Below are 136,112 nucleotides of genomic sequence, written 5' to 3'. Positions count from 1 at the left end.
ATGTATACTTAGAAACAGATTTTCTTCCATTTTTGAATGGTTTAATTCTAAGTGAAATTTGTTCTGCCTATGGCTCATCCCTTTGTGTTAGAATTCTGCCTTAGTAAGGAATACTTTCTCAGTTATGTATTCAACTGATGCCTCCTTTCCTACTAACTTCACATTATGCAAATTAAAATGGTTCTCAAAATTCTTGAACCAATCTTTGCTCATAAATTTGGTTTCTTCAGATGCTGTGCTGGTACCTTCAGCACCTGTGGTTACATGGAAACTTTTTTTTTTTTTTTTACAGGCTTCTGGCTTCTTCCTAAATTATATTTCCATCCAGAATCACATGTTTCCTGTGCACATCTTCATACCACACAATAATTATCTTTTTAACTCTCATAAAGTATTCTCTTTTAAGCTATGAACAACCATGCACAGGCTAGAACATTTATGAAAGATTTTCTCTGTATTTCTGTATAGAGCATGTAGAGCTTTCCGAGTCACAAACCAGATTTATAGAAACCATCTATGTTCTAGTTAAGAAGTTTTGCTTTCAGTTCCATTTTCGTATCTTGCAAGGAGAACTATCTTGCTTTTCTAGGTAATTCTCAGAAATACGTATTATTATTTATTAGTTTTTACTTTTATCTATCCAGGGTACTAGATATGGAATGAATAACTGAATGAGCAACACTGTGATGAAACACAGACGTGTGCAGATTTACTCATTAGTTAAGTGAAACAAGCCTGTAATAGAGTCTCAGGTGTTCTACCAAAATTTACAAATATATAAATATCACATTACAAATATACAAGGGAACTTAAACACACATACATCCTAGAATTCCTTAGTCTCTGCTCAATACTAAAACAGTTGTTTATAATGTCCTTGAATACCAAGAATGTAGTGTATTTGGATTTAACATATTCTTTTAATACAGGTTGGGTAGATTTCAAACTGTTCTCATCCCTCTAGCAGAGAGGGATAAGCAAGTAGGCACTTGTTTCTGTTCCCTAACTCTGAGTTACACCAACAAAAGCTGGACTCTTTTACCTATTTTACATATTTGTTTTACATAAAGAAGTAGATATACAATAATTACTTAAATATGGAACCCATTTGATTGAAACAGCAAAGGTACTATTAGTTTTTAATTCATTTTGGTTCTATATTATTAAATATTGATTTAAAAAGTAGACCTTCCTACCCCAAAATTTGATCACCAATGAGACAGTCATAGAACTCACAATTAGTTGAAGAAGAGCCTTTTCGAATATTTTTCAAGATTGTTTTATGTCCCAAATCAGGACTAGCAATATCTTTGTTTCTTAAAATGGAAATTAAATATGTCAAAGTTTCTAACCATATATTTTATTCTAAGCTCTCTTTACTTTGAAGACTAATATAGAGTAGGTTTGAAACTGTTCTTTCGCAGTCAAATGTTTTCAGATTTAATTAGGCTATTTTTTTGTCCAGTATCAGCAAATACGCTCCAAGGAATCAACTCAAACCTTCCTGGTGAGGCTTCTAAATTTTTCCTCACGTGCAGGGTAGTCAATGAGCTGAGCAACCAAGCATCTATGGTACCATATCTCTTCAAAATTTAATATGCTAACAATCCCATTACCCATGTACTATAATAAGACCATCTGTCAAAGTGCATGAGTATATGAACTAATGGATTCCTGAGTATTTTTGTCATTCAGTTGAAGACCTGTCCTGAGATTTGGGGGTCAATTATTGGCAATATATTATTCAGTCAGATATAGGTTACAAATTTGTTTCTTGGCAAAGTCATTCTCTAGTCTAGACAATGGGCCTCAAATATAAACTTGTATTAGAATTATGTCAGAATCTTTATAAATATTTAGATGTTTCCCTGATTTACTGTGGTTTTTATTCAGCAGTTTGGGAGCTGTTTCACAATATATGACAAGTTCTCTCAAATGATTAGTTTGAATATAAACATTTGAGAACCTTTGCTCCGAACAAAATGTTAACTATATGAGCTCCATATCAGGAGTCAGAAGAAACAGAATCAGCATAACTAGTCACTTTAAGTTTTGTTACCATGCGTGTATCTTAGAGCCTCTTTTATCTTTTTGTCCCCAATGGGTCAGAGTCTGGCAGTTTGATCAATAAGCAGTTTCTGGTCACTTGCTTCCTCCCACCCTCAGTTAAGAAGCTTGAATGGGGTCCAAAATATTCATATATTACAAATTCCCCAGGTGAATCCTTATGATTCAAGTCCTCCAATGTTGAGGACAGGGTAATTTTTATTCATTCATTAAGTGAGTATTTCGACTTATCATTCTTAATATTTCCCTTGATTTCTCAAGGCATATAATTTTGTTTGTTTTTGTTTTTGTTTTGCGGTACGTGGGCCTCTCACTGTTGTGGCCTCTCCCGTTGCGGAGCACAGGCTCCGGACACGCAGGCTCTGCGGCCATGGCTCACGGGCCCAGCCGCTCCACGGCATGTGGGATCTTCCCCCACCGGGGCACAAACCCATGTCCCCTGCATCGGCAGGCGGACTCTCAACCACTGCGCCACCAGGGAAGCCCTCAAGGCATATAATTTTAAAAATCGTGTTAAGGGTCACATAAATTAAAAGGGTACATTCTTTCTCAGATTTACAGGGGCTCCTTATCCCAGTGAAGAAAGTAAAAGGGAAGGGAAATAGACACACTTTCATGCACCATCTGCTTCACATATTTAATCCTCCACATAATCTAGTCTTTATTAACCATGGTTTGCATTTGAGGAGACAGATCTCCCAAGAGTATGAGTAACTTGATCACGTTCATAAAGTCAATAAATGGCAGAAGTGGGATACTAATTGAGATCTTACTGATGCCAAGTCCCAAGAACTATTTATTACACTATGCTGCCCTCCCAAAATATGGTGATAATAGTGAAAAAATGAAAACTTCTTATGTAATGCTAGACTGGGTTCATCATTTGACTATTCTCTCGGCAAAACTCATGCTGTAAATACCTGGAACTTTTAAAAATACCAACATTAAAATCTGCAGCTATTTTATTTTTAAACTATATCCTCACTTTTGGATTCCATGTCCTAAAAAATTTATTATTTTATTATTATGTTCCCAATTTATTAGTATATTGAAATAAGAATTTTAATATTTTAGCAAAATGCAGGGTTAGCAGTAATTCAGGAAATTCTTGAGAGATGAATTTCAAGGGAAAGAATGAAATAAATCTGTAAAGGATTTTTCTAGAACATTTAGAAGAAAACCTACTAGCTTTTATCATATATAAGATCACTCTCATGCTCATCCTTCCTCTATCAGATAGGCATATTCAATGTAACATAATACAAATGTATCAAACTATAAAATACTTATGCTATAGTTTGATATAAAACTTGGATTGCCTTGATAAAGCACATCTTGACATTGTGTTTAATACTAAAGTTCATCTAGAACCTAGTGCTACGCTTGAGTACATCATTTAAGATATCTCTAAAGGCACATTTTAGAGGGTTCTTCTTTAAGGAAATGTTTCTGTATCAGAAATGTTCACACTGTGTGTAAGTCTGCTCAAACCAATACTTTCCATTTGCTTGCAATCCACATTAGACTAACGTAACCTATGCAGTCTTAAGGCAGCAATTAGACCTTGAAGTCCATAAATCATTTGCTTCATTTTTCCTAAGAGGAAGAGCTTTCATTCTCATTTCTTTTCCTTTCTCACTTTCTATTCTATTCTCCTTATCTCATTTGCTTTTCATATTTCTGTCCTTTTTCCCAAAGAACTATGCTTAAGCAGAACATTATGCTACATTGGCAACATACAGGAATCTCTATCAGCAGACACAAAATGTACACTAGCTCTTGTCAGCTCTAATCACAATGACACTGTCAAGTGCAGTGAAGTTACAATAATTTAGTTTAGAGCACTTCAATTATAAATCCTGACAGTGGTATGAATATTGGTTTACAGAAGAAGTCTCTAAGTAGATACTCTGTCACATAAGGGAGAAACCTTTAAAAATTAAAGCTAATGATAACTTTAATGAAAGAAACTCCCTGGATACACTCTTTAACCATATAAATTCAATTTAGATTAAATGTGAAAGTTTAGAATTTTTTTATTTTAGGTTAAAGTACTCTAGACTCTTTGTGATTATTGCTACATTTATGCCTGGTTTGGTTTCCAAACTAACTGCATCATGACTAATTATTGTAATAATTTTTATAATGCATTTTATTACTATAATCAAATACTAGCCTCAATAAACAGGCAAAAAAGAGAATCACATAGTATGTTGAAAAATTAATGTAATGTTGAAAAAAAATTCCCACAACAACTATAAATTCGACATGCTCTGCTGTTTTAAGCCACCACGTTTGTGGTGATTTTTTACAGAAGCCTCAGGAGATTAGTACATCATACATATAAAATTCTAGAGGAAGCAAAACTAATCTATCGTCACAGCAGATACCATCTGAATCAGGGATAAGGGAAGGGTTGCCTGCAAAGTGACATACAGGGACTTTTTGGGGAGATGGAAAATGTTATGTATCTTGACTGTGGTTATGGTTACATCAGTATGTATATTTGTCATAACTCATGGAACTACACAATTAAAATACTGTTAATTATACTTTAATAAATTAGAAATATGATTCATCAATTCATTGATCATTTAATCTTATAGGCAAATCATCACACTGCCTCTAGGCAACGTGGGTAGGACAAAATGCACAGAGGTGAAAATAAGGTTTATCCTTTCACTATGGTCAAGTCCTATAAAGATATCATGGTCTCACTATATTTATGCCTGAATGTACGATACATCTCAAAGAGGTACATAATCTGGGAAGCAGTGAGATAGCAACCCTTGGTCTCAGAGGTGTTCTTTGTTGGCTCCATAGTGGTTTGCTACCTTTATTTTGCCTTACCATTGCTGAAATTTGATTATAAATCACCCCAGCTTCTGAACAAATGAAAAGTCACAAACAATAATGAAACAATTTTCTTTGTTTTGGGTAACAGAAGGTGGTCAGTCAGAGCAAGTCAGTGGAGCAATAATCACTGCCAACCTGTATTATTTTGTTTTAATAATGTTTCTGAGCATAGCTGAGGAATCAATTTACTACTCTAAAAATTTTGCAAGGGAGAGTGAACAACTGATTCTATCAATAATCTGAGGAACATTTATTAACTCCTGAGTGGGTGAAACGTCAAGATATTTGCTTATCTCTAAATCAGGAGGACACTGAGTTACTGTGATTAACTTTAACATGTGGGAGGGAACTCTTACACTGGATTGTGGAGGATATAAAAATAGCACAAAGACATAGATAAAATTGTTCATGAAGCACTGTCAGAATGAAGAGGAGATCAGAGCAGGCAACGAGGAAATACTAATTAGCAAACAAGCCTCTTGCTTTACTTTAAGCATCTCTCCCCACTACCTCTCCCTTCACCTATCTTGATTCTGTTACTTTTGTGACTCTAAACATTACATTTTGGCATAACTGAAAAAATATCCACCCATTTATATAATTTTATAAGTTAAAGCAACTACGTCATTGACCAGAATTATGAGAGATAGGGAAGTCCCACAGTTTACCTTACAGAATTTGAAAACTGCTTCGTGGTGTAACTTCTGCTAATGATAACATGAAGACCTTTGTCCTAAACTTTTAGTATCTAGAGTTCAGACTTGAGCATGTGGTCATATTCATAGGCATTTTAACCTCTTGGCCCTAATATGTGTTTTTGTTTTATTTTATAACGTTCATATGCAATGTTGGGAGAAAAAAGACAAAGGATCAGATTTAGAGTGTAACCGGAAAATCTGACCTATTGGCTGCCAGCTTTATTTTGGAGGAATGCACTTTCCAGAGTAAATGATATATAATAAAAGAATACAAATGACTATACGTTAGCTTAGTGAAGGCACTGAGGCAGGTGGATTCCAGCAGAGGGAAGAGCATATTCAGATGTCATGTGAAATAACATAGAATAAAGATGCAGACCTACTAGAGAATGGACTTGAGGATACGGGGAGGGGGAAGGGTAAGCTGGGACAAAGTGAGAAAGTGGCATGGACATATATACACTACCAAATGTAAAATAGATAACTAGTGGGAAGCAGCCACATAGCACAGGGAGATCAGCTCTGTGCTTTGTGACCACCTAGAGGGGTGGGATAGGGAGGGTGGGAGGGAGGGAGACGCAAGAGGGAAGAGATATGGAGACATATGTATATGTATAACTGATTCACTTTGTTATAAAGCAGAAACTAACACACTATTGTAAAGCAATTATATTCCAATAAAGATGTTAAAAATAAATAAATAAATAATGAATAAGTTAAAAAAATAGTACTTTTAAAGAACAAAAAAACATTCAATATTACTGAAGAATAGAGCTTTGGATGAAGAGTTTTTGAAAGATGTAGCTGGAGAGATATAAGAACAAGAAAATAAACCAGAGAAAAGGATTGTGATTTGACTTATACTAAGAGCAATGAAGGACTCATGGGTTTTCATCAAGGCAATGGAATGTTCAGATCTTCCTGTACTGGAGAAACTGAGAAACTTTCAATCTTGGGACCTAGGGTAGACATCTTCACATCTACTATTACTAAGTACAGGAAGTAGCAGAAGTAGATTGAGAGAGATCAAAGCTCCCATGACTGTCAGAGGTTATATGTGAAGTTTGAGGCCAAATCCCTGAAGGGGTAGGCTGAAGTCTGTAAGGCTAGAGAGTTAGACTGTGGAAACTTAATATTATGAACTCTGAAAATTCAATATCCTTTTTCCTTATAATGAAAGCTTCTTTTTTTTTCTTTCAAAAAAACTTACCTCTCATGCCTACAGAGATGAACCTAAAACCCAGACTGGCCAATCAGAATATTCATAATGATTAGCTCAGAGGTAGACATATAAATTAAGCAAAAGCAGTTATTTGGGGCAATTAAGATGCATACTGAGGGAGGAGATTAGCTCTCATTATTTTTTAATTGTCAGCTAAAAGAGCATTATAAGTCTAAAAGCTTTATTAGCAATTTCTGCCATAATATGGACAGGAATTAATTGATTTTGTTTAAGTTACTTTGAGATTTAGTGCTGTCACCACTGCAAATATCCTAACTGATATGTGTATTAATATATCCTAGCTGATATGTGTATTAATAGAAAAACAAATTTACTTGGCATCAGAATGTAATAACATTCTGATATAAAACTATCTATAATTTCATTAAATATACGTATATATGGTATAACTCAGGACAACTTATAATTTACAATAGAAAAAATAATAATCAGAGGATATTAACTATAAGCAAAGTAATTAAAATCATATACTGAGTATACATTATATGCTGAAATGTAGAAATGAGATGAACTAATACATTTTAACAATTTAAGGTCACACCCTAATGGTATATATAAATATTTAAAACACAAGCAAAATCCATGAAATTTATTGCTGTGTGTTTATTTAAGAACCTTCACTTGCATCTTTGTATTGAAGTCCTGTTTTAGCATTAGGTCAAAAATATTTTGTCCTGAAGCAGAACAATCTTTAAAAAGTATTATTTGCATTCCATACAAGATTACTGCAGGGGCCTTAGGATTTTTTTGGGTCTTCTGTGAAGACTGCTTTGAAGGCCAAAGTGCATATCACTGTATTCCAGGCGACATATCTTGCTCTCACTCACAAATTAAACATTATATGCCAACTCTGTAATGATGCATGCAGTGACTACACCTGAATAGTTCACTAATTGTTTGGTTAGAAGAAGCACTTTGGGAAATGTATGTTAATGGTATCAACATTACCTATTTTTTCTATTTCCCAAGAGAGTAAAATAAGAATATTATCTTCAGAGTCGCCACCGCTGCCATCATGGGCTCCAGAGGTGGACATGGGCCGCCGCTACAAGACCGGTGAGCAGGCGCCAAGTGCTGCCCCTGCTGTCCCAGAGTGTGCAGACAGCAAGCAGCTGCCCATATGAGACCAGTGAGCAGGATCCAAGCCCTGTCCCCACCATACTGGAAGCACACAAGGGCCACTGCACCTGCACACCCCCATATCAAGGGAATAACAGCACACGCTGAGGAGTCAGCAAGCATCCAAACTAAAAGCAGCCCCTCAATTCCAGAAAAGATGGTGAAGTATAAGGATTTCACCAAAGTTCACCTTCCCTCACAAAAACACCAAAATCACAACTAACTGCTGAACAACCATCAACAAAAAAAGACCGGAACCTACCAGAAAAGATATTTTACATTTAAAAGACAAAGAAGAAGCCACAAGACTGTAGGAGGGGCACTTTCACGACATAATCAAATTCCATCCCCACCATGTGGGCAACCCACAAACTGGAATATAGTTATATCACAGAGGTTCTCCCACAAGAGTGAGAGTCCTGAGCCCCATGTCAGGTTCCCCAGCCTGAGGTTCTGGCATCAGGAGGAGGAACCACCAGAGCATTTGGCTTTGAAGGCCAGCGGGGCTTGAGTGCAGGAGCTCCACAGGACTAGGGGAAACAGAAACTCCACTCTTGAAGGGCACACACAAGGTTACACATACAGTGGGACCTAGCACACTAACTCTATATTGTGACAATGACTATACTACCCAAGGCAATCTACAGATTCAATGCAATCCCAATCAAATTGCCAATGGCATTTTTCACAGAAATAGAACAAAAAAATTTTAAATTTGTATGGAAACACAAATAGCCAAAGCAAACCTCAGAAAGAAAAACGGAGCTGCAGGTATCAGGCTCCCTGATTTCAGACTATACTACAAAGCTACAGTAATAAAAACAGTATGGTACTGGCACAAAAACAGAAATATCGATCAGTGGAACAGGATAGAAAGCCCAGAAATAAACACATGTACCTATGTTCAATTGATCTATGATAAAGGAAGCAAGAATATACAATGGAGAAGACAAATTCTTCAATAAGTGGTGTTGGGAAAACTGGACAGCTACATGTAAAAGAATGAAATTAGAACATTCTCTAACACCATACACAAAAATAAACTCAAAATGGATTAAAGACCTAAATGTAAGGCTGGACACTATAAAACTCTTTGAGGAAAACATAGGCAGAACACCCTTTGACATAAATCACAGCAAGATCTTTTTTGATCCACCTCCTCAAGTAATGAAAATAAAAACAAAAATGAACAAATGGGACCTAACTAAACTTAAAAGCTTTTGCACAGCAAAGGGAACCATAAATAAAACAAAAAGACAACCCACAGAATGGGAGAAAATATTTGCAAATGAAGTGACTCACAAGGGGTTAATCTCCAAAATATACAAACAGCTCATGCAGCTCAATATCAAAAAACAAATAACCCAATCAAAAACTGGGCAGAAGATCTAAATAGACATTTCTCCAAAGAAGGTATACAGATGGCCAAAAAGCACATGAAAAGATGCTCAATATCATTAATTATCAGAGAAATACAAATTAAAGCTACAATGAGGTATCATCTCACACAGGTCAGAATGGCCATCATCAAAAAGTCTACAAACAATACATGCTGGAGATGGTGTGGAGAAAAGGGAACCCTCCTACACTGTTGGTAGGAATGTAAATTGGTACAACCACTATGGAGAACGGTATGGAGGTTCCTTAAAAAACTAAAAATAGACCTACCATATGATTCAGCAATCCCACTCCTGGGCATATATCCAGAGAAAACCATAATTTGAAAAGATACATGCACCCCAATGTTCATTGCAGCACTATTTACAATAACCATGAAAAGGAAGCAACCTAAATGCCCATCGACAGAGGAATGGATAAAAGAAGATGTGGTACATATATACAATGGAGTATTCCTCAGCCATAAAAAAGAACTAATGCCGTTTCCAGCTACATGACTGTACCTAGAGATTATCATACTAAGTGAAGTGAGTCAGACAGAGAAAGACAAATATCATATGATATCACTTATATGTGAAATCTAATTTTTAAAAATGATACAAATGAACTTATTTACAAAACAGAAACAGATATTGAAAACAAACTTATGGTTACCAAAGGGGAAATGTTGGCGGGGGGGAGAATAAATCAGGAGCTTGGGATTAACATACACACACTACTATATATAGATAGCCAACAAGGACCTACTGTATAGCACAGGGACCTCTACTCAATATTCTGTGATAACCTATATGAGAAAAGAATCTGAAAAAGAATGAATATATGTATATGTATAACTGAATCACTTTGATGTACACCTGAAACTAACAGAACACTGTAAATCAACTATAATCCAATATAATTTTTAAAAATAATAAAAAACAAAATCTATTTCTTTTTGAAAGTCAAAGAAAGAGTATCATCTTCAGTTCAATGAATTACACCTAACATGATATTCTAACAGCAAAATTCATTAAAAGTAATAAACACTGTCTGAATGTTCATGGCTCTATTGAATCAATGACAGTGGGAGTCTATAAAAATATTTACTAATTTTACTCAAGTCTATATGGCACCAATGATGGTTATACACGTAGAAAACACAAAAGCAATATTAAGTATACTTTTTAATTTTAATAATCTAGTTATATTTTTAAGAAATTACTAATAGAACTATTGCAAAAAAATAACATTGTTTGAACTTCATTTGTTTTGTTTTGATTTTAATGATCCATGAAATATTAATTTCAGTGGTTATGAGTGTTATCACACTTCTATGATTCAAAGTTCAATCAATCACAAAACAAATCAGGACATCCAGAATGTGCTCGTTTTTTTGTTTGTTTAGAACTTCGGTGTCGTTGGGACCCAGACCACATCAACCATCATAAATTGCTGACCACCATGCTTCAGGTCATATTCATACATACCTTGGTCCTGGCTGTGGACCCTGCAGTGCCCTGTAAACTGGCTCTCATCCTTCAGCGTGGTCTGGGAGCCCCTGGAGAACACAGAGTTAGACCCAAGGATGAGAGTGCCTTTGTAGAAGTCCAGGAACCCTGTAGCGTACTTCCAGCATACTGTTGGAGGAAAAAAAAAAAAATGAGTTTGGATGCACTAGAGAGGGTAAAAGGGACAGTCTGACTTTACCTACATAACCCCTCCCTCAAGGCAGCACAGATTAGTGCCAAAAGAGACCATCTTGGCCCATGATTTCTCACATGGAGAAAGTGAAAGCATATGAATGAGTACTCAGATTCCCCAGCCAAGTGAGATGCTGCCCAAGAGGCCCATTTCTTCTTCACCCCAGATTCCCCAGCCAAGTGAGATGCTGCCCAAGAGGCCCATTTCTTCTTCACCCCATCCAGAGAACTGAGTCACGAGCAGCACTATTTGGGGTGGGGAAGATGCTGTGAGACTGGCAGAGAGGAGTCTCAGAGGGCCTTAGAGGGACGTGGATCCGGATCCTGTTTACTGCATCTTGGACTCCATCAAGAAGCCTGCCCAATAGCCACTGGGGAAGTCTCACCGTGGATCTTCCCAACTGGTCCATGGGCACCCCTAGTGCTCTGTGCAACTCACCACACACACCCCCAAACTGTGTGGCGAGCTCCTTGTGCACACTCCTGATGGAGGCAAACAAGCTTTGGCAGATGGCTAGTGAGCACTGCAGAAAATCAGTCTCAATCTGCAGGCCAGGAAGCAACCACTAATTTGAGCTCTAGCGTCACCACTGGGAAAACAAAAGGGAGACTAGCAACCTGCCTAGTGTGTTGCAGGATGGAGAGAAGGCACATAAGCTTAAGAATTCTGCCACAAGGGGAAGCAAGAAGTGTGAGGCAGGTGTATCCACAGAAGGACTGAGAAAGCCTAAGAATTCCTAGCAGGCAGTGGGAAGGTATTTCTTTCCTAAAATCGGTCAGTAAAGACTAGAAGTGACTGTTACTTCTAATGGAAGGACAGCAACCGCAAGAAGTACAAGAAACATAAAAAAATCATGGAAACATGACACCAACAGGGGATCGCAATAACCTGCTAGTAACCGATCCCAAAAGCATCGCTGATAAAGAATTCAAAACAGCTGGGGTTTTCCCTTGTAACGAGAACTTCTAAGATCCACTCTCTTAGCAACTTTAAATATACAATACAATATTAACTGAAGTCACCATGCTGTACTGTTACATTCCCCATTAGTTATTTATTTTATAACTATAAGTTTGTTCTGGTTCTTTCCTGTCCTTGCCCAGCCACTCGGCTGCACAAGGTCAGAAGGGCCCAGTCAGCTGCTGACCCGCCATGCTGTCCCGCTTCCAGGGAGGCCAGGAAGGCAAGGACAGGGCTTTCCACTTCCCAGTTGCAGGGGTCCCGGCGTAATTCAACCGGCGAGCGCAAGTACGCGCCCCGGCAGAGCGTCCCAGTAGTGGGACCCCTGCCCTCCTTCCACGCCCCCCCCAACACCCCGCAACCCGCCTCAAGGCGGCGGCGCAGGCGCAGAGGCGCCACCCCTCCCCCGCCCCTCGAGCAACAAGCCCGAACGCCAGCCCAGCTGAAGCCGAAGCCTGAGCAAGACGCCAGGCAGCAGCGACCCCAGCTTCCTACAAGGGGACGGAAGGGGCCTGAGCCCGAAGAGGAAGCACAAGTGCCACTACGCAGGCTGCGAGAAAGTTTTGGGGCTGGGAACTTACACAGGCACACGACCCTTCGCTGGCGGCTGGCAGCACGGCTTGCTGAAGTTCGAATTCCGCGCCTCCGGCGAGCTGGCGCAGCACCGCCTCACTGCGCACGCGCGAGAAGTTATGAGCCCCACCTGTGGGAAGCTCGTCGGGCGCTAGCCGAGGACCTCCAGAGGAAGCTCGCGCGCAGCCGCACGGCTTTCAGCCCCGGCGGGACCCGCACCCTCTCTCTCCCTTTTCGACTACAGCCGGTCCGACCTCAGCAGCACCACCGTCAGCGCCCCCAGCTCGCCCAGAGCGCCGCCCGCTTGGGCTGCCAGGCCGCTGGGGCCGATTTTCTGTGGCAGCGCAACCTCCGTCAGCCTCTTCTGCGAGCTCCGCGCTCCCCGCCCCTCATCCCGTGGGCCCGAGGCCTGAGGACCCTCCCCGCCTTGTTACCGCCGTGGGGAGGGGCTCTCCCTTCCTCTCGGGATTCCGTGTCTTTTCCTTCTGTAATGAGAAAGAAGAAGGAGAACTTCATGAAGTCAACAACAATGAAAACAAGTTTCTTCACTTCAGGGGTCAAAGTAAACTTGTAAAACAACAGCGACAGTCGCAAAAAACACCATGCGCAAAAAGCACAGTACACATACCCACGAAGGTGAGAGTCAGCGGTGTTGAACCCCACTTTCTCAGGGATGGACGTGTTCCAGGGGTCGGTAAGGAGGCTTCCCCCCCGCCCCCCACTCCTGCTGCCTTACTAGGAACATAGAATGGCACTCCCGGAGTTTCCGAGAACACACTGGGGACACGGCCCCAGGCCACTGCAGGTGGAGTTGAATGTCTGCCCCAAGGGTCAATGGATGGTCAGTTCGAAGCAGATATTTGTGCTCTCAGGGCAGATCCCTAAGCTGGGGGACCCTGCGTCTCCCTCTTCTTGCCCACCTGCCCAGCCTCTAGCCACCACTCTAGTGCCAGTCCTGGCACAGAATGCAGACTGTTCTGAAGGACAGGCCGCCTCAGAGGAATGCCTTAAACCATGGTGGGCAAAAGGAACACTCCCTCTGCCCTCCATGGCACCCTGCCTGTCTTCCTTTCCTGGACCGTCTCTCTGGGACCCCTCGGAGCACTGGAAACAGAGATGCAAACTCGGGTTGGGTAGACAATTATAGGAGCCCATGTCCAATGTGTTAAGTCCAGGCCACCCACCTGACCCTCAGCCTACTTGAGGTTCAGTGTCAGCACAGGGACACCTGCTACTCTGAGTCCCTGTAGAAGGCAGATAGGGACCTTACACTATTGTTCCACATGGATGTTGCCCTCATGGTCACCACCCACCCCTACATCAACATCAAGTTGGAACTTGTGTCCCTAAGCCATGAGCACAGCCGTGCTTGTGCCCCTCCAGCTGTGTTCTGGGTTACCCTCCCCCCCTCCCTTTTTGGTAGAAATTTGCTTATCACCTGAGATACGTGGAGACATCTTGGGATGTCACAAAAGAAGGTGAGGAGTACTTACCTAGGGATCAGTTTGCACAATGCTGAAGAAAGGGTCAGTTTTCAACAAAATGATGCCCATCAAATGTGATTCAGAAACGGGTGATAAGCAAAGTTGTAAATTGTGCCTGGGTCTCAGTCTCCTGTACTAAATGAGGGGGGGAAGCAACAGGTTTCAATACCTATGTTTAGCCAGGGGGAAAATGATTTTGATCCATCCCACTGTGAAGTGGGATCCAGGAAGCTGCAGGGAAAATGATCAAAGCAGAAAGGAGCAACATCTCAAACATGGGGAGTTGGCTTGATCATTTGTTGACCAAAGTTACTTCCTGGAGAGGATAGAAACAAAGGGACCTGGAGGAGGGACTTCCCTTTATGATTGTCCACATTGTCTCCATTGCTATTCCATTTCCAGGTCCCAAGGAGGCAGCAACTGGATGGTGCACAATTTCCACCCATGGGTTGGAAAGGTGAGCAGAGAGCAGAATTTGGGAAGCTATGAGTTCTTGCCAAGCATGGGCTGTGTGGTAAGGTCATTTAAATCCTTGAAAAGGTGCCTAAGAAGCTGAAAGATGTTGTCTGATGCCAGGAAAGTTGAGAGTGAAGTTCTTTCTGTTGGGAGCACAGGCCCAACCCTGTCAAGATGTCTCTTGTCCTCAGTAGACACCTAGATTTTTCTCTAGTCCCAGAAAGTGATTAGGAGATGCTCACTGTCAATCTGAAGGTCCCAGAAAGTGCTTAGGAGATGCTCACTGTCAATCTGAAGGATATGGAGATTATGGAGTAAACCAGTTTGAAAAAATACTTTCTTCCTAGGCACTAGCCACCTTCCCTTCTGGGGGCAGATGGTGGGGAGAAGCTTAAGGTATCACTGGGGGTGTCTAATGTCAGAAGAAAAGGAGGCTATGCAGTGACCATGGAAGGCCCAGAAAGCTCAGGCAAGGACATCTCTTCCCACACTGAGCTCCACAAATAAAACATTAATGAAATAAAGGGGGCTAAGAAGAACAGATGGAGTCATGGTCTGCCAGATTTTCACCCTCTCACCCATATGCACACATACATGCACATATACACCAAGCAGGTGATGAGATGATCTAGGGTTGGCTGCCCCACCCCAGGAGTCTGTCGGATGGGCAGCCTGACTGCAGATTGTCATTTTGGTCTAGCACTGTCGCAGGGTGCAGAATAGCAGAGGCCAGTGAGGTATGTGTGGTGGAGGATGGAGGCCACTGAGGACTCTGGCACCAGGACCTGGACTTTCAGACTTTAGACCTAGATGTTATTTCCAGAAAGCTCTTTTAGCTGCATGAGCCTATCCATATATAGTGCATGGGTTCTTGTTCTTAGTCATGAGAGGATTCCATCACAAACGCATCTGAAGGGGATATATCCAACTCCAAAACGTTATACTTTCAGCCCTGTGGCTGGGGTGGGACCCCATTGCCATGGTAACTGAGTGTGCCAGCTGATAGGCCTCTTGTAGTCCACTGAAGACATGGGCTGCTGCTTCTTTTGGCTGTTATTAAACCCAGCTGGCACAAGTGGCTGGACCTTCTACTGCTCCTCCTCACAGTCCAGAAAAACCTGGTTTATGATCTTGTCCTTCTCCTCAGGGGAGATGAAGTTCTTGATGATTAGGTACTTGAACTTGAGTTCTCAGGTCTCCTCATTCTGTGCCTTCTGCAGGTCCTGCTACATGCAGATGTACTCATCATACTGGTCCTGGATCTCCGCCTTCACTGCCTGCTGCTTGGCATGGAGCTTCTCGAGTTTCTTGGGTTTGACTTCTGCCCCAGAACTACATGATCTCTTCATCTCAGATCATCACCTCCTGCTGTATTTCCTGCTCCTGGCATTTCTGCTTGGCAGTCTCCTCAGTCTTCAGTTTCAGTATCTTCTGCTGCTGTTTGGTGTGATCCATGACGTTCTTGCCCCAATGGAGAAGCTTGCTCTCCATGGCCTTGTACTTGGCTGCAAGCAGCTCTGTGGCCTGCTGTTCCTGCCGTAGGTCTTCCAGCATCTTCTCCTTCATCTCCAGCAGCTTCTGCTTCTCCTCACTCACCAGGCTGCAGTCATCCTCTACTACTTCTGCACCTGCAGGTAATTATCCATGTTTTTATCCAAGGCTAGTTCCAGGAGGCTGGGTAGGTGGTAGTTGTTGTTATTGTTATCCTGCTCTTTGGCCTCCCAGACCTTGATTACTGGTCCTTCATGGTATCCCACCAGGGCTGACATGCCGCTTTTTATGCTGCTGCTTTTTATGGTATAGCTCTTTATGCTGCTGCTCTTCCTCCAGAGCCACTTTTCCAGAATCTTTTCCAGATGAGATTTCAGGTGAGTGATTTCCTGGAATTCTTACAGCAATGTGTCCTTGGGGTCCTCGTGCACTCAGAGCTTGTTCTTGATCTTCTTGGCTCGGTGGGCAAAGCTTGGTTTTGGAAAGGCTCTCGTTGTAGCCAGCAAGAAACTGGCCCCAGTGTGGCTGCCATGACCATCTGGTCATTGACCCGTAGCTTAACTTAGATTGCCTAGAAAATAGAACCTGAGGCAAAAATATAATGTGCTAATACTTTATTAAGGGAAAGCTTATAGCTCCAGGGAAGTATCAATAGAAGTGAAGGACAAAAGGGACTGAGGAAAGAAAGAAGGGAGAACAAAGAGAAGTACAATGCTAAACAGACTGCAGTTTATGGGTTGCATGTGGTATGTTCAGAGAGGTCATATGAACTACTGTTTCAGATGATTTCTTACTTTAAAAAAAAAACTGTTTTAATGATTTGAGATATTTCCTTAATTATATCCTTAATTTTTATGTATATTTTCATTAGCCTCTTTTTTATTGTGTTCTATGGATCTGTCTGCCTATTTGTGTGGTACCTTGCACACTTTTAATTACTAGTTTAATTGGATATATTTGGGCTAGTCCATCTAAATATTTCGCTCTTCTTTTGAAGAACTCCCTAAGGTAGTTGTTTGCTCATTTTTTCCTAGATGAATATTAGCATGGATTGTCTAATTCCATTTTCTTAAAGTTTGTATTATTTTAGGATCACGTTCATTTTGGAAAGTAAATAAGAAGGACCTGAATCTTTATGACATTCTCTTTGAAAGACTGTCATGAAAGTGCTATATGACAATTCTCCTCTATTCTCGTTTGTTTAAAATGAAAATCATGTAGTCTCAGGATTCTTGTTTAATGATTTCAGACTGGGCTTGCCTTGTGTGGCACTACACTTCTCATGGAAATCAACTATGGGTTGTTTGGGGCAACTCTCCTCATTCTCCTTAGATAACAGTATTACCAGGTGCTATGGTCTAAATGTTTCTGCCCCTCCGAAATTCAGATGTTGTAATCCTAACCCCCAGGTGATGGTATTAGGAGGTAATTAGGCCATGAGTGTGGATCCCTCATGATTGAGATTAGTGCCCTTACAAAAGAGGCCCAGAAAGCCCCCTCACCCCTTCCACCATGTGAGGGTGTAGCAAGTAGATGGCTATCTAAGAATTAGGATGGGAACTTTCACCAGACATTCAATCTGCTAGTGGCTTGATCTTGAATTTCCCACCCTGCAGAACAGTGAGATACAAGTTTCTGTTATTTATAAGCCACCTAGCCTATGGTATTCTGTTATAGAAGCCCAAACAGACCAATACACCATGATATTCTATTCATGGGCAGTGGCATGAAGTAAAGCAAGTGGAAACATGTAAGATCACTTAATTTCTAGCATTGGAACTAGCATACTGTCACTTCCAGATGTATGACATTAGCCAAAGCAAGTTATAGTCAAGCTAGAAGTCAGATAGGGAAGTACACTATGACCACTTTGAGGCCATTGTGTGAATGCAGGAATAATTGAATATTGGATCAAAACATTCAATACACCACAGTCTGCCTCCTTGGTTTCAATTATTCATGTCATTCCTGCATGTAAAACACACTCATCTCCATTCCATAATTACCATATGTCTCATCTAATCATGGCATCAAGTTAGAAATCTAAGATATTGTGAGTCTCATTGGGTAGAATGCAATTTCTCTTGGTCCATAGACCTATGAACTAAAAAAAATTATCTGTATTACACATACCCTATATAAAATGGTGTACAGGGAAAGAATACACACACAATACACACTCTCATTTTACAAAGGAACAGTTAGAGACTCATAACAGTCATTACTCTATATTAATTTTGAAACACTAGGCAAGTGTTACCAGGTACCCAGACTCTTGGGTAGTGGATATTATTTGCTTAGGCATTCAATTCTAAATCCTGGGATGATTTCCCAGATCCATATTTTTAAGGCTCTTGGCTTGACATCATGGAAAATTTCCTTTTCTATCATCTTACACGGCCACTTATAAAGAATGCATCAGGGTGTGTGTGTGTGTGTGTGTGTGTGTGTGTGTGTGTGTGTGTGTGTGTGTCTGGTGGCTCCCATCATCCCCTAATTCCTGACAGTTGAAATTTTGGGGTCCAGGCCAAGCATTTGTTGTTTTGGGGTCTAGATTGAAAGTGCTTTGCTTATAAAATTCTCTCTGAAACTTTGCAGGGTTTTATGTGTCTGAGCATACCCAGTTCTGTGCCAAAGGCCACATACACAATTTTTTTAAATGAGTCTTTTTGTTGGACTTAGTTATTAGTACTCTGATATTATTATTCTTATTTGGTACTTAATGTTTTTTAGGAGGCATTTTGTCCCTCTAAAAGAAGAGAAAGCTCATTCTTCTTAAACTGGTGTCTAACCAGAATATGTTCCTATCATAGTGTTCCTAGAGGGGAAGAGAAAGATGTGGTCCAAGTAAGTCACTAGGCCAATCACGATGTGGAATGGAACCATACATTCATGATGAGGCCATGGCATGGATAGGAATTCAATGAAGGCTGAAGAATTGGTGCCAGTAATTGCATAAATCATAAAATCCCCCCCTAGAGGCAGTAACTTTCCCATTTGTTCAATTATTCAGAGTCCTTTTTGAGTTCATTAAAATTTTACTTTTAAAAACATTACACATTTCATTTTGGTTTTATCCCTAGACATTCTAACTTCTCGTTGCTATTTTAACTGGAGTTTCCTTTTGCTCTCTTCTACCCATTGTTTGTATAAATAAAAGTTGTTGGGTTTTAATATTAAAATAACTTATCCTGCATTTTATACTAGCTTAAGGAGTTTCTCCTAGTAATTTTCAGTTTGTTGTCTTAGGGTTTCCAATCACATCTTTTCTACAGCGGATGTTCTCTGGCAGTCATTAATACATGAGACAAAGATCCTAACCTTTATGTCAACTCCTATTGGTTCAATTACATGTTTCTTCCCCAGATGTCCTTGAACTCAATATTCCAACGTTACCTCTTCCATGCTCTTGGCCACATAGTCAAATAATTTTCCAATATTTATGAATCCAAGTGTGATGGTTAATTTTATGTGTCAACCTGACTGGGCCATGGCATGCCCAGATATTTAGTTAAACATTATTTTTGGTGTGTCTGGATGAAATTAACATTTACATCATTTGACCGAGTAAAGCAAATAGCCATCCTCAGTGTGGGTAGGCCTCATGCAATCCACTGAAGGCCTGACTAGAACCAAAAGTGGAGTAAAGAATAATTCACTCTTTCTGCCTGTCTTTGAGCTGGGACATTGGTCTTTGAACTCAGATGAGAATGTACAGCTTTGGTTCTCATGGTACTCAGGCCTTTGAACTCTAACTGGAATTATACTGTGGTCTCTCCTGGATCTTCAGCTTGCATCTGCAGATCTTTAGACTTTTCAGTCTCTATAACCATGTGAGTTAAATCCTTATAACAAATACCTTTATATGTATGTATATATCACTAATATATATGTATATGTCATCTATATATGTATATATAATATATATAATATTATACAATGATAGGTTAATTGTGCAATTAGAAAAAGATAGGGGAGAAAAGTTATAAGTTATGCACTAAACTTAAAACCAAATCTTCTCTAACATTAGTGCAGGTCCAATTTTGTAATTGTCCAACAATGGAAAGATACAGTAATATATAAAAGTTATAATTTAAAATTAGAAAATCCTGTGAAACACTTCAAATTATATAAATATTCTGAAAAAGTAATCATAGATTAACACCCATAAACACTTCGAGTATAACTTTTAAGGAAATAAAAGGTATCGGAAAGATAATATCCTTCATTATGTATCCTAAGATAATGTTTAAAGATAAGAATCACACTTGTATAAAGCATAAAAAGGAGGTTATTAAAAGCTACCATTCTGATGTGTACTCAGTGTTTGCTGGTCATTGGTGTTTCTGGTGCAACAATATCAGGCACTGTGTCCTAGATAATTATGCATTAAAATCTTTCATAGATGCCAAATATTAATAAGTATTCAAAATGTATTTTTGTCTCAACTAACTATATGTAATGCTATGGATATGTCTGCCAAGAATTTGTCTAGATTTTATGTTCCTTACTAATATTAAGAGGCAAGAGTTTAAAAAACAAATTTAAAAACTTCCTCCCTGGAATCCAGTAGAAAAGGATCGGAGCTCAAACCTTAAACTTTAGTGACAGGGTTGAAGGATGGTCAAATGAACAAAGAAAGCATTGTCACTGTTTATAGAAACCATGAAACATACCAGAAAATAATGATTTCAACACAGTTATTACTGATTGTTTAGTGTTTTTGAGATTGAAGCCCTTCCATTGTGTTCACAAAAATTCTAGTTTTTGGAATTTTGTCCTGAACAAAATCCATTGAGAATGCCTGTTCTAGAAATTTGAGCCAGTTAAGTTTTTTTTTTTTTTTTTTTTTTTTTGCGGTACGCGGGCCTCTCACTGTTGTGGCCTCTCCCGTTGCGCAGCACAGACTCTGGACGCGCAGGCTCAGCGGCATGGCTCAAGGGCCCAGCTGCACCGCGGCATGTGGGATCTTCCCGGACCGGGGCACAAACCCGTGTCCCCTGCATCGGCAGGCGGACTCTCAACCACTGCGCCACCAGGGAAGCCCAAGCCAGTTAAGTTTTAAATGGTGAACATTTAATGATTAGGGGTAATAACATTTAATTTTCAATTAGAATGTTACCTTTTAGATGGAGATATAGCAGGCCCATTCACTGTCACTCAAACATCTGGCAAACCCTCAAATTATGCAGCAAAGATGCCAGCTGTAAAAATTCTCACTGACTACTTTGGAGAGATTTCCTTCACATTATTTAAGAAGTATGAAAGTAAAAATTGTGCATCAGGGCAGATGCTTAGTTAGTTCATATGTAACATTGTTTTCCTGGGATTATTCATAAAACTAAGTTTTGTTTCAGTTTTCAAATTAAATCAGAACAAAAATAAGAATTAAGTTAAAAAATTTAAAAATCTGTGTATTATAGAATATATTTAAATTATTTATAGAAATTAAATCCTTTTAAAATTTATTAAAGTAAGACCACTGTAGATTATTTTTTTAATTTAAGAGAGAAAAAAATAGCTTAGATAAAGCTTTTTGTGTTTCATTAATTTTCTGTGTAAAGATTTATACCAGTCAAGAATATAAGCCTGTAAGTACAGGAATAAAAGTAATAAGATGAGTTTAATAAGAGTGTCGTCTCAAGTCAAATTAAAAAAGCAATAATTTTTCTTAATTTCCTTTTAACATTTACCTATTTGAAATTTTGCATTCATTTATTAATGGCATATATTTATTAAAAACTTTAATTAGGGCTTCCCTGGCGGCGCAGTGGTTGAGAGTCTGCCTGCCGATGCAGGGGACACGGGTTCATGCCCCGGTCCGGGAAGATCCTACATGCCATGAGCGGCTGGGCCCGTGAGCCATGGCCACTGAGCCTGTGCGTCCAGAGTCTGTGCTCCGCAAAGGGAGAGGCCACAACAGTGAGAGGCCCGCGTACCGAAAAAAAAAAAAACTTTAATTAATGTAATGTTTCCCTCCTAATACAAGATCCTTGAGTAGGAAATGGGAATGGCTAATATTAGCCAAAAGTACCCTTTGTGTATATTGGTGGCATCCATTGATACTTTTTGAATTATATAAAAACTTTATGTTTTTTAATATAATTTTCAAGGCTGATGTAAAAAAATAATTTTTCCCATAACTAACTCAAATCATTTGGTCTTTTTGACTATATATCATAAAATAGTATGTGAGACTTACAGAGAAGTCTGTTGTAAGTTATTTTTATTTAGAATTCTCTTCCACATAACATATATTTAATTTGATGCTGACTTTATTTTATTTTGCTATATAGCTTAATTCAAGAAATGTTAACTTTAAATATTAAAAATAACATTGGGAATTATGGAACTTTTGTAGATATTTTACCTTAAATACATAGGCGTAATCAGAAGTCTGAAGAAGATTTTGCCAATCTGTAAATATCAATGAATTAGAGCTAGCATTGATTTATAAATGATAGTTGGCATTATATTTGCTTGTTGTTAGATTTTATTTGTGTTCCAAGCCACAAGCTACTTGTCAACCCATTATATAAGGCGTGTAATAAACGGAGCAAATGAACAAGCCCATCTGGCATAATGTCATAGAATCTTAAAATATATGTGAAAGTTTGGTATGTAGACCATAAATATTATTGTAGGAATGGTCAAGCTATACTTCTTTTTTTTTGACACCATGTTTTTTTAAAGAAAGATATAGTATCTCATACTGTGGGAATTTTCTACTTAACTTGAGCTATCTACCTGATATAATTATGCTGACTGGGAATTTACATATTTTTAGCTATGATGTGATACTTTGAACATCTGACATGGCACACACGCAGGACATCATTACTCCCTTTATTGTAGGGTGATCTCAGAATGGTGAAAATTCTGGATAAGTATTTTAGAGTAACCATGTGGGCTTCCAGGTAGGTTTAAAAGTACCCAGTGCTAATGATTAGAACCAGGAAAAAATTGTATTACAAAACCTATTCTTAAAGGAAGATTGTGTGCTTTCTCCAAATGGCTGGAGTTCAGGGCCATTTGGATTAATATGCATTATACATACTCTGTAGATTAAGCTAAACCCCCTGGGAAATGGATGGCCAATGAACCACTTTATCTGTATGCTGCAGATACCTTGAGCAGTTTGCTACCTGCAGCATAATTATAATTCTATTTTGATGTAGGCAGTGGTCGAGTAGTTAAAATCATTTTTTTTCTTCCCAGAATTTCCCGCAGAGAAATGCAAGGTAATGCAGTCTATTTTAAAACAGTATTGTTTCCCTGGATTTAAGCCATAAGATGTAACCATAATTCAGAGCCAGCAAATATATCCTTCAATAGAAAAGGGAAGAATTATTGTCTTTGTTGAGGAACAGGTACAGAATTAAATGTAGATATTGTAATTTTGTTAATGAGATTGCTTTGGTGACTTTTTTTTTTCCTAAAGTAGAGGGAAGGATTATTTATTTATTTATTTATTTATTTATTTTTGGCTGTGTTGGGCCTTTGTTTCATGTGAGGGCTTTCTCTAGTTGCGGCAAGCGGGGGCCACTCTTCATCGTGGTGCGCGGGCCTTCCACTGTTGTGGCCTCTCTTGTTGCGGGGCACAGGCCTCAGACGCCCAGGCTCAGTAGTTGTGGCTCACGGGCCTAGTTGCTCTGCGGCATGTGAGATCTTCCCAGACCAGGGCTTGAACCCATGTCCGCTGCATTGGCAGGCAGATTCTCAACCACTGCGCCACCAGGGAAGCCTGCTTTGGTGACTTTTTAAATCAAAATCATTCATTCAAAGATGTTTGAATTCTTAAAATATGTTTTGAGTTTTTCCACACACTTAAATGAAATGTAGGGTTGAAGCAATTAGGAAGTAGATGGAAAAATGTGTCTTGGCATCAATGATTTAGACATTTGGGGGAATACATGTGCATATGAATTTATATGAATATATGTATATATACATATGTAAATATTTTACATGCACTCAAATTTGATTTGAGTAATTTGGGTAATTTCATTTTGTTTTTAAAAGTATACTTAGGAAATTTGCTGTATGTGTATATCAGAATAGACTTACAAAGGTGTCTATACCAAAATCCCTAGAATTTATGGGTATCTTACATTTATATGGCAGAAGGAATTTTGCAATTGTCATTAAGGTTATGGACCTTAATATAGGGAGATTATTTTGGATTATCTCACTGAGTCCAGTCTAATCACGTGAGTCCCTAAAGGCAGATAACTTTCTAAACTGGAGTCAGATGTAGCAAGATGAATATCAGAGATATTGAAAGCATAAGAGCAGCTTGATCCAGTCTTATTGGAGGCCACATGGAAAGCGTGAGAAAGACCACAGATAGCATTTAGGAGCAATGACAAATCTCTGACTGACAACCAGGGAGGAAACGGGGACCTCAGTCCTACAATCACAGGGAAATGGAATCTGTCAACAACTTGAATGACTTTGGAAGCAGACTATTCTCCAGAGCCTCCATTAAGGAAGGCAGCCCTGTCAACACCTTGATTCAGCCTTATGAAACCCCACCCCACCCTAACTTCTGACCTACAAAATCTGTGAGATAATAAATTTGTGTTGTTTTAGTCCACTAAATTTGTGGTAATTTGTTACTGCAACAATAGTACACTAATACACATGTTTTAACCTGACAGACAGAGATGTAATTTAGTCTGTTTTATTTAGCTAATTTTCATGTTAGTTCCTCAGCACTGTGGAAGTATAGTTCATGTGATAATTACCTGTAGGAGCATGGCCCAAATGGAAGACCATCCATAGTCATTACTGTTTCTACCCCTCTGTTAGTTCCCCCATCACAACTCCTATACTGGACCAATATAGGTGGCTGCATCTCTATACCTCTTTGCCTAATCATTTTGATCTCATTCTGGAAAATCTGAGTTGGAGACTAACCCTCCCACCCTCTCCCCCCCCCCAAACAACAACAACAATGACAACAACAACAAAGAAACAAAAATAAAGAAATGAATGCATTATTGGGGGAAAAAAGTCTTTTTAAAATTTTACCTCAAGGAGAGTCCAATTACATACTGTTTGGATAACCCCGTGAATAGTTTCCAGGCTTAGTTCTTTTAATCTTTTTAACTTTGAGAGTGTGTGTGTGTTAGCTAAAGCCCAACCTGGGTTTGGGACATATGATTTCCACATATGATAGGCTTTCTAGGCCTCAGAATTTGTTTCTCATTGCTCTCTTCAAATACAGTCATTTGACATACATCTGTTAGGATGGTACTGTTGCCATGCAAGGCTTATTGTGTCATCTTGCCCTAGAAGAAAATTATTCCCCATATTCCACCCAAAGATGTAGCCCCTCAACTAAAATTTGTAATATATGACAGCCATAGAGGTGTGCCTTGCGATGATGGTAAAGAGAAAACCAACGGGGATTGAAACCACGATCTCCAGCTGTGATTGCCTTAAGGGTCTACCTCAGCTTGCCGGCTTAGGTCTTGTGCATCCCAGAAAGTCCTCGTCAATGAGTGAGTACTACAGTAGTACAAGGACTCACCATTTCTCGTCAGTTAAGAAATCCACTGTGGAGTTGCAAGGTGTTTTGAGGCTCTTGTACTCAATTCTCCTTTCCTCCCCCTCTCCTTTCAGAGATATTGGAAATTACTTGCTTTCCTTGTAATCGTTTTTCTCTTTAATTTGGCTTAATCTATATGATACTACTGATCATTTGTAAGATGCTATAGTCTGAATGTTTCTGTACCCCCAAAATTCATATACTGAAATTTAATCCTTAAATTGATGGCATGAGGAGGTGGGAGATGATTAGGGCGTGAGGGTAGAGCCCTCAGGAATGTGATTAGTGCCCTTATAAAAGAGGCTCAGGAGCTCCCTGGCCCCTTCCACCCTGTGAGGACATAGCGAGAAGGCTTTGTCTGTGAACCAGGAAGTGAGCTCTCACCATACACAGAATGGACTGATGCTTTGATCTTGGACTTCCTAGCTTCCAGAACTATGAGAAATAAATTTGTTGTTTATAAGCCACCCAGTCTGTGATATAAACTGACTATGACAGAGGCATATTTCAGGTTTTCTTTCTGGGGGGAAAAACACTAAGTTGAAAATATATGTTTAATGATTAGGATTAATCTGTGCAAATATATTTTTTCTTCAGGATTCATATATTCATTTAACCCATGTTTATTGAGCACCTGTTATAGGTTATATACTATTCTAGGTGGTGGTATATAGCAGTGGACAATACAGATAGAAACTGCCTTCACTGAGTTTGTATTCTACTGAGTGAAAACAGAAAATAAATTTTCAAAAAAGTAAAATATATTCTATTTTAGATGCTTTTAGGTAATACGGAGAAAAATAAAGATAGAGATTTGGTACACAGAGTTTCCTTATTCTCCATAGAATTATAGGGAGTTAGAATTCAGAGGCTTAGGAATGCCTTGGGAGCCACGCAGTTATATTTTGGGATGGATATAAACAGAGATAAAAGGCATACTGAGATTAATAATGATGATTACAAATTAAATGGTGACCATGATATTACTAGTGTTATGAGGGGGAAAGGAGTGAAAGTCTAGACAGGAGCACACAGATTTAGTAATGCAGTACGAGTCTAAGCTTTCTGTGTATTCTAACCTGAAAGACTCTGAAAATCACTTTTGTTTGTGCATGATATTACAATGATGCAAAACTTTTTAAAACCAATATTTAAATTTGATGTATACTGAAAAACATGAGTTTTCTTGTATTTCTTATTTAGCTATTATCCCTAGGTCTCTTCAATTGAATTACTTTGTTCCAAACTCCCACATTCAGAAAGCTCTAATTCTGAGATATTTTGGCAATATCAAAAAAACAAACAACCCAATCAAAAAATGGGTGGAAGACTTAAATAGACATTTCTCCAAAGAAGACATACAGATGGCCAAGAGGCACATGAAAAGATGCTCAACATCACTAATTATTAGAGAAATGCAAGTCAAAATTACAGTGAGGTATCACCTCACACAGGTCAGAATGCCCATCATCAAAAAAATCTACAAACAGTAAATGCTGGAGAGGGTGTGGAGAAAAGGGAACCCTCTTACACTGTTGGTGGGAATGTAAATTGATACAGCCATTATGGAGAACAGTGTGGAGGTTCCTTAAAAAACTAAAAATAGAACTACCATATGACCCAGCAATCCCACTCCTGGGCATATACCCAGAGAAAATCATAATTCCAAAAAATACATGCACCCCAGTGTTCATTGCAACACTAATTTTTGCTGTTTTTGATTGTATTACCATGTGCTCAACTGGTAACATCCAAAGGCTTGGCAGTTTTATTTCAAAGGTGCTTCAGAGTTTAAAATTTTTGAAGATATTATAAGTCTCATTAAACTTTCATATTTAATTAAAAGGAAAATATCCTGTGGTACTATCAATACAAATAAATGAATTCAGATGACAGATTAGCATATAAATCCTATGAATTAATAAGTTAGCAAACACATAGGAAATTCACATCTTACACCTCTGTCTGGAACATTTATTTTGGCACCAAATGTAAGATATGTTTGGCTTTCATCAATATTAAAATATTAAAAACTACATCTTTATATTGCCTCTATATAAAATTATTGCTTCAATTTGCATTTGCACCTAATCATGCTAATAGCTCACGTGACCTAAAAAAATGCCATTTTCCCTTTTAAGGCATAACTTTTTCACTTTCCAGTGATTAATTACAGAGTCCATGTGCATGTATTTGCAATGGGTTTGATTCATCTTAGACTGCATTCCTCTTTGTGTCTAAGAAATACCCCAATTCTCATTTCATTTCTAAAGAGAGATAGACTGATGAGTCCTAGTCTAATTAACAGTCAAGGTAATCACTTATTGGCTACTCAGTCTGTTTTTATGTCATATGATTCATCTGTTGGATGGAGCCTCTTACCTAAAGGAAGCAAACTTCTGTCATTAAATTATTATTTATTTTAAAAGTTAATACTGCTATATATTCAATATCAGCAACAGACTGAATTTCTAATAAAAGTAATGAGAGTCATTTTCCCCCAGCACCAAATATAATGTATAGATTGTTTATAAATATTCTATTAGTTTACTACAAAACGATATAGTTGTGTCAGCTCAAGTAGTATGCATTAAAATCTGAATATTTGAAAAATGTGGCTTAATGGGTATCTAAACAGTATAATTCTTATATCCAAAATGATTGTGAATATTACTAGTAATTTCCTCAATACAGAGTGATCTTTAGTTTTACTTTACCTGTAACTAGATCTAATATTTAGAATTTGAAATAATTAAATCATACAAGTAAAAACTAATGGGAAGTTGCATGTTGAAATTACAGATACTTAAATTATGAGATATTATTTGAGCATCACAAGTACTCTTACATATTTTTGATGAGCATACCTATGTACTGTGAAGAGAAAACAAATACAGGAAAAAGGAAATCTCTCAAGCTAGCATAATTAAAAATACATTGGGAATGTTATAATTAATAAAATTAGAAATTAGTTATTGTTTAAATGCTACTTAAAATAGAAATTCGATAGAAAACTTAGGACTATAAAAAAGAACCTTTGGGGCTTCCCTGGTGGTGCAGTGGTTGGAGGTCCGCCTGCCGGTGCAGGAGACACGGGTTCGTGCCCTGGTCCGGGAGGATCCCACATGCCGTGGAGCGGCTGGGCCCGTGAGCCGTGGCTGCTGAGCCTGCATGTCTGGAGCCTGTGCTCCACAATGGGAGAGGCCACAGCAGTGAGATGCCCATGTACCGCAAAAAAAAAAAAAAAAAAAAAAGAAACTTTACAAATTATTATTTTTTGATTATTGAAATATATCTGACATATAACGTTATGCAAATTTAAGGTGTACAACATGTTGATTTGATATATTTATATGTTGCAGTATGATTTCTATTGTAGTGTTAGCTAGCATCTCTGTCACATTATGTAACTATCATTTCATTTTTTGTTGTGGGAATAATTAAGATCTAGTTTCTTAGTAAGTTTGAAGTTTATAATACAGTACAGTTGACCCTTGAACAACACAGGTTTAAATTGCAGGAGTCCACTTATATGTGAATATTTTTCAATAGTAAATGCTGCAGTACTGCTTGGTAGTGATTGGTTGAATCTGAGGATGTGGAGGAACCGTGGATAAAGAGGACTAACTATAATTTATATGCAGATTAAACCCCACATTGTTCAAGGGTCAACTATATTTTTACCTATAGTTGCTGTACTGTGCATTAGATCTCAAGGACTATTTATCTACTAATTGCAAGTTTTTCCCCTAAACACCATTTCTTCTATTCTCCAACTCTTCATCACCTGGCAACTACAATTTTACTGTTTTTAGGAGTTTTTTTTTTAGATTACACATGCCAGTAATACCATATAGTATTTGTCTTTCTCTGTCTGACTTCTCTCACTTAGCGTAATGTCCTCAAGGTCCATCACTATTGTGGCAAATGGCAGGATTTCTTTCTTTCTCTTGGCTGAATAATATTCCATTGTATGTAAATGCCATATTTTCTTCCTCTACTTCTTTTTTTTTTTTTTTGCTGTGCTGTGCAGCTTGTGGGATCTTAGTTCCCCAACCAGGGATTGAACCAGGGCCCACAACAGTGAAAGCACCGAGTCCTAACCACTAGACCACCAGTGAATTCCCAATGCCATGTCTTGTTTATCCATCCATTCATTAATGGGTACTTAGGTTGTTTCTATAGCTTTGTTATTGTGAATAATTCTGCAATAAATATGGAAATGCATATATCTCTTCAATAACCTGTTTTTATTTCCTTTGAATATATATCCAGAAGTGGTGTTGCTGGATTGTTTGGTAGTTCTATTTTAAATTTTTTTGAGGAAACTCCATATTGTTTTCCATAGTGGCTGAACCAATTTACATTTCCACCAATAGTGCACAAGGGTTTTCTTTTCTCTACATGCTCACCAACACTTGTTGTTTTGTGTCATTTTTTAATACCCATTCTAACATTCCTTTGCTTTTCTTTTTTTTTGTAAAGCTTTGGGTCATGTTTCACCTGATTGAAATGAGACAATGTAATGTCCTTTAGTTCGTATAAGAACACGCTTAACATTCATTAAGAAAAAGAAAAAAGGTAATTCATTCTCTCCAATGCTGATAATTAGAAACAAATGTTTCAGAGGCAAATTCGCCCTTTATATCTAGCAATCAGGCCAACAATATTATAATAATTATTACAACAAAATTGAAAACTTTATTATGTAGGGTTTAAGACACATACTATCTTTGAAATGGAAAATACCTTTCGTATATCTCCAAATCACTCTCTATGATTACTGAATCTCTTGAGATTTTTCTTATATTTGATTTCAGCAGATCACGAAGGACTTTCTGTTTATATCTTTCATTTAATGAATTCTAATTTCACTGTGTCTTCCTATATTAAAATGAATCATCCAATTAACATATACGCAATGCCAGTTAGAATTAAATAGTACGTAAAATCATCCTTGCATATATCAGGCAAGTTTGACACAGTTTGTGTCTTTTGTGATTATGCTTATATACCTGCATTAACATAGTGTATGTGTAGCCCACTAGAGAATGTTTTAATTTATTGAACCATGTTACCATTAACAGAAAGTGTCAGGATAATAAAGTAGCTGCTTCTACATTTTTGCAGGGACCTTAAAAACAAGGTCCTTCATCTCACAATATAATTCATCTTACTCATCTCTTCGATAACATACACATTACAATAAAGTTGATTTCTCTGAATATAGTATTACAGTATCAGTGTTCTTGCTTGTTATGCTCAAGACACATATTAGTGGTTGGATCAGAGACACAAGACACATGAAATAGTTCAGAAACTACACTGCTACACATAACTGTCTTTAAATTTGATGTGTTGGCCTATAGAGGTATTAATAACAAAAAAAGTAATATATTTAAAGTCCCTGATTATTGTGGTATCTACACAATACCAAAAATTCAATTTAAAAATTCATTTTGTAGGGACAAAGAAAAGGTTTGTTCTCTTCCTTTGTATTTAGAAATCAGGTAACATAGCTTTCAGGAAACTTGCAATAAAAATAGAAATAACAGTAAAAAGAAATAATGGTGTTATCATAATATTGACTGTTTATGAAGTACATACTTTATTTCTTTTAATCCCATTAAGTGAAGGATTACTAATTCCATTTTAGAGAGGAGAACATTGTGGTTCATAAAGGACTAAAACTTGGAAAGGGACACAAAGCTAATAACAGCTGAGATTCAAGCCTTGGTTTGTGTGTATTAAATTATGCCATGCTACTTTGAAAATATTATTTACCTTTGTCTTTAAGTAAATTTTATATAAGTTATTTTATTATTTATCACTTTATAGTTAGAACAGTTTTAAATCTTTAACAAATTGAGTTTGGACTCTCTCTTCCATGAGGAGTGTATAAGAGGATTAATGAATAAAGAACCTACCAGCCTTGTAAGGAATGATATGAAGCAAAGGGCAGATAGTCACAAATTTTGAGTATCTAAGTACTTTAAAGCCAGTTATTTGAGCTATATTAAATAGGAGTCAACTAGATATCTGATTTTCACAAATAAAACAAATCAAAAAACAAATACATAAAAACAATTTTAAACAATTTTTAAAATCTATTAATAAATGTGAGGCCTTCTGCTAGTGAACATGATGGCTTAACTACGACCAGATTTGACGTCCTGCAATACAACTGGCAAACAAACAAACAAAATGTGTAATATAACTCTTTTCAGACATTGGACAACAGGCAATACAGGGCTGTGATCCCTGAGAGAAGAGAGACAATGGGATAAGACCTGTAATTATCCCGGCTTTCATCTTTACGGCATTTTCCAGGGCACAGTGCAAAGAGGGGAATCTCAAGCTGAACAAGAAAGCTTTACTGAGGGACCTTCAAGATGGCGGGGGAGTAAGACGTGGAGGTCAACTTCCTCCCCACAAATACATCAAAAATACATATATATGTGGAACAACTCCTATGGAACAGCTTCTAAAGAACCCCTACTGAATGCTGGCAGAAGACCTCAGACTTCCCAAAAGGCAAGAAACTGCCCACGTACCTGGGTAGAGCAAAAGAACAAAGAAAAAACAGAGACAAAAGAATAGGGACAGGACCTGCATCTCTGGAGGGAGCTGTGAAGGAGGAAAAGTTTCTACACTCTAGGAAGCACCTTCACTGGTGGAAATCGGGGGTGGGCTGGGGGGGGAAGCTTTGGAGCCACAGAGGAGAGCACAGCAACAGGGGTGCAGAGAGCAAAGTGGAGAGATTCCCGCATAGAGGATAGTGCCGACCAGCACTCACCAGCCTGAGAGGCTTGTCTGCTTACCCACCGGGGTAGGTGGGTGCTGGGAGCTGAGGCTCGGGCTTCGGAGGTCAGATCCCAGGTAGAGGACTGGGGTTGGCTGCATGAACACAGCCTGAAGGGGGCTAGTGCACCACAGCTAGCCAGGAGGGAGTCCAGGAAAAACTCTGGACCTGCCTAAGGGGCAACAGACCATTGTTTTGGGGTGCACGAGGAGAGGGGATTCCTTCTCTGTCTGCCCACAGAAGGCAGAGCACCGCCTAAATGAGCTCCAGAGACGGGCATGAGCGCAGCTATCAACTTGGACACCAGAGACGGGCATGAAATGCTAATGCGTCTGCTGCAGCCACCAAGAATCCTGTGTGCAAGCACAGGTCACTATCCACATGATTCACATCTGCCCCTGGGAACCTGTGCAGCTCACCACTGCCAGGGTCCTGTGATCCGGGGACAACTTCCCTGGGAGAACACACAGTGCACCTCAGGCTGTTGCAACATCACGCTGGCCTCTACAAACGCAAGGTCGCCCCACATTCTGTACCCCTCCCTCCACCCAACCGGAGTGAGCCAGAACCCCCTAATCAGCCTCTGCTTTAACCCCGTCCTGTCTGGGCAGGAACAGAAGCCTGAGGGCAACCTACATGCAGAGGTGGGGCCAAAACCAAAGCTGAACACCAGGAGCTGTGCAAACAAAGAAGAGAAAGGGAAATTTCTCCTTGCAGCCTCAGGAGGAGAGATTAAATCCCCACAGTCAACTTGAGGTACCCTACATCTGTGGAATACCTGAATAGACAATGAATCAACCTAAAATTGAAGTGGTGGACTTTGGGAGCAACTGTAGACTATAAAACTCTTAGAGGAAAACATAGGTAGAATACTCTTTGACATAAATCACAGTAAGATCCTTTTTGACCCACCTCCTAGAGAAATGGAAATAAAAACAAAAATAGATGGGACCTAATGAAACTTAAAAGCTTTTGCACAGCAAAGGAAACCATAAACAAGATGAAGAGATAACCCTCAGAATGGGAGAAAATATTTGCAAATGAAGCAACTGATAAAGAATTAATTTGCAAAATACACAAGCAGCTCATGCAGCTCAATATGAAAAAAACCAACAACCCAGTCGAAAAATGGGCAGAGGAGCTAAACTGACATTTCTCCAAAGAAGATATACATGCTAACACACACATGAAAGGATGCTCAACATCACTAATCATTAGAGAAATGCAAATCAAAACCACAACGAGGTATCAAAAGAGTGAGCAAGTGGCATGGACAAATACACACTACCGAATGTAAAATAGATAGCTAGTGGGAAACAGCTGCATAGCACAGGGAGATCAGCTCGGTGCTGTGTGACCTCCTAGAGGGGTGGGATAGGGAGGGTGGGAGGGAGACACAAGTGGGAGGGGATATGGGGATATATGTACACATCTATCTGATTCACTTTGTTATACAGCAGAAACTAAGACAACATTGTAAAGCAATTATACTCCAATAAAAATGTTTTAAAAAGAAAGAAAGGTTTACTGAGTTGAGGAATTAGCAGTGATAGTTAGGGAAGCTGAAGTGCTTGGAAATTTGAGCATAGTGTTCTGGGCATAAGGGATTTGTGTAGAAAAAGAACTTCAGAGATTCACCCTTGTGTACTGTTGAGTGTTTGCTAACTACCAGATGACACATGAGAAGTATGACACTCCCACATATAGACAAAGAAAGAAAAATCAGAGAATTATAACTGAAAATTCTCAGAACTCCTCACAAGGTGAGAGGATGTTCCATCTCTGACCAGACAGAATGGAACATCCTCAGAGATCACTCATATCATTCCTAGAGAGCCCAGAAGAGTCATGAGTTAGTAGTGGGAGTGAACTATGTCTGAAGTAAAGGTTCTTTTAAACCCACCCCAGCAAATTTTTAAAATGAAGCTCTAAATGATTAAAGTACTCAGTATATAACTCAATTCTCTGTCAAAACAAATCATTATGTTCTTTAAAGGAAGACATAAATACAGACAGTAAAAATATAGCATTTGCAATGTTAATATCCAATCAAAAATTCCTTTGCAGGTCAAGAAGAAGAAAATGTGACTCAAAACCAGGAAGCAATAAGTAGAGAAATACATCTATAAATGACAGATATAGTAGAACTAGCAGGAAAAGGTAGTTAGAGAAAAGAACTATTATAACTATGTGCAAATATGTAAGGAATTCCGTACTTCTTTGCCATGTACCCTCCTCAAAGAATCTATCTTTCTGACTTCTCCCACATTAGTTTATTTAAAGCCATTTTTGAAACCTATATAAATGTAATAAAATTGCATATACTTACTTGTAACTGATTATTTTACCTATTTTTTTAATTAAAAAATTATTTTTTGGCTGTGTGGCATGTAGTATAATTTCTTTAATTTTTAAAAAATTTAAAAAAATTTTGCTTGCGTGGTATGTAGGATCTTAGTTCCCCGACCAGGGATCTAACCGGCGCCCCCTGAATTGGAAGCGTGGAATCTTAACCACTGGACTGCCAGGGAAGTCCCTATTTTACCTAATGTTACCTTAGTGCCATTCATTATTTTTATTGCTTGTAGCAGTAAGTTGTTTCTCACCCATTGACATGTTGTATTACTGAACATTCTACTCTATATATTTTGTAATATTAATATATTAATACATATATGTAATAATTATTTATAATAATTATTAATTGCCAAGTGAAATGTTTTCAGTTTTTGGCTACTGTAAATTATGTTGATATGAAGAATCTTTTTTTGCGGTACGCGGGCCTCTCACTGTTGTGGCCTCTCCCATTGCGGAGCACAGGCTCCGGACGTGCAGGCTCAGTGGCCATGGCTCACGGGCCCAGCCGCTCCGCGCCATGTGGGATCTTCCCAGACCAGGGCACAAACCCGTGTCCCCTGCATCGGCAGGTGGACTCTCAACCACTGTGCCACCAGGGAAGCCCCAATGAAGAGTTTTTTGATACACAATTTGCACATTACTTTTAGTTAGTAGTAGAATGACTAGAGGTGGAATGGGCGGGATACTGGATATTCATATATTTACATTTGGTAAACCCTGCCAAATAGTTTTCCAAAAGGATTCTAACAATTAGAAATCACAATTACAATGCTTGGGAGTTGCAGTTGTATACATCCCACTGTCATTTGATATTACCAGTGTTATTTCCCTTTGTAGCCATTCCTAATGAGTAAGATTCTTGTAGTTGTAGTTGGAGGATTATCTCATTGTCCCTTTAATTTTTATTTTCCTCTGAATAAAGAGACTGAGCATCTTTTGGTATTCTTATAGGACATTTGTAATTTCTCTTTTGTAAAGTAGCTGCTGAAATATTTTGCTCAATTATTCTTGGAAAGTCAGGAGAGTTTATCCTTTCTTTCATTGATTTATAGGAGAACACTATGTGTTTTGGATATGAGTTATTTTTAAGGTATATGTATTGCTATATCTTCTCACATTCTGTGAATATTTTCACTATTTAAAGGAATCTTTTAATGCACAACAGTTTTTGATTTTAATGGTGTTCAATTAATCAGCTTTTACATTATATGATTATTGATTTTTATATCTGGTTTAAGAAATCTTTGCCTACTTGAAGTTCATGAAGACATTTTCCTTGTGTTATCTCTTAAGAGTTAAATGATTTTACTTGTATATTTAGGTCTATAACATACCTGGGATTCATATTTGTGTATGACATGAGGCGGGGTCAAGGTATACTTTTTATCTGTAATTTGGCACTTTGCTAAATCCAGAACTTTTTGTTGAAAAGAACATTTTCTCACTGCATTTCAGTGGTACCTTTGTTATAAATCTATCACACATATATGTGTAGGTCTCTTTCTGCACTCTACAATCTGTTGAATTTGTCTATCTATCTATCTATACTCTATTTGTCCCCTCTCTATTTGTTCCCATTGACTTAATTATTTTTTTTTTTTTTACTTTTTTTTTTTTAACATCTTTATTGGAGTATAATTGCTTTACAATGGTATGTTAGTTTCAGCTTCACAACAAAATGAATCAGTTATATATATACATATATTCCCATATCTCTTCCCGCTTGCATCTCCCTCCCTCCCACCCTCCCTATCCCACCCCTCCAGGCGGTCACAAAGCACCGAGCTGATCTCCCTGTGCTATGCGGCTGCTTCCCACTAGCTATCTACCTTACGTTTGGTAGTGTATATATGTCCATGCCTCTTTATCGCTTTGTCACCGTTTACCCTTCCCCCTCCCCATAGCCTCAAGTCCATTCTCTAGTAAGTCTGTGTCTTTATTCCTGTTTCAACCCTAGGTTTTTCATGACATTTTTTTTTTAAATTCCATATATATGTGTTAGCATACGGTATTTGTCTCTCTCTTTCTGACTTACTTCACTCTGTATGACTTAATTATTGATGTTTTGTAATAAATTCTCCAACTTTCCTGTTCATATTGTCTCATTTCTTGGCTTTTTGCATTTCTGTGTGAACTTTTATAATCAATTTCTTTATCAACTTTATAGTCAATTTCGATAGTACTTTTATCTGGAATTGCACTGAGTCTAAAGAGTAGGTTATAGAAAATGCACAGTTTAACCTTGAGTTCATCAGTGTGGTTTATGTCTGATTTAAATAGGTTGCATAAATTTCTCTCAGTAATGTTAAATAGTTTAGAGTGTATGTCATCACAAAGTTTGCTGAATTTAGTAGTTATTTAATGCCTATTGATCTTATTGTGATGTTTTTACCTGAGTTTTCTAATTTTTTGTTGCTATTATATAGAAATATAACTGAGACTGGACAGTTTTATTTTTGAAAATAAACTGTAATTTGAGAAAAAATCTAAGAGTAACCAATAAATACAAGCATTCTGCCATAGTTCCCTTTCAATCAGTAGAAAAACTGACATTACTGAATGCACTTAGTGGGAGAATAGAAGACAACATTGTATGATTATCTGAGTCCATGAGTTGTGTTTGTTCGGCATACAACATCTGGATCCATGGTAAATCATCCCACACAAATTAGATCATTTGTCAAATGCTCACACTGGTAAAGCTGTATATTTGGAGATGAGTTCTTACTACTATCATGCTAGTGATGTACATGTCTCAGTGAGGTGATATGAGATAAATAGTTGACGTTTTTAAGTGTTACTTAAAAAACAGATGTTCAGTATTTATAGACATTTCAATAAGAAGTTAGTTATAGAATTATTCATTTTATATTATATTCATTATTTTATATATATATATATATATATATATATTTTTTTTTTTTTTGCGGTATGCGGGCCTCTCACTGTTGCGGCCTCTCCTGCTGTGGAGCACAGGCTCCAGACGCGCAGGCTCAGCGGCCATGGCTTACGGGCCCAGCCGCTCCGCGGCACGTGGGATCCTCCCGGACCGGGGCATGAACCCGCGTCCCCTGCATTGGCAGGTGGACTCTCAACCACTGCGCCACCAGGGAAGCCCCATTATTGTATTTTTTAACTTTAAGTCACTTTCTATTATTAAGATCTTAACAGCATGTGTATCCATGACTGCTGCTTTCATGATTTTCATGATGGTTAAAAGAAAATATTAAAATAGAGCTGAGTCATTTTCAACTGCTGAGATAGATAATGTAATACTTCATTTCACTGGAGTATTAAATAAAAGGCAAGTTCCCACACCTTATTATACTACCCAACAATGGGCACTTGTAATTATTTAGCACTATTATTTGAGTTTCTTCTTCAACTTCTGATTTGATTTCAAGAATAGCATATTTTCCCCAGACATAAGAACTCTTTCTAGTCTAATTTTATCTTCCAATTCTATAGAGAAAAATAATATGCTCCCCACCAGAATTGCAAAGAGAAATTACTCTTTTCATGAACCATCTTTCTCCCTTTCTTCTCTTTTGCTTACTTTTTTGTTTCTTTTTTGTTAATTGAATAAATTTGACACAGTTATATGTTGTGTAAGATTAAGATAGATAGCATATTACTTTGATACATTTATGTGTTGTAATATGATTGCCAATGCAGCGATATTTATTGCATTTCATATTTTTCTATAGATGTATTAGGCCTGATAATTCAGAGTTGAGGGAGCTCTTTAAAAGTTTATATCAGGCAGTCCTTGGGGAAATATTTTCAATCCAAGGTAAAACCTCAATTCTACCTGCAAATCCTAACCTTAAGGAAATAGTTACAGAAAATAAGTACATGTATTTATTAAAGTAGGAAGGTTTTATTAAAGCTTAGCATATCCCCACTTAGCAACCCTAATATAGCAAATAAACTCTGAGGACCTAAAATTTTTCTCAAGCCTGAAGCTAAAATCAACTAATTGTAAAGAACTCTCTCCATGTCTTTTGTAACATTTTCATCTATTGAATATTCTATCAAAAAAATCTTTTTAACTTAGTAGAAAGTTCTGTTGAAGATCTGTGGCTATACAGATGAAGTGTTATATCTTGGAAAATAATATAGTTGACAAATTGGATGACATAGCTTGAAAGCTCCTTTAAAGATAGGCATTAAAGCAATATGATCTGTTTATACATTTCTATGTTTTAACTGATCTTGTTTGAATATTTGCAAATTTGATTGGCAAGGATGGATGACATATGCCTAGTTTATACCTTCTCCCCCTCTGGCTTGGATCCAAGAGCCACCTGGTTGGAATGGCTTGTCAAAGAATTTGTTTTCTGTACAAATTCTTCATGTAATGAAATTAGATTATTATTTTTAAAATTCTAATTTTCCATGTGACATATCATCTTTAGAGAAAGTAGTTTGTATTCCAAGTTGTTGCCACTAGCGATAGATATTTAAGTCAGTAATCTAAACATATTAGATTGTGGAAAATAATCAGTGCTCTTTTGGGAAAATAAAGCAAAGGAAATTGATATTTCTATAAAAATGAAAAATTTTGAGTTTCTACATTTTAGGGAGCCACACATGGCCTTGCGTAAATTATTTAACCTACCTGGATTTCAGTGTCTGCATTTATAAAATAAAAATATAATTAATACCAGTCCCATAGCTTATTTTGAGGAATAAATTAGAAGATATTTGTAAACTGTTTACCACTCTTCCCAGCATCTATTATATACTATATAAATTTTAGCTATTATTGCTACTAACATAGAATTCTACTCAGTTTAATTATTCAAAAAATTAAACTTGCTATTCTCTAATGAGCCTACATTACTTAAATCTTTTGTTACTTTGATTTGAAGATAAGAGCAATTATGTTGAACTGTTAGTTGAATTGACATCTTGAGTAATTAAGACACAAAATTTTAAGATAGAGATTAATAGAAATTTATATTTCTATAATACTCAATATGTATTATGATTCATAAATAATATTTGTTAAATTAATAAACTTGCAAGTAAAGCATGAGGCTTGAAAGTGAAAGTAATAGCTGTTATATGTGTTCAAAATGAATTGTTCTGAAAATAAACTTGGATGGAAATAAAGTAGTAAGAAGACAGACGTACACCTACAATCTATCAACATTTATTTTAGAAAACAGTGCAAACGTTTATCTCAGTAGCTGCTAGCAAGCAATAAAATATAGAAAAACAATACCAGATTAGAGTCAGGAGCTCAGATTTTATTCCTCATCCTTTCCCCTACCCCAAACTTTTCCATTAACTATCCAGCTTTGTCATCTTCTGAAAGTGCTTTGTTTTTCTAGGATTAGTCTCCTCACCTGAAGAAACAAAATGAAAATATTAGTTCTAAAGGTTTCTAGGGTAACTTTCAGTCTTAAATATCTATGATAAACTTTCTGATCAGTACTACTTAGGTCTAGGCATAGATACCAGGAGTTTGGTAAAAATTAAAGATAGATACCAGAACCAGAGAAAGACTTGCAGGAGAATTGTAATTTGGTAAGAATTGGTGATTGGTACCTTAATTGACAGTTTTAATGTAAATTATTGAGAAAAAGAAATAATACTTATGATTTCCAAAATATTTGGAAATTATAGGAAACAGCATCTCCGAAGCTGACTACAATTTTATATTTAACTATCTTCAGCCTATGGGAAATATATAAACTGAAAAAATTAGAATAGCTAATTGACTTGGGCAATGCAATTAAATAATCTGTACCTCAATTTCTTTTGTTTTTTAAAACATTTTTTGTACCTCGATTTATTCATTTAGTAAAATGAGAGTAAAAATATATATCATTGAGTTAGCATGAAATATGGTGATATAGGTGATGCCAATTGGTAACATATAAGAATTCAACAGATGCTAGTTATTATTCTCTCTCTCTAGACTGTGAACTTTTTGGTTATTTTCAGGGGGAAGGAGTGGGGGTTGGTTTCATTCACCATTGTCATAGGGTTTTAACCTGTCCCATAATAGGCACTCAATAAATGTTGCAAACTCACAGACTTTGCTCTCTGCATCGGTAGATTTTAACTCTGGTTGTGCAGCCTTGATTTTCCATGATTTTATTTTTGTCTGTATGGAATTGTGATTGATACTGTCAGCCAAGACTATTGAGAATAAGGTGAAGAAGTTGTATTAACTTTTAAACAGGCTCTCAGCCTTTCTGAAGAGCCACTGGTGGTGAGTCATCATGCTATTTCTGTATGGTTATCAAGTCTGAGTTCAAAATAGAATCTCTGGTTGTGGCATGCCTCATTTTTATAACTTTTTATATAATGCTAAAATGATAATTAAATTTATATTGTATCCCATAAAAGAATACTCCTGAAGAAAAGAGCAAAAGAAGCTTAGAAAAAATGTTACTTCTGGAAAAGAACTACATAGCTTCATAAGATAAATGCAGTCATCAACAACACGTTGTCACAGAAAGCTATAAATTAGGAGTTAGCAGACTCAGATTCTGGTCCTGATCAATTTAGTAACTATTTATCTTGGACAAATTGTTATCCTGTTAGAAGCTCAGCTTCATTAAGAGGGAGATTTTTGAAGCCGACAGTTTCCAATATCCCTCACAGCACTGTGAGTATAAACACTGAAAAGAATTTCCATTGCATTCTCTTCTTGATATTCATGACAACCCGTTTGGTTCAGAAAAACTTTCAGGCTTACAGTACAAACATACATTCTAAGGTCATACCTTCTAATTTTTAAATTTTTATTTATCACCAGTGAAAAAAATTCAATTTGTATATTGAGAGATTCTGTTTCAGGGCTTTTAAACTTTCAACCATCATAATAAATTGACTCTTTTAGAAATATATTAGGTCAACATAATTTATTCATTTGTTTTGTGGGTAGTGCTGGTGGTATCATGTAACAGTCATATAAACACAGACTAAATTCCCTTTTTGTAGGAATTTAGGAGTTATTCCTGTATCTTTTTGTGTGACACACTTAACCTCTGGATTAAGAGCCTCTAAAAAAATGCGACTTTTATTTCAGGATTTAAACCAATGTCAACATTTGTTTTGATCACCAAAACATAAGCTTACATAATATAAAAATATTAAAAAGGCAAATTTAAAGTGTCTGATGCCATCCAGATGTACTCGATGATGGTAAGAAAATCATAATTAGAACCATTTCAGAGTAGTGCTAGGTGAAGCATCTCTGAATGCTAGCCAGTTCACCTGGCTCATGCCCAAACTGTATACATCAAAATAATTTCAATTCCCAGTTTACCTGAGGCACTGTGTTTTACCATGTAAGATATTTTCACAATTATAAATTGAACTTACGATAGTAACATTTAAATTAGTACTCATGTAAATTTCCTATTGTAACAAGTTGTCTTCTCTTTAAAAATGACTTCTTCACACAATGGATGGTTTTACAGTGAGCATTGCACATGCTTAGCACACGTTACCTGTACTTCAAAAGCAAATTTTACAGGCTGAGTGTAATGAAGGATTCATGGAAAGGCCATTATTGACAAGGGAAAACAAATTATTAATCTGAAACATCTCTCTAAGGGATCCATGAGTGTATTCACTAGGTCTACAAAACAACAAAATTAAATCAGAAATGGTATTCCCTCACATTCTTATCTGAACCCAGCTGATCACATGCCACATATAGCTATTGACATATACCTAGTTCCTGGCTGAACACTTTTTCCTCTGCTATTCAAGGAAGCATTTTGGTTGCAAGTTTCTATGTTACTGTAGGAAAAAAACCTCACATTTACTCTAATTAAATTTGTCTATATAATTATTTCTGTTAGTGTATTTTTAATTGGGAGATATATGCATAGAATAGTGAGTAAAATCTAAATGAGCAGACTAATGTGTAATATAAGAACATAATCATATACTACCGTCCAGTCCACAAATTAGAAACTTCCCAATAACCCTGATGTTGTTTTTTATTGTTTGTTTTGTTTTCATTTTGTTTTTTGTTGTTTTTGTGATCACATCTGCCCACCACTCCTAAAAGTAATCATTGTGTTGACACTTGGGTTACATTTCTTTTTACTTTGTTTTAGATTTACTGTCTCTGTGTATATCCCCTAACAATATCTAGTTTTCTGTCTCTGAAGTTTATACAAATGGAATTACACTGTACACATTTATGTTTGTCTTTTTCTTAGCTTTGTGTTACATTTACTAGAGCCATCTATGCTGTTATGTGACTGTTGTTCATTCAGTTTCATTGTTTTAACAATGATGATACTCTCATATTAACTGTAGATATTATTATTAAATATAATAATATCAAGTTGAGTTTATTTGAGATGGAGCTCAGATATGAATCTCTGTAATCTAGCTCCAAGTACAGTACTCTTGTTTTGTTATACACCATCTCACTAGACTATTTCATAGTATAAAGTAGCATGTTTTTCATTCTGTTATTGGTGGAGGCAGGTTGTTTCCTGCTTTTCCTGTAACAAATAATGCTGTTTTGTGTACTCTTATACCAATATCCTAGTAGATTTGTATAGCAGATGTATGAGAACTTACCTAAGGTATAAATTTATGACTTAAATTGATGGGTTGTAGTGTATGTGACAATGCAAATTTATGAGATGACTTCATTTTCCAAAGTGACAATAACAGTTTTTATACTCAAAACAGCATATGTTTCCCTTGATCTACATTCTATTCAGATTAGAATTTTAAATCTGTTCCTGTTTGATGTTTGTGAATAGATTTACATTGTGATTTTAATTTGAATTTTTACTAACTCGTTGACATCTTTTCATTTGTTGGTTGTCTAATTTGATTTCCTCTTTTGTTAAGTGGTGATTTAAGGCTTCTGCCTATTTTTAAATAGATTCTCTCCTTTTTGTAATTAAATGTAGGAGTTTTCAATATATTTTAATTGTCAGTTAATTTGTTGGTTAAAGATGTTGCAAATCTTTATTCATACAGTGTTTTTACACTCTTCGTATAAGAATGACTTATAATGCTATTGAATGCATTAGTCCTTTCTTTTATAATTAGTAACTAATTGTGTTTAGTTTTAAGAAATTATTTCTTACCCTTAAGTTATGAAAATATTTTTTATTATCTTCTAAAATATTCATAATTATTCTCTTCACTTGTAGAGCTCTGATGCACAAGAAATTGATTTTTATGTATGGTGTACAGTAGGGAAACAGTTTAATTATTTTCATATATGAATACCCAGTATTTGAAGGAGCTTTTAATTGAAAAGTCCCCTTTTTGTCAATGATTTCTAGTACCACCTCTGTCATATATCAAGTGACCATCTGTGCATGGAACTGTTTCTATTTATATGTTATTGTCTTTATCAGCACCTTATTCTTCTCCAAGGGTTCCTTGGTTATTCTCAGCCATTTTAACCTCCAAATGAATTTCTAACTCAGCTTTTCTAGTTTTTCCAATTTATATTTTAAAATAAATATTTCACAGCATAGGTGCCATAACTATTATTAGTAGCTAAACCATGATACATAATTATGGAAAAGGCAAGCCTCAATATATATCTTAGGCCATTCAGACTGTTAGAACAGCATAGACTGGGTGACTTATGAACAACAGAAATTTATTTTTCAAAGGTCTGGAGGCTAGGAAGTCCAAGATCAGTGTTTCAGCAGATTTGGTGTCTGATTAGAGCTTGCTTCCTTGTTCATAGATGACTATCTTTTCACTGTGTTCACATGGCAGAAGGGACAGAGTAGCTGGACTCTGTTTTATAAGGGCACTAATCCCATTCATGAGAGCTCCACCCTCATTACCTAGTAACTTCCCAAAGTCTCCACCAGCAAATATTATTGTGCTAGACATTAGGATTTCAACATATAAATTTTGGGGGGGTACAAACATCCAATCTATAGTATTCTACACCTGGTCTCCCAAATTCATGTCCTTCTTGCATGCAATATACTTTTATTCCATCTCAGTAGAAAAGTCTTAACTCATTCCATAATCAACTTTAAAGTCTTAGTCCAAAGTCTCTTCTAAATATCATCTAAATCAGATATGGGTAAGATTTAAGGTGCAGTTTATCCTGAAGCAAATTGCTTTCCAGCTGTGGACTGGGGAACCCAAATAAGTTATGTGCTTCCAAAATACAATGGTGTGACAGGCCTAAGATAGACATTCGCATTCCAAATGAGAGAAATGAGAAAGAAAAAAGGAGTGACATTTCCCTTTAAGTTCAAAACCTAATGGGGCCAACAATGCTCATTAAACCTTAAGGCCCAAGAATAATCCTCTTTGTCTTGATGCTCTACCCTCCAGGCTCACTGGGGTGGAAGAATCATCTCCTAGACACACTGAAGTAGCAGTCCTGATCATGTAGCTTGCTGGGCAGCCCTGAGCCCCAGCTTTGGGTGGCCCTGCTTTCAAAGTGCCTCTGTTTCTAGGCCTTGCCCCCATGATGTTTCTCTGAAGTGATCCCATCTGGAAGCAGTTCTGTGCCTGGGTTGCACACCTGTGACTCCAGGCAGCTCTATTCTTGAAACGAAGGTCAAGCTCCACAGGGCTCATGTATCTCCTTGATGGAAAAATGACGCCACACTGAAGCTACCAAAGTTTGCTGCTTGCACCCTCCAGAGGGGTGGCCACTGTGACCCATCTCACAACAGAGCCTATAAGAACCTCATCTGGAGTGGCCAAGGAACATGGAACCAGAGTGCAGGGGGCCTGTGATGGGAGGCAGTGCCAGGCCATGCTCACTGAGGTCCCACAGGCACTGGCAGCCCCTCCTTTGAAATTGCTCTATTTCCTGGGTGCTTGCTTGCACTCTGAGCCTATGATGGGAGTGGCAACTTTGGTGATCTTTGAATTGTCTTCAGGGCCATTCTTCCACATTTTAGAGAATAACTCCTGGCTTCTGTTGAAATAGCTGATCCATACTAATCTCATTATCAAAGGATCCTTGGCCACACCCTTAGTGTTCTCATTTTTTTGCGATATTGATAAGCTGAGAATTTTCCAACTCTTTAAATCCTGCTTCTCTTTTGGTTAACAATTCCATGTTTAAGTCATTGCTCTTTTCTTGAATGTTACTGGAAGGAGTCAGGAGAAGCTAAGCCATACTGTCAACACTGCTTAGAAATAGCTATAGATAAATATTCAGTTTCATTGCTCACAAGTTCTATCATCCAGAAAGGGCAAACACAATTCAGCCAAGTTCTTTGCCTCTTTATAATTAGTATTACCTTTCCTCTAGTTTCCAATACATTTTCCTCATTTTCATCTGAGACCTCATCAGAATGGTCTTTGCAATCCATATTCCTACCAACACTGTTGAAAATGTCTTAGATATTCTTTAGGAAAAGTTGAGGCTTTTTCTTAGGTATGTCTTTTCTTTCTGAGCTCTCATTAGAATCATTTTTAAAGGTCCGTTCATCAGCCAAAAAAGGAATAAAATTGGGTCATTTGTAGAGACGTGGATGGACCTAGAGACTGTCATACAGAGAGAAGTAAGTCAGAAAGAGAAAAACAAATACTGTATATTAACGCATATATCTGGAATACAGAAAAATGGTACAGATGAACCAGTTTGCAAAGCAGAAATAGAAACACAGATGTAGAGAACAAATGTATGTACACCAAGGGGGGAAAGCGGGGTGGTGGTGTTGGTGGTGGGATGAACTGGGAGATTGGGATTGACATATATACACTAATATGTATAAAATGGATAACTAATAAGAACCTGCTGTATAATAATTAAATAAAATTCAAAAAAAAAAAGGTCCATTCATGACTATGACAATTTCTGTCTTAGTTGATTCAGGCTACTATAATAGAATACCACAAATTGCGTGGCTTTTAAACAACAGAAATTTATTTCTCACAGTTCTGGAGGCTGGGAAGTCTAAAATTAAGTTGCTAGCAGATTCAGTGTCTGGTTCCTAGGTCATAAACAGCCATCTCTTTGCTGTGTCCTTACATGGCAGAAAAGTCAGGGATCTCTCTGGACTCTCTTTTTTAAAGGCATGATCCCGTTCATTAAGACTCCACCCTCATTACCTAATCACTTCTTTTTTTTTCTTTTTAAATTTATTTTTTGGCTGCATTGGTTCTTTGTTGCTGCATGCAGGCTTTCTCTAGTTGTGGCGGGAGTGGGCTATTCTTTGTTGCCGTCCACGGGCTTCTCATTGTGATGGCTTCTCTTGTTGCAGAAAATGGACTCTAGGTGCATGGGCTTCAGTAGTTGCAGCACGCAGGCTCAGTAGGTGCAGCACGTGGGCCCTATAAAGACCCAACTTCCAAGCAGAGTCACATTTGGTATTGGGATTTCAACATACGAATTTTGAGGGGGCAGAAATATTCAGTCCATGGAAACATCAAAATCAAGGAGTGCCTTAGAGCTGTAATTCTTTAGACAGTTTAGTTCCACTGTATTCCAGGGCTGCAGTCTTTGCTTTCCTTCTTACTGAACCAACTTGTGAATACAGTCTTATACATGAGAATGACAAATGAAAATAGAAAAGTGATGGAGTAGTAGTTTATGCAAAAAATAATTAAATACAGTTTTATGTGACCATTGACTAACACCAAACTTATTGGACACACTGTATTATTTTAAAGTATTAGAAGTGACCACAAAGGCCTTAATGGCCTCAACTTGACTAAACAGGAAGAAGCCTGTCTTCCTTTTCTTAGAGCACTTACTTTAGAAAACCTTTAAGTACAAATTCTTTGTCTGCCTTTTTGGGATGTGAATGTTCTCTCAATCTCTTGCCAGTTTTATAACCCAGGAATATCTTTCTGAAGGACCTGGATTATCTTTTCCAATATAATCATCAAGGAGGATAGTGCCCCTCTCTTTCTGTCTCTGAAGGAGAGTAGGAACCAAACAAAGTGCCAGTTGGCAAGTATAGATGGCCTAATCACACTGACTAATCTCCCTCCCTCAGCCCAGCATCCTCTAGTACTTTTCCACTAACTCAGGCAAGCACTTAAAAGCCCATGAGCCTTTTGTTTCTGTGGGATAGAGTTCAATCTCTCTTCCCTATTATGATAGTCTCAAATTCAGTCTTCCTTGCCTGTTTAACTTATCCTGTTCAATTTTTCTTTGACCAGAGGGTATTTAATTAATAAGCGTCTAATTTTGTAAGAACCAAGACATTATAAACAATTTTGGAAATATATATTTATTTGCTTTAACTTACAGAAGCAAATTTCTAGGGAAAATAACTTTGAAGTAGTTGAATATATATAGTTAAAATTTAAAGAAATTTAATAGTGAATTTCTCTTGCTGTGACATAACATATTGTAATGAAATTTGTAAGACGCTACAGATAATATTAGCTCGGCTCTGAAAATAAGTTCTCTCCAGCACTGGAAGTCTTTTGCTAGCATATGTAGATCTAGTCTACAATATCATGGAGTTTAAAATGTTCAGTTTCATCAAGGTCTCAATATGTTATTTTTTTTTGTAAGGAAGCTGAAACTGGCTGTTATTAACTAAGGAGTAAGTCAGGGACATCTACTTATCTAAGGATCTTAGCTCAGAAAAGAACTTAGGCAGAACTAATGCATTTTTCAAATAAATTATTTTCTTATTCATAAGCACCTTCTACAAATGTAGGGAACACGGTACAGATATCTTTGAAACTGTCAAGGTATGAACATGAAATAATTGCTCTCTTTTTGCTAGTCCTACTTTTTAACATATTTTGTTTGTCTTCATAAAGTTACACTCACTGGTGTGCTATAAATGTTTAACAATTGGCTCTCAGGGGAGGAAAAAGCCCTAATTTGTAGTGTTTGCCAATATTCATGATATAAACATCCAAGCTTCCAAAGATATATCACTAAATACGGGGTTGGGAAGAGATTCACAAAACCAACTCTTCCAAACTGCTATGAGCAAATTTCAGCATACCTCTGGTTATAGATATAATTTAACGTTAATGTATTATCTACTTGCCAATCAGTTAATTCTGGTTATTTCTCCTAGACTGAATTGAGCTTTCTTGCCCCCTTGTGGTTGAATGAGCCCCTGTGATTATTTCTGGTCAATGAGTGATAGCAGAAGTGTTAACATATCAAATTTGGTCCAGATTATGTAATTGCTTTTGCAAGACCCTCCAGAACTCTCTTTTCCCTCTACCAAGGTCATGAGCATCTTCCAGATAGTGACGTGTCATCACCTTCAGTCCTAGAGTAAAGATGAAAATCACAAAAGCAAAACTGATCTATGATAGACATTTGATATGAATGAGAATTAAATCTTTGTTATATTGAACCACAGAGTTGCGAGGATTGTTTTGTTATTGCAGCATAATCTAACCTATCCTGCCTGATAAATCCTATTACCGGTGTTTATAAAACGTCTTTCCATTCATAGACTTTAAAGTACTAAATTAGCTTATGCCAGACATTGCAATTTGTTAAAAAATACATTTCCAGATACCAATTGGACACAGTCAACCTGCTCTGTTTACCTCAGCCATTCTGTTTCCAGTAGGTATTTTCATCTTGTCTTTTTGCCAAAAATATCAATTTGAACTAAAATTTACTTTTTCAAATATTCAGAGTCAGGTAATGTTTTTATTTACTTAAACATCATTTATGCAAATAACTCATTTATAATTAATGGTACCACTGAATATGAAAGAATTATGAAAGATGTATCATTTTCCTAGAAGCACATTTATTTGTGTATAAAGAGAGCAAGAATGAAAGAAACTGGTCTGCATGCAATCCTGTGAAAGTCAAAGCCAATACTAAAGACCAGTTTTAGGTGGGGTGGCCTGAGAACAGTTTTCACATGCTGTTTAATGATAGTAAATACATCTTAGAATAATTGTATACATTTTACATATAGGTAGATATCTATATTAAGCACACAATTGGATGAATGTCTTATTTTTATAAAACTCTCAGTAATATCAAAGTTAAAACTCTCTTGATCTTAAGAAAACCTCACATTCATTATTGTCTTTACTTCTTGTGAGATGTATGCCCTATGCTTCTATAGCTATATGGTTGTGGAAAAAGTTTCAAATATATGGCTAAATTAAAAAACATAACTAGATTACAGTTAAGAAGATACAGTAAGATACTGTTTTTTACATATACACCAATAATGAGTGTAAAAAGTTTTAATTTAATAGCTGATACAGAAATTTCTATTAGTCAGGAACATTGAGAAGGATGTCTAGATGAAACTAACACTGGCAGAAGAGAGAAACCTAAAGGATCTGGAATTAGCAAAGAGGATAAAAGAGCCAACCTCTTCACAATGTAAACTCTACATTGGATAGGAGAGGAAGCGTATAAAGTCAGACAACTATTTGGGGACTTATGAGCCTGGGACAGTCAGACTATGGGAGAGGAGGTCACCAGGGGAAGGGCAAGTTAGAGAACCATAGGTGTGACATGACCAAAATAAAAATTAAAACACATAAATAGTTTTTATTACATGTCCAACACTGTTCTTTATCTCCCAAAGAACTTTAATAAAAACAAGTGCATAGTATTGAAATTAAATCAATTTGCATTGCTAAGATATAAAATGACTTTAGCTACATATTCTACAAGTCCTCTGTCCGCAAAATGCATAAAGTCTTTGAGAGAGTCTACTGAATTCAAAATTTTTTAGTGAATGACTTTTTGTATGGGAAGGCCTGACTTTCAAATCTGGGTTGATAGATTGCAGAACAGAAATTAAATTTCAGAATAAATACACTATGTGGTATTTGTAAACAGGACCCAGAGGCAAAGGTGACCATGTGAATTATAACAATACTTCAGACATATTCACAGACATCAATGGGTCGAAGGCCTGGCTTACCTAGATCTCAAGGCTCTCATAAAAATCCCATCTCAATTTAACATTTAACTATAATAGTAATAGTTCTAGGTGGTAAGAATGAGAATGGTTTGTGGTTTTTTATTTTTATTTTTTGATTATCAGATTACAAACATGGATAGCTTGTGTAATTTTTAAATTATTTATAATCTTTGGAAATTAATGAAAATGATTATAGAATCACAGTAGCAATAATAGGAAATAAAGCATAGTTTTGTGCTACTAAAATTTTTACATAAACCATTCCCTAGTTTGGAGATATTTTTTCCCCTTGTAGCTTAAAAGGACACACATACTGATAAGTCTTCCATGACTATAGAAATATATTTTGTTCTAAAATAAGTTTGCCTTATTTTGACAAGCAGTTTTTAAAATTGTTCAAGTTTAGGGGAGATACTTGTGTGCTCAAATTATAGCCCACTGGAAACCTGTAGGTGATAATCATCCATTAGTGAAGAAGCAAGGTAAATACAGAGTTTGTTTAGAAAAGCATTCTAATTTTATGGGGAAATGTGGCAAAGTGGAGTCAACAAATTTGTGTGGAGTTTCTGACTGTGTCTTTGTTAATCTTTAAGTCTGATGCATTACACATTCTCATTATAAAAATATTATTGCATATATTTCCTTATAACATATGTTATAAAAATGGGATTTTAACTCTCTGGAGAAAATTTATATGGCAAAAAACTTATTATACCTTAGTTAATTTCATTTTTATTTTAATAATTTCATATGAATTGTATAAGATTTAGGAGAGTACATTTTAATACATTTAAAAAAAATGTACCCGGCTTCTGATGGATTGATGGTGCCAAAAATTCACTTTTCCTCTCATCTGACCTAATGAGAATTCACTAATGGACTGAGATAAAGTATATGTGTGTGTGTGTGTGTGTGTGTGTGTGTGTGTGTGTGTGTATGAGTGTGTGTTATTGGTAATTTTAGCTTGGAAAATGCAAGTAAGCATCTATCTTTTACCTTGATTTGAACTTACCTAGTTATAGGCAAAACAATTTGCGAATGGTTATCCTTCTTCACAGTGAGGGGAAAGGGCCTTATTAGGAGATCTTACCACAAAAACAAATAAAATTAGAGGGGATAAACACTGTGCTTTGGGAATGTGTCTAAGAAAAAAAGAAAAAATCAAAATTAGACTACCATTGCCCAATTTCAGTGCAATACCCAGATGCATGGCTCAATGAATACAGACTTGCACTGATATCACATACTTATGTGGGTTATGCCTCACTTTATATGTTTGAGGAGAAATAGACATTTTAAATTAAATACTATTTAATTCAGAACTCCCTCCAGAGCAGTGGACAAGGAAATGAATGCCTGCTAAGGAAAGGAACAGTAAGGTGAATGAGAATTCCCTCTGAACACTCCCCATCATATTTTCAGAACACTGGGGTTAATAACCAAACCTACGGTCAACCTGGACCTGTGCCCACTTGTGGGAAATAAATAACTACTTACCAAAAGTCACGGCCCAACTGTGGGACTCCTCTCCCTATATCTACCACAACTTCTTATTTATCTTTCAGAACCCCTGTAGGACTATTCAACTGTTGTCTCCAGAAAGCTGAAGTGAATCATATACCACAATTTTACCATGCATTTTGTTTCTCATCTCACGTAAAAGCAGCCATGTTATTCAATAACTCACTTGTGTTGATTATATAACTCAAATAATAGCATAATATCCTAAATAATATGACACAAGTAATAAAATGATTCTCAGACTTGAGGACTGTGAATTTCCCCATCATTAAACTTACAGAAATAAAGTATAAAATATCTCCTCTCCTCCTTGAAAATTGAAGTTCAAAAAAAATCAATATTTGTAATTTTTTTTCAATTTCTTTATCTGCTCGGGTCCAATGATATCATCTTATTCAGAAGACATTTATTTATTTGTTTGCTTATGTACATATACATGTATGTATGTATTATAGAAGCAGTTGCACCTTCAGCCCACTCCTGTGAATTACCTCCAACATTAAATGATCTCTCACCTAGGCTTCTCTTGTTCCCTCCTTTACCCTAGAGTCAAATGGCTATATAGCTTCAGAACCAAAAAAACTTCACTGGACCCATCAACAAGTGCAGTAAAGAATATTTTCTTTTCCCTTTCACATTTGTCTAACCTGGTCTTTGAGATTTTTACCATTCCCCTAAGGATTTTTTTTTCTTCTGCCAACATAATTAGCTTGTTTGCTTAATTCCATTTCCCTTTTTCACTGTTGTTCCCTTTTTGAGTTTAACAAAAATTTTTCTTTAAAAATATTCACCCTTTAATCTTAAATTTGATTCTTAGAAACACATTCAGACTCTATGCTTTCTTTTTCTGAAATATGGTTGATTTACAATGTGTTAATTTCTGTTGTACAGCAAAGTGATTCAGCTATCTACATTCTTTTTCGTATTCTTTTCCATTGTGCTTTATTGTAGAATATTGAATGTAGTTACCTGGGCTACACAGTAGGATCTTGCTGTTTATCCATCCTATATATAATAGTTTGCATCTGCTAACCTCAAATTCCCACTCCATCCCTCCCCACCTCTACCCTCCCCTTTGACAACCACAAGTCTGTTCTCTGTGACAGACATATATTTTCAATAACCTCCTGTGCCTTTGCATTTCTAATAAAACTCTAGAGATTTACTTCTTTAACTCATGAAATGGTATATATCTTTTACAGGCAGTTTCTTTTCCCACTGTCTCTATGTATTCATTGATAAAAATTTTCATACCCTATGACTGAAACCCCAGAGACACTGGGAAATATGTCTTATAAATCTGTGGACTCAAGGCAAGTTTTACTACCACTGCTCCATCCTTAGTCTTAGATGCAGTTGCTGACAGGGAAAAGAAACACAGTTTGGAATAGGTGTTCAGGCATTGCCTATCAATGACTAATACAGTCATTAGGCTCAATTTCCCTTTCTCACTTTTTTTCCCATTTTGAATTCAAGAAAAAATATTCTTAAAAAGATTTCCACTGGGTAACATCTTCCTTATCTCATACAAATTAAGAGAAATTAATTATTCCTCAAAATACTTTGTAGCTATCTGCTGAAAAAAAATTATACAATAAATATCCAAGATTGTCACAATCACCATGACATAAAGAGCCCTCCCTAGCATTGCATTGTGTACATCCAACACTAAGGTTCTTAACCACATTGACTTCATCTGATTTCATGGTTCAAATACCAGGCTTTAGTCCTGAATGAGATTAATTTTAAGGAGAAAAAAACACCAAATTTATTATACTTCTAAGAAAATGCCCAGTAATCCCCAAATCACTCACTGTAAGCATCAGCTAATACTCACCAGAGTCACAGTGACTTTCCATATGGGATTTGAAAATCCCTGGAAAAAGTAAATTGCTCACCTGCTGAAGGATCATGAGAGAACATTTTCTTCACTTCACCATACTCCTGCTCATTCATTTGAAGTAATATAGTAGCTTATCTTGACACTCAAGAGATATCACTTTTCTACCCAAGCAAACTCTGCAGCCATATTCCAGAGGACACCAGCCAATGTTGCTCTTAATGTTTGTACTGCCAATATGGAACACAAAGCCACATAGTTGGTACATGATAGATCTATCACCATTGCCTTATTCAAAGCCTTGGGCTTCCTGATAGGTATTTTGTCTCTAAGATGCTAGAGATTCTGAAGATATCTTGGGTAATGGTCCTGAAGATATCTCAGGTAATGGTTCATATTTTGGAAGTTAAGGACTACCTACTCAAAAGCCCTTCATTCCAGATTCTAATCAATTGAGAGCATTTTTAAAAGGTGCCAAATGATACCACAGAAAATGACACAGTAGAAAGCTCTAATGGTTTGTCCTCTCACTGAAGCAACCATTTATCTGGAAAGATCAATTGGAATCAACTACTTTGGAACCATGCAACCTGAATGGACAGTTATAACAATCAAGGTAGTGCTTTATGAAGGGAGAGACTGCTGTTCTTTGGTAAGAGAGTGGTGTGCATGAACCAGGAGCTACCGTAACCCATTCCTCAGCCTGCTGTGCCAATAGGAGCCCACATTACTGGAGCAAGTAGCCAGTACCAGGGTGGACATTAAGGACCTTGTCCTCCAAGAATTTGAGATTATACATTTTGGTTGGTCTGGAAAATAACAAGCGTTGTGGATGCAGAGGAAAGGAACCCTCATGCATTGCTGATGAAACTGTTGCAGCCACTGTGGAAACAGTTTGGCCATTTCTCAGAAACCTAAACATAGATTTACATTATGCAACAATCCCCTTCGTAGTTAATTATATACCCCAAATAACTAAAAACAAGGACTCAAACAGCTACTAGTACACCAATGTTCACAGCGGCATTTTTCAAAATAACCAAAAGGTGGAAACAACCCAAATGTCCAACAATACATGACAGATTGAAAAAAAGTGGTATATTCATACAGTGGGATAAATTTCAGCCATATAAAGGAATGAAGTTCTGGTACATGTTATAACATGGATGAACCCTGAAAATATGCAAAGTGAAATAAGCCAGACACAAAAGAACAAATATGATTCTACTTACATTGGGTGTCTATTAGAATAGGCAAATTCATAGAGATAGAAAATAGAAGAGAGGTTACCAGAGGCTAGAGGTGTGGGTAAATCTTGAGTTATTGCTTAGTGGATATAGAATTCCTTTTTGGGATGATGAAAAAATTCTGAAAACAAATAGTGCTGGTTATACAACATTGTAAATGTACTTAATGCTGTATAATTGTATACCTAAAAATGGTTAACATAGAAAACAATTATGTATATTTTACTGCAAATAAAAGGTATATAGTGGAAAGTGTCTCTCCACCCCTGAACACTCCATACCACAATCAGATAACCACTCATTATTTTCTTCTACATCCTTACAAAGTTTATTCCCACTTTTATTTAAGCAATAATTTAAATAGTCTCATATTTTAACATTAGAAAAGTAATAAATGGTGCCAATTTCAGCAGCAAAAAAAAAAGAGGAGAAAAGAAAAAATACCATTATACATCCAGCTATACTAATTAAGCTATGTTAAGCCCAGCTGTGTCTGTGTTGAATCAAGACAGAAACCACACAGTGAGTAAAGCAGGGAACACTTGATATAAGGAAACTCTATTTGTTACCTTACAGCTGAGGGAGAGAAAAAGGAGAAATTTAAAAGAGAACCTCCCTACTCCTGAAGGCTGGGATCCTGATTTTATTAGAGAAGGTGTAGTTCTGATTCTACTGGGAATCAGAAATATTCACTGATTTGCCTAGGCCAGAACTAGTCTGAAGTCACTGGGCAAGAAGTAAGCAACCCACCAAAGAGCAGGAGGGGTACCGTTCATCAATAACTAATTGTGCAGTTAGCAAGAAGGGGTAATGGTTTGGAGGGAACCCTCTGGACTGCAGGCAAGCAGTTCAGGGACATGCAGAAGGAATCAAGAGTGCCAGTGTGGGTAGAAGGTCTTTGGGACACTGATTTCTGTGTCAAAAGGACCACATGAAGGTAATCACTAGACACATTGGGCTGCAATGTCACTAAGTGAGCATGCTTACTGGCCACAGGCTTGGGCAGAACTCCACCTGATGTCTTCACCCCCCCCACCACTGACTTAATAAGCAACAACTGGAAACCTAAGGTGAGGTATTTCTTTTTCAATGTCCCTCTAGTGCCCTCTATTGAGAAAACTTGATATGTATTATGCTCATTATAAAGGAGAGATGGTTAAAAGGAACTCTACATGATGGGAAAACATATATATATATATATATATATATATATATATATATATATATATATGTATATATACACACACACATATAAATAATATATATTATATATTGTATACAAAGGCACACATATATTATACATACATGCATGCATGTGTAATGTATGTGTGTGTATTTTGAGATGAGAGGCAATAAATTGATAACTGACACAGATAATATAACAAAGCTTCCTACACCTACCCAAATTCAACTTAAACATTGGGATTGAGTAGTGTGGTGTCAAAAATAGGGAAATAAGATGATGATTTCTTTTTGGCAGAAGATTCGAATGAGTGTTGAGTTAACTGGGTTAGCTATGTTGTTGCAATGATGCTAAGTAAGGAAAACAAGTCCTAATAGGTGTTAGGCTCTCACCAAAATTCTGCTTAGTTTCTCCTCCTTTCAAGGGAAAGAGTAGGGAACACCCTTGAAAAACAGACCAGGATTGATCTATTTCCTTCTGCTCCATGAAAATGTTGAAACAGAGGAATGTTTTCCCCCGCTGACTTCAACAATCTTTGAAGATCACATGAATAGTGAGATTCACGTGACAAACTTTTTCCATCCTCAACTTGAGTATAATTTTACAAACTCAGGGCTGTTTCATAAGGCTTAGAATAATTCACATTACAAGGAATAGCATTTATCATATGAAAAATAATCTTGAGTAGTATACCATACAAAAGCAGCAGTTAACCCTTTTTTATGCTGTTATAGGAAATCAGATTCTTAATTATGATTCGATGCGAAATAGAGGCTACACTTTGTGATTTTTAATTGTTCCATAGGTTATAATGAGGATCTCATTCATCAGGAGCCTTCTCTGTGTATGTGACATGGAGCTAGAAGCAGCAATTTATGAATAGGCAAAGAAATTACGAGATTGGAAGATAATGTGTACTAGTTACCTAAATTTTTAGAGATAAAAATGATATGAACAATTTGCTCCTTTTAAAACTTTCTTGAAGTACAATTTATATACAATAAGAATAAAATTCAATATCTTTAGTAAATTTATAAAGCTATGTAACCAGAACATCATCTAGTTTTAGAACATTTCCATCATCTTGAAATGTTCCTTTGTGTCTATTTTAAGTCAGTCTCCACTCCCATCCTTAGCTCCAGGCAACTACTGATCTCTTTCTGTCTCTATAGGTTTGCCTGTCTAGGAAATTCCATGTAAATGTAATGTCTTTAGTGTCTGGTTTCTTTCATTCAGCATAAGGTTTTTGAGATTTATCCATGTTAGACAACATATCTATAGTTTGTTCCTTTTTTGCTAAATCATATGCCTTTGCAGAGACATGTAACATTTTATTTATCCATTCACAGTTGATAGCCACTTGAATTATTTTCTGATTTTTTGCTATTCTGAGTTATCCTACTATGAACATTCACATGTTCAGGCTTCGTGTTAACAGTAGACATATATTCATTGCTCCTGGATAGAAATCTAGGAGTGGAATTGCAGACTCATATAGTGAGTTTGCATAAAATCTTTTTTGTTCTTTTTTCTTTTTTTGAATTTTATTTATTTTTTTATACAGCAGGTCCTTATTAGTCATCAGTTTTATACACATCAGTGTATATATGTCAATCCCAATCTCCCAATTCATCACACCACCACCACCACCACTTCCCCCCACCCTTGTTGTCCGTATGTTTGTTCTCTACATCTGTCTCTCAATTTCTGCCCTACAAACTGGTTCATCGGTACGATTGCTCTAGGTTCCATAAATATGTGTTAATATACAATATTTCTTTTTCTCTTTCTGACTTACTTCATTCTGTATGACAGTCTCTAGATCCATTTACGTCTCTACAAATGACGCAATTTCGTTCCTTTTTATGGCTGAGTAATATTCCATTGTATATATGTACCACCACTTCTTTATCCATTCGTAAGTCAGTGAGTATTTAGGTTGCTTCCAAGACCTGGCTATTGTAAATAGTGCTGCAGTGAACATTGGGGTGCATGTATCTTTTTGAATTATGTTTTTTTCTGGGTATATGCCCAGTAGTGGGATTGCTGGGTCATATGGTAATTCTATTTCTAGCTTTTTAAGGAACCTCCACACTCTTCTCCATAGTGGCTGTGTCAATTTACATTCCCACCAACAGTGTAAGAGGGTTCCCTTTTCTCCATACCCTCTCCAGCATTTGTTGTTTGTAGATTTTCTGATGCCCATTCTAATTGGTGTTAGGTGATACCTCATTTTAGTTTTGATTTGCATTTCTCTAATACTTAGTGATGTTGAGCAGCTTTTCATGTGCTTCTTGGCCATCTGTATGTCTTCTTTGGAGAAATGTCTATTTAGGTCCCCTGCCCATTTTTTGATTGGGTTGTTTGTCTTCTTAATACTGAGCTGCATGAGCTGCTTATATATTTTGCAAATTAATCCTTTGTCCGTTGATTCGATTGCAAATATTTTCTCCCATTCTGAGGGTTGTCTTTTCATCTTCTTTGTAGTTTCCTTTGCTTTTCAAAAGCTTTTAAGTTTCATTAGGTAACATTTGTTTATTTTTGTTTGTATTTCCATTACTGTAGGAGATGGATCAAAAAAGATCTTGATGTGATTTATGTCAAAGAGTGTTCTTCCTATGTTTTCCTGTAAGAGTTTTATAGTGTCCGGTCTTACATTTAGGTCTCTAATCCATTTTGAGTTTATTTTTGTGTATGGTGTTAGGGAGTGTTCTAATTTCATACTTTTACATGTACCTGTCCAGTTTTCCCAGCACCACTTAATTGGAGAGATTGTCTTTTCTCTATTTTATATCCTTGCCTCCTTTCTCATAGATTAGTTGACCATAGGTGCATGGGTTTATCTCTGGGCTTTCTATCCTGATCCATTGATCTGTATTTCTGTTTTTATCCCAGTACCATACTGCCTTGATTACTGTAGCTTTGTAGTATAGTCTCAGTCAGGGAGCCTGATTCCTCCAACTCCATTTTTCTTTCTCAAGATTGCTTTGGCTATTCGGGATCTTTTGTGTCTCCATACAAATTTTAAGATTTTTTGTTCTAGTTCTGTAAAAAATGCCATTGGTAATTTGATAGGGATTGCATTGACTCTGTAGATTGATTTGGGTAGTATGGTCATTTTCACAATACTGATTCTTCCAATCCAAGAACATGGTATATCTCTCCATCTGTTGGTATCATCTTTAATTTCTTTCATCAGTGTCTTATAGTTTTCTGCATACAGGTCTTTTGTCTCCCTAGGTAGGTTTATTCCTAGGTATTTTATTCTTTTTGTTGCACTGGTAAATGGGAATGTTTCCTTAATTTCTCTTTCAGATATTTCATCATTAGTGTATAGGAATGCAAAAGATTTCTGTGCATTAATTTTGTATCCTGCAACTTTACCAAATTCATTGATTAGCTCTAGTAGTTTTCTGGTGGCATCTTTAGGATTCTCTATGTATAGGATTATGGCATCTGCAAACAGTGACAGTTTTACTTCTTCTTTTCCAAGTTGTATTCCTTTTATTTATTTTTCTTCTCTGATTGCCATGGCGAGGACTTCCCAAACTATGTTGAATAATAGTGGTGAGAGTGGACATCCTTGTCTTGTTCCTGATCTTAGAGGAAATGCTTTCAGTTTTTCACCATTGGGAATAATGTTTGCTTTGGGTTTGTCCTATATGGCCTTTATTATGTTAAGGTAGGTTCCCTCTATGCCCACTTTCTGGAGAGTTTTTCTCATAAATGGGAGTTGAATTTTGTCAAAAGCTTTTTCTGCATCTATTGAGGTGATCATATGGCTTTTAAACTTCAATTTGTTAACATTGATTTATTTGTGTATATTGAAGAACCCTTGCATCCCTGGGAAAAATACCACTTGATCATGGTGTATGATCCTTTTAATGTGTTGTTGGATTCTGTTTGCTGGTACTTTGTTGAGGATTATTGCATCTATGTTCATCAGTGATATTGGCCCGTAGTTTTCTTTCTTTGTGACATCTTTGTCTGGTGTTGGTATCAGGGTGATGGTGGCCTCACAGAATGAGTTTGGGAGTGTTCCTTCCTCTGCAATTTTTTGGAAGAGTTTGAGAAGATGGGTGTTAGCTCTTCTCTAAATGTTTGATAGAATTCACCTGTGAAGCCATCTGGTCCTAGACTTTTGTTTGTTGGAAGATTTTTATTCACAGTTTCAACTTCATTACTTGTGATTGGTCTGCTCATATTTTCTATTTCTTCCTGGTTCAGTCTTGGAAGGCTATACTTTTTTAAGAATTTGTCCATTTCTTCCAGGTTGTCCATTTTATTGGCATAGAGTTGCTTGTAGTAGTCTCTTAGGATGCTTTTTATTTCTGCAGTGTCTGTTGTAACTTCTTCTTTTTCATTTCTAATTTTATTGATTTGAGTCCTCTCCCTCTTTTTCTTGATGAGTCTGGCTAATGGTTTATCAATTTTGTTTATCTTCTCAAAGAACCAGCTTTTAGTTTTATTGATCTTTGCTATTTTCTTTTTTTCTATTTCATTTATTTATGCTCTGATCTTTATGATTTCTTTCCTTCTACTAACTTTGGGTTTTGTTTGTTCTTCTTTTTCTAGTTCCTTTAGGTGTAAGGTTAGATTGTTTATTTGAGATTTTTCTTGTTTCTTGAGGTAGGCTTGTATAGTTATAAACTTCCCTCTTAGAAATGCTTTTGCTGCATCTCATAGGTTTTGATTGTCGTGTTTTCATTGTCATTTGTCTCTAGGTATTTTTTGATTTCCTCTTTGATTGCTTCAGTGATATCTTGGTTATTTAGTAACGTATTGTTTAGCCTCCATGTGTTTGTGTTTTTTACGTTTTTTTCCCTGTAATTGATTTCTAATCTCATAGCATTGTGGTCCGAATAGATGCTTGATATGAGTTCCATTTTCTTAAATTTACTGAGGCTTGATTTGTGACCCAAATGTGATCTATCCTGGAGAATGTTCCATGCTCACTTGAGAAGAAAGTGTAATCTGCTGTTTTTGGATAGAATGTCCTATAATTATAAATTAAATTTATCTGGTCTATTTTGTCATTTAAAGCTTTTGTTTCCTTATTAATTTTCTCTTTGGATGATCTGTCCATTGGTGTAAGAGAGGTGTTAAAGTTCCCCACTATTATTGTGTTACTGTCGATTTCCTCCTTTTTTTTTTTTTGTGGTACGCAGGTCTCTCACTGCCATGGCCTCTTCTGTCACGGAGCACAGGCTCTGGACGCGCAGGCTCAGTGGCCATGGCCCACGGGCCCAACTGCCTATAAGCATACGGGATCCTCCCAGACCGGGGCACGAACCCACGTCCCCTGCATCAGCAGGCGGACTCCTAACCACTTGTGCCACCAGGGATGCCCCGATTTCCTCTTTTATAGCTCTTAGCAGTTGCCTTATGTATTGAGGTGCTCCTATGTTGGGTGCATATATATTTATAATTGTTATATCTTCTTCTTGGATTGATCCCTTCATCATTATGTACTGTCCTTTCTTGTCTCTTGTCCCATTCTTTATTTTAAAGTCTATTTTATCTGATATGAGTATTCCTACTCCAGCTTTCTTTTGATTGCCATTTGCATGGAAGATCTTTTTCCATTCCCTCACTTTCAGTCTGTATGTGTCCCTAGGTCTGAAGTGGGTCTCTTGTAGACAGCATATACATGGGTCTTGTTTTTGTATCCATTCAGCAAGCCTGTGTCTTTTGGTTGGAGCATTTAATCCATTCATGTTTAAGGTAATTATCAATATGTATGTTCTTATTACCATTTTCCTAATTGTAATCAGTTTGTTTTTGTAGGTCCTTTTCTTCTCTTATGTTTCCCACTTAGAGAAGTTGCTTTCGCATTTGTTATAGAGCTGGTTTGGTGGTGCTGAATTCTCTTAGCTTTTGCTTGTCTGTAAAGCTTTTGATTTCTCGATTGAATCTGAATGAGATCCTTGCCGGGTAGAGTAATCTTGGTTTTAAGTTCTTCCCTTTCATCACTTTAAATATGTCATGCCACTCCCTTCTGGCTTGTAGAGTTTTTGCTGAGAAATCAGCTGTTAACCTTATGGGAGTTCCCTTGTATATTATTTGTCATTTTTCCCTTGTTTTTCTTTGTCTTTAATTTTTGTCAATTTGATAACTATGTGTCTTGGCATGTTTCTCTTTGGGTTTATCCTGCCTGGGAGTCTCTGTGCTTCCTGGGCTTGGGTGGCTATTTCCTTTCCCATGTTAGGGAAGTTTTCAACTATAATCTCTTCAAATATTTTCTCCGGTCCTTTCTCTCTCTCTTCTCCTTCTGGGACCCCTATAATGCAAATGTTGTTGCGTTTAATGTTGTCCCATAGGTCTGTTAGGCTGTCTTCTTTCCATTCATTTTTCTTTATTCTGTTCCACAGCAGTGAATTCCACCATTCTGTGTTCCAGGTCACTTATCTGTTCTTGTGCCTCAGTTATTCTATTGATTCCTTTATTTTTCATTTCAGTTAGTGTATTGTTTGTCTCTTTTTGTTTGTTCTTTAATTCTTCTAGGCGTTTGTTCTTTAATTCTTCTAGGTCTTTGTTAAACATGTCTTGCATCTTCTCTATCTTTGCCTCCATTCTTTTTCTGAGGTCCTGAATCATCTTCACTATCATTATTCTGAATTCTTTTTCTGGATGGTTGCCTATCTCCACTTCATTTAGTTGTTTTTCTGTGGTTTTATCTTGTTCCTTCATCTGGTTCATAGTCTTCTGCCTTTTCATTTTGTCTATCTTCTGTTCATGTGGTTTTTGTTCCACAGGCTTCAGGATTGTAGTTCTTCTTGCGCCTGCTGTCTACCCTCTGGTGTATGAGGCTATCTAAGAGGCTTGTGCAAGTTTCCTGATGGGAGGGAGTGGTGGTGGGTAGAGCTGGCTGTTGCTCTGGTGGGCAGAGCTCAGTAAAACTTTAATCTGCTTGTCTGCTGATGGGTGGGGCTGAGTTCCCTCCCTGTTGGTTGTTTGCCCTGAGGTGACCCAATACTGACGGCCACCAGACTCTTTGGTGGGGCTAATGGCAGACTCTGGGGAGACTCATGCCAAGGAGTACTTCCCAGAAGCTCTGCTGCCAGTGTCCTTATCCTCTCGGTGAGCCACAGCCACCCCCCGCCTCTGCAGGAGACCCTCCAACACCTACTGAACCAGGTAGGTCTGGTTTAGTCTCCTATGGGGTCACTGCTCCTTCCCCTGGGCCCTGGTGCACACACTACTTTGTGTGTGCCCTCCAAGAGTGGAGTCTCCGTTTTCCCCAGTCCTGTTAAGTCCAGTCAAATCCCGCTGGCCTTCATAGTCTGATTCTCTAGGAATTCCTCCTTCAGTTGCCAGACCCCGAGGTTGGGAAGCCTGACATGGGGCTCAGAACCCTCACTTCAGTGGGTGGACTTCTGTGGTATAAGTGTTCTCCAGTTTGTGAGTCACCCACCAAACCATTATGGGACTTGATTTTATTGTGATTGCGCCCCTCGTACCATCTTATTGTGGCTTCTCCTTTGTCTTTGGATGTGGGGTATCTTTTATGGTGAGTTCCAGTGTCTTCCTTTCGATGATTGTTCAGCAGTTAGTTGTGATGTCGATGCTCCTGCAAGAGGGAGTGAGAGCACGTCCTTCTACTCTGCCATCTTGAACTGGCCATCTAATCTTTTAAAGAACTGCCAAACAGTTTTTAAATTGGCTAAAACGTTTATTGGGTTTGCCAAAAATTTTGTTCAGGTTTTTCTGTACCATCTTATGGAAAAACCCAAACAAACTTTTTGGCCAACCCAATACATTCCCACCAATAGTAGTTAAGGATTCTAATTTTTCTATAAACTCTCAAACCCACCATTGCTAGTGTTTTTAAATATAGCCATTCAAGTTTTTATGTTGCAGTATCTCAGTACGTGTATGTGTTGGGAGAAGGTTGAAAATAGCTTTATCGAGATATAATTCACATACAATAAAATTTATACTTATAATATATTTTAATATGCTAACAGAGTTGTACAACCATCACCACTACCAAATTTTGGAAAGTTTTTATCACCCTCCAAAAAACCCTGTACCCATTAGAAGTCGATGTCTTCTCCCTTTCTACCCAGACACACCAGGAAACTACTAATCTACTTCCTGTGTCTATGGAGTGCCTATTCTGAACTTTCAGTGTAAATGGAATTATATAGCATATGTCTCTGTGATAGGCTTCTCTACCACTTAGCAAAATGTTTCCAAGAGTTATCCATATCATAACATTTATTCATTTTTATTGCTGAATAACATTCGATCGTATATCAAATTTTGTTTATTTGTTCATCAGATGATGGGCATCATGGGTGTTTCTAACTTTGGCTAGTACGATAAATGCTGCCATGAAGATGAATATGTTGTTTTCATGTGGATATATGCCTTCATTTCTCTTGGGTATATAACTAGGAGTGAAATTGCTGAGTTATGTGGTACTCAGTGTTTAACATTCTTGGAACTGCCAAACTGTTTCCCAAAGTGGATGCACCATTATACAATCCCACCAACAATTTAGGAGTTTCTAAATTATCTGTGTTTTCATCCGCACTTGTTATTGTCTGTCTTTTTGATTTTAGCAATTCTAGAGTGTGTAAAAATGGTGTTTTCTTTTGGTTTTCATTTGCATTTCCCTGATAATAATGTTGAGCATTTTTACAGGTAATTTTTGGACACATCTTTTTTGGGAAACTATCTTTTCATATCATTTTTCCATTTTTAATTGGGTTGTCTTTTTATTATAGAGTTGTAAAGAGTTCTCTATATTTTCTGCATACAATTGCTTTTCAGATAAGTGATTTATAAAAGTTTTCTCTTATTATGTGTGTTGTTTTTCACTTTATTTAAAGTGTCTTTTTTTTTAACATCTTTATTGGAGTATAATTGCTTTACAATGGTGTGTTAGTTTCTGCTTTACAACAAAATGAATCAGTCATACATATACATATGTTCCCATATCTCTTCCCTTTTGCGTCTCCTTCCCTCCCACCCTCCCTATCCCTCCCCTCCAGGCGGTCACAAAGCACCCAGCTGATCTCCCTGTGCTATGCGGCTGCTTCCCACTAGCTATCTACCTTACGTTTGGTAGTGTATATATGTCCATGCCTCTCTCTCGCTTTGTCATACCTTACCCTTCCCCCTCCCCATATCCTCAAGTCCGCTCTCTAGTAGGTCTGTGTCTCCATTCCTATCTTACCCCTAGGTTCTTCATGACATTTTTTTCCCTTAAATTCCATATACATGTGTTAGCATATGGTATTTGTCTCTCTCTTTCTGACTGACTTCACTCTGTATGACAGACTCTAGGTCTATTGACCTCATTACAAATAGCTCAATTTCGTTTCTTTTTATGGCTGAGTAATATTCCATTGTATATATGTGCCACATCTTCTTTATCCATTCATCCGATGATGGGCACTTAGGTTGTTTCCATCTCCAGGCTATTGTAAATAGAGCTGCAATGAACATTTTGGTACATGACTCTTTTTGAATTATGGTTTTCTCAGGGTATATGCCCAGTAGTGGGACTGCTGGGTCATATGGTAGTTCTATTTGTAGTTTTTTAAGGAACCTCCATACTGTTTTCCACAGTGGCTGTATCAATTTACATTCCCACCAACAGTGCAAGAGGGTTCCCTTTTCTCCACACCCTCTCCAGCATTTATTGTTTCTAGATTTTTTGATGATGGCCATTCTGACTGGTGTGAGATGATATCTCATTGTAGTTTTGATTTGCATTTCTCTAATGATTAGTGAGGTTGAGCATTCTTTCATGTGTTTGTTGGCAGTCTGTATATCTTCTTTGGAGAAATGTCTATTTAGGTCTTCTGCCCAGTTTTGGATTGGGTTGTTTGTTTTTTTGTTATTAAGCTGCATGAGCTGCTTATAAATTTTGGAGATTAATCCTTTGTCAGTTGCAAATATTTTCTCCCATTCTTAGGGTTGTCTTTTGGTGAAAACCTTTAATGTTAGTGATGTCCAATTTATCTATTTCTGTTGGTTGCTTGTGCTTTTGGTGTTGTATCTAGGAACGCTTTTCCTGACTCAATGCCAGAAAGATTTACTCCTATGATTTCTTCTAATAGTTTTTTTTTTTTTTTTTTTTTGTGGTACGCGGGCCTCTCACTGTTGTGGCCTCTCCTGTTGCAGAGCACAGGCTCTGGATGTGCAGGCTCAGCGGCCATGGCTCATGGGCCTAGCTGCTCCACAGCATGTGGGATCGTTCCGGATCGGGGCACGAACCCATGTCCGCTGCATCGGCAGGTGGACTCTCAACTACTGCCCCACCAGGGAAGCCCTCTTCTAATAGTTTTATTGTTTTAGTTCTTACAAGTATGTCTCTGATCCATTTTGAGTTGATTTGTGTTTATTGTGTGAGGGAGGGGTCCAAATTAATATTTTGTATGTGTTTTTTTTGTTGCAGTTATCAGTTATCCCATTATTGCAGCACCATTTGTTCAAAATACTATATTATTACCACACTGAATTGTCTTAACAATCTTTGTTAAAACTCAATTGACCATAAATATGAGAATTTATTAGTGGACTTTCAGTTCTGCTCCATTGATGAATAGCCAGCAAAACACAGTTTTAATTGCTATGGCTTTATAGTATAGTTCGAAATCAGGAAGTACTTTTTTACCACTCTTTTTCCATTATACCATTTTTTTTTTGGTGTGTGATAAACAGATATTTTTTAGTGTATCATTATAATTCCCTTGTTGTTTAGCTATTTTGTTATTTTTTTAATGGTTGCCCCGGGGATTAATATATTAACTTAAAACAATATAGTTTGATGACAGCAACTTAATTTTGATAGTATAAAAAGAAGTTGCTCTAGTATAGTTTTGTTATCCCTCCTTTTTGCTATCATTGTCATGTAAATTACATCTTTATAAATTATAAACCCATCAATACATCTTAAAAATTATTGAATTATGCTGTTGACTTTGAAATCAAATAAGAGAAGAAATTAATTATAAACAAACATACATTTATACTTTCTTTGTATTTGTCTATGTAGTTACCTTTCTGGGTACTGTTACTTTCTTCATGTCGATTCACATTTCTGACTAGGGTCTTTCATTTCAGCCTGGACAATTTCTGTAGAATTTCTTGTAGAGCAGCCAAAGGCAAGAACACCACTGTTCTTCCTGGAAATTTGAAAGTTTTTCATCAATAAATTCTTCTAAATTTGTTGTTTGTCTCTGGTCGATTTCCAGAGCTCTGAAATGTCTGTTCTTGGCAATTTTGTCCAGTATTTTAGTTGTTTTGGGGAAGGTAAGACACATAAATCTATTCACTCCACTGTAGCCACCATATGTTAATCTTAACTGGAATTATAATTCTAATATAAATTAAAGAAAATGAATAGAAGTTATGCATTATGTCTCTGGTTTGTAACATTATTCCTAAACTGCTTTATTGTTGTTAGGTTTCTAGGTGACAAATGATACAATGAATAGGAATTTTGTAAAGTTTTTTTTTGCATTTTATTCATATTGTAGTTTAACTAAAGATAGTATAAAGAGCATTTCATACCTGAATGTAAAATATTGGCCCGTGTCACCATGAGGAATGAATGATTTGCTTCTGAAAAAAAACAAAAAAAGTATATGTGTGTATGTGTGTGTGTGTGTGTGTGTATTTATATGAAATTCACACTTTATACAAAATAAAAGAACAGAAATACAAGTTCAAATTCAGACATTTCTCAGTATAATATTCATTAACATATGATACAAAATCCAAGTAATAATATTAATAAATTAGTTATGCTAATTATGTGGTATATAAAAAGGCTCATTTTGATCATTCTTTATGGTTATCTTAAATATCACCTTCTAGCATAAATTTCTTCCTGAACCCAGGCTGTGTTAGGTGCTAATCTTCTGCGGTACCACAATTCCCTGAGTTTATTTCTACCTTTATTACAGTTCAGAGTTTTTAGTCTTCAGTTCTAGGGTGTAAATTCTTTGCGGGACTGTGCCTTATGAAACTGATTTTCTAGTGCTTGGCAAAGTACTTGGCACATATTAAACAATAAAATTTAGATAAATCACTGAATTGCCTAGGCTCAGCTTTTTTCTAGATTGCGTTTTATTGACTATCAGAGTGACAAAATATTCCAAGGAGAAAAACAAAAGGACTACATGGTATAATATGTGTGGGATAATCTTAATACACATGAATAGAAAAAGTGCTTAGAAAACTTGAAGTAACAAACTTTATCTAAATCTTAACACAATGTCTCACAAAGATTCCAGAGCCCATTTTATTCTTAAATATGCAGTAAATTTTGAGTAACTGTGTATGGTTTGATGGGAAATGATTACCTAGAAAATCACTGGTATCAGAGTCTGTGGGTATTTGCTAAGGTTCTACTTACTCGTTCTTTAAGTATGAAAAAGTCTGCATTCTTTCTGAGATGCTGTGTTCTCATCTGTAAAATGAAGTTACTAATAACTCATTAAGTTCTTGTGTGAATTAAATGAAGGAATGCTGAAAATATGTTGAAAAACCAGTTCTTTTAAAAACATCTATTTCCCATAATGCAGGTACTGTTTTGCACCCTTTCTACATTAGCACAATAAAAGAAAATTAAATATAAATTTCTTAAAATCCAAATGATTCAGAAATACTTTGAGGGAAGGGCTGTACAGAGTAAGAAATTTTAATTATTAAAAATAGCTTGTCTATAATCTCATATTTTAAAACTTAATATGTCTAAAGCATGCCAGTCAATGTTGTCTGAAGAAATTCACAAGTAGACACAGCTAATCCTTATTTTCATATTTAAAATAGATTTTTAGAGACAGTCTTATGATAGGTGACTTACCTAATTGCTAGACTCCTGGTTTTTAGCGTTACAACTAAAGGCACCCCATTTTCATAAATTTTGAATCTAATTATTGACCTTCTCTCTGCTATTAATTTTAAAATAATCAAACAATATGTACCCTTAGAGTCAGTATGTGGACAACTATTTAAAATCATACAGCAGTGATTTTGTTAAGATTGACAGATTTCCTGACACGTTTCTTAATACATCCTTTTTCCTGGGTGGTCTATTAAGCGTGGTAGATATGACATAATAAAATGATTTGAAGTTAAGATTCAATCAGCATCTTGCAATATGTTGTAAGATAAGATTGTGTATTATGCTTCCTTGAGAAGAGCACATCGTATAACATCACCCCATGTCAGAGGTAAAATTGCCTTCCATCATGTGTGAAATCTTCCGGCTTGCTGGAGGGGCAAACCGCCAACCTTATAACACAAAGTTTGAAATTACACTGGAAATCACAGTGTCTCTTTTCTTGACAGAAACAGCAGGGAGCAATGGTCAGTTCAGACAGAGATAGAGGCCCCTTACCTATAATGCTTTAGATTGATTTTCAGAAAAAAAAAATTCTTCCATTTTTTTAAAAACAATAATAGACTGTTGCACTCATTGTCTAGTGTCTTTGCTTCAGCCTTAGTTTTTCTACTTTATACCTATCTCCCTTTCTCTTTAACTGGGAATTCGTTCATTTCAGTTACGTTGGGATATTAATTATGAAGTGCTATTAGTTAGCAGGCCCTCCTAAAACATCATGATGACTTCCTGCTATTAGCATTAACACAGAACTGTTTCTGACAGCTAGCTCTGTGTTTTCCAAGAGTATGTGTTCTTCAAACTGACAGCTCTTTTCTTGTCCTCTAAGGGAAAACACATTTTATTCTGTGATATCTAAAAACTAAAATTATTCCATTTTCCAAAAACAGCTATATCAAGTTCAACTAATTACATTTTTCCTTCAAGAAGAAATGTATCGAAACCTGGATGGATTTTAAATTAACAGTTGGCTAAAAACAAAGAAAAAATAATAAAGTATTTATGGAAAAACAAAACAGGCTTTCTCTACTAGATTTGTCACACAGAGGTTAGTAACATTTTAATAAGGATTGAAATGAAGAATATTAATATTGAGTTACTCTTAAAAGAATGGAAAGGCAAACAATGGTATTACAAAGTGTATGGCACTTTGCTTTCAAATGTGAGTGCAGTGCTATAACTTCTGCCTCTTAAACACACACACAATTCTGAAAAGTTCTGGCTAAAACACTCAGAAATGGACCATTTGGAAACTACTCTTTGGTTTTCTTGCATCCTAAGCCATGTTGACCCAGAATGGAAAAACTGGCAAAATATGTGGTCTATCAAGGTAAAGCATACAAGATACAAAGCAAATCATGGTAAATTTAGGAGTTTTGTACCCATCTTTTTCCGTTGGATACAAAGACAAAGAAATGTACATCAAGCTATGACTTGATTTTTCTTTTAGTTAATATATTATATTAATTATAATTAATATAATTATAGAATAATTATAATTATAGAATTACTTATATTAACTTCTGAGAATTGCACTTCAAAAACAATGCATACATTTTATTCCTGTTCTGCACCAATATTCTGTGTCAATTTTGTATAAAGAATAAATATCACAGTTTCAATTATTCTGATGGTGAAATTATAAAAGTTGATTTTTCAGGAAGAATATACTGAAATAATGGCAGGTAAAAACTATCTGGTTTCTGTTTCAAAGAATTGTTTGTTAGGACGGCAGAACAGCCTGTAACACATCTCTCTTCAATGCCAGATGCCCATGTGATTTTCCATTAACATTTCTAATATAAATATAGCTAAAGTGACTTATCTTCTAATATGCATAAATATAGGTCATAACATCAGATTGAATGCCATATGTTATTTTTTAAATAAAGTAAATATGTAAATTCTGTAAACTCGGTGCTTGACATTATAAAAATGTAATTTTTCTACTCTTGTAGAACCTTGGAATTAATAACTGTAACTCCTACACATGAAGGTTAAATGCTTATTAAAGGATTTGTTAGGCATCTCCTGATGGCATTTATGATACTTTAAATCTAATTCAAATAAAACTTGGTGAAGTTTCATTTAATGTGTTAGTTTGTTCTTCTTTTAAACTTCTTTTAAACTTCTTTTAAAATCAACCAGGATTCTATCCTGGTTGATTTTTAGTACCCATTATTTTCATTATTTTTAATTCTGTCCTTGAATGTTATTTTGAATGGTATTTTCACTGACAGGTAGGGAGTTAGAAAAAAACTAATCATAAAGGAAAATAAAGGATTATTTTCTCATATCCTGTAGTTGAGAGTAAAGCTAAATTATGTAGCAAAATAGGTTTTTTCAGACAAAATATAGTTAGGTGAAGTATTTCTCCTGATATGAATTAATTTTTATAGATACCAATAACATTCACAAATATGAATGGCAAAGAGATCATGATGAGGATAACTTAAAGTTAAAACTATTTTTTAGAAATAGTAAGAATTAATAATATTTTGAAGCAAATATTTTTATCAGACTGGATATATTTTTATAATTACCATAATGTAAAGACATATAAAATCATGGATAGAAAATAAAAGAAATACTGTTTGCTATATATAATTCTAAGGATATTATAATTTATTGAAGACTAGAAAGATTTGGAAAATATATATATATATATATATGATCAGATATATGATAAAAATGAAAAAGAAGGAAAAAAACCCCAGATATTTCATGACGAAAAATGTAACTGAGTGGTGTTTGTATTGATAAAGAATGGTAATTTTACCAAATTTATAAAAGAAACAAAATCTTCAGCTTTCAGAGGTTTATGAATCTTAGACACTGTTAAATATATTAAACTTTATGCAGTAAAGGAAACAAACACGATTTGGACAGGTATTTGTAGCATCTTTAATGAAGAAAGTTAGCAAAGGTTACTTACTTTCTGAATATAATAATGCTTTCTCTATTTAACTACTTATTTTTTACTTAGAGCTTGATTCCATTTCTTGTAGGTGATGCATAAATTTTTGAACTTTTATTTCTCTCAATAATAATATTTTCTCAATAACAATAATCATAATATTTCTCTTTGCTTTCTGGAACTCTTGAAGAAAAAAAAGATCACTCAATCTAGCGTGTCCTCAAGGATCAGATTTATAAACACTCAGTGCTATAGAAAATAGATTTTTATAAGCCCTTTGAAAGAAATGGGCATATAGATGCATGTATCAGGCCATATGTGATGGCCTGATCACAATAGGTTGAAGATAATGATATTGAACTCTTTACAAGTGCTGGGATTCCATTTATATTATGGTACTAGTTACTTAATACACGATTAGGCATGTTACATTAACCAGGTTGAGCAGTAGTTGAACCAAGCTCATATGTCCTCTTCCCTCAAAAGATAAGATAAACATCCATACTGTTTTCTTCTTATTTATACAATTTTACTTACATTTTTGTTTTATTCCCATACAATTAATTTTGATTTGAGATGTGATCTATGGTGATTTTTCTCTTTAAAACACATTCTCCCAAATTACACAGAATAAATAACACTATTTAATGAGTTATTCTGACATTCCACTAATTTTGTAAATTCCCTGTAAGCATGAATGTCATTTTTACACATACTAGATACTACTGAAAATGCTTAAATATGTCCTATTTATTTAACTATTATTGCTTCAATAATAAGAAATTTATTCTAACCTTAAAATATATTATTTCAACAGAGATCTAGAGGCAAATCTCACTCAGTATAGAAGCCAATACCCCAACTGAACCGTTAGTCAAGGTACTCCAACTTGGGTATAAAATAATAAAACTGCAATATACCATGACTGGGTTGTGCTTATATTAATAAAGCATATAACCAGTAAACAAGCAGACAAATAAGTGTTTAAGAACACATGGATAATATATCTCCATAAATGTAGAAAATATTCAATTACCAATTCATTGAGGAAAATATAAAATGATAATTATTTGCAGGTTATAAATGTATGCACTTAGAACAATCAATCTGAAATAAATTTTAGTATTAATGAATGGCTTATGCATTTTTCTGAATATAAAATAAAGATTCAACATTTAATTTCTATTCATGAGAAACTAAGGGCCACAAAATAAAATTTTATAAGAAATTTTTTAATTATAATAAAGTTACTATGTATAGGAATAGGATAAGGACACCCAGAATAAATCTAACATAAATGTGCAATAAATATACAAAGAATATTGTTAAACTTTACTGAAAAACTTTTTTTAAAAGCCCTAAGTAAGTGAAGAGAGATCAAAAAGTTCATTGATAGCTAGGCAATATAATAAAGGCATCAGTTCTCTATTAAATGTGTTAAAGAATCAGTATAATTCACATCTAATTTTCAATGACAGTATCTGTGGAACTTTACAAGATAATTTAAAAATATATGCATATATAGAAGAGCAAAATGCCAAAAATATCCAACACAGTTGTAATACACAGGGAAGAAGGAGGAGAAGGGCAGCTTGCCTTACTGAGGTCCCAGAATTAGTACATTAGTTAAAACTGTATACCAAGTGTGAGCATCATTGTCTTGATCTTAGAAGAAAAGTTTTCAACTTTTCACCATTGAGAATATTAGCCGTAGTCTTGTAATGTATGGCTTTTATTATGTTTAGTTATGTTCCCTCTATACCCAGGTTGTTGAAAGTTTTTATCATGAGTATATACGGAATTTTGTCAAATGCTTTTTCTGTATCTATTGAGATGGCACATGGTTTTTATCCTTCATTCTGTTAATGTTGTGTATCATTTTTATTGATTTAGATATGTTGTACCATACTTGCATCCCAGGGATAAATCCTGCATGGTCATGGTGTGTGATCAATCGATGTGAATTTGGGTTGCTAGTATTTTTTGAGAATGTTTGCATATATCATCATCAGTGGTATTGGCCTGTAAATTTCTTTGCTTTTGGTGTCCTTATCTGATTTTAATGTGAAAGTAATGCTGATTTCATAAAATTAGTTTGGAAGTATTCCCTCCTCTTCAATTATCTGGAAGATTTTGAGAAGGAATGGCATTAATTCTTCTTTAAACGTTTGTTAGAATTCACCCTGAAAGTTGTCTGATCCCAGGCTTTTCTTTGATGGGAGGTTTTCGATTACTGATTCAATCTCATTACTCATTACTGGTCACTCAGATTTTCTATTTATACTTGAGTTAGTCTTGGTAATTTCTATGTTTCTGGAATTTATCCTTCTAGGTTATCCAATATTTTTTTATGTAAATGTTCACAGTACTGTTTTATAATCCTTTGCATTTTTGTGGTGTCAGTTGTAATGTCTCCTATTTTATTTTTGATTTTATTTATTTGAAGCTTCTCTCTAGTTAGTTTAGCTAAGGGTTTGTCAATTTTGTCTCAAAAGACCATTTTTTTGTGTGTGTATTGTGTTAAAGAATGTTCTAATTTCATTTTTTTTACATGTAGCTGTCCACTTTTCCCAGCACCATTTATTGAAGAGACTGTGTTTTCTCCATTGTATAGTTTTGCCACCTTTGTCATAGACTAATTGATGGTAGGTGAGTGGGTTTTTTATTTCTAGGCTTTCTATCCTGTTCCATTGATCTGTATTTCTGTTTTTGTGCCAGTACTATACTGTTTTGATGGTTGTAGTTTTGTAGTATAGTCTGAAGTCAGGGGGCCTGATTCCTTCAGCTCCATTTTTGTTTCTCAAAGATTGCTTTGGCTATATGGGGTTTTGTTTTAGTTCTGTGAAAAATGCCATTGGTAATTTGTTAGTGATTGCATTGAATCTGTAGATTGCCTTGGGTAGTATAGTCATTTTGACAGTGTTGATGCTTCCGGTTGAAGAACATGATATATCTTTCCCTCTGTGTCATCTTTGATTTCTTTCATCAGTGTCTTATAGTTTTCAGAGTATAAGTCTTTTGCCTCCTTAGGTGGGTTTATTTCTAGTATTTTATTATTTTTGATGTGATAGTAAATGGAATTGTTTCCTTAATTTCTCTTTGTGATCCTTCATTGTTAGTGTATAAGACTGCAAGAAATTTCTGTGTACTAATTTTGTATCCTGCAACTTTACTGAATTCATTGATGAGCTTTAGTAGTTTTCTGGTAGAAAATCCTAAATCTTTAGGATTTTCTATGTATAGTATCATGTCATCTGCAAACAGTGACGATTTTACTTCTTTTCCAACATGGATTTCTTTTTCTTCTCTGATTGTCATGCCTAGGACTTCCAAAACTATGTTGAATAAAAGTAATGAGAGTGGATATCCTTGTCTTGCTCCTAATCTTAGAGGAAATACTTTCAGCTTTTCACCGTTGAGTATGATGTTAGCTGTAGGTTTGTTATATATGGCCTTTATGATGTTGAGGTATGTTCCCTGTATGCCCACTTTCTGGAGAGTTTTTATCATAAATGGGTGTTGAATTTTGTCAAAAGCTTTTTCTTCGTCTGTTGAGATCTGCATCATATGGTTTTTACTTTTCAATTTGTTGATGTTGTGTATCACACTGATTGATTTGTGGATATTGAAAAATTCTTGCCTCCCTGGGATAAATCCCACTTGATCATGGTGTATGATTCGTTTATTGTACTGTTGGATTCAGTTTGCTAGTATTTTGTTGGGGATTTTTCATTCTATGTTCATCTGTGATATTGGCCTGTAATTTTCTTTTTTTGTGGTATCTTTGTCTGGTTTTGGTATCAGGGCGATGTTGGCCTTTTAGAATGAGTTTGGGAGTGTTCCTTCCTTTGAAATTTTTTTGGAAGAGTTTCAGGAGGATAGGTGTTAACTCTTAGAACATTCTTTAACACCATACACAAAAATAAACTCAAAATGTATTAAAGACCTAGAGGTAAGACCAGATAATATAAAGCATAGGCAGAACACTCTTCGACATAAATTGCAGGAATATCCTTTTCGATGCATCTCCTAGACTAATGGAAGTAAAAACAAAAGTAAACAAATGGGACCTAATTAAACTCAAAAGCTTTTGAACAGCGAAGGAAACCATAAACAAAACGAAAAGACAACCCACAGAATGGGAGAATATATTTGCCAATGATGCGACCGACAAGGGATTAATCTCCAAAATTTACAAATAGCTCATGAGCTCAATATCAAAAAAAAAAAAAAAAAAGAACTAAGCCCAATAAGAAAAATAAGCAGAAGACCTAAATAGACATTTCTCCAAAGAAGACATACAGATGGCCAAGAGACACATGAAAAAATGCTCAACATTGCTAATTATTAGAGAAATGCAAATTAAAACTACAATGAGATATCACCTTACACCAGTCAGAATGGCCATCATCAAAATGTCTACAAACAATAAATGCTGGAGGGGATGTGGAGAAAAAGGAACCCTCTTACACTGTTGGTGGGAATGTAAATTGGTACAGCCACTATGGAGAACACTATGGAGGTTCTTTAAAAAACTAAAAATAGAACTACCATATGATTCAGCAATCCCACTTCTGGGTATTTATCAACAGAGTTAAAGTAAAAATCTCAAAGAGATAACTGCATTTGCATGTTCATAGTAGCATTATTCACAGTAGCCAAGATTTAGAAACAGCCTAACTATCCACTGACAATGAATGGATAAAAAAATATGTGGTATACACATAAAATAGAATATTATGTAACCTTTAAAAAAGAATGAAGTCTTGCCATTTGTGACAATGTGGATGGACTTGGACATAATTCTAAGTGAAATAAGCCAAACACAGAAAGACAGCTACTATGTATTTTCACTTATATGTGCAATTTAAAATAGTCCAACTCATAGAAGTAGAGAATGGTAGTTACCAGGGACTGGGGGAAGGTGAACATGGGCAGATGATGGTCAAGAGTATAAAGTTTCAGGTATGTAAGATAATAAGTTCTGGAAGTCTGCTATACAGCATAGTGCCTATGGCTAAAAATACTGTATTGTATACTTAAAATTTACTAAGAGAGTAGGTCTTATGTTAAGTATTCTTAACTAATCATAACAGTAATAATAATAATAACAGAGATGGGAGGAAACTTTGAGAGGTGATGGATGTGTTTATGGCCTTGATAGTGTTGATAGTTTCAAGGTATATACTTACCCGCAAACTCACCCAGTTGTATACATTAAATATGTACAGCTTTTTACATGTCAATCATACCTCCATAAGTAGTTTTAAAACAAAAACTGTGACATGAGTGCAGAGATTGACAGACAGTCGGAATGGAAAAGAGCACCCAAGAACCAATTTACTTACATAAAAAATATTTAATCAACAAAGTGTGAAGTTCAATGTAAAAATGCACTATTCAATAAGTAGTACCAGAATAACTGTTTAGAAATAAGGAAAAAAATACTGAATCCTTTCTTCACTGTAAACATGAGTATCAATTTAGGTAGGGAAAAAACCCCTTATGTAAAAAAAATAAAAAATCAAAAAAAACTTTATTACCTTTTGATAGGGAATGTTTTATTGCTTTATTACCTTCTTTTCATCAAAATATACCATATGCTATTAAAAAATCAAGTAATAAACTGGGAGAGAGAGTTGCAGCGGTAATTGACAACAGATTGTTTGCAGAATATATAAGGAACTCTTAAAATGAATAAGAACATGGAAAGAATTAAACAGAAAAATGAACCAAAGTCTTGAGCAGGCATTTCACATAAAAGGGAACACATATAATAGTTAAACAACGAGGATGTTCAATCTTGTACACAGTTAGGGATATGAGCAAATTTTTTAAAAAGACAACAAATAGTAAAACCATAATGAGATACTATTTCACAGTCCCAGAATGGCAAATTTAAAGTCTAAGGTTGTCTATCATCCTTATCTACATGGAGCAAGAAGGTTTCTTAACATAGTCTTGGTGGATCTGTAAAGTGGTAAAACAATTTTGGAAAACATTTTAAAGTTAGACACATGCACGCACACATACTAAACTCTAAGACAAGCTAATTCATTTATAGTTATTTCATCTACATCAGCTTTTCCACGTTTACAACAGTGCATGCATATAATGCTCATCTTATCAATTTTAGTAGTTACAAATGTTCATCTATAGGAACATGAACAAATGCATTGTCCTTCATAAAATATAAAACTATATGGCAAATAACTATGGCTACACACATCAATTTGGATAAATCTTAGAAACAGTATTCAGTGAAAAAACACGTCTCTGAAGCATTCTTAGAGTATGATACTATACTTTAACACTTTTTAAACTAGCATTTTGTTTTTGGAGACATCTTGTTAGTCATGTTTTAAAGAAAAATAAGAAATAAGAAATAAATTATAAAATAGTTATTCTATAGTTGGGATAAGGTAAGAGTCTGGTAGCTTGGACCATGGAGGGAGCGTCAGTTTTGACAGTAATACTCTGTCTTGAGTGGGTGCTGGGCTCATGGCTTCTTACTTTATCATTCTGTTGACAGTATTTATAATTATTAAATATTATATTGCATGGCAAATATTTTATTACTTATATTGAAACATTATATATGTAATATCTTACAAGATAATTCATCCCTTAAGTTTCTTATTTTATTTTTTCTCATTTTTTGTTTTTTTTATTCTTACAAATGTTACTTTAGAAACTTGTTATTTAGATAAACATTTAATATAAAAGTTTTATAAATATTTAAAAAGCAAACTTTCTTATTAAAGGTTTATATGGAAAGAATTAATAATATATGCAATCAGTTTTAATATTTGCAAATATAGTGAACATTTCCATTCATTTAAATTTTTAAATAATTCAGTAATAGTTTGTAATGTTTCATATAATAATTTATACATCTATAAGGATAAGCATTTAATAATTTTTGTATTGCCATATACAAGTTATCAAATTAACTTGTTTTCTAATATATTTACTAATTTCAAATTAGCATATACAAAATCTATTGAAAATGTTGGTATCCAGCCAAAATTCTGAAATATCTTAAGTCTATCAGTTTATTTTCTTGATTAAAAATAACTAAAAGAGTCATAACATTTTAAAATCACATTTAAAACTTTTTAAAATATTTTTTCCCTAGGGTCTTAACACAGACATAGAAATTTATCTAAAAATGATATTTTTCAATGTTTTTGTCCTTTAATACTGAGGAAAATATTGAAGAGAATTAAGGAGGAAAACCTGGTATACTTCCTTTGCCATATTTCTTTGATATTTTCAGAATTCTTTTTTTTTTATTAAATAACTATTTGTGTATATATCTATCTTTTAATGAAATTTGCATGAAATAGGATAGTTATCCTTCCAAATTTACAAAATTTTCCCCCAGATTTGTACCCTTGATTATTGCCGCATTCATTTGGGATACTTTCTGCTTTGTGAATATCTATTATATTTAAATTGAGTCTCCAGGATCTGGCCATAATATCATTTTAATTTTATTTTTTTAATAGCATTTCTCCACTTTATTCTTTTGTGTTTTCAGGATGTTTTTTAAGTGAGTCTGTGAATTTCTCATTGGAATTTCTACAGTGTCAGTTCCACTCATTACTCACAGTGTGGTTTTTACCTTGACAATCATGATTTTCATTTTAATGCAGTCTTCCCTACAACCTTTTGACATCACTGAACAGCTTTGTTCTTAATGGAAAGAGTAAATGTCTTCTTGTATTACATGGAAATAATTAGACAAGTATTTTCTAATGTATTCTTTTGTTTTTATACTACATACATTTTAGATAAAAATGAGATTTTAGAATATTACACCTTAAACTTGCATTTTTCTTCATAAACTTGAAGCTGAGGGGTTTTCTCCCTTTATTGTTTGGTAGTGGCAGTTTATTATTGGTTGTCTGTTCCTTAAAAGTTCGTTTTGACAATATAGAAAAAGGTTAATCTTGATAACATGGAAAAAGCTTTTGGCTCCATGAAAAGCCACAACTTTGACATATATATAAAGTTAAACTCGAAATAAGAAAAAGTGCACAGACGGACATGAATTCAAAGATTGAGTGCTGCTGGTTGTGGGTGATGAGTCTTTTTCTGCTACCTGATGGACACTCTATGAAGGACCCACACTACATACACCTCACTTGACAGCACAATTGCTTTTCAAATTATGGTGATCATGCTGAGGAAGCATCCCTAAGAGCAGGATGATGATTGTCATGTATAGAAATACTAAAGTGAGGTTTTTTTATGAGGCAGGATTGGTGTGGAAATGGAAATTCTGATTTTTGTGCACTTCCTCTGCTTGCTCTGTAACTTGGTCCTTGACCGTGATATTTAACATTTCCTTGCTTATTATTCAGCTCTCAAATGACAGCTCATTCCTAACTAATCAGTTTATCATGAGTTTGAAATACCAAGTCATTCAAAGGATGTAGGAAATAATCGACTCTATTATTTTCATGATCTTGAGAGTCTTTGATGGTTGTGGGTGATGGGTCTTGAAAATATTAACTGTACAGTGGACAAAACTATGAACTTAAATATTAACTGTATAATGGAGAGACCTGGCAAACATGACCTTGCCCAGGTAATGAAGGTTAACATCACCAGTGATATCATGTGTATATCAATTACCTGGATATGATATGACTAGAAGGGTACTTCATCTCTGTTGTATTCTTTCCAAAAATCCATTACCATTATCTAATGATGTGAAAATAACAACAAAATCCCAGGTGGGCAACATTCTACAGGATACCTGGCCCATATTCCTTAAGTCTGCCAAGTTTATGAAAAACAAGGAAACGATTAGAAACTCAGTAGAAGGTTAGAAGATGTGATGATTAATTACAAAGTAGTGCACTGGATTTTTCCTCAAAATAAGAAAAAGTGCACAGAGGGACATGAATTCAGATTCAGGGCTGATGGTTGTGGGTGATGAGTCTTTTTCTGCTACTTGATGGAATAGAAATAAGACATCAATAGAAAAGCTAAAATCAAAGAAAAAAATTGGGAAAGCAATTAAAAGAAATACTCCAATGTCAGTTGCATAGTTTTGACTATGGTAATGTAAGATGTTAAGGATGTGGGAAACTGGGTGAGGAATATATGGAAACTCTCCATAGTATCATTAGAACTCTTCTGTAAACCTAAATTTATTGTAAAACAAAATGTTAATTAAATTTTTTTAACAGTAGTCCCTTCTAAATTGCGAATGACAACACCAGATATCGATACTCCGTAGAAATTTTCTTCTCTATTGAAGTAGCATAACATGCAGCAATTCAGCCCAGTTGTTTGAGGTAAAAGTAGAAGCCTGAAAATCTCTGAAATGGGCTAATTTCACCTTTGCTATTGGATGATAGATAGGCTGGATGTAGAATGTTGGTTGTTTTTTAATTTTCAGCACTGTGCCTGATCATTTTCAAAATAAATTCATTTTTTATCCCTTGTTCTCATTCCTATTTCTTTTTTAAAATTTAAGTGATACGTTCTTTATTTATTTTTATTGAAATACAGTTGATTTACAATATCATGTTAGTTTCAGGTGTATAGCACAGCAGTTTAGTTATACACACACAAGTATTCTTTTTTTTTAAACATCTTTATTGGAGTATAATTGCTTTACAATGGTGTGTTTGTTTCTACGTTATAACAAAGTGAATCAGCTATACATACACATATATCCCCATATCCCCTCCATCTTACGACTCCCTCCTAACCTCCCTATCCCACCCCTCTAGGTGGTCACAAAGCACCGAGCTGATCTCCCTGTACCATGTGGCTGCTTCCCACTAGCTACCTATTTTACAATTGGTAGTGCATATATGTACATGCCACTCTCTCACTTTGTCCCAGCTTACACTTCCCCCTCCCCCTGTCCTCAAGTCCATTCTCTACATCTGCATCTTTATTCCTGTCCTGTCCCCAGGTTCTTCAGAACCATTTTTTTTTTAGGTTCCATATATATGTGTTAGCATACAGCATTTCTTTTTCTCTTCTGACTTACTTCACTCTGTATGACAGACTCTAGGTCCATCCACCTCACTAAAAATAATTCAATTTCGTTTCCTTTTATGGCTGAGTAATATTCCATTGGATATATGTGCCACATCTTCTTTATCCCTTCATCTGTCAATGGACACTTAGGTTGCTTCCATGTCCTGGCTATTGTAAATAGAACTGCAATGAACTTTGAGCTACATGACTCTTTTTGAATTATGGTTTTCTCAGGGTATATGCCCAGTAGTGGGATTGCTGGGTTGTATGGTAGTTCTATTTTCAGTTTTTTAAGGAACCTCCATACTGTTCTCCATAGTGGCTATATCAGTTTACATTCCCACCAAGAGTGCAAGAGGGTTCCCTTTTCTCCACACCCTCTCCAGCATATATCGTCTGTAGATTTTTTGATGATGGCCATTCTGACTGGTGTGAGGTGATACCTCATTGTAGTTTTGATTTGCATTTCTCTAGTGATTAGTGGTGTTGAGCATCCTTTCATGTGTTTGTTGGCAATCTCTATATCTTGTTTGGAGAAATGTCTATATAGGTCTTCTGCCAATTTTTGGATTGGGTTGATGTTTCTTTGTTATTGAGCTTTATGAGCTGCTTGTACATTTTGGAGATTAATCCTTTGTCAGTTGCTTTGTTTAAAAATGTTTTCTCTCATTCTGAGGGTTATCTTTTCGTCTTGTTTATGGTTTCATTTGCTGTGCAAAAGCTTCTAAGTTTCATTAGGTCCCATGTGTTTATTTTTGTTTTTATTTCCATTTCTCTAGGAGATGAATCAAAAAGGATCTTGCTGTGATGTATGTCATATCGTGTTTGGCCTATGTTTTCCTCTAAGAGTTTTATGGTGTCTGGCCTTACATTTAGGTTTTTAATCCATTTAGAGTTTATTTTTGTATATGGTGTTAGGGAATGTTCTAATTTCATTCTTTTACATGTAGCTGTCCAGTATTCCCAGCACAACGTATTGAAGAGACTATCTTTTCAGCATTGTGTATTCTTGCCTCCTTTATCAAAGATAAGGTGACCAAATGTGCATGGGTTTATCTCTGGGATTTCTATCCTGTTCCATTGATGTATATTTCTGTTTTTGTTCCAGTACCATACTGTCTTGATTACTGTAACTTTGTAGTATAGTCTGAAGTCAGGGAGCCTGATCCTTCCAGCTCCATTTTTCTGTCTCAAGATTGCTTTGGCTATTCGGGGTCTTTTGTGTTTCCATACAAATTGTGAAATTTTTAGTTCTAGTTCTGTGAAAAATAGCAGTGGTAGTTCGATAGGGATTGTATTGAATCTGTAGATTGCTTTGGGTAGTATAGGCATTTTCACAATGTTGATTCTTCCATCCAATAACATGGTATATCTCTCCATCTGTTTGTATCTTCTTTAATTTCTTTCATCAGTGTCTTATAGTTTTCTGCACACAGGTGTTTTATCACCTTAGGTAGGTTTATTCCTAGGTATTTTATTGTCTTTGTTGCAGTGGTAAATGCGAGTGTTTCCTTAATTTCTCTTTCAGATTTTTCCTCATTTGTGTATAGGAATGCAAGAGATTTCTGGGCATTAATTTTGTATACTGCTACTTTAACAAATTCATTGATTAGCTCTAGTAGGTTTCTGTTAGCATTTTTAGGATTCTCTATGTATAGGATCATGTCATCTGTAAACAGTGACAGCTTTACTTCTTTTCCAATTTGGATTCATTTTATTTCTTTGTCTTCTCTGATTGCTGCAGCTAAAACTTCCAAAACTATGTTGAATAATAGTGGTGAGAGTGGACAACCTTGTCTTGTTCCTGATCTTAGAAGAAATGGTTTCAGTTTTTCACCATTGAGAATGAGGTTAGCTGTGGGTTTGTCATATGTGGTCTTTATTATGTGGAGGTAAGTTCCCTCTATGCCCACTTTCTGGCGAGTTTTTAGTAAAAATGGATGTTGAATTTTGTCAAAAGTTTTTTTCTGCATCTATTGAGGTGATTATATGGTTTTTCTCCTTCAGTTTGTTAATATGGTTTATCACATTGATTGATTTGTGTATATTGAAGAATCCTTGCATTCCTGGGATAAACCCCACTTGATCATGGTGTATGATCCTTTTAATGTGCCGTTGGATTCTGTTTGCTTCTATTTTGTTGAGGATTTTTGCATCTATGTTCATCAGTGATATTAGCCTGTAGTTTTCTTTCTTTGTGACATCTTTGTCTGGTTTTGGTATCAGAGTGATGGTGGCCTTAGAATGAATTGAGGAGTACTCCTCCCTCTGCTATATTTTAGAAGAGTTTGAGAAGGATAGGTGTTAGCTCTTCTCTAAATGTTTGTTAGAATTCGCCTGTGAAGCCTTCTGGTCCTAGGCGTTTGTTTGTTGGAAGATTTTTAATAACAGTCTCAATTTCAGTGCTTGTTATTGGTCTTGATTATATTTTTTATTTCTTCCTGGTTCAGTCTTGGAAGGTTGTGCGTTTCTAAGAATTTGTCCATTTCTTTCAGGTTGTCCATTTTTTTCTCATATAATTGCTTGTAGTATTCACTCATGATCCTTTGTATTTCTGCAGTGTCTGTTGTTACTTCTCCTTTTTTCATTTCTAATTCTATTCATTTGAGTCTTCTCCCTTTTTTTCTTCATGAGTCTGGCTAATGGTTATCAATTTTGTTTATCTTTCCAAAGAACCAGCTTTTAGTTTTATTGATTTTTGCTACTGTTCTTCATTTCTTTTTCATTTATTTCTGATCTGATATTTATGATTTCTTTCCTTCTCTTAACTTTGGGAGTTTTTTTCTTCTTCTTTCTCCAATTTCTTTAGGTGTAAGATTAGGCTGTTTATTTGAGATGTTTCTTGTTTCTTGAGGTAGAATTGTATTGCTATAAACTTCCCTCTTAGAACTGCTTTTGCTGCATCCCATAGGTTTTTGGTCACTGTGTTTTCATTGTCATTTGCTTCTATGTATTTTTTTATTTCCTCTTTGATTTCTTCAGTGATTTCTTGGTTATTTAGTAGTGTACTTCTTTTAGCCTCCATGTGTTTGTATTTTTTACAGAGTTTTTCCTGTAATTGATATCTAGTCTCATAGCATTGTGGTTGGAAAAGGTACTTGATACGATTTGAATTTTCTTAAATTTACGAAGGCTTGATTTGTGACCCAAGATATGATCTATCCTGAGGAATGTTCCATGAACACTTGAGAAGAAAGTGTATTCTATTGTTTTTGAATGGAATGTTCTATAAATATCAATTAAGTCCATCTTATTTAATGTATCATTTAAAGCTTATGTTTCCTTATTTATTTTCATTTTGGATGATCTGTTCATTGGAAACAGTGGGGTGTTAAAGTCCCCTACTATGATTTTGTTACTGTCCATATCCTGTTTTATGGTTGTTAGCATTTGCCTTATGTATTGAGGTACCCCTATGTTGGGTGCATAAATATTTACAACTGTTATATCTTCTTCTTGGATTGATCCCTTGATCATTATGTAGTGTCCTTCTTTGTCTCTTGTAATAGTCTTTATTTTAAAGTCTATTTTGTCTGATATGAGAATTGCTCCTCCAGCTTTCTTTTGATTTCCATTTACATGGATTATATTTTTCCATCCCCTCACTTTCAGTCTCTATACATCCCTAGGTCTGAAGTGTGTCTCTTGTAGAAAGCATGTATACGGGTTTTGTTTTTGTATCCATTCAGCCAGTCTGTGTCTTTTGGTTGGAGCATTTATTCCATTTACATTTAAGGTAGGTATCAATCTGTATGTTCCTATTACCATTTTCTAAGTTGTTTTGAGTTTGCTATTGTAGGTCTTTTCCTTCTCTTGTGTTTCCTACCTAGAGAAGTTCCTTTAGCATTTGTTGTAAAGCTGGTTTTGTGGTGCTGAATTCTCTTAGTTTTTGCTTGTCTGTGAAGGTTTTGATTTTTCCATCACATCTGAATGAGATCCTTGTTGGGTAGAGTAATCTTGGTTGTAGGTTTTCCCCTTTCATCACTTTAAATATGTCCTGCCACTCCCTTCTGGCTTGCAGAGTTTCTGCTGAAAGATCAGCTGTTAACCTTATGGGGATTCTCTTGTATGTTATTTGTTGCTTTTCCCTTGCTGCTTTTAATATTTTTTCTGTGTGTTTAATTTTTGAAAGTTTGATTATTATGTGTCTTGGAGTGTTTCTCCTTGGATTTATCCTGTATGGTACTCTCTGTGCTTCCTGGACTTGATCGACTATTTCCTTTCCGATATTAGGGAAGTTTTCAATTATAATCTCTTCAAATATTTTCTCAGTTCCTTTCTTTTTCTCTTCTTCTTCTGGGACCCTTATAATTCGAGTGTTGTTGCATTTAATGTTGTCCCAGAATTCTCTGGACTGTCCTCAATTCTTTTCTTTCTTTTTTCTTTATTCTGCTCTGCTGTAGTTATTTCCATTATTTTATCTTCCAGGTCACTTATCCATTCTTCTGCCTCAGTTATTCTGCTATTACTTCCTTGTAGAGAATTTTTCATTGCATTTATTGTTTTGTTCATCATTGCTTGTGTGTTCTTTAGTTCTTTTACGTCCTTGTTAAATGTTTCTTGTATATTCTCCATTCAATTTCCAAGATTTTGGATCATCTTTACTATCATTACTCTGAATCCTTTTTCTGGTAGCTTGCCTATTTCCTCTTAATTTCTTTGGTCTGGTGGGTTTTTACCTTGCTCTTTCATCTGCTGTGTGTTTCTCTGTCTTCTCAGAGAATGTTGCTTAATTTACTGCTATCGGGGTCTCCTTTTCACGGGCTGCAGGTTCATAATCCCCGTTGTTTTTGGTGTCTGCCCCCAGTGGCTGAGGTTTGTTCAGTGGGTTGTGTAGGCCTCCTGGTCGGGGCCACTGGTGCTGTGTTCTGTTGGATGACGGTGGATCTTGTCTTTCTGATGGGCAGGACTGCGTCCATTGGCGTGTTTTGGGGTGACTGTGACCTCATCATGATTTTAGGCAGCCTTTCTGCTAATGGGTGGGGTTGTGTTCCTGTCTTGCTAGTTGTTTGGGATAGGGTGTCCTGCACTGTAGCTTGCTGGTCATTGAGTGGAGCTGGGTCTTAGTGTATAGATGGAGATCTCTGGGAGAGCTTTCGCTCTTTGATGTTACATGGAGGTGGGAGGTCTCTGGTAGACCAGTGTCTTGAACCTGGCTCTCCCACCTCAGAGACACAGGCCTGACACCCAGCCAAAGCACCAAGACCCTGTCAGCCACATGTCTCAGAAGAAAAGGGAGAAAGAAAGAAAGAAAGAAAAAGAAAGAAAGAAAGGAAATAAGAGAAAGTTATTCAAATAAAAAGATTATTAAAAATTAAAAAGTAGGGCTCCCCTGGTGGCGCAGTGGTTGAGATTCCGCCTGCCGATGCAGGGGACATGGGTTCGTGCCCCAGTCCGGGAAGATGCCGCATGCCGCGGAGCAGCTAGGACCATGAGCCATGGCCTCTGAACCTGCGTGTCCGGAGCCTGTGCTCCGCAACGGGAGAAGCCACAACAGTGAGAGGCCCGCATACCACAAAAAAAAAAGAAAAAAAAAGTAATAAAAGAAAGAAAGTAGCCAAACCAAGAAACAAATCCACCAATGATAAGATGCGCTAAAAACTATACAAAAAAAAACAATACCAGACAGAAGCCTAGGACAAATGGCAAAAGCTAGGCTATATAAACATAATCACACAGAGTCCACTGCCTCAATTTTGGGATCATTCATTGTCCATTCAGTTATTACAGAGATACAGGGTACATCAAGTTGATTGTGGAGATTTAATCTGCTGCTCCTGAGGCTGCTGGGTGTAGATTTCCCTTTCTCTTCTTTGTTCGCACAGCTCCTGGGATTCAGCTTTGGATTTGGCCCCGCCTCTGCATGTAGGTCACCTGAGAGCATCTATTCTTCTCTCAGACAGGACAGGTTAATGGATCAGCTGATTAGGGGACTCTGGCTCACTCCGGCCAGGGGGAGGGAGTGGTATGGAATGTGGGGCAAGCCTGTAGCGGCAGAGGCCAGCATGAAGTTGCAACAGCCTGAGGCATGCCGTGTGTTCTCCCGGGGAAGTTGTCCCTGGATCATGGGACCTTGGCAGTGGCAGGCTGCACCGGCTCCTGGGAGGGGTGAGAGCCACGGCTCACACCAGTCTCTGGAGCTCGTTTAGGCATTGCTGTGAATCCCCTCTCCTCGCACACTTCGAAACAATCTTCTCTTGCCTCTTAGGCAGGTCCCGACTTTTTCCCAGACTCCCTCCTGGCTAGCTGTGGCACACTAGCCCCCTTCAGGCTGTGCTCACGCAGCCAACCCCGGTCCTCCCCCTGGGATCTGACCTCCGAAGCCCGAGCCTCAGCTCCCACCCACCGCCCACCCCGGCGGGTGAGCAGACAAGCCTCTCGGGCTGGTGAGTGCTGGTTGGCACCGATCCTCTGTGCAGGAATCTCTCCGCTTTGCCCTGCGCACCCCTGTTGCTGCGCTCTCCTCCAAGGCTCCGAAGCTTCCCCCTCGCCCGCCACCCCCGTCTCCGCCAGTGAAGGGGCTTCGTAGTGTGTGGAAACTTTTCTCCTTCACAGCTCCCTTCCAGAGGTGCAGGTCCCATCCCTATTCTTTTGTCCCTGTTTTTTCTTTTGCCCTACCCAGGTATGTGGGGAGTTTCTTGCCTTTTGGGAAGTCTCAGGTCTTCTGCCAGCATTCAGTAGGTGTTCTGTAGGAGTTGTTCCACATGTAGTTGTATTTCTGATGTATTTGTGCAGAGGAAGGTGATCTCCACGTGTTACTCCTCCAACATCTTGAAGGTCTCTCCCCACATATGTATTCTTAAAAGAGCATTTTTAAGGCACATTTCTTTAAGTTTTGGAATCAGGTTTGCCTCTCCTTTTTCATTGTGAGAGGACTTGGCCAAAATCATTACAAAGATAAGAATAAGTTGCATAACAGCTGCAAAGAAACAGAACAAAATCCACACACAAACTACTAATAAGATTTATTTAAAATAATATTAAATCAACTCCTAAATAGATTTCATTCTTCTATGCCGGTAAGTGCCAAATAGAAAATGTAATGGAAAATTAGATGCCTTTCTCAGAAGCAATAAAATAAATATTGTGCCTAATTTTTATCTAATGAGAAGTTCCTAAGTCCTTGGTGAACAAAATTTTCAAAACTATTTGAGGACATAAAATGCCTGAACACAGGAAGAGATATACTCTTTTCAGGCCTAATATCTAAATATATTAATTGTGAATATGCTAAGTCTCTCCAAATCAATCCATGCATTCAATGCTATTCTAATTAGAATTATGGTTGGAAAAAATAAATGTCCATGTATAGCTAAAGGAACTTTGAGAGAAATCAAGAAGAAGAGACAGACTTACCCTATATCTGCAAAGATGTAATAACAATGAAAATAATTTAAGAAATAAGTTACTAACACATTACAATAAATTTTCCAATGAAAAATAGTGGAGAAACTAGACATACATCCACGAATATAGTGGAAATTAATGTAGAGATGACATTATATAATAGTTAGTAAAAGACAGACTATCTCATAGATATGGTTGAGACAAGTTCTGTCTTCATGGAAAAGAACTATAGCCAGAATCCTGCTTCATACCACTTACTAAAAACAAACTAACCCCTAAAGGTGAAGACTAAATCTGTAAAATTGTAAAGTCAATAGAAAAAATTGCACCTACAGTATTTTGTGGCCTTATAGAAAGGGCTTAATATTGACCAAGTTTACAACACATGATATCAGAATATATCTTTTTCTACATTAAAAGATATGATCTACAAAAGAAACTGTAGGCAACATAAATAGAAAAAGCTGAAAGAATACCAATATCAAGACTCTAAAGGTATTAGTGTGTACAGTATATAAAGAACTGCTGCAAATCAACATCAAAAAAGAAGAAACACCCAAAAGAAAAATGAATAGTAAGCAATCAAATCTCAAAAATAAACACCTGAATTGCTAATAAATGCTTGACTAATTACTTAAACTGCCTAGAAGTAAGTAAAGTGCAAATTTGAAATAATGGCATGACACCGATGTACACCTATCATTTTGGCATAGGATAAAAGTGTTACAGAATCAAAATTGTTCACGACATTAGGAGACATCAAATTCCAGTCTTTTTAATGAAAACATTATGAAGATAAACTGGTATTAGTTACTGAAATTATGTACATAAGTTAAGGGCCATGATGTTCCACTCTTTTGTATGTATCTCACAATATTTCAAGCACAGATTCATATAAAACATGAACAAGTAGGTTCATTATAATATTGTTTATGGTAAAAGGGAATTAGAGGAGGCTTATGTGTCCATCACTAGAAGAAAAAAGCAAGTTAAATGTTGAGGATGCAGTTAGATGAAATAACCTAAAAATACCAAGTAACAGAGAGATGATGCAATTTTTCTAGCATTATATGACTATTAAGAAGTAGAATCATTACAAACTCTTTGTCATATTTCAGAGATTGTACTTTTAATCACAGCTCTCAAAGAAACTAGCTTTGTGTGAAAAATGTAAACAAGATGTTGAAAACTACAGAGAAGTACCATTTATATAAACTAAAAATAAATGTACACTCTAACCAGTGCTATATAATCTCAAGGATAAATACAAATGTAAGAATATTAAATACATAAGGAGTGGTGGAGATGGATGGGAATGGGACACAAAGAGTAAAAGTATTCAAATAAAATAATACAAGCAGAAGTGCTCAAGATGCTGGCCATTATCATTATTAAGTAATTAGAATAATTTATTTTTCAGAGTCAGACATATTTATAAATAATCTATTGTTAAGATAATATTTTTTCTGATTTTGAGAAATCCTCAGTTATTTAAAAGTAAAATTCAGCATGTATTCAAACTTTTAATAAAAATAGTTAACAATTACATAGGTCACACTATGAGTCAGGCACAGTTTTATGATAGATAATAGCTAGACAGTAGATAGCTAGCTAGACATATTGAATACAGAAATATAAATAGAGAGATAGATATATGTATAGCTATGTAATCAGTGATATACATACATGTATATATACATATATCCTCATTCTTTACTCAAAACATCAGTGCTATTAAATACCTTCATTTTTGTGATAAGAAAATTAAGACCACAGAAATTGAAATGGCTTGTACAAGTTCAACCAGTGTGGTAGACTGAATAATGCCCCAAAGATGTTCACATTCTGATCCCTGGAATCTGTGAGTATTTACCTTATAGGGCAAAGGGGTGAATATCTTATGGCAAAAGATGTGATTAATTTAAGTATCCTGAGATGGACTGATTATCCTGGATTATCTGGGTGGATCCAATATAATCACAAGCATTCTTATAAGACAGGAAGCAGGAGGGTCAGACAGAGAAAGATGCTCTGTGAAGGAGGAAGATGTGATTACAGAAGAGGAGAAATTAGAGGAAAAGAGAGATTTGGTGATGTTACACTTTAAAGATGAAGGAAGGGACCACAAGCCTAAGAATATAGACATCCTCTATAAGCTGGAAAAGGTAAAGAAACAGATTCTCCTCTACAGCCACCAAAAAGAAAGCAGCTCTGCCGTCACCTTTATTTTAGCCCTGTAAGTCCCACTTTCTACTTCAAATCTCCAGAAATTTAAGAAAATAAATTTATTTTAAACTACTAATTTTGTAGTAATTTGTTGCAGCAATTGGAAACTAATAGAACCAGCTAGTATCAGAGCCACATTTCAGTCTTATCTAATATTCTCCAATTGTACTTTCTATCTTAACTTAATAACTTGGAATATTCTTAGGTGACACATTATGGAATTATTATGAATATGTTTTTCAAATTAAGTCCTTCAAAATCTTCTCATGACTCAACTAAATTTGACCTTTGTAACAGACAGTGAAATGTCCTAACCTGTGAATCTGTATCACATTATGGCACAGAAATTAAGATATCCCTGTTTTATATGGACCCAGGCAGCATGCACTTGCTTTCCAAATTGAAACTTTTCTACTGATACTTGAATATGTGCTAAGGCAGGGTGATGAACCCATAATCGATCCCTACTTGAAAAGGTGTGAAATAATACCTAAATTACCTCAGTGACATTTCAGAATCATACGCTTACTAAAAGAAATGCAAAGAAACAAGTAACGACTTAATTCAGAAGACTATCTCCCACTTATTAGCACAATGTCTGACATATAGTAGAGATTAAAACAATACTTGTTGAATAAAAATATATATGACATTTCAAATAATCTCACAGTGAAATTAATTTAGAAAAATTATTTCATAAATCTGCTTCATTTCTATTGTCACATAAATCTCTTATTTTAGTTCACATAGAAGAACATACTGTTATAATTACAGCTATTATTATGAATTCGAATGATGTTATTTTTTATCTATCATTTGGAGCTAAAAAAGAGCAATGTAGCTTCACTTGACTTAGTGCTAAGACATTTACAATAGATGAGAATTAAATTAAATGGTATAATATACCAATTGTCATTAAATAAGCCTAGAGCTGCTTTAAAAAATTATTGTCACTTGAGTTAGGAATTATAACTTTCTCTGCTGTTTTATATTCATCAAAAAGTTTAAATTTGGAATTAGAAGAAATGCAATGTACTGCTTTAAGCCACTTTTGAGTTTACAAGTTGATAGAACTTTTCTTTAAACACAGTTTACAAGAAGGAAAATTTGAACTGAAAGAAAATGGGACACAGCTATGTCTCTGTGTTTGAGTATCATGAATACCTTGGTTATGAGAGACTATCTGGAAAATGCTTCTTTCCTACACACTATTCAATTATTGTCCTATGTCATGAATAAATACCTAGCTTTTTCTGGTTGTACATAAATGATCAAGGTCATACACAATCATATAAATAGGTAGAGATTTAATGAGAGGACAGTTAAAGGTCTGAGATAACTAAGGAGGCTTCAAAGCATTTCCTAAGGTAAATACAATCTTGAGAAATCCTTAGGGCCTGAATTGACAGTGAATTACTCTATTCTCTTCTTTTATTCCTCTCAGGCTTCCAAACACAGGCCTTTAAAAATTAAGTTTTCCAGATTAAGATTCCTAGACTTTATAGGTATTGTAAATGCATAGTTCAAAACCCCATGAACACAAGGCTGTTGTTTTAAATCCTCACATGATAATCTTTTTGTTTCACTGCCTAGAATTTTGTAAAAAAATATAGCTGTCATCTCTCTTTGCCTGTGAGCTGACTGAAAATGTAGCACTTCAAGGAGTCTCCACGTTAAATAGGGGATCTCAGTCTCAATTCCTTTTACCGCATCTTTGCATGAGCCAAATGACTTATCTCTCCTGAGTGGTTTCTGTGTAACCTTCAGATCTTTTTAGCCAATATTTTCAGCCATCAGCAGGGTAACTGAAATTTAAGGTCACCACTCTGCTTTTAAATTACTTCTAATTTTTGGCATCTGAAGATTTTCTTTCTTTTCAGTCCAACAATAGACTGAAAGGGCAGTTATTGTATTTATCCAGTATTTTTGTTTGTTTATCTGGCCCACAATTGTGCTAGCATTAAAAAATGTTAGTGTAACCTCATTTTTAGGCAGAATTTGTGATTAATCATTTGAGTATAGTGCTGTCATAATTTAGTTTGATAAAACTAGTAATTTCTGATTTTGTTAAAGATATTGAAAATATTTATTAAGACTACCTTTTGAATAATCCACCGAGAACAAATCAAGTTAGTTTTCTTTTTGTTCAGTAAAATGATTGATTCAGAGATCTTTATAAAAAATTTATATCAATCTGTTATAAATGATTGTTTTTACCATTTCCAGTTGCTCAGGGTTTGTTTCCAGCCCTATTTATCTAATTCCCCAAGCACATAATCCCATGGAATTTGATATTCTGAATTAATCTGTGGTAGATGTCTGCTTTTCCCTGTCCAACAAACCTTCTGTTGTCGTTTGGAAATACAAGCCAGTTATTCTCTGAGGAACTTCTCGTCTGTAGAGATTTCAATCAACAGGTCATGATTCCCCCATGAACTGGCATGGTCACCACAGTTATTTTTCCAGTGCAAAGTTTTGGTTGAAGAGAAAACTCTTCTCCTCTTTTCACATGTAGTCCTGGAGGTACTGAGGACATCATCAAAAATGCATAATGCCTGCCTAAAATTAAAACTTCAAAGTTTAAGTCAGAGCTGAAAAGGTAGATTTGGAATATTATGTGACTCTGTGCATTAAGCCAGGCTTAAAAGGAGATCTTTTATTGAATATTTAACTTAAGCCAAAAAATTCAATATTTTAAAGTTAGTTGAATGTCTTTTTTTCACTTTTTTATTTTGTTTTTTTGTTGTTTTTTTAAACTTTTAAAAATTGAAATACAGTTAATTTACAATGTTGTGTTAGTCTCAGGTGTACAGCAAGGTGAATCAGAATGTCTTCAAAAATAGAGGTCATGCCTGAAATATTCTAGATCTATCCTTCTTCTGTGAGTCATATCCATAATTTCAATTAAGATACAGATATTTATGACTACTAAATTTATATCTGCATCCCAAATTTCTACTCTTAGCTCCAACCACGAATAGCAAATTTATATTTACTTGAATATTTTAATGTACCTCAAATCTAAACATTTCTATGATAAAAATCATTTACTCCATCTTTCCCTTTCTTATACCCCTCCCAATAACTGTTAACTGAAAAAAAAAAAGCACAGTCTGAAAGTTGTGACTTATGTTTTATCCCAGGACCTTACTGAGGACTAAAGCTCAGGAGACAGCCTCTTAGATAGCTCTGAAGAGCTGTTCCAAAGAGGTAAGGGAGGAGCCAGGATATATAGGAGATTTTTGCTGAAAAACAAAACAAAACAAAATATATAGTCAGACATCAGAAGATTACTGCTAATCAGAAAACAGGCATCTCAATAATTTTACCAGTTTTCTGTGTATGGGAAAATGCAAGAATCTGGGCTCAAATGATTCCTTTGATGTGCATCTTAACTATCTAGGACCACTATCCTGTTTGTCTCCATCCTGAATCTCCCTCAGGGCACACTGTCAGGGATAGCTGCAGTGGCTGATGGTTTGATGGTGGGCAACATTCGTTTACTGGAATGGCAGACAATATTATTTCTCTTCATAACTTTGTTCCTATTTTCCAATGGTCCCTAGCCTATTGAATGGTATTTATATGTATCCATAAGTGCAAACCCAGGAATCGTAGTTGGCATGTCCTTCACTTTGAAATCTCATATCAAATAGAACACCAATTTTTCTTAGTTTTACCTTCTGTTTTAAAAAAAAAATGACGTGGAAATACAATATAATGTTAAGTGAAAAAGCATTTTTGAATAGATTTTAGGTTAGGTAAATTACATATTTACATATGTGTACAGGAAAAAATAGTGGAATAGTGTACCAAAATAATAGTGGTTTTCTCTGGGTGATGGAATTTTCACTTTTACATTCATATATATATATATATATATATATATATATATTTCATTAATAGCAGTATGTCAATGTTGGCTTTTTTTATTGACATATATTTGATTTACAATGTTGTGTTAGTTTCAGATGTACAGCAAAGTGATTCAGTTATACATACATATATATATATATATTTTTTCAGATTCTTTTTCCTTATAGGTTATTACAAAATATTGAGTATAGTTCCCAGTAGGTCCTCATTGGTTATCTATTTTATATATAGTAGTGTGTATATGTTAATCCCACACCAATAATTTATCCCCCTCTTTTCCCTTTGGTAACCATAAGTTTGTTTTCTATGTCTCTGGGTCTATTTCTGTATTGTATATAAGTTCATTTGTATCATTTTTTTTACATTCCACATATAAGCTATATCATATAATATTTGTCATTCTCTTCTAGTTTACTACACTTCATACAAGAATCTCTAGGTCCATCCATGTTGCTGCAAATGGCATTATTTCATACTCTCTTATGGCTGAGTAATATTTCATTTTATAAATACACCACATCTTCTTTATCCATTCATCTGTTGGTGGACAGCTAGATTGCTTCCTTGTCTTGGCTATACCTAGAGACAAATGAAAATGAAAACACAGTGATCGAAACCCTATGGGATGCAGCAAAACTAGTTCTAAAAGGGGAGTTTATAGTGATATAAGCTTACCTCAGGAAACAAGAAAAAAATGTCAAGTAAACAACCTAACCTTACACCTAAAGCAACTAGAGAAAGAAAAACAAACAAAACCCAAAGTTAGTAGAAGGAAAGAAATAATAAAGATCAGAGCAGAAATAAATGAAATAGATACTAAGAAAATAATAAAAAGATCAATGAAGCCCAAAGCTGTTTCTTTGAAAAGATAAACAAAATTTATAAACTTTTGGCCAGACTCATAAAGAACAAAAGAGAGAAGGCTCAAATCAATAAAGTTAGAAATGAAGAAGGAGAAGTTACAACTAATGCTACAGAAATACAGAGATTACTGCAAGAAACAATATGTCAAGAAAATGGACAACCTAGAAAAAATGGACAAATTCTTAGAAAGGTACAATCTCCCAAGATTGAGCCAGGAAGAAATAGAAAATTTGAATAGACCAATTACAAGTACTGAAGTTGAATCTGTGACTTAAAAACTCCCACCATAAGCCTCTTAGATAGCCTCATCCACGAGAGGGCAGAAGCAAGAACTACAATCCTGCAGCCTGTGGAACAAAAACCATATTCACAAAAAGAAAGACAAGATGAAACGGCAGAGGGCTATGTACCAGATGATGGAACAAGATAAAACCCCAGAAAAAAAACTAAATGAAGTGGAGATAAGCAACCATCCAGAAAAAGAATTCAGAATAATGATAGTGAAGATGATCCAGGACCTCGGAAAAAGAATGGAGGCAAAGATCGAGAAGATGCAAGAAATGTTTAACAAACACCTAGAAGAATTAAAGAACAAACAAACAGAGATGAGCAATACAATAACTGAAATGAAAACTACACTAGAAGGAATCAATAGCATAATAACTGAGGCAGAAGAACGGATAAGTGACCTGGAAGACAGAATGGTGGAATTCACTGCTGTGGAACAGAATAAAGAAAAAAGAATGAAAAGAAATGAAGACAACCTAAGAGACCTCTGGGGCAACATTAAAAGCAAAAAAAATCGCATTATAGGGGTCCCAGAAGGAGAAGAGAGAGGGAAATGACCAGAGAAAATATTTGAAGAGATTATAGTCGAAAACTTCTCTAACATGGGAAAGGAAATAGCCACCCAAGTCCAGGAAGAACAGAGAGTCCCATACAGGATAAACCCAAGAAGAAACATGCTGAGACACATAGTGATCAAATTGGCAAAAATTAAAGACAAAGAAAAATTATTAAAAGCAGCAAGAGAAAAACAACAAATAACATACAAGGGAACTCCCATGAGGTTAACAGCTGATTTCTCAGCAGAAACGCTACAAGCCAGAAGGGAGTGGCATGATATACTTAAAGTGATGAAAGGGAAGAACCTACAACCAAGATTACTCTACCCGGCAAGGATCTCATTCAGATTCGATGGAGAAATCAAAAGCTTTACAGACAAGCAAAAGCTAAGAGAATTCAGCACCACCAAATGAGCTCTACAAAAAATACTAAAGGAACTTCTCTAAGTGGGAAACACAAGAGGAGAAAAGGACCTACAAAAACAAACCCAAGGGCTTCCCTGCTGGCGCAGTGGTTGAGAGTCCACCTGCCATTGCAGGGGACATGGGTTCGTGCCCTGGTCCAGGAAGATCCCACATGCCGTGGAGTGGCTGGGCCTGTGAGCCATGGCCGCTGAGCCTCCGCATCTGGAGCCCGTGCTCTGCAACGGGAGAGGCCACAACAGTGAGAGGCCGGCGTGCAGCAAAAGAAAAACAAAAACAAAAAACCCAAAACAATTAAGAAAATGGTCATAGGAACATACATACCGATAATTACCCTAAACGTGAATAGATTAAATGCTCCGACCAAAAGACACAGGCTTGCTGAATGGAAAGAAAAACAAGACCCATATATATGCTGTCTACAAGAGACCCACTTCAGACCTAGGGACACATTCAGACTGAAAGTGAGGGGATGGAAAAAGATACTCCTGCAAATGGAAATCAAAAGAAAGCTGGAGTAGCAATACTCATATCAGATAAAATAGACTTGAAAATAAAGAATGTTACAAGAGACAACGAAGGACACTACATAATGATCAGGGGATCACTCCAAGAAGAATATATAACAATTATATATATATATGCACGAAACATAGGAGCAACTCAATACATAAAGCAACAGCTAACAGCTATAAAAGAGGAAATCGACAGTAACACAATAGTAGTGGGGGACTTTAATACCTCACTTACACCAATGTACAGATCATCCAAAATGAAAATAAATAAGGAAACAGAAGCTTTAAATGACACAGTAGACCAGATGGATTTAATTGATAATTAAAGGACATTCCATCCAAAAACAGCAGATTACCCTTTCTTCTCAAGTGCACGCGTAATATTCTCCAGGATAGATCATATCTTGGGTCACAAATCAAGCCTCAGTAAATTTAAGAAAATTGAAATCGTATCAAGCATGTATTCTGACCACAACACTATGAGATTAGAAATCAATAACAAGGGGAAAAAAGTAACAAACACAAACACATGGAGGCTAAACAATATGTTACTGAATAACCAAGAGATCACTGAAGAAATCAAAGAGGAAATCAAAAAGTACCTAGAGACAAAGGACAATGAAAACACGATGATCCAAAACCTTTAGGATGCAGCAAAAGCAGTTCTAAGAGGGAAGTTTATAGCTGTACGAGCCTACCTCGAGAAGCAAGAAAAAATCTCAAATAAACAATCTTTTACACCTAAAGGAACTAAAGAAAGAAGAACAAACAAAACCCAAAGGTAGTAGAAGGAAAGAAATCATAAAAACCAGAGCAGAAAGAAATAAAATAGAAAAAAAGAAAACAATAGCAAAGATCAAAAAAACTAAAAGCTGGTTTTGAGATGATAAACAAAATTGATAAACCATTAGCCAGACTCATCAAGAAAAAGAGGGAGATGACTCAAATCAATAAAATTAGAAATGAAAAAGGAGAAGTTACAACAGACACCACAGAAATACAAAGTATACCTAGAGACTACTATAAGCAACTGTATGCCATTAAAATGGACAACTGTGAAGAAATGGACAAGTTCTTAGAAAGGTATAACCTTCCAAGACTGAACCAGGAAGAAACAGAAAATATGAACAGACCAATCACAGGTAATGAAATTGAAACTGTGATTACAAATCTTCCAACAAACAAATGTCCAGGAACAGATGGCTTCACAGGTGAATTCTACCAAACATTTAGAGAAGAGCTAACACCCATCCTTCTCAAACTCTTCCAAAACTTTGCAGAGGAAGGAACACTCTCAAACTCATTCTATGAGGCCACCATCATGCTGTTACCAAAACTAGAAAAAGATACTACAAAAAAAGAAAATTACAGACCAGTATCACTGATGAATATCAATGCAAAATCCTCAACAAAATACTAGCAAACAGATTCTAACAACACATTAAAAGGATCATACACCATCATCAAGTGGTATTTATCCCAGGGATGCAAGGATTCTTCAATATATGCAAATCAATCAATGTGATACACCATATTAACATATTGAAGTTTAAAAGCCATATGATCATCTCAATAGATGCAGAAAAAGCTTTCAACAAAATTCAACACCCATTTATGATAAAAACTCTCCAGAAAGTGGGCATAGAGGGAACCTACCTCAACATAATAAAGGCCATATAGGACAAACCCAAAGCAAACATTATTCTCAATGGTGAAAAACTGAAAGCATTTCCTCTAAGATCAGGAACAAGACAAGGACATTCACTCTCACCACTATTATACAACATAGTTTTGAAAGTCCTCGCCATGGCAATCAGAGAAGAAAAATAAATAAAAGTAATACAAATTGGAGAAGAAGTAAAACTGTCACTGTTTGCAGGTGACGTGATCCTATACGTACAGAATCCTAATGATGCCACCAGAAAACTACTAGAGCTAATCAATGAATTTGGTAGAGCTGCAGGATACAAAATTAATGCACAGAAATCTCTTGCATTCCTATACACTAATGATGAAAAATATGAAAGAGAAACTAAGGAAACACTCCCATTAACCATTGCAACAAAAAGAATAAAATACCTAGGAATAAACGTACCTAGGGAGACGAAATACCTGTATCCAGAAAACTAAGACACTGATGAAAGAAATTAAAGAGATACCAACAGATGGAGAGATATACCATGTTCTTGGATTGGAAGAATCAATATTGCCAAAATGACTGTACTACCCAAAGCAATCTACAGATTCAATGCAATCCCTATCAAATTACCAATGGCATTTTTTATAGAACTATAACAAAAAATCTTAAAATTTGTATGGAGACACAAAAGACTCCGAATAGCCAAAGCAGTCTTGAGGGAAAAAAACGGAGCTGGAAGAATCAGACTCCTTGACTTCGGACTATAGTATAAAGCTACAGTAATGAAGACAGTATGGTATTGGCACAAAAACAGAAACATAGATTAACGGAACAAGAGAGAAAGCCCAGAGGTAAACCCATGCACCTATGGTCAACTAATCTATGACAAAGGAGGCAAGGATATACAATGGAGAAAAGACAGTCTCTTCAATAAGTGGTGCTTGGAAAACTGGACAGCTACATGTAAAAGAATGAAATTAGAACACTCCCTAACACCATACACAAAAATAAACTCAAAATGGATTAGAGACCTACATGTAAGACCGGACACTATAAAACTCTTAGAGGAAAACATAGGAAGAACACTCTTGGACATAAATCACAGCAAGATGTTTTTTGATCCATCTCCTTCAGTAATTGAAATAAAAACAAAAATAAACAAATGAGACCTAATAAAACTTCAAAGCTTTTGCACAGCAAAGGGAACTACAAGATGAAAAAACAACTCTCAGAATGGGAGGAAATATTTGCAAACGAATCAATGGGCAAAGGATTAATCTCCAAAATATATAAACAGCTCATGCATCTCAATATTAAAGAAACAAACAACCCAATCCAAAAATGGGCAGAAGACCTAAATAGACATTTCTCCAAAGAAGACATACAGATGGCCAAGAAGCACATGAAAAGCTGCTCAGCATCACTAATTATTAGAGAAATGCAAATCAAAACTACAATGAGGTATCACCTCTCACCAGTTAGAATGGGCATCATCAGAAAATCACCAAACAAGAAATGTTGGAGAAGGTGTGGCAAAAAGGGAACCCTCTTGCACTGTTGGTGGGAATGTAAATTGATACAGCCACTATGGAGAACAGTATGGAGGTTCCTTCAAAAGCTAAAAATAGAATTACCATATGATCCAGCAATCCCACTCCTGGGCATATATCCAGAGAAAACCATAATCCAAAAAGACACATGCACCCCAATGTTCATTGCAGCACTATTTACAATAGCCAGGACATGGAAGCAACCTAAATGCCCATCGACAGATGAATGGATAAAGAAGATGTGGTACATATGTACAATTGAATATTTCTGAGCCATAAAAAGGAACGAAATTTAGTCATTTGTTGAGACATGGATGGATCTAGAGACTGTCATACAGAGTGAAGTAAGTCAGAAAGAGAAAAACAAATATCGTATATTAATGCATGTGTGTGGAACCTAGAAAAATGGTACAGATGAAGTGGTGTGCAGGGCAGAAATTGAGACACAGATGCAGAGAACAGACGTATGGACATCAAGGGGGGAATGCGGCGGCAGTGTGTGTCGGCGGGGTGGTTTGATGAATTGGGAGATTGTGATTGACATGTATACACTGATGTGTATAAAATGGATGACTAATAAAAACCTGCTGTATAAAAAATAAATAAATAAAAGTAAATAAAAACTCCCAGGAAACAAAAGTCCAGGACCAAATGGCTTCACAGGTGAATTCTATCAAACATTGAGAGAAGAGTTAACACCTATCCTTTTGAAACTATTCCAAAATATTGCAGAGGAAGGAACACTTCCGAACTCATTCTATGAGGCCACCATCATCCTGATACCAAAACCAGGCAAAGATACCACAAAAAAAGAAAATTATAGGCCAATATCACTGATGAACATAGATGCAAAAATCCTCAACAAAATACTAGCAAGCCAAATCCAACAATGCATTGAAAGTATCATACACCATGATCAAGTGGGATTCATCCCAGGGATGCAAGGATTTTTTAATATCCATAAATGAATCAGTGTGATACAGGACATTAACAAATTGAAGAGTAAAAACCATATGATCATCTCAGTAGATGCAGAAAAAGTTTTTGATAAAATTCAACATCCATTTATGATAAAACTGATTTCACCTTCTTAATTGTTATTGATAAGAGAAACCATTATAGGAAGAAAGTTTTCTTTCCACCCATACTTTCCTTTCTTCATTTTTTATTGTGTGGGGACTTGATATTTGTTTTTATGGCAAGCATATTGTAATGATGAGGAAAAGGCCAGAATAATTGTGACACAGATCTGGGGCTACTGAAAAAAATTCTAAAACTGCTTACTTCAGGGCATTTCAGATAAATAATAAAGATCATTATCATTTAAACCACCATTCATCAAGCATTCTATATCCGGCTGCCAAACTAATACAGTTCTTTTGTTCTAATATGATATTACACTGTTTTAAATATTAAGAACTCAATATGATTCAACATCAGATATGAATAATTCTCTACTTCTTATATTTTCTTATACTTCCTAAATTTTTTTGTTGTTCTCACTGCACATGAGTATATTTTAAGAAGGCTTCTAGACTATTTCTTGTCATAAAAGGATCTTAAATAGTGTACTAAGACCTTGAATAGAATTACAGGGAATGTATTTATTAATTTATAAAGCAAGGATATTTTTAGAACACATATTTTCAAATATGCTCTTATGTGAATTAGTAAAGTTTTATAACCTTCTTCATATAAACTAGGTTGAATATATTGAAGTATTTCTTTTGATTTTCATTTAAGTTCTAACTAGTCTCTTGACTTATTTCTCATATACCTATTGCTTTGTTTTCTTATGTTTCACAAGCATACAAGAATAACATCTACACATAATAATAATTTTAACCATTCTTGTGTGATAGTATTTCATCTTATTTTGTTAGTGAGTACTCCTATATTAATATTAAATAATAGTGGTGATAAATTCTAGGTTTTATTCCTGACTTTAGGAGGAATGGTTTGGCTATCACCATTAGGCTAAAAATTGGCTTTTGTAGTGACATACATTTTTTAATCATTTCAAAGATATATCTAGATAATCTTATTATGGGTTCTTTAAACATGTTTATATGTTTTATTTGAATGAGAATATGGGTTGTCATATTGATCTATAAATATGTTAACTTAGCCCGGGGAGGTGAAGATGACTTAGTAGGAAGACACTGAGTTTACCTTAGCACACCAAAATTACAACTATTTACAGAGCAACTATCTTTGAAATGACCTGAAGATGAGCAGAAAAAATCTTCCACAACTAAAGATATAAAGAAGAAACCACAAGATGAGTAGGAGGGGGCAGAGACACAATATAGTCAGTATCCACACCACTGGGTAGGTGACCTACAAATGAGAGGATAATCACAACTGCAGAGCTTCACCTCAAGGAACAAAGAGCCTGAGCCCCACATCAGACTCCCCAGCCTAGGGGTCCTGCACTGGGAAGACAAGACCCCAGGATGTTTGGCTTTGAAGGCCAGCGAATCTTGCTTAAGAGAGAGCCGGAAGGCTAAAGGAAACAGTCTCCACTCTTAAAGGGAACACACAAAATCTCACATGCTCTGAGTTCCATTGTAGAGATGGTAATTTAAAAGGAAGCTGGGTAAGACCCACTTGCTGATCTCAGAGAGCTTCCAGAGGGGCAGGAGGCAACTGAGACTCATTGTGGTGACACAGATCCAGCAGCCATTTTCAGAATCTCATTCTACCAAAAGGACACTGGTGCTGACAGAAACCATTTTGGAGTCCTTCCTCTAGACTATTAGCACTGAAAACCTACCTGCTTACCAGCAGACTAGCACCAGTCCCAGGAATCCCTGTGCTGCCAGGCTAACCAAGCTGGAAACTGGCCCTGCCCACCAGTGAGTTGGCAACCACTGCAAGAGGCAGGGTCTGGCAACCAACTTAGCTGAGAACCAGACCCACCTACCCGTGTGCCCACTGTAGTCAGCCCCACCACAAGAGAGGGGCCCACACAGCCCACATTGGGCACCCCTAGAGTATATGTCTCTGGTGATCAGAGGGGATTGTGCTGTTGGTTCCCATAGGGTATATTCCTACAAGAGGCCAATTCTCCAGGATTGGGAAATATAACTAACATAACTACATAGAAATAAACACAGAGAATTAGGCAAAATGAGGAGACAGAGGAATATGTTCCAAGTGAATATGAAGACAAAACCTCAAAGAAAGAACTAAGTGAAGTAGAGATAAACCATCTAACTGATAGAGTTCAAGTAATGATCAAAAAGGTCCTCAACAAACTCAGAAGAATAGATGGACACAGTGAAAATTTTAACAAAGTGTTAAAAAATATAAATAGGAACCAGTGGTAGATTAGATGGTACATAGGAATGGATCAGTGAATAGGAAGACATAGTAGTGGAAATCACCCAATATGAACAGAAAAAAGAAGAAATAATTTTTTTAAATGAGGACAGTTTAAGAGACTTCTGGGACAACATCAAGTGTACTAACATTCATATTACAGGGATCCCAGAGGAGAAGAGAGAGAAAAAATGGCAGAGAACTTATTTGAAGAAATAATAACTGAAAACTCCAACCTGGGGAAGGAGACATCCAAGACCAGGAAGCACAGAGCCCCAAACAAGATAAACCCAAAGAGAACCACACCAAGACACATAATTAGAATGTCAAAAATTAAAGAGAGCATCTTAAAAGAAACAAGAGAAAAGCAACTAGTTTCGTGCAAGGGAACTCCCATAGGACTATCAGCTGACTTTTCAGTAGACATTTTGAAGGACAGAAGGGAGTGTCATGTTATATTCAAAGTGCTGAAAGGGAAAAACCTACAACACAAAGTACAGCAAGACTATATTTTAGACTTGGAAAGATAAAGAATTTTACAGACAAGAAAAAGCTAAAATAATTCAGCACCATTAAATCAGCTTTATATGTTAAAGGGGTTTCTCTAAATGGAAAAAATAAAAAGACCACACTTAGAAATCTGAACATTACAAAGGGAAAAATATCACTGGTAAAAGCAAACGTACAATAAACATAGTAGATCAACCACTTATAAAGCTAGTAGAAAGATTAAAGACAAAAGTAGTAAAACTGTCTGTCTACACTAAGGAGTTAAGGATACACAAAAGAAAAGATATACAATATTATTTCAATAAAACAGTACAAATGGGGGGGTAAAAATGAGGAGTATTAGAATGCATTTAAGCATAAAAGATCATCAACTAAACATAATTTTGTGTGTGTGTGTATACAATGGAATATTACTCAGCCATAAAAAGACCAAAATCTTTCTATTTGGGAACACATGGATGGGTCTAGAGGGTATTAGGCTAAGTGAAATAATTCAGACAGAGACAGACCATTATGGCATAATCTCACAACCAAAACAAACAAACAAAAGGAAAACAGACTTATAGATGCAGAGAACAAATAGGTAATTGCCAAATGGAGGAAGGTAGTGTGGTGGGTGAACAGGTGTAGTAGATTAAGAGGTCCAAGTCTCCAGTTATACAATAAATAAGTCACAAGGGTATAATATACAGCATGAGGAATATGGTCAATAATATTGTAATAACACTGTATGGGGCCAAGTGGTCAGTAGACTTACTGTTGTACTCATTTCATAATGTATGAAAATGTCAAATCTTTAGTTATTACACCTGAAAGTTATATAATATTGTATGTCAGCTATATTTCAATTAAAAAAGTTAACATATTAACAGATTTTCCTAATAATGAACCATTCTTGCATTTCTGAAATTATTATACTTTTATTATTTATTTTATTGCTAGTTATATTTATTACTTTTTATTTACTACTTTATATAATCTACCTGTTAAATATTATACAATTTAATATATGTTATGATAGTAGCTATAATAAATATTATTGTATTCATATTAATTACTGTTTAATACCTAATATTCCTTTCACCCATTCAATAAATAAAATATCAATACTTTATTCTTTTTATTCTGATTTTCAGTGCCATTTATTGATATTGCATACTGCTTGAAACCATTTAAGATGAAATTTCTATAGGACTGATGTAATCAGAAAATGTAAGAACCAAGTCAGTGAATGCTTTTTTTAAATAGAATTAAATTTTAGAGCAATTTTAGGTTTATAGAAAATTGAGCAGAAAATAGAGAGGTCCATGTATCTTCTCTTCCTTCTACCCTCTGTTTTCCCTAAAATTAATAAGCATTGATGTGGTACATTTGTTACAATTGATGACACAATACTGATGAATTACTGTTAACTGGAGTTCATAGTTTACATTAGGGTTTACTCTTTTTGTACAATTCTATGGGTTTTGATAGACAATGTATATTTTTGTTTATCTACCATTGCAGTGTCATACAGCATACTTTCACTGCCCTAAAAATCTCCTGTGCTTTACCTAATCATCCCCTACCCCCACCCTTAGACCCCTGGCAACCACTAATTTTCTATTGCTTTGTAGTTTTGTCTTTTTTTTTTTTTCCTTTTTAAAACTGTCCTTGCTTTTTAAGATTGAGTGATGTAGTTTTGAAGCAAACATTTGAGTGAGATAAATTAATGTGAATCAAAGTACACTAAGAACTGAAATGTGTATGTCTGTGTGAACGTGTAGGAGTATTGAGTAAAGTAATATGGCCAACACAGTTGAGCCAGAGTTCTTTTATGTTGTGTATCTGCCAACAGCAATGGAGCCTATGCTAGATATGGATGAGAAATAAATTACCTCAGTCATTACTATCTCAAGAATATCATGTCTCTGTTTCTCTCAGAATTTACCAGCTGCTAGCAAAATATGTGTATTTCAATGCTTTAGGCCAAACTTGTAGGAATATTTACAGTTAGTAGAGATATTTTATATGCATTTGCCACCACTAACTCTCCTTATTTAGATATAGAACAAGTACTTATCGAGGAGAAACCATGGACAAGTCATTGTCCTAGACTGTGAAGATGAAAGGCCTAGAAAGTGAAATGAATTTAAATAAATAAAATGTTTTATCTAAAATCTTCTTAAGAATTTTGTTACAAGTCTTTATGAGCATTCTGAATGTACCTTATTTTTCTTGGTAATAAAAATAAGATATCCATATTTTACTCTTCCCAGGGGTTTTGTTTAGGAGAAGTTGATAAGATATGTAAGAGAGGTGACCCCAACTCTCCAATTAAATGAGAGTTTATTACATATATATATATGTAATATTTATTCTCTGATATCTGTATCATGTATATTGAAATTTTCACTCTAAAATTGAGTTTGCATTCTAGTGAAAAGTAAATCAGGACTTTTTTGAAACCTGCTTCTGTAATAAGCTATGTAAATGAATGATCATGAAGATTGAGGCCTAAACGATAAACTTGAAAAAGTTTTTTGGAGCTTGATCAACTAATTTCCCATACTTCATTTGCTGGAAAGTTGAGAGGAGATGGCTAAAGTTCTAAATATTGACTGAATCACAGATTAAAATAGAAAGTTGATGACTCACTAACTTTCAGAACCTCATAATATTGCCAAAAAAGTGAGCTATCAAAACATCAATATTTTGTCCATATTCATGTAGCCATCATTAAATGCTATAAAGAGTCTTAACTGGTTTCTATTTTCTCAATTTTTATAACTCATAATGCTTTATTCACAGTGAGTTGCCTCAGATATCAAGAAATTCTTGAAATATTGTTAGGTTAAGTATATTTTAACAATCTATATTTAGTGGGCAGGGCATTCCAGGGTCATTCAAAAACCATATGATATCAATATTTGTGTTTGGAAAATATGATAAAATTTTTATTTTTTAATTGTTCCCCTAGGTTTTTAAAAAATTTATATTGGAATATAGTTGATTTGCAATGTTGTGTTAGTTTCAGGTGTACAGCAAGGTGAATCACTTATACATGTACACATATCCACCATTTTTTTAGATTCTTTTCCCATATAGGCCATTACAGAGTATTGAGTAGAGTTCCCTGTGCTATACAGTAGGTTGTTATTAGTTATCTATTTTATTTTATATATAGTAGTGTGTATATGTCAATCCCAATCTCCCAATTTATTCCTCCCACCCACCCTTACCCGCTGGTAACCATAGTTAACTCTAGTTAACTCTAGTTCTGTTTTGGAGATAAGCTTATTTGTACCCTTCTTTTAGATTCCACATATAAGTGATATCATATGATATTTGTCTTTCTCTGACTTAACTTCACTCAGTATGATAAACTTTAGGTCCATCCATGTTGCTGCAGATGACATTATTTCATTCTATTTTATGGCTGAGTAATATTCCAAATTGTATATATGTACCACATCTTCTTTATTCATTCCCCTGTTGATGGACATCTAGGTAGCTTCCATGTCCTGGCTATTGTAAATAATGCTGCAAAGAAGATTGGGGTGCACGTGTCTTTTCAAATTATGGTTTTCTCTGGATATATGCTCAGGAGTGGGATTGCTGGATCATGTGGTAGCTCTATTTTTAGTTTTCTAAGGAATGTCCATAATGTTCTCCATAGTGGCTGTACCAATTTACATTCCCATGGACAGTGTAGGAGGGTTCCCTTTTCTCCACACCTTCATCAGCATGTATCATTTGTAGATTTTTTGATGATGGCCATTCTGACTAGTGTGAGGTGATACTTCATTATAGTTTTGATTTGCATTTCTCTAATAATTAGTGACGTTAAGCATCTTTTCATGTGCCTTTTAGCCATCTGTATATCTTCTTTGGAGAAATGTCTATTTAGATCTTCTGCCCATTTTTCAATTGGGTGGGGGGTTTTTTGATATTAAGTTGCATATGAGCTGTTTGTATATTTTGGAGATTAGTCCTTTGTCCGCTGCTTCATTTGCAAATATTTTCTCCCATTCTGTGGATTGTCTTTTTGTCTTGTTTATGGTTTCCTTTGCTGTGCAAAAGATTTTAAGTTTAGTTAGATCCCATTTGTTTATTTTTGTTTTAATTTTCATTACTCTAGGAGGTGGACCAAAAAAGATCTTGCTGCAATTTATGTCAAAGAGTGTTCTGCCTATGTTTTCCTCTAGAGTTTTAGAGTATCCAGTGTTAAGTCTTTAGGTCTTTAATCAATTTTGAGTTATTTTTGAGGTATGGTGTTAGGGAGTGTTCTAATTTCATTCTTTTACATGTAGCTGTCCAGTTTTCCCAGCACCACTTATTGAAGAGACTATCTTTTCTCCATTGTATATTTTTGCTTCCTTTGTCATAGCTTAGGTGACCATAGGTGCATGGGTTTATCTCTGGGCTTTCTATCCTGTTCCACTGATCTATATTTCTGTTTTTGTGCCAGTACCATACTGTCTTGATTACTGTAGCTTTGTAGTATAGTCTGAAGTCAGGGACCTGGTTCCTCCAACTCCATTTTTCTTTCTCAAAATTGCTTTAGCTATTCGGGGTCTTTTGTGTTTCCATACAAATTGTCAATATTTTTGTTCTAATTCTGTGAAAAATGCCATTGTTTATTTGATAGGGTTGCATTGAATCTGTAGATTGCTTTGGGTAGTATATGGTACAGCTCTCTGTTTGTGTCATCTTTAATTTCTTTCATCAGTATCCGTTTTTTTTTTTTTTTTTTCTTAACAGTACACAGGCCTCTCACTGTTGTGGCCTCTCCCGCTGCGGAGCACAGGCTCCAGACGCACAGGCTCAGCGGCCATGGCTCATGGGCCAAGCTGCTCCGCAGCATGTGGGATCTTTCCGGATTGGGGCACGAACCCGCATCCCCTGCATCGACAGGCGGACTCTCAACCACTGTGCCACCAGGGAAGCCCTTTCATCAGTATCTTATAGTTTTCTGAGTACAGTTCTTCCTTTGCCTCTTAAGGTAGAGTTATTCCTAAGTATTTTATTCTTTTTGATGTGATGGTAAATGGGATTGCTTCCTTAATTTCTCTTTGTGATCTTTTGTTAGTCTATAGGAATGCAAGAGATTTCTGTGTACTAACTAATTTTGTATCCTGCCACTTTAGTAAATTCATTGATGAGCTCTAGTAGTTTTCTGGTAGCATCTTTAGGATTTTCTCTGTATAGTTTCATGTCATCTGCAAGCAGTGATAGCTGTATGTCTTCTTTTCCAATTTAGATTCCTTTTATTTTTTTATTCTTCTCTGATTGCCATGGCTAGAACTTCCAAAACTATGTTGAATAAAAGTGGTGAGAAGGGACATCCTTGTCTTGTTCCCGATCTTAGAGGAAATGCTTTTAGTTTTTCACCATTGAGAATGATGTTTGCTGTAGGTTTGTCATATATGGCATTTAATAATTTTTAAAGTTCATTTTCAGAATATTTTGACTTTTTTTGGGCTACAGATATTTTTTCTCTAGAAATAAAGCATGTCTGCTTTCTATGATTGAAAATATAATATATATTCCCATTATTTCTGATTCTTAAAATCTCCAGAAACTGTAAGTTTTCAAGTTAAATTGTCATTTTCAAAATAATTAAAAAATGCATTGAAGGTACCCCTTTTTTTCATCTAGAAAATTTAATGGAAAGAGATACTGTCTTTAAAATACTTCCTACATTATTTAGCATTGAATTATTTATGTGAGATTATTGTTTATGCATTTGGTTCATGCTTGAATATATGTTTCTCCTCAAGAATGTTTATAAGCTCTCTGAGAGATTAGAGCACATCTCTTACTTTTTTCTTTTAATTGTACCTAGCCTGGTGTTAGACATGAAATAGATGTCAAATCAATACTTGGTAATTATTTATGGAATTTCCTCTTTTGAAAATGAAAAAGAACTCTCAGAGTAGTTTTACTATGATAGTTTTACTTATAACATCATGTATTTCTAGATAATTTTAAAAATCTCTTTTATAATTACCATTCTATTTGCATGAAAATATTTTAAAAATACAAGAAATTCAAAACTAAGTTAACGTTATTTCTCCTTTTGTGTGGATCATAATTCAACCTATGAATCCAAGTTGTTGTCATTAAAATAGAGATCAGGGCTGTTTTATGACCTGACCAATGGCAATGTAGTTAAATATATAGTAGTGCTAATAGTGTTATTACCATGTACAGACACTGGCCTCAGCATGTTACCTGGATTATCTTAAGTAGCCATTCTAAAAGCTCTTTAAGGTAAACTTTTTCCTCATTTACAGATGAGAAAATTGAGGATTATAAAATTTAAGTAATTTGCCAACTTTTCTTTGAGATCAAAACTCATGCTCTTAAATTAATTGAAAGCATTATTTTAACTAAGTTATCCCATTCTCCATCAAAACTTTCTGTTTTCATAGCTCACTGTTTCCCTTATCTTATAATAAGAATCCTTTGGTAATACCAGTCTATTGGCCCTCTCCCCTTTTAATTTCCTCCCACTTCATGTCACCACCCCTTTTCCTGCTCCATGAATATAATAATCACTCTGTTGTCTCTGCCTTCAGCCCCTTAGGCCCCCACTCTCTTTGTAGTCTTGGGAAAAGGCAACCCTCTGTTAAATTCAACTCTTCCCTACTCTAAACCTAGCCTTGGAGAGCTGAGTGTGACAAGAAAAGAGTACAACCCTGTTGTCAGGGCTCACTTTAAATTCATGACAACTAGTTAAAGCATGCCCAGTGTGATGCCAGGAAATCTTATTTCAGTTTTCTGATCTATTGACTCTCACACACTTCTAGAAGTAAATTTCACATTTTTTCTCTCATGAAACCTCCAAATTCCACCTCCATTGTCATTCTCAACTGATGATTTTCTTCCCCTTTGACTGAAAAATTAGGAGCTGGTGAAAGAGAACTTTAGCACAATGCCACCAGTGAATTACCCCTGTACATGAAGCCTTGCACAGATACTCTGCATTCCCTTCTGTTACCATGGATGATTGTCTGGGCTCCTACCTAACACAAACATCTCCACTTGTGCCCATTATTCTGTCCTTAACTTCCTCCTTAAGGACATATGCCTACCAATACTCTTGTCTCTTTCGCATACCACCAATTTTTTTCTTGCCTACTGGAATTTTCCCAATAGCACCCAATCCTGCTTTAATTTTTCAAAAAACTCTTACATATCCTAATTTCCTCTGTGATTTTCTATCACATTTCTATTTCCTTTATCTAAAAATCCTCAAAAGAATTACCTGTGCTCCATGTCCCCAGTTCCTCTCCATGCTTTATCGAAGCTATTTCTAATAAACTGTTTTCCACCACTACTCTACTGAAATTGCTTTGTAAAAACATCAGTGGCCTCCACATTGCCAAACACTATCTTTATTGCAGTTGACAGATTATTGGATATAGCTGATCACCTGCTCCTCTCTGGTAGCTAATTTTTTGTCCATTTGCCTTTCAGGTCATCTACCTTACTCCCCTCCCTCTGCTTCCATGTCTTCTTTGCTTTTGTTTCTTCTTTTCTGTGAACTCGTAACATGGGAGAGTTCTAAGGCTCAGTAATTAGACCTTATCTCTTAACCATCTACATGCACTCTCTTGGTGATCTCATGAAATTGTATTGCTTTAACTGTCATAACTGAGCTGATGTCCCTGTAATTTATATCATTCTTGAATTCCAGACTGATATATTCAACTACTCTCTTGGCAGCTTCACTGAGGTGTCTAATAGATGTTACAATCTCAACATATCCAAAAGAAATTCCTTTTTATCTCTCCCAAACCGTGCCTTTTTCATCCCATCTTTCTCATTTCAGTTGTAGACTACTCCCTAATTTTAGTTTCTAGGGACAAAATTTAGATTCACTCCTGAATCCTCCATTTTTCTCACATCCTAAATTCAATCCATCAGCAGCCTATTTGCTCTACTTTCAAAATGAATTCAAAATTCTGCCACTTCCCACCACTTCCATGTCTGGTTCTTAATCCAATTCATCCAAATATAGAAAAGCCAATTTTTAGCATCATAATTTCTCATCTAGATTTTTATTGCAATTGACTTCTAATTGTTCTCCCTAGTTCAGCCCTTACATTTCTATATAAAACACAGTAAATAAAAAGATCTTTTACAAATTTATTTTATGTTATTACTCTTTAAAATTTCTACCCTCTAGTGCTTTTCACTATGAAACAGTACAGGGATGTAAGTTTATATGTAGCCTGCCCTTCACAATACCAGTTACCTTTCTGACTTTATACCCTCCACTTTCTGGACTACTCTGTTGCCAACATTGGTCTATTTGTTATACTTCAGGGCATTTGTACCTTGTGTTTTCTTTACCTTCAATGTCTTCCCCTCAAAAACCTAGTATATATTATCCCATCCCTCCCTTGGTTTACTTTTCTTCATAGCACTTTCAGTACATACTACACATTATTCCTGTTTGTTTACTATGCAACTCTTCTATTAGGAATCAACTTTCATTAGAGATGAGGCTTTGATTTGCCCACTGCATTCCCAAAGTGTAATGCATAGTGATATTAGGTATTCAAAAAAGATTTGCCTTGTGAATATACAAATCAAATAATGAAAGTGATAGAAAATGACTCTAAATCTAGAAATAATGTACTATTACCCTCAATTTCCATTTAATTAAAGTTAATGAGTCTGAATGGTTTCAGAGTATGCCACCCCAAATATGCCACTCAGGCATAAGGATTATTTTAAGATGAAGGCAATTGAAAAGAAGCAGATACAAGAAAAACACTTTACACTGCACCCCCCTACTGGGAAAGGCAAAACCATTCTTAATTACCTGAGACAACTCTAGACTCATATCAGACTGGAGACGGCACCGGAGGAACCTATATAACAGACCTTACTAACTAGTACTTAATCTTCCATTAGGTTTCCTCATAGATTTACTTCCCCACAATTTGCCTCCCCTAGAAGCTCAAAGTCCTTTTCTTTTATATTGACACTCTTTACAAACTTATTATTCTTTTGTTAAGATACTCTGTGCAACCAAGTTGTAAGAACTTCTTTGAGTTACTCAGCGCTAAGTATTCCTTTGTGACTGCATGAATTAATAAACTTCTGGGTTTTTTGTTTGTTTGTTACTCTGTCTTGTCAGTCTGATTTGCAGGACCCCAGGGAAAGAACCTAAGATAAGTAGAGGAAAAGAGGTTTTTGTCCTTCCCTACAAGTCCTAAGTATTTTCAAATGAGTGCATATAAAAGCTATTATAAAGTAGTATTAAAAAATCTCAGTTAGTTTGGCTTTCTGATAGTGTAAATAAGTTAATAATCTCCACCTTTTTATATCAATATCTAACGTGATTCAAAACTAAAGAATGAGTTGGCCTTTAGAATAACTCTGGAGATGTGATTACATTGCACCTTTCAGTGTACCCAATTCAATAAACATTTATCATTTTCCAAGTGTAAATTGCTATATTAAGTTGCTGATGAGTAATAACACAAGCAGTATATACATAACTTAAACAATGTTTTATACACCAAATCAAAGAATTGCAAAATTATAGGTGTTATTTGAAGCTAGAAAATTACTGAAAAGAAAAAAATTAAAGAGAAGCTCTCTTCTTCAGGTTAACTAAAGGTGGGTGCAGCCTGAATAGTAATTTTCTCTCTCATTTATTAAATGCCTACTACATGCAACACAGTGCTAGGCATTATATATATATATCCTAGAAAAAGATCTGTAATAAATCCATTCATATAGAAATATAGAAAAGCCAATTTTTAGCAGAAGTAGAGAATATTTTTTGACATATTCATGATATTTTATTTCAATATCAGGTAGAAAATGATTTCCTGTTATTCAATTATTACTGAACGCTAAGAAGAACAAACAGTTAAAGTACATAGTTTATTTATAGATTCTTTTGCTAAGCATTTGTGTTTATGGTGCTTTGGAAAGCTTCCAGTATGGAATGGAGACATGAAATATACTATCTGTCATATAATAAAAGGTATCTTAATTATTCAACATGGTATTCTAAGTGCCAAGTAGCTTTTGGCAAATAGGTGCTTAGTGAATATTTAAGTAAATGAAGGAATTATTTTTTATATATAAATATTTTTAACACAGTTATTTACTAACTCTTGATAGAACTGTACTCTTTAATGCTAAGATATTGACATTTAAACAAGTGGACATTTCTGGAAGTATGCATAGAGAGACGTCAAAAATGATGCATAAACCTAACGTAACCCACCAGGTCATTCAAACCTGGAATATAATTCAAAATATTTAAAAACCTCTATTATACTGGTGGAGAGCAATCAGAGTGAAAGCTTTCTATATCACTGGCATCCCCTGTTGTGTCAGGTATTAACCCTGGAGCTCTGCAACATCTGGATATTGTGGGTGAGGGGATCCTGAGAATGGACAGAGTAGCTTGGAAAATGAAGGAAGGGATGTAGCAAAGTAGCAGACAATAAAATAATTTACCATTTCAACAAAGGATATGTCAATACTGGAGAATTCAGGTAAAATATCAGTCTAGAGATAGATCTTGATCAATATGGATGACAAGTTTCCTAAGCAAGTTAATATTCAATAGTTTAAAAAGATAGGGAAAATTTTCTCAGGCATTTCGAAATTTTTACTTTCAAATCACTCCATTTACATCCATGTCAAACATTAAACACCTGCTCAGATGGTAGACTTTCTGATCTTAAAAAAATAAGTATGACAAAAATGTGCTCTGAGTACTAAAGCTTTATGAATTAACGGTCTGCAAACAGTCTCTAGAGCTAAAATTCTAATTTTACTGCTCTGTTACATTCTGAAAAACTTCGTTTTTTCCAAAATTGTGCACTAGGACTAAAATGAATAACTTTAATGTAAATTAAACTATTTTTGGAATTGTGGCAATTTACCCTTTGTGAAATTAGCATCCAACTGCTTGCCTTTGTTTTCTAATACATAAGATTGCCAGCTGTTTTGTATTTTCTGACAGCGGCTTTTACATCTGTTCTTAAAGCTTGCAGTTGAATTATTTTTTAAATTATTTTTAAAGTTAAAGGGTACATTCTAAAATCCAATGAAAGTATTTTTATTTACTTGAACAAGCATCTTAACTCCTTTTCTTTCTTTCCCTTCTCTTCCTTCTTTTATTCCTTTCTACAAGTAGCCTAGAGTAGTGCTCTAGTAATACTTAACTATCATGGACTTTTTCTATGTAGGTGACGAAGTTTTGCTTGACCTGAAATTTAAATAGAAGCTTTATAAAAAACAAATATGATTGAACATAAATTAGGTGAATTATCTGCTGTTTTTCATTTGTAAAGGGAAAGGGTAGGTGAGACTATGTGCTTACAAGTAGTACCAGAATATGATACTTTTCTTTAAAATTAACTCAGGAAAGAAAATCTGCCTACTCTAAGTGAGGAACACAGTATGTAGAACAAAATGTTTAGTGTTTAATGACCTGTTACATTCATACTAAAATTAATTGCATTTAAATTTGTATTGTACAATGGTCACACTTTTCCAACAGTGATCATTTCAAAATACTCAAATTATTATATGATTATAAATAAAATAAATCACAATGGCTCTAGGAAGAAATATATGTTGCTATGGACATTGAGAGGTTTATTTCCAGGAAATACATCTCTGAAATCACATCTCAAAATATCATCTGGCCATGTTTTAACATTTTTATTTCTCAAAACCTGCTCACTTATTACCACTTTGTATTGGATACAACTCTAGTGTTTATAAATCCTGATATATATATGTATATATCTGTGTTTGTATACAGATATACACACATTATATATCTTTATCTATCTTTGTATATAATGTCTATAATCAAATTTTATAATGTTCGCCCAATTTATTTCTTTTGCCATTACACAGAAAACTTTACTTTTGTATGGGAGAACTCAGTCATATTTTCAAATTATTTTCTTAACACCTGCATGATGATCTGCTGTCTCTTAAAAATAGTTCAAATATTTACTTTATACTAGAGTTATTTGTGATACTTGTCTTTTTCATAATATTTAAAATTCCACAATTCCTTCCTTCATTCTTTTTAGTGCTTTCTCCTGCAGCACTTACTTCAGAGTTGGGGTCAGAGAGATTGTAGGTAAAATCCCCAAAATGTTACTAGTTGAATAGCCATGTAGATACTCTCTACTTCCTATGGATCTAAATTTCTGCATTTGTAAAATAGAGTTGAACTCCTCTTGTCAGGTCATGGAATAACTGGAATGTGTCTGACAAAATGCAGACATTCAACAAATGCTTCTCCTATATACTTCACAGATGAATGTTTTAATCTGTAGTCTTATTTACAAATTAAAATATAATAAAGTAAGTTCTAGGTAACAGACCATGGCATTAAGCATAATAAGAACAGGATGGATATGTGTCTAAGGAAAGTCCATCTTTGGGACCATAGCACTAAGTACACTGTACTTTATGGTAAGTGATTTTGAGAACCTGCTGTGAAATATTGACATGTTAAATTTCCCAAATTTGTTATTTATAAGAATAATATTTTTATATATACTATGATATCTATAGTATAAATTTGAACTGTGAAACAGAATATATGTATTATATTTTGGTTAAAAAATGTCATGGTATTCAAGCCCAATAAATTTTCAGGGGCATTTAATATCCTTTTGGGGTTTCTGTGCAGTTTCACATTCTCATTATTCTAACCCTATTGTCCTTTCCTCTTAATCTTCTCTCTTTAATATACTTGGTTCCAGAAACTCTTGAATAAGACAGACAAAATTTCTATCCTCATGGAACTTACAGCATAGCAAATTTAAAAAGACAAAAATCACTGAAACAAATAAATACTGATTATTTTATATAATGTATCAGTTAAGACTATAGTTATTAATACTGTATTATACAATTGAAACTTGTTTAGAGAGTAGATCTTAAGTGTTCTCACTACACACATGCACACGTACACACACATGCACAAAATGGCAACTAGTGAGATGGTGGATATGTTTCATCACATTGTACACCGTGAATATGTACAATTTTTATTCTTCAATTATACCTCAATAGAGCTGGAAAAATTAATACTTTTTAAAAATAGTAAACAAAATAAATCTTTAAATAGGGTAATCTGAGGCACTCTGAGGAAGTGATATTTAAGCTGGAAATCTGACCGTGAATAACTTGGGAATAATGAACCCCATGGCAGAAGTGCAGACCTAACAGCAAGTGTGTAAATTGGTAGAAAGCTGAGAAATCATACTTTGGTCTATATTTTGGTAATGTTTTTAAAAGTCATATAAAATAAACCTGAGATTAAAACCATTTTAATACCTTACCTTGCAACTTCAGGTAAATTTGTGGTTAAGCTAGCCAGGCTCTTGTATCAGTAGTCGAATATTTTAGATTCAGGAAAATGAAAATATCTAAAACTTACTAAAAATCTTTATAAATATGAAAGCCAGTAGTAAGTGTGCAACACTGAAATGGATAACATGTCTATAATATGTTTTTATTTTTATATGCATTTTTATGCAAGCATGATAAGTGCATCCCTCAAGAACATTCATCTGAATTTTTCCAGCTATTTGAATAAATAGATCTGTGCTCCACCAGGGTGCTCTGTACAACTTTACATGAACAGACATATCCAGGACCTCAGTTTTAAAAATAGACAGTTGCAGAGCTGTAACATTCCAAGTCAGTGACACATTTGTAGAAGTTTAAATACATGCTCAGAGATGACTAAAGAGCTTCATTCTGAGTTGACCTGGTAGCTAAAGTTGACACATTCATTGTCTATATTAAAGCATAATATAAGGAAATGCAGATTTGCACTCTTCTTATTACAGTTGAAGAAAAATTAAATTACATTTTACATTTAAATTTGAATCAAATAATGAAAGAATCCTGATGCCTCAATGGAAAACACTAGAGGTTTCCTGAAACACATTTTTCAAAAGTATTGGTGTGTGTTAACTCACTTTCAAAATACTTTGTCTTTCTCTCCAGAAGCCACATAATTCAATCTATGGTGTTTATCACCCTCAACTTTAGGGCCAATAATATACTGGGAACTAAATTCCACTTAATTTAGCTATCACAAAATATTTAGGAATAAATCAACTATGACTTAGTTTGATCATTATTTATGTGAGTGTTTTAGGTTACTAAAATAATCGTGAGGTATTTCATTCTCACATGCAGTATGAGTATGCAATAAGCTAACAAAGTTTTGATTTTTGTACTTACAATATAAAATCACAGCACTTAAGACTGAACTTTACAGCCCTCTAGAATGTGACTTACTGTCCTTGAAATGTTAATAGAGTTGAAATTATAACATTTCCTTCAAGATTAGCTTTCTATATTCCTATCTGAATATCTGGGGTTGTGTTTCTGTTATCCTTTCAGAATGCTGTGAAAATGATCTAAAGAGGCAGATGTCTTTAAGGGGACTTCAGACCTTTACAAGAGTTATGTCTGCAACGTTTGAGTGGATGCGATGTGATATGACATCCTGTTTCTGATTATTCACAAATCCTTTCTCATCACAAAGTGGAGTGTGCTAAGCAGTCAGTAAAAAAATCATCTCAGTAAAGTCTAAAAAAATACATAACATGCTGAATAGGTGTTTACTATTAGTGCTTTCAGGGAGTAGATTCTTTGCTATAAATGCTCCATCTGGCATATCGAAATGTCATACAGGACATTGCATAAATGTTTCTGTTCTAAAAACAGCCAGGTTATACTTATAACTACATTTATAAAAACCCATTTATAAGCAACTAATTTCTTGCAGAAATCTTCACATACATAATTTTCATGTGTCAACTAATTTAAGCCCAAAGAGTTACCATCTGTTAATTTATTAGTCTGTCCTCCTCACCAGTTTCTATTGGATGAATTCTTTTTACTCCATTCCACAACATGAACACTATTCTAATTAGAATAAGTTAGAAACATTTTTTAAATTTTTATGTTAAGTACAGATTTTAAAGTACTTTAACAAAAGTGGAAAACTGAATGATTAACAGGTGTTCCAGGTTTCTAAGAAACTGACTTCAATTTTGACAACTCTAAGAATATAGCTCTTGTTGCCTCACCTCTTTATGGTCTAAGAAGTGGTCCTTGCCTACTGGACACTAATTTTTAGATAGTTTTAATTTTGAGGATGATATTGTTGGAAAGTTACTTGTAAGGCTTGAAATATGATGGATAAGATATTAACCTCACATTTCAAAGACCTTCATTTTCTCTTTCTTCTAGGACTTATGAGTTCTTCTACCATGGGTATATTATTTTCTACCATGGGTATATTATTTTCAATTGAACACTTGAGAAGAACCACATTGAAGAAACTGTTAAAAATTTGCACATAAATTAAAAATTAGGCAAAAGAATGACCACACATCTTTTCACGGGTCAAAGTGAAGTGTTTAACTGTCCCATCCAAGAATTATTTGATTTTTTAGGGAAAAATGCCTTTGATTAATTTAATAGTTACCATTAATTTTGAATCAGACTCTCCAAGATAACGTGATATCTTCCAGATATTTGTCTGGTGGAGGTAAAAATTATTTCTGTGCAGTACATAAGATAACAGTAACCCAAAGGTTACTATTCCATTGCCTTATAATTCTATTAACCAGTTTTGTATCTCAATTACTAACCTCTTTCTAGAATTTCTTTTCAGTGTTGACACATACTCACCATATACCATATACTATATATTCAATGCTCACAGCATACTATCAAAATCTCTTTTGAACTAAATTTATCATCACACAGTTTCTCTCATTAATTAGCTACATGTGACACATATTCATCCTATATTTGTACGAGTCATTTATAATGTTTTGGAAAATGTACTTTGATAAAAACTATCAATACACCTTTAAACTGCTGTTGAAAGAAAGAGTTTACTCTCTTACCACCATTCTTAGGTCTAGTATTTTGTTTTGTTTTCTTTTCTTAAAACTTCCAAATTGTGAGGAAGTTGTTATTGCTTTGTCGTCATAAGAGATTTTTGCCTTAAATTCACTTTTAACATGGAATCCTGTACATTAATGGATTATTCATGTTGGAGGGGAATACTTATTTTCTGCTCCTGGGATCCATGAGGAGAGATTTTCCCTAGAACATTGCAGCTCTCTCTCTTCTCCTCTATAATCATGCCCATGAAGAAATAGAGTGATAAGTTTGGGGAAAAGTAATGAGGTATGCTTGGTTCTACCCACATTTCCCTTGGGAACCAGCTGCCCACAGGTTGCACATATGTTCTCACTCTTTCAGGGGTGTGCTATCCCTCACCACATGGAAAGCCCACATGAGTTTTCCTTCTGTAGCTGAGTCTTTAACAGCAATAAAAGGAATATTCTGGTTATCATCTAATACCCCTTAATTCATTCCTTACTTGTTCAGAATTCTGACAGTGGAATTGTTAATTATATTGGGTGACCCCTTCAGAGTCTCAAGCAGTTTCTAATAATCTAGTCATAAAATATTACTTCCTAAGAAAAAAATAACAAGGTACCTGTTACTGTATTCTCATTCAATTATATTGATGTTAAGTCTTGGAATTAATTGCCTTAGTATTTCTTCAGGAAACTAAATCAAATTAAATACAGTGTATATTAAAATTATGTTGTTATATCTATAAAAATAATTAATTTAAAGGTTTTTTTGAAAATGAAATGAGATTTAAAATTCTCTGAATATTAAAACTCTTTGTGAAACTATCCTCTACTTGAATTTTGACCCAATATTTACCAGTCACTGATTGGAAGTCCATCAAAACAATTTCATAGGGAAATTCAAAACCAGCACGTTTCTGTTTAGCCCAGAGTGCAATTTTTAGCTAAACAAAAAAGTATTTTTTCTATTTCTTTAGAGCTTTTAAAAGGTATTTCTACAAATACAGAGATGAGGTTATATTTAGGGTAGCCAAGACTCTAGAGTTATTGGCAGGTTGAAGGTTTTCCTCCAGTATGTCAAATTTTGCAAAGTGTTATCATTAGCCTTTTAAAAATCTGTTTAAGTCCCAAATATTCCTTAATACAAGATACATTTATCAGTGATGTTAGGTATATTCCATCCATTCTAGAGTAACAGATATCCAGTACATTATAGAAGTAGCATGTTACAGTATAATAACAGCAAATATTACTGAGGGTTTACCATGTGGCAGATCCTGGACGAGCACTCAGAGTGCTTTTAATTCTCAGAATAAGTCTATGTATTAAACAGTGTTATTATCCCCATTTTAAAGATGTGTATCCCAGAAAATAGGGAACTTAAGTAACTTATCCAAAGATAAACAGATTTAAGGGGCTACATAGGTTTTAATCCATATATGTCTTAAGTCCAAGATGTTTACTCTTAACAATGACACTTGGGCTCTATGTTGTGGAGTCTGCACTGGCCCCGCGAGCTGAGGTGTCGACACAGCCATTTTGCACTAGGAAATCGGGTCTGAAGTACTGGATGTGAGGCCTCTGCATGCAGAACCCTAAGACCAAGTGAAATTAGACAAACCACAAAGGAAAAAAAGGAGTTGCCAGGCTGCCACCTGCTAAAGAAGAGGATGTGTCACCAATACCTGCCATTGGAATTTCTCCCCGGGCAGAGAGCTGTGTGGATGACAGGCTCGTGGTGCTCCAGCCAGGCATCAGGGCTTTGCCTCTGAGGAGAGAGAGCCAAGTTCAGGACACTGGCCCACAAGAAACCTTCCAGCTGCATGTAATATCAAATGGCGAATATGTCCCAGAGATCTCCATCTCAGTGCCAAGACCCAGCTCCACTCAACGACCAGCAAGCTACAGTGCTGGACACCCTATGCCAAACAACTAGCAAGACAGGAACACAAACCCATCCATTAGCAGAGAGGCTGCCTAAAATCATAATAAGACCACAGACACCCAAAACACACCACCAGACGTGGATCTGCCCAACAGAAAGACAAGATCCAAACTCATCCACCAGAAAACAGGCACTAGTCCCCTCCACCAGGAAGCCTACACAACCCACTGAACCAACTTTAGCCATGGGGACAGACACCAAAAAAAATGGGAACTAGGAACAAGCAGCCTGCGAAAAGGAGACCCCAAACACAGTAAGTTAAGCAAAATGAGAAGACAGAGAAACACACAGAAGATGAAGGATCAAGGTAAAAATCCACCAGACTAAAAAAATGAGACGAAAATAGTCTATCTGAAAAAGAATTCAGAATAATGATAGTAAAGATATCCAAAATCTTGGAAATAGATGAAGAAAATACAAGAAATGTTTAACAAGGACCTAGAAGAACTAAAGAGCAAACAAACTGTGATGAACAATGCAATAAATGAAATTAAAAATTCTCTAGAATGGATCAATAGCAGAATAACAGAGGCAGAAGAACGAATAAGTGACCTGAAAGATAAAATAGTGGAAATAACTACTGCAGAGCAGAATAAAGAAAAAAGAATGAAAAGAACTGAGGACAGTCTCAGAGACCTCTGGGACAATGTTAAAGGCAGCAACATTCGAATTATAGGGGTCCCAGAAGAAGAAGAGAAAAAGAAAGGGACTGAGAAAATATTTGTAGAGATTATAGTTGAAAACTTCCCATAATGGGAAAGGAAATAGTCAAGTCCAGGAAGCACAGAGAGTCCCATACAGGATAAATCCAAGGAGAAACACACCAATACACATATTAATCAAACTATCAAAAATTAAACACAAAGAAAATATATTAAAAGCAGCAAGGGAAAAACAACAAATAACCCACAAGGGACTCCTCATAAGGTTAACAGCTGGTCTTTCAGCAGAACCTCCGCAAGCCAGAAGGGAGTGGCAGGACATATTTAAAGTGATGAAGGAGAAAAACCTACAACCAAGATTACTCTACCCAGCAAGGATCTCATTCAAATTTGATGGAGAAATTAAAACCTTTACAGAAAAGCAAAAACTAAGAGACTTTAGCACCACCAAACCAGCTTTACAACAAATGCTAAAGGAACTTCTCTAGGCAGGAAACACAAGAGAAGGAAAAGACCTACTACAAAAAACCCAAAACAATTGAGAAAATGGTAATAGAAACATACAGATTGATAATTACCTTAAATGTAGATGGATTCAATGCTCCATCCAAAAGACATAGACTGGCTGAATGGATACAAAACAAGACCTGTATATATGCTGTCTAAAAGAGACCCACTTCAGACTTAGGGACACATACAGACTGAAAGTGAGGAAATGGAAAAAGATATTCCATGCAAATGGAAATCAAAAGAAAGCTGGAGTAGCAATACTCATATCAGACAAAATAAACTAAAACAAAGACTGTTACAAGAGACAAAGAAGGACACTACATAATGATCAAGGGATCGATCCAAGAAGAAGATATAGCAATTGGAAATATTTATGCACCCAACATAGGAGTGCCCCAATATATAAGGCAAATACTAACAGCCATAAAAGGGGAAATCGACATTAACACAATCATAGTAGGGGACTTTAACACCCCACTTTCACCAATGGACAGATCATCCAAAATGAAAATAAATAAGGAAACACAAGCTTTAAATGATACAATAAACAAGATTAAGATGGACTTAATTGATATTTATAGGACATTCCATACAAAAACAATAGAATACACTTTCTTCTCAAGTGCTCATGGAAAATTCTTCAGGATAGATCATATCTTGGGTCACAAATAAAGCCTTGGTAAATTTAAGAAAATTCAAATCGTATCAAGTACCATTTCCAACCAAAATGCTATGAGATTAGATATCAATTAAAGGAAAATATCTGTAAAAAATACAAACACATGGAGGCTAAAATATACACTACTAAATAACCAAGACATCACTGAAGAAATCAAAGAGGAAATCAAAAGTTACAGAGAAACAAATGACAATGAAAACATGGTGACCAAAAACCTATGGGATGCAGCAAAAGCAGTTCTAAGAGGGAAGTTCACAGCAATACAATCCTACCTCAAGAAACAAGAAACATCTCAAATAAACAGCCTAACCTCACACATAAAGAAATTAGAGAAAGAAGAACAAAAACTCCCCCTAAGTTAGGAGAAGGAAAGAAATCATAAAGATCAGATCAGAAATAAATGAAAAAGAAATGGAGAACAGTAGCAAAGATCAATAAAACTAAAAGCTGGTTCTTTCAGAAGATAAACAAAATTGATAACCCATTAGCCAGACTCATCAGGAAAAAAAGAGAAAAGACTCAAATCAATAGAATTAGAAATGAAAAAGGAGAAGTAACAACTGACACTGCAGAAATACAAAGGATCATGAGAGATTGCTACAAGCAACTATATGCCACACAATGGACAACCTGGAAGAAATGGACAAATTCTTAGAAATGCACAACTTTCTGAGACTTAACCAGGAAGAAATGGAAAATATGAACAGACCAATCACAAGCACTGAAATTGAAACTGTGATTAAAAATCTTCCAACAAACAAAAGCCCAGGACCAGATGGCTTCACAGGAGAATTCCATCAAACATTTAGAGAAGAGCTAACACCTATCCTTCTCAAACTCTTCCAAAATATAGCAGAGGGAGGAACACTCCCAAACTCATTGTACGAGTCCACCATCACCCTGATACCAAAACCAGACAAAGATGTCACAAAGAAACAAAACTACAGGCCAATATCACTGATGAACATAGATGCAAATATCCTCAACAAAATACTAACAAACAGAATCCAACAGCACATTAAAAGGATCATATATCATGATCAAGTGGGGTTTATCCCAGGAATGCAAGGATTCGTCAATACATGCAAATCAATCAATGTGATACACCATAATAAAAACTGAAGGAGAGAAACCATATGACCATCTCAATAGATGCAGAGAAAGCTTTCGACAAAATTCAAAACGCATTTATGATAAAAACCCTTCAGAAAGTAGGCATAGAAGGAACTTTCCTCAACATAATAAAGGCCGTATATCACAAACCCACGGCCAACATTGTTCTCAGTGGTGACAACCTGAAACCGTTTACACTAAGATCAGGAATAAGACAAGGTTGCCCAGTCTCACCACTATTATTCAACATAGTTTTGGAAGTTTTAGCTGCAACAATAGAGAAGAAAGAAAAATAAAAGGAATCCAAATCGGAAAAGAAGAAGTAAAGGTTTCACTGTTTGCAGATGTCATGATACTATACATAGAGAGTCCTAAAGATGCTACCAGAAAACTACTAGAGCTAATCAATGAATTTGGTAAAGTAGCAGGATACAAAATTAATGCCCAGATATCTGTTGCATTCCTGTACACTAATGATGAAAAATCTGAAAGTGAATTTAAGAAAACACTCCCATTTAGAATTGCAACAAAAAGAATAAAATACCTAGGAATAAACCTACCTAAGGAGACAGAAGACCTGTATGCCGAAAACTGTAAGACACTGATGAAAGAAATTAAAGATGATAAGAATAGATGGAGAGATATACCATGTTCTTGGATTGGAAGAATCAACATTGTGAAAATGACTGTACTACCCGAAGCAATCTACAGATTCAGTGCAATCCCTATCAAACTACCACTGGCATTTTTCACAGAACCAGAACAAAAAATTTCACAATTTGTATGGAAACACAAAAGACCCCGAATAGCCAAAGCAATCTTGAGAAAGAAAAATGGAGCTGAAGGCATCCAGCTCCCTGACTTCAGACTATACTACAAAGCTACAGTAATGAAGACAGTATGGTACTGGCACCAAAACAGAAATATAGATCAATGGATCAGGATAGAAAGCCCAGAGATAAACCCACGCACATATGCTGACCTTATCTTTGATAAAGTAGGCAAGGATAAAACAGTGGAGAAAAGAGAGCCTCTTCAATAAGTGGTGCTGGGAAAACTGGACAGGTACATGTAAAAGAATGAAATTAGAACACTCCCTAACACCATACACAAAAATAAACTCAAAATGGATTACAGACCTAAGTGTAAGTCCAGACATGAGAAAACTCTTAGAGGAAAACATAGGCAGAACACTCTATGACATAAATCATGCAAGATCCTTTTTGACCCACCTACTAGAGAAATGTAAATAAAAACAAAAATAAACAAGTGGGACCTAATGAAATTTAAAAGCTTTTGCACAGCGAAGGAAACTATAAACAAGACGAGAAGACAACCCTCATAATGGGAGAAAATATTTGCAAATGAAGCAACTGACAAAGGATTAATCTCCAAAATTTACAAGCCGCTCATGCAGCTGAATATCAAAAAAACGAATAACCCAATCTATCAATGGGCAGAAGACCTAGATAGACATTTCTCCAAAGAATATATACAGATTGCCAACAAACACATGGAAGAATGCTCAAAGTCATTAATCATTAGAGAAATGCATATCAAAACTACAATGACATATTATTTCACACCGGTCAGAATGGCCATCATCAAAAAATCTAGAAAGAATAAATGCTGGAGAGGGTGTGGAGAAAAGGGAACCCTCTTGCACTTTTGGTGGGAATGTAAATTGATACAGCCACTATGGAGAACAGTATGGAGGTTCCTTAAAAAACTAAAAATATTTTATTTATTTAGTTTTGGCTGCATTGAATCTTTGCTGCTGCGTACGGGCTTTGTCCAGTTGCAGAGAGCGGGGCCACTGTTTGCTCTGGTGTTTGGGCCCTGCAATGCTGTGGCCCCTCCTGCTGCAGAGCATGGGCTCTAGGCATGTGGGCCTCAGCAGTTGTGGCATGCAGGCTCAGTAGTTTTGGCTTGAGGGCTCTAGAGCGCAGGCTCAGTAGCTGTGGTGCATGGGGCCCAGTTGCTCCACAGCTGTGGGATCCTCCTGGAGCAGGGATTGAACCCATGACCCCTGCATTGGCAGGCAGATTCCCAACCAGTGCATCACCAGGGATGTCCCTAAAAACTAAAAATAGAACTACCATATGACCCAGCAATCCCACTACTGGGCATATACCCTGAGAAAACCATAATTCAAAAAGAGACATGTACCACAATCTTCATTGTAGCACTATTTACAATAGCCAGGACATGGAAGCAGCCTAAGTGTCCATAGACAGATGAACGGATAAAGAAGTTGTGGCACATATATACAATGGAATATTAGCCATAAAAAGAAATGAAAGTGAATTATTTGTAGTGATGTGGATGAACCTAGAGTCTGTCATACAGAGTGAAGTAAGTCAGAAAGAGAAAAACAAATACTGTATGCTAACACATATTATGGAATCTAAAAAAAAAAAAAAATCGTTCTGATGCACCTAGGGGTAGGATAGAAATAAAGACGCAGACATAGAGAATGGATTGAGGACACGGGGAGGGGGAAGGTTAGGCTGGGGCAAAGTGAGACGTAGCGTTGAGATATATCCACTACCAAATGTAAAATATTTAGTGGGAAGAGCTGTATCTCACGGGGAGGTCAGCTTGGTGATTTGCGAAGACCTAGAGGGGTAGGATAGGGAGGGTGGGAGGGAGGTGAACGAGGGAGGGGATGTGGGGATGTATGTATACATTTAGCTGATTCACTTTGTTTTACAGCAGAAACTAACACAACATTGTAAAGCAATTATACTCCAATAAAGATGTTTAAAAAAAACAGTTTTGAGAACTCATGGGAAACAGTAAGTTCTTCTGTGGCAATTGATTTCCTATATGGAAAACAAGTAAAAATAGATTCTTACTCATACTCTTATGAGTATTAATTCCTTATGAATAACAACAAAATGTATTAAAATTTTTAACCATTATTAAAAATAAAGAAGCATATCTGTTTACTTATTTATTTAACAAAGCCCCAAAGCACAGAAAATAAAGGAAAAAAGCATACATATGCATAAAAAAGTATGTATAATTTCTTATACATAATATTCTGTACAAAGAAAAAAAACAGAGAAGGATCCCCAAGGAATTAAGTTAAAAAAAGAATAACAGCAGATAAGGAGAAATATGTATGATGTACACAATTGAAAAAAGTGTTTAGATATTTAAAGCCTAAAAATAAATAAGCAAAAATCCACATAAGCCAGTAGAAAAACTTGAAAAAAACATCTGAAAAAGAATTTATGGAGCAGGCTCCTGAAACATAAATCTACATGTAAAAAGATGAGAAATGTTTAATCTGACTCATGATCAAGCAATTGAAGAGTATAACAATAGTGAGCGATTAGATTGGCAAATGAATAAAGTCTGATAACGTTAATGATGGGGAGAAATGTAAATTGGTTCTGCTACATTGGAGATCAGTTTAATAATACCCGATAGAGCTGATAAAACTGATAACCTACAGTTTAAGTTTTGTTCTTTTAAGTATTTATCTTTAAAATAATGCTTCAAACATCTTTTTTTTTTCAAAAAAAGACCTTTACAAATATTAAAGGTACATTTTCTTACTGGATGGCAGTTTAAATGAATGAACGAGGTCCATATACAGTACTCAGTGCTCTTAAAAATTATAGCTCTTAATTCAATCAACAATTTTACAGTAGTGGAAATAATAAATTGATTTAAGAATACACTTACAACTGTGTTAGGTATTATCATTACTTAATTATGAGGTAAAATTGTAAAAATGTGGATGAGAAGTTTCAAAGCTAATTAATCATAGTGGCTGCCTATAATGAGAAAGAGAGGTAAATGGAAATAGGCAGGCCTGAATAAATGGACATCACTTATATATAGATAGATAGATAGATATAAATATACATTTACTTTGGGGAATATTGTTATTATATTTTAATGTTAAACATATGCATATTCTGTGACCCAGCATTCCAGTACTCAATTATGCTCTTAAAAAATTCATATGCTTCAGACAATGTGTACACAGTGTTTATAGCATTTCTGTTTATAATATTAAAAAATTAGAAATTATACAAATGCTTACATGAGAGAGGTTGAACATATATATTTTGGTGTACTCTCTCAAAGGAATATTATACATGAGCAAAAGTGAATAAACCACAGCCACACACAGCAATGTAGATGATTTTTTAAACTATAATGGTGAGAGGGGAAAAAATAGGTCTATGAGACTCTGTTAGTGTAGTGCCTTTTCTATAAAGCTCAAATATAAACATATAGCAACAATACTTTGCTTAGCAATACATTTACATAAAATGAAAATATTTTATGAAAGTCAAGACAATGATGAAGATAGAATTCAGACTAGTGGTGACCTCTGGTGGGGGAAAGGCAAGAGGAAGATGGTGAAGACAAGTGCCTGAGGGGATACAGTTAATGACAGGGTTCTAGTTCTTGAGTTGGGTTGATGATGTCACATGTGTTTATTACAGTATTGGGCTTTATGACTTGCATAAATATTACATGTATTATTTTTTATTTATCAACTATTATATTAATAGGAATGAAAATATAAATCTCTGAAGAAATAAGTATGGAAAAGATTAACAAAAAATGTTTCACAGCATGGGAATGTTTCTTAGACTTATCTTTTATTCTAAATAATTTTAAAAAACAATAAAAATAGTACACTTGAAATTTATTCAAATAAAATATATTTGGGAAGTCAAAAGAACATTAATATGACAACTAACATTAAAAATGTGCAGAGTTAATATGGAATATTAATTAGACTTATTCTGTATATTTCCGAGGTGCTAACTAATAATATTGGAAGAGGAAAGACTATAGGAGGGCTGAGGGTAGGCATTTTTGCCTCACAAGAAGGAGACTAGACTTTTAAACAATTAGGGATGCCCAATAAAATAAGAGCCTTCTTAAAAAACATAAATATGATAATGTGCCATAAAACATTTTAAAGTAATTTTTATATGAAGTGGTTAGAAATAAATTTCTCTCCAGCTCCAATATGTCTCTTTTGTGCAGACATATTGCCAGAATCTTCTTATTTTCTATAGCTTAGTGATAAAAATCTTGCACTCTGAAACTAGAGTTTAAATATAAGCTTTGATCTTTACTAATTTAACATTTCTACACTCATTCTTTCATCTTTAAAATAATTCCACCTACTCTAAAGATGGGTTTTGAGCAGTAAGTAAGACAATCCATGTAATGGGCTTTTGCACAGGGATTAGCATATAGTTGTTGCTCAATAAATTTTCAATTCAATCATTATTATTATTTTATATTAATTTTCAAATATGTTCTTGCTAGCATTGGTGACACCATGATCACTTAAAAGATTCTACCCTCATTGTCAGACTTACCCTTATCTACTAGGAGAAACACATAAATTAATAAACAATTATAGGACCTGATAAGTGGTATACTAGAGGAACTACAGTATGCATTAGTAACATGCAGGATGTAGACAAAAATCTCGACCTGAGAAAGCTTCATGTTCAAATTGACACCTGAAAAATGAGAAATTCATGAGAACGTGATTGGAGGACTGTTTAACACAGAGCATACAGTAAATACAAAGGCAGTGTGATGAAAGAACACATAATATTCAATAAGCTGAAGAAATTTAGTATTTTAGGACCACAGAATGTAACGGAGGAAGTAGCCAGAGGTGAAACAGCAAAGGAAATCAGAGGCTATATCAAGAAGGACCTTGAAAGCCTTTTAAAGTATTTTGAACTAATCACAGGATCCCTGGAAAGACATCCAAACTGTTATATTAGACCGTTGAACATAATTAAATTTGTATTATAAAGATGATTGGGATTTCTTCTTGAGATTGGACTTGAGAGAGCACATCTTCAGGCCAGAAGACTAGTTAAGCACTCTTGCATTAACCCTTGTGATACGTGATGATGACCTACATGGAATAGTGGTAGAGGTGAGGAAGAGAAGTGGCAGTATTTCTTAGATAAAAGGAAGCTATAGTAAATGAAACTGGTGATTGACCTTGATGAGAAGCAGAACATGAAGATAAAGATAGTGCCTAAATTTTTGACTGCTAAAATGGATAAATTCAGGGCCATCACTTCTTATAAGAAAATAGTTTTGTTAGTATATTTATTATTTTACAATAATAAAAATAAACCAGACATTATCCCATATATATAACACTATCAAGGCATTTAACATAAAATATTTTGAATTCTGAATTTTAGTCACTCTAATTAGTAAATCAAAGTTGTTATGTTAAAATAATCTGTGATAAAAATTTGTCTTATATGTCGTTTCTATCAATATTAAACTATGAAATTTTAAATGCTAGCTTGTCCCAATATCCAGTTTTATATAAAATGGTTCTTAGGTTTGACAAACTTTCATGTGTTATTCTAGACCTTAAGTAGGGTTTTTGTTTTTTCCCCAGCTTTTCATTTTGTCAAGCTTACAGAAAAGTTGAAAGAGTAATACAGTAAAATCCATATGATCCTCACCTTCACACAGGATCAACTGTTAATATATTGTCACATTTGCTTTCTCTTTTTCTCTATGTGTGTGTGTGTGTGTGTGTGTGTGTGTGTAAATGCATGTGTTTTTTTGTAAGTGATTTTGTGCATGTGCTTTTGCTGAATCATTTGAACGTCACTTCAAACCTATCAGAAAAATTATTCAAAACTTGTGAAAAGGCAAAAGAGGTTACCAGGAATTTTTTCAGATCATCACTGGGCATGGTTTTGTCTTTTTTTGGAGATTTTATGACCGTATAGGAGGAGAAATTAACTTGTACTTTTTTTTCATAGAAATGCATACAAATAGATGGAAAAACATATGCATAGACTGAAAATAAGGATAATAGTTAATAAACAGGGAGATTAATTTCTGATGTAGGCATTCTCTAAGCTGGCCTCAAATACTTCCTTTCCTTGCGTCCTGCTATTCATACCCTTTTAAATATAGAATACACAAAAAATGATAGGATGTCATTTCCTAGATTAGATCACAAACTCTCGCTTCTGTCTTGGGTGCTGTCTCCCACTCTCACTCACTCGATCTGATGAAAGCTTTGGATTGAGTTTTGAGCTGCTTTATGAGAGGCCTGTGTTGCAAGGAACAAAGACCTCTGTACAGTGAGGAACTGAATCTGCTCACAGGAATGAAGGTGAGCTTGGAAGCAGTACCTCCATCTCCCCCCACAGCCTCGGCTCATAGCTTACTATAACCTTGAGCTACATGCATGAAGCAAGCAGCTCCTATTTTCTTGACCCATAAAAACTGTAAGATAATAAAGAAGGCTATTTAACGATATCATTTTTGTTTCATTTAGTCCATAGTGTCCATTTTTAAAAATGATTTCTCTTTTTCTGTGTATCTTTAAACCACATTTATGTTTATTTGCTATTTTACATAGTGTCCTTAACTATGACATGGAAAATTAAATAATACAAAAGGGAAGAAATACAAATAATATTAAATATTATATGTACTATTGCAACAAAGTGAAATAAGAACATATAGGTTAAAGCCAGATACTTAGTCCTATGAGTATCCAAACCCAAAGGATATATAATGTATAAAGTCTTAAGATCTGTTTATTTTGTTAAATTACCCATATAATTAGACTTTTTATTAAAAATTATGCTAATGTTCTAAATTATAAAAGTACAAATGCATGGTCATAAAATGATTCTGAAAATATTAAATTACATTACTTTTTTAAAATTTAAAATAAAAATATCTGAAAATTATCCAGAGATAACTACTTTTTGCACCATACAATGCAATTTAACTTTAAATTTTGCTGGGAAAATAACAAAATTAAATAGTAGAAAAAATGCGGACTATAAGCAAAACTAAATTTACACATAATAAGAGATGAGATCCTATGAAAATCTTTCCTTCCTTCCTTTTTTCCTTTCTCTCTCTCCCTTTCTCTTTCTTTTTTTTCCTTATTTAGCTGAACATGATTAGCATACCCTGACTTCGGAATAATTTTTATGAATGACTATGCATGGCACATGTACTCAGAAAGAGAAAGTACAAGACTGATTCTTTTTAACAATCCTGTATTCTGATCTCTGTTGCAAATTATGGATGGAAAATGAGTTGTCTACTTTAAAATATTATCTACTTAGTTATTTTTCATTCGTATACTGCTTTTTCAAAACTCCTTTGTCTTTTTCCTGTTTCCAAAGGTAATGAAACCTCTGAACTTTATTTAGATTAAGTAAAAATGAATAGAATTTGCAAGGTAATGCATATGGCCAAGGAATTATTTATTGATATATCACTAAACATTTTAGAGCTCAGTGTGGCCCTTGTTGGAGGCATCCTGCTGCCTGCAACAGCAGAGATAGCCAGGTACTGTAGGGTGGTAGCTATCATCTAGCAACTAATCGAAGCAACAGTGTGCTAAGGAGCGAACCAAGCTATCTAACCAAGATTAAGAGGGAAAAGAAAGAGCCTTGAGTGTTATTTTTTCCTTTAAAGCTGTCTAAAGTACACAGCATCTTACTAAAATGTGGAGTAATCTGTTTGTACAGACTTTAGGTCTAACACTGGCCAAAAATTCAGAAAAATCAATTATTAAAGATAAAGATAGTCAGAGTTATACTCTCAATTCCATTCAGTAAGAAATGTCTACACATGGATTTTCCAAAAATTGTATTTAATTGCTTATTTATCTAGTTGCCTATTTATTTACATATGTATTTAAATAGGCTCCACTTTGAATACATGCTTTTTAAAAACTATGCAAAACATGCATATTGCAAAGCAAGTTTCTTTGTATGACATTTCTTGTGTTCTACTTCTCATTCGCTTGGCATCATCTATGGTCATGTTTGATCAGAGGCTGATCATTTTCTTTAGGCTTCAACATACCTGATGCAGGAGCCTAGAGAGTGACCCTCAAAATTGCTCAATATCTTGAGGCCTCAAGATAAAGCTGGCTTTCTTTTATCATAGGTATGCATGCCTAACCATTGATAACCCACTAACGCATGGTCATCATGCCCCACAGGCCATGTTCAACCAATGTGGGGGTGGGCACAGGAGCCAAAGAGTAAATGTTCCCCCAAGGCAACTCACTGTTGAGCAATTCTGAGTCACTCGCTAGGCTCCTCTACAGGCTCAGGGAAGAACAGAGCACCAGATGCCCTCCCTAGTGACCTCAGTAATGCTCTACCTCCTCCAGTTGCTTTTGCAACATCAGGTTTGAGGTAGTACAGAGAACTGAAGCTACAATTGTTGGCATTGGAAGTAGCCCTGGAAACAGATCCCAAGGATAGGACTCTAGAAATAAAATACTTAATGGGCAGATAGAAACGAGGACCCCATTTCTGGTACTAAGTGAAGTGGTGATAATACCTGCATATAGTAGCATCACAGTTACTAAAACTCACACAGGTATTGATATGAAATTGGTACATGTGGAGGATAAAGCTGAGAAAACTTTGGACTCTAAGGCAACAAAGGCACTTGGATGCTATTTAAAGATGTGTGAAATTAGCTGGTTTTTGGTTAACAACTTTATGGGGTATTTTTTGGCTGTGCCACATAGCTTGTGGGATCTTAGTTCCCCGACCAGGGATGGAACCCAGGCCCCCGGCAGTGGAAGTGTGGAGTCCTAACCACTGGACCTTCAGGGAATTCCTCCTGGTTAACTACTTTAGAAGTCTTGGAAAAATGAAATGACGGGCTCAGGTCAATTAAGTATTAGCTGAAATCACTCAGAAGACCTCCAGGGTAACTTTGAAGATACTCTCATATCTTTCAGCTATAGTACAATTTGTGCTGAAAATTAGTCCCATAATTTTATTCTAAATGTGGCAGGGCTACAAAGGAGATTTATTCTGCAACATCAATAGGTTTCCTATGCAAAAGTCTAAGTCTTGATAGGAAAAAAGTGAAAATCTGGGATGGGGAAACTGGTTTGGATGATAAATCTTGAAAGCACAGTTTCCTTTGAGCAATACTGACAAAAAAAGAGCTCTCATCCTTATTATATCTGAAGACCTCAGCCTGTGTG

The 136,112-nt window shown here is 35.6% G+C and overlaps 1 pseudogene; it reads right to left on the bottom strand.

Annotated features, from left to right (window-relative positions):
* Positions 1-15,165: 15,165 nt before the first annotated feature.
* On the bottom strand, positions 15,166-134,923 carry LOC132426284 (kinesin-like protein KIF3C; annotated as a pseudogene).
* Positions 134,924-136,112: the final 1,189 nt, after the last annotated feature.

Source organism: Delphinus delphis, chromosome 5 (genome assembly GCF_949987515.2).
Source record: "Delphinus delphis chromosome 5, mDelDel1.2, whole genome shotgun sequence".
Taxonomy (NCBI): domain Eukaryota; kingdom Metazoa; phylum Chordata; class Mammalia; order Artiodactyla; family Delphinidae; genus Delphinus; species Delphinus delphis.
This window is presented reverse-complemented; position numbering and strand designations above follow the sequence as displayed.